Raw genomic sequence first — 143,331 nt, 5'->3', positions numbered from 1 at the left:
CTATGTAACCTTTTCTTTAAATGATGAACTTTGATTTAAAAATAATAATAATAGGGTTTCAAATATATATATATATAGTTATAGTTTTTGGTTGTTATGCACAATTAACTTCTCGTGGTTGCCAACTAAGGCAACAAGTTATGGGTCACCCTTTATGTACCAAGTTTTGTTCTTTTTTGGTGATGCCTTTATGTGCATTTAAAGACTCTTTCCTCAAAACCTCCTGATGTTGGGCTCAGAGTAACCAGAATTTGAGAAAAGGAAAAATTAATGTATGGTGATAAGAAGAGGGGACCACAGGAGCATTGCACAACTTTAAATTTAAATATTGTCATTATTTGATTTTAATATGTGTATGTACTAACTTCTTCTTCCCTAGGGTTTTTCTTTTCTTTTCTTCAATTCTATGGTGTAGATCTCACCTTGGGATGATTTTATATTAGCAGCCTCACAACACAATCCTTTGTTGGTAGATATTTTATCATGTAAATTGAGAGGGACAGTGAATTTGAAAGAAAGTTAAGAGAAAAGAGAAGAGAAGTTGCATTAAGCTAGAAGTGGCATCCAATGGTTGTTTTCCTATGTTTTCTCAATTGAGTCCAACGGCATCATATGTTCCTTTTTTATATCTCAAAACATTGTCCCCTTACCACTACTTGTCTCCTTGGAATAATCACAACCTTGGACTTCTTTTTTCTTTTTTCTTTTTCTATTATTTTATTTACATACATATAATTTCTTAGTAACAGTGACAGTATCATTATTATTTAAATTCAATAAAACAGTGCCATTATTTCTTTCTTGGTGGAACAAGTCTTTATGGGAGGAATGGTGAGTTTGGCCCAATCTTAAATGTTGACATTGCTTTAAATTTTCGAAACATTTTATTGGCTATATGGTAGAGAGAGCTATGAGCCTATGAGAATTGAGAAAGAAAAATTAAATACGTACTTCTTCTCTCTCTTGTAGTTATTGAAAATTTGCTTTTCTTACTCATATATTTCCATCATATGTAAATGTGGAAATATCAAAGCTTTTCAATAACAGTTGTTAACTTGTTTTCGTTCTTTATTTAGGATAAGCAAACTTAATTGAAACCCTCCAATAATTATTAATTTGAATTAAACTAGCTAGGGGGCTAGTGCTACCTACCTCTGCACTAAAAAATATACATAACTAATCAAAAGCTTTGCTTTTAATTATTGGATTTAATTACTTTATTCAAAAATAGAAACTAAATGAATGAATAATATCCAAACCAATCCAAATTTTCCCAAAACTTGTTGGCAATGATGTGGGCACAAAAATTCAGTTGATTTTTCACATCTTACTGATACCAAATGTTACCAAAAGTTTTTTTTTTTTTTTAACAAAAAAATAATTAAACTTTACAATAAGTTAATAACCAAGCTATAATAATAATAATAATAATAATAATAATAATAATAATAATAATAATAATAATAATAATAATAATAATAATAAGCATGTGTATGCAAAATTTAGTGACAGAGCCATTAATCCAAATGAAGGACACCAACCAAAATCCTTTTTTTTTATTGTACTACTTTCAATTAAATATAGTATTTGGAAAATAATTTTGACAACACAATTACATAGAGATTGTATTTCTCCTGTAATTATATACTACATTTTGATTTATTTTTTGAAATTTAATGAATCAAAGAGAAATATGAAATCATGCTATAAATATGACAACACAACAATATAGATATTTGTTTTTTTTTTTCTTTCCGATTATACATTACATATTGACTTATTTTTTACAATCTAGTGAATCAAGGAGGAGTATAGACAAATCTATGAAAGATTTAGTAGCATAACAATCATTTTTTTATTAAGATTTATGTCTTTCTCTTTGATTATGTTCTCTCATATTAATTTATTTTCTGAAATCTAAATAAAAACTTATGAGAAATTTGGCCAAATAATAACAAAGATATTTATATTTTCCCCTTTGATTATATACCACAAATTAATTTATTTTTTGAAGTCTAGTGAATTAAAAAAATCATAAAAATATCTATAAATAATTCATTAGAGAAGAAAATGAGTTTAGTGTGAAGAAACTAAGGGCAGCCTTCAATACTTGTAGAAACTTCTTGAAGATAAGTATATGATATTATAGTATTTCTTTGTAACTTTTGGTAGAGTTATTTTTACTTTTTTTTCTCATTTTGTTGTCTAATTTTTCTTTTCTCTTAATAGATTTTTTTTTTTCATGATATTGATTAGAGAGTGGAAAGGTGAATGATGAGTAGTTATGGGTTAGTGGAGAAAAAAATAGCGATATATTATTAATTAATTATATATTTTTCCCTTATTTTTAATTCTGGCTTTTTGCTATTTATTATTATTATATTTTTTTTTTATATATATACATATAATAAATTAAGAAAAAGAAAAAGAAAAAAAAACTCAACAATGGTAATTAAAAAAGAATTAAGTCTATATCAATTGTAAAATTATAATAAAAAACTGTATTAATTGTATCCCAAATTTAATACTATGCTATATCTTTAGCATGTATAGATTTATGCTGAAAGTTACCTTATTACCACCAGTTACCAGTTGAGTGAGGCTGAAAGCGAGGATCACTGAGTTTGCTGATCCCACTTAAAACGATCTTTTACTGCTTAATACTCATAACATGCGTATTTAGGTGGTTGCTTACTCTACATAAAAACCTTAACATTGCTTCAGACAAGGAGTTCAATAAGAAGAAAAACATTAATAATGAACATCTGCACTTTTGTGATTCATCGTATAATTTTGTCATTGGATGAGACGACTACGCGCCAAATAGATCGTTGTGAATTAGGGTGAAAATGAATACAAGCAAACCACGAGCGTACAGATGAAAGCTTTGTATTGTGAGCGTTTTGAGGGCAAAAAATGAAGAAAAAAATAAATTATGATGCCCCTACAATACTACCCACCAAACACAGTACATGTTTTTCTTTTTAATAATTAAATATGATACATGCTCTTTAACATCAATAAAACCCACCCTTCTCTCTCTGCCAAACAATTGCACAACAAAATGGTACAAAGCATGGAAAATGCTACTCTGCTAAACAATCTCTTCTCGTAACCTTGTGCTATCTTGTGATAGATCTTTCTGCAGCAAACAAGATGAGAAAACTGCAATCAGCAGTGGATTTTTTCTCAGGCAGGTTAAAAACTCATCCTTGCTGATCTTTCCATCCTTATCACTGTCGAACAAATCGAACATTTTATGAACCTGCCAGCAAATCAATGGGGATATTTGTAAGTTGACAGGGGTAAAAAATACTTTTGTGAGAATATAAAATACTCTTCCCACTTCAATTTTGGGGCAGGGACTGGGAAACGGGGAATCTTCAAAACATGGGTAACTCAACAAATTCATTACCTTTTCCTCATTCAAATCTGGAATTGCTAATCTGATGGAATCTCCCAGCTGTGATAAAAAAACATTGAAAATTTTATGCAAGTCAACTTATCAGAACACTTGAACGAAATTGTAAAAAGAAAAGAAAAGCAGTTTAAGTACTGTACCTCTTGCTCTGAAATGCTATCATTTCCTGCAGCAATACATCTACCAAAGGCTAATTCACAAGCTTGTCGGAATATTGGCTGGTTCAAGACATTTGCTGATCCAAATAAGAACTGAAAGCAACCAGAATGAAAATGAAAACTTGCAAAGACAAGTATCGGAGGGAGCCAAATTTCTACCACAGTAGAATTTCAGCTCAAATCCAGAATTGAACACTAGGTTAGTACCTAGTAGCAATGATCATAATATTTTAGCAAAAATACATTGTGGTGGAAGGGAAGGGAAACGTTACATCATATCTCAGATTACTAAGGTCTAGCATTAATTGGAGGATGAGAGCTAATTAGAGTAGTTACAATGAACATGATTATCTATCCTCTTTTCATTTAAAAGTGACTTAGTCACTTTCATCTGTATCCTCTGTAAATGCCATATAAACAGCAATAATCCAAACCTTTTACACTATGAATTGCACAACAAGCAGCAATGCAGTTTTGCTGTTTGAACCGAGGTGCATTTAAAACTTTTTACAAATTCTTACAAGCAAAGAAAGAACAGAAGAAAACTCTGTATGGTTAGAATCTAGATCGAAAAGTGAATGATAATTCATTATCACTGAAGATAACTTTGCTACCAAGAGGACCAAAGAATGCATGAGGATGTATAAGGCTATGCCAATTTCAGAAATGTTGAAAATGTGTTAGCTGTCAGCTGAACAAAATTAACATGTCATTGTGCTTTAAATAAGGCAGGAAATGTTGAAGTCAAACAGTACTCAACTTGGTTGACATACTTAAGCATGACTAGATCCAATACTACACATACAAGTATCTTTCAACCGAAAATATATAATTACGTATAAAAATAAAACTGAGAAAGAAATAATCTAATTGGAGAAAGAGGGTAACCTGCTTAAATGTTATTCCTCCACATTTCTCAACATCAATGTATGAAAATATCTGCAATCCAACCAAAATAAACGTTACACACACATAAACTTTTACAAAAATCAGCCATAAAAATAAATAAAACATAACTTTTTTAAAATCAAAATGTAAAACTGAAAATTTACATGGAAAAGTAAAAAAAAACAAGACAAGTTATAATACAGAAAGAAAAAATAGTAAGTTTCCAGTTATCTTTCAAGTAGTAATTTGTGTTATTCAATATCCATATTCAAACTTATAGACAACACCAACGTTAGACATCTTAAACTCCACTATACACGAAGATTGAATAAAAAAGTAAACACATGACATAACTCTTTTGAAACTTAAAATTAGCCATGGGAAAACACATAAGCAAATCAAATAGATTTAAACTTACCTCCTCGGATAATGTACAAGCACCGAGTCGTAGAACCTTCACAAAGTTATGATAGTTAACACGACCACTGCAAAATTATACAATAATGAGAAGAAAAAGTTCAAAAAGCTAAGTATTACTTCATATTTACAATTACAAGTATCAAGATAAGATTTTCCAGCAGACAGTAAGAACTGATAAAATGACATTTTAGGATAATAAAATCTTGAAAAATAATTTGACCATAAGTTACATTAAAGAAAAATCACAAAAGCAATTTGCTTTTCAAAAACAAAAATGCAGGAAGTGATTAGTCATGAAATGAAAACATTGTATAATGATTTAGCTTCATACGCGAAACAGAGAAGTAATAAGTTGCATGTGAAAAGAGAAAAACTCACAAGTTTAGTTTTGTATTGTCCCATGAGAAAAGGGAAAAAATAATAGATTGCTTACTTTACTCAAAAACACAGAAAACCCGGCTGCAAACTTCCACATTATTATCTATAACACATTAAAATGTACCTGGGGTCAGGATTCATGGCGAGAAACTTATCCAGAAAATCTACAGCTTCCAAACTATTTATATGATGTAACTGGAAAGAGAAAAAAATGAAAATAGTGAGAGAGAGAGAGAGAGAGAGAGAGAGAGAGAGAGAGAGAGAGAGAGAGAGAGAGAGAGAGAGAGAGAGAGAGAGAGAGGATCTGCATTACATTTCAATTCTTGTGAAAAAAAATAGCATAATACTATATGGACAATCTTTAGAATGTAATATTAAGACTTGAACATGAACTATTGGAAGAAGCAAAAGTACAACTGATGCCAAACAATTCTTGTACAATTTATCGTCAGTAATAAGATAGACTGAAAGATGCAAGCAGCCAAGGCTTGAAAGAACATTTCCATAGGAAAACAGATCAAAGTTGATGTACTAACAAACAATGTAGATACACACTGACAATTATAAACTTCTCGACCACCAGGAGAGGAAAAAAAAAGCAACCTACACAAAGAAGGATGCACTTATAGAAAGTTCAATTCACGGACTCACCAATTCTACTCTAGCCATTTCAACCATGTAAGCTGAGGGATTCTCCTGCACGCGCACACAAAAAAAAAACAGATAGTGTAAGATGCAGAAACAATTCATAGATCCAATAAATGTTGAAATTATAAGTTATAAATCTTAAAAACATATTGAAATATCAGTAACAATTAATGCAGCAAATAAAAAAAGTGTTGTTCATTTTGTGCAGGATAGAAAAATTACAAAAAATTACATTCCTTCAGTTTTCATAACCGCATGTGATGGTTGTAAAGCACAAAAATGTAATTTGATTGATCACAACAATGGAAAGAATTTGGATTTCATAGACCAAAACAAATAATAATTACTTCCGTGTTATATGTTTAATTGTGAATACTCATTTGTAAAACCAAAAAATTCCCTAGCAGAACCTTATACTTATTTCTGCAGCCACAAATTAAAATACCAACCAAGAAGCAAGTACCTGTTTCGACTCGAATGCTTTCACTAAAAGCATCAAATCCCCATAGGAATGACATGTCTGTACAACATTTAATGCAGTTGCCATAGCCCGGCTTGTCTGCATTGTATGCATCCTTGTTGTTAGAAAAGTTAGATAAAATCAAGAAATACAGGTAGAACCATCAGGCAACACATGTTCAAGCTTCAAGGTGTAAACATGTTATTTTGACTGTTTTCATTTAAATATATTATGTATACACCAGTTATTTATATATATAAATATATTTAGAAATAAACATATAGATTTAAATAAATAGTTCACGGAAAAGCAATCCCGCACTAGCACATCAAGTGTCTGCCTAAAATCATATCATTATGTCAATACTATAAATGCATTATTGAAATTCAATCATATATCCTTCAAATATTGTTTTCTGTAATCAAATATTAAATTATACTTCACTTAATTTTATTGAAGACTACACAAAATGTAGCCCAATTATGCAACACAAAAACCTACTGCTGATGTGTATTAGTCACATAAAAAGAAAAACAATCAGCCAATGAATAGCAGTCTGGCAGATACTCACCCTTCCAGAGAAACTGACAGCACTTTCTTTTTCGTGATCAAGTGGAGAAATGACTGGAAGGTACTCTACCTGTATAACAGAATATAAGGAGTCAATAAAATTGTTCCAAGTCAACTGCAGTGGACAACATAAAGAAATAGTGAACTCTAATTAACAGAGAAGGTACCTCCATAAAATTATGGAACTGTGTAAACATCCTAAACATGAGCTTTGCCAAGGAAATGTGCCCCCTGATCAATGTGCCAAATAAAACACTGCTTAGTATAATAATTGAAGACAGAACCAATGGTAATGTAATACATTAAAATATATAAATATATAAATATCCCACCAGGATTGATCAAAGTGTACATGGGGATAACGAACAATAACTGGCTGAATTGTGTGACCAGGGATGAACGCCCCCAGCTGGAAAGAAATAATGACTCTTCCATTGGTTGTAGTTCCCTCGGGAAATAAAAGAAGTCGAGGAAATTTATCGCAAGAGGCTTTTCTCTGTTTTCAGAACCTTGAAAGCACACTTCTGTATCAAATAGCTTATAAATTGATAAAAATAAATAATTTATTTATTTCTGTCTGCCTTACTGGCACATGTCTTTGGGAAAGCTGTTCAAGATCATTTATCATACTAAATATAACCAGTTGGATATGTTTAGCATAGATTTTAAAATTCACTAGGTTTATTATTAATTACAAGTAGCCTTCTCTCTAGTTTTGAGAACCATACCAATGCAACATGCCAACATGACATCAAAATATTATTCTTTTGAATAAATCTAGAGGCTCTTCAATAAAAAAAGGGGAAGATAATATATTGCCATAAGCATCTACATAAAATACAAGTTTGATTTCAGGAGGCTTGATATGAAAATAAAAAATAGCTCTAAAATTTTGTTGATAATGGAAATGAAAATAGATGAGAAAATGCTCGAAAGCCACAAGAAAACTTCAAAGAGAAAATGAGAGCAGAAATTGATTTTCATATCAGTACAAAACAAGGGGTCATCCAAGCACTTAGAATGTAATCAATAACAGGGTGTAACACGTTCGTCAAAACTCATAGAAACTTTCTACCTTTATTTCATTGACAGCATGCTTCCTTGATGACGATGAGAACCTATTTACATATATGACCTGAGAAAATAAAGATTGAGATAAAGCATGAAGATTAATACAAGTGTCAACAACAAAAGACTATTATAAGCTGTATTAATCAACATATTAATCCAAGAATATTTGCAAAGCATTATTTACCTGCATTGCTCTGATGATAGTTCCAACAAAAGGAATAGAATCATGGGACTCTGATGCAACAATGGTAGGAGACAGTTCATAAAAATAGAAAATAGGGTCAATGTATGATACATGATTAGATACAACTATAGGAGCTGTTTCCCTAGGAGCTGGCTTCCCCTTACGTTTAATCCAATGGTACCTGGAAGGAAAAGATCCATGTCCACAAAATCAGCATTATTCATAACATACTTTATAAAGTAAAAGTAAAATATGTTTGAAAAAACTTGTCATCCGAATTACACAAGTGATATGGTCACTAGCGAAGGGAAAACATACTAGAGTATTACATACATTCAGCACACTAAACTATGATAACAAAGGTAAGACTTATCTTTGAGGGATTTTATTTTATAGGAGATTTTCAATACCCTTTTTTTCAAATTTAAAAAGTTAATTAATAAGAACAATATAAAGAAGAAAAAAAATTCAGGGAGTTCCCACTAATATGGCCTCTCGATGAATTTGGAAAGGTAAAAAAAAATCACAAAGAGAATTTTTCGACTGTGCTTTCACAACAACAAATTACACCTACATTTGTTAAAAGTTTTACTGATTTTAAACATAAAAAATATTGAAGAAAATAAACAACTAGATGATTGAATTTATGAAAGACAATATAATAAAATATATATATATATATATAATTCAAATATATCAGATGAACATAATAACACTTGTATTTGTATATGAGTATTGAATATTAAACCACAACTCGCATTGAGCAGAATAGAAGTATGCTTCTGTAACTAATCAGACTAATTACTATGCTAACATAGTTACTTCAATAACATCTGATGATATTTGCTTCTCATCAATCAAAAGAGTTCACTAAAGATCCAACACAGATCAATACCTTAATTTTTTATTGCAGCATTTAAAATTTATAAAACTAATTCAAACTAAGCATCCAACCATACAAAGAATAACCACATAATCTTTGTTACAGCATTTAAAAATTTAAATCCAAGTTATATTAAGCATCCATACCATACACAAGATTAACGTTTGAAATTAAAACCACAAGCCACTTCCCAACTAAACCCCAAAGCAAAACCCATAAATATTCAGAAAACTTTCATTTCCAACTCAGCCTAGTACAAACTAACCACAATGAGTTGAATAAGAAAAACGCATTTTGTATCAACGTCCATTCTCCAAGATACTAAAACGACTATCAATTTTAGATAATAACTCGAAAATCTAAATTATAACTGTAAGATTACCCAAATGTGAAGAGAATACACCGTGCCGAAAACCTAGTTACCCACATAATCCTGCACCTCCATTTGGGCATAGGATTCTGCCTATCCTTCCAACCCGCAAGAGCTAACTTGGTAGCCAAATATCCCACAGCAAGACAAGCTCCAAAAAGAACGAGTCGAACAATCATAACTGGAAAAAGAATCAGAATTTTGAGCCACTCGTAGACCCCATCGATCTCCTTCGTATAGTTCCGGAAGGGGTTCACGGTCGGCTGCAGGGGCACCTCGAACCAGTCACACCCAAGAAACGCATACGGGTTGCGAGAATCCAACTGGTTATCATGGCGAGCGAAATTCTGATCGGTGGGACTCAAATGATCGGTTCGGTTTGACGGCTGTTGGTCTTGGTGATGGTGATGTTCAAGACGGTCGTCGTTGTCTTGGACGTCTAAGATCAAGTGGAGATGATCAGACGGCGGAGATGGGAGGAGAGGCGAGGTAATATCATGGTCCGCCATTGTCCTCTCTCCTCTGTGGGTTGGAAAGGAATGTGGGGGAAGAGCAGCACTGCTTTTGGAGACAGAAAACGACGATGGTGGAATTGAAAGACAGAGGAAGAGACTTTGACAATTTTTTTTTTATTATATATAATAATAATTAAAACCGATTAATAATTTTATTCTGAAAATAAAAATAATAAATGGCGTGAAAATCGACTCCAGTACGAGATTTTATGCCATTTGTAAAATTTAGTGGTGGCGATTGGGAAAAATCATTAATTTATTGATAGCCACGTGGCACGTGCTTCTTCGTATATGTTGATTTATTTTGTATATTTATGTCTTTTTTCTCATTCTTTTTTTAACTACTCACTTTCTCTTCCAAATTCTACTATTTTTTGGGGGTAAATATATTTCATCTCTTTTGTAAAAAAAAACATATATATTATCTTCTTTCTTTATTTTTCTAACGCCACTTAATTAAATATTTACTTGAAATGGAATATGAAAAAGTTATACCAGCTAAATATTTAATGTAAACGTGTCTTAATTTTAGCATTGGATTTTTGACTAATTTATATCAATTGAAGGATATGTTTGTGGTGTAAGTAAATATATTAAAATCCTACTTAAAAAATAACGAATATATTTCAGCTATCAAAATATCAAATAATTATGCTAATTTTATGAAAATATATTATGATTTATTAATTAGTAAAACTATTACTACAACAGTCTTTTGAATACGAACTCTATTTGAATGCTATATTAGGAGGGAGGGTGATCGAAATCCATTTGACTTTTCAGAAGGGTTTTTAAAGACATATTTAAAACAAACAGTGTTAAATTCCTTGATATATTAATATTCTCTTGGAAAAAAAAAATGAGATAACTAATATAATAATTTCATTGACTTAAGAGTTGGATCATAAAAGACCTCAAATATGGTTCTATCAATCAATTCAACGTTTAGGTCGGCAAAGACGAGAGGAAGAGTGCGATAGCTGGTGGTATGAGGAGACGAGTGGCTCTCAAAGACTCACTTGGCATTGTTTATGAACAAATATATTTGGCCTTTTAATCTTTTATTATTTATTTATAGAAGATAAGAATAAGGAGGTGGATCAATTCAAGCATAAGTGGACACAAAAATGGGCCCCGTACCCATTACATGTAGTAAAAGATGTTGAGGAAATTACACTTAGTATGGGATTTTAAAAGTTCTTATGATAAATATGGCACATTTAAGTTTGGCCAATTTATATGGTATTTTTTTTATTTTTAAGTTTTTTTATGGTATGTGATATGCCATATATATGTAATTAGGTTTCTAAATCCCATATTTAATGTTTTTATTTGTTTAGGAATTTTTATTTGTCATTGATGCCGGAAAAGTCACCGGAGTTTGCTGCCGGTGCCGGAAAAGTCACCGGAGTAGCGGTCGGTGCCGGAAAATTCGTCGGAGTTGGCATTTTTGCCGGAAAAATCACTGAAAAATCACCAAGAAACCGGTTTCTTGAAGTCTAAGAAACCGGTTTCTTGGTGATTTTTCCGTTGACAATGCCAATTCTGACGACTTTTCTGACGCTAGCAGCTACTCCGGCGACTTTTCCTACGACGACAAGAACTTCGAAAAGTCATCAGAATTGGCATAGTCGCCGGAAAAATTACCAAGAAACTGGTTTCTGGTTTCTTGATGAAGAAACCAGTTTTTTGGTAATTTTTCCGGTAATTTTTCTGACGACAATGGCAATTATGACGAATTTTCTAGCATTGGTAGCAACTCTGACTACTAATACACCGACATCTACTCCGGTGACTTTTTCGCATCGACAAGAACTCGAGAAATTCGTCAAAATTGGCATTGTCACCGGAAAAATTATCGGACTAATCACCAAGAAACTGGTTTTTTTTCGGTTTCTTGATGAAGAAACCAGTTTCTTGGTAATTTTTTTTGTATTTTTTTTTTCTCTATTTGGTTAATTGATGAAACTGGTTTCAATTATTTTCAGTGTATATCATTTTTGTTTTGTTTTCATAATCTTTATTATTGTTGTGTAACAAAATTAGTTCCTTGATGAAGAAACCACTTTCTTGGTGAAGAAACCAGTTTCTTGATGAAAAAACCACTTTCTTGGTGATTTTTCTAATGATTTTGCTGGCGATAATGCCAATTCTGACGACTTTTTTTACGCCGGCAATAACTCTGGCGATTTTTCCAACACCAGGAACTACTCCGGCAACTTTTTCGGCACCGACATCAAACTCCAGAATAGTCGTCGGACTTGGCATTGTCACCAGTAAAATTACCGGAAAAATCACTAAGAAACCGGTTTCTAACATCAAGAAACTAGTTTCTTGGTGATTTTTCCAGCGACGATGCTAATTCTGATGACTTTTTCGGCGCCGACAGCAACTCCGGCGACTTTTCCGGCACCGACGGCTACTCCGGCGACTTTCCGGTGTCGGCAGTAAATTCCGATTTCCAGCACAAGTGACAACTTCGGCAATCACTATAGTATTATTTGTTTTATTTTTTAAAAAAAATAAATATGAAGAGAATTTTAATATTTTTTATGGTAATTTAATTAAGTTTTTATTTTTTATGAATTTTAAATTCAGATTTCTTTTTAATGTCTTATATGGTTTTTTTTAGAAAAAAACCCATATTTTTAGTTTAATTGGTTAGATAATGCCATATTTAGTGGCATTTACTTTTTATGCCATATTTATCATAAACTTAATAATTTTTCCCATATTTTTGAAAATAGCCTTTGTTTTTCCTTTAATAAAAATAAGGGAAATTTGCGGCATAAATACTCATTTTGTCTATTTTGTTGCTAATAAATACTCAAATTCAAAAAATTGCGGCTTTAATACTCAAATCTCACTTTCTCTTATTCTGTTAGGTACCCATTCCGTTTATGTTAGTTTAAGTAAAAATGTGTGTTGTATATCTTGATTAATAACCATTTCTTTTCATATTAATTAACAAACTTTTAATAAAAAAAAATTAACCAAAATAGAAAAACTAAAATTTAAATCAACCCAAATCTAAATCCCCATTTTCCCATAACCACAATGTCTTCCCCCTCTCTAAATCTAGAAACCGAACTAGAAAGAAACCATTCATTCATAAAAATAGCACCCTAATCGAGCCCAAACCCAGAAACTGAATCCCCTACCCCCGACAACATTGATGAGCAGCTTAAAAGTGGATTTATCATTTACATCGAGGGCAAAAAATGAAATCGCTGCTCAAAGTCTTTCATAGAAAAAGATATAGGATTCAGAGTGAAGAACCTCATCTAAAGATGCAAAAAGAAACATGTGTCAAAACAATTGTTAATGCTATATGAAAATAAAATAAAATAAATCACAAAGAACAAGGCCTGATATTAGTGGATATGAATCAAAAGAAATTGAACAACTATTAAAATCAAAAGCCCATATTGCTTAGAAAATTGATCAGGAAAAAGAAAAGTAAAGATAATATGTTTCAATTTTTTTGGGGTTTGGGGTTCGATTTCAGGGCATCCTCATTGCTGTTTATGGGTAGATGGGATTGATTTATGGGATGGTGGGGTTAGATTCATGGGGTGAGTAGATTGGAGGGGGGAGACGATATCGTAATTTTTCGGATTCAGATTTTGGCTTATTTAATTTTAGAATTATTTTACTCTTTACTGAATAAAAGTTTAGGTTTATTTAGTTTTGTTTTGATTATTTTTTATAAATTAAATTTGATTGAAAATAGGTTTTCATAATTAATACATGAAAAAATAGTAATTAATCTAGATGCTTCATGTGTTTACTAAAACTAACAGAAACGGAATGAGTACTTACGGAATAATAAAAAAGTGAGATTTGAGTATTAATGCCGCAATTTTTAGAATTTGAGTATTTATTTGCAACAAAGTAAATAAAATAAGTATTTTTGCCACAAATTTCCCTAAAAATAATAAAGCGTGAGCCGTGAGACATGTACTCCACACTATAATTTTCATCATCTCATCTCACGACGTAGCCACATGCGCTCAGGAGGCATAAACCTTGTCAACTATTAATTTTATGTTACTATTTCTTTCAAGAAAAAATCTTCTAAATTAAGATAAACAATATTTCAGTCTCTCCTTAATTTGAAAAACATATAGCATTTTGAAATCTGGCTGGTCTCTGCTATCATATGTAATATTAATTAAGATTGTTAAGATTCTTTAATAAAATATTAGATGGCTAAGATTCTAACAAAAGCTTGGGGGAATTCTTCTTCTTCATTTTTTTTTTTAGTTTTATTATATTTTAAGCAATTTTGGCTAGATCCATATAATGCAAATTTGACATATGACAGCTTTTATTGTCATTAAATAAAATTACAATAGAGTGTTTAACCAGCTAATGATGATGATATTGGTGGTTTATTTTATCTTTTGTAGTTTCTTTTTATTATTAGCATATTACAGTGAGATTAGGGTTAGGTGATATCTGTCACATGTTGACCTCAATCACATGGTATTCACATCACATGAGAAGACACAGTCCCTTCTTTTTTTTAATGTTAGATCTATCCCTATCTAATTCAGTCAGTTTGACATAGAGCAAGTTGTCACAACATATTAACGTAACTTGAATCTAATGGTAGTTTTGTATAATTTAGGTGTTTGTTTATTATTCTCTTCATAAATGGCCCTACAAATGCTTTGCCCGAATGGGACTCAATACTGGAACCTGGATGGGAATGGGCTATAGGCCCAGTGCACCAAAGCAACAAACCCCTTTTCATCTGGTTGAAGGTTAAAGCTAAAAAGATGAGACCAACTCTTACAAATTGGTGTAAACTAATGAAGTTATCACACCATGTACAATTGCTGGCAATTCTATCATCTGCCAAAAGAATCTATCTATACACTAATTGGCTTTGCCTTTTACTATGTGAAACTCTTATTGCTATTCTTATATTGGATCGTTTTCTGGTAATGATCTCCATCCGCAAAGATATTCTGTGGATATTTTGTGTTGCCAAACTTCCAGAAAGCACACATATTCTCTTCTTTTGCGGGCAGAAACTCCTGGAAATGCAATTATCAAAAATTCAGCAAGAAAGGAACAACTTATAATCAGCTTGACTGGCTGTCATTGTCTTCTACATTGCTTTCATGTTTGTCGGCAGCAGAAATCATATTTGAGTCATCTACTGAATTCTGATCTGTAGCTGCGAAGTATCCATCCTCTGGAGGCTTATAATCCTTTCCCCTCCAAACCACAATCTGCTCCTTATCAAATGTTACCGGTATACATGGCACCAGATCCTGTGGCAACACCAAACTAAATCAATAATGTAAATGACTAAATTAATTAAATAAAAAGTTTAGACCAGGTTTTAACTAAAATGAAAACCCCATCATGCCTATCTATAACAATATAACTTCCTTATTACAAATCTTTAACAGCATAATTGAGATGAAAACTAGAAACCTAAGTTATGGCATCTGGGTATAGTTAGAAATATGTGGAAGCTGGAACAATGGCCAGGAACGACGCATCAGTGGAAATTAACTGAAGAAATTAGAGCATCAATTTTACAAATTAAATAAGAAGAAAAGAAAGATAACTGACAAACACACATATGAGTGGAATCTGCAATTCAGTATTCCCAAAACTTAACGGGAACTGGGACTTAAATCACCTTGTTTTATCTTAATCCTACATAGACTTCTGTATAAATGATAGAAACAAACAAGGGCTGAGATCGTATAAGGATATGTAAAGATAACATGCAAGTCTTTATGCAAAAGCTATGTTAATTAAAAGATGCTATTTACCCTTAGTTTGCAGCCTATTTTTTTGTAATCACTTTTCTCAAGACCTTGGCAATCGATCCGAACCAAATCAGCAAAGAGAAAAGCATCTCTGACCATTGGTACCAGACTGCCATAATAACCGTTTTTGGCTGCATTTTCAATTAGTTCTATTAGTCACGGCAAAAACATATAGTACCAACAACTGAAAACCACAAAACAGAAAAATAAAATACCAAGTTTTGTTAGAACAGGAACAGCTAATCCTCTCTTTCTCATTTCCTTTGTTTCCTCTATGCTTAAGCCATCAATTGTAGTTTTGATCAGCCTTGGATATATGGGCTCATGAGGTCTCCACATCATTAATGGAATTACAGGTCTCTTTTTAGGATTATAGTTCCTGCCCCTGTACAACATAAGAAGACCACCCTGTTTGTGGATAATTTTTCCAAAAGTTTTGTCCTGTAACAAAAACATGAAAATGTTATTTGAAGCTTTTACAAGGAACAAGGAATACAAATAAAATTGACAAAATATATGCTTGCAGGTGCTAACATGCAGTGAATCAGATAATCTGTAACGGCTTCTTAATGTGAATAGCAATATAGCCTTAAACAATTTCCACTCAGCTCGCAAGTAGAATTGTTTGAGAAGGAAAAGGAAAAACATTAAAAACTAATGCTAATGGCAAACTTAAATGAGAGGTATGACAGCAGTACACACCAAAAGCTTACGAAGTTGGTAAAGGAAAATAGGGATTTGAATAAAACTACTTCCAAGGTGCTTTAAGTAGCAGGAATGGTGATATAATAAAAGGTAGGTAACTAAGGTACCTCAAGCTGGGTGCACACATTTTTCATGTCAACAGTTGGAACGCCTAGACATTTTATCCTCACTGCTTCAGCATGTTTCCAATGATTATGAATGTCATTCAGCATATTGTGTGTTAGACCATCTCTTCCTACAAAAATAGCACAAAGCTAACAATTGAGACAAAAACATAAATAAGAAGAGGAAAAGAGAAACATACAATCTTTTCACCACTATATGCAAACTCAATATAGGAGCCACATTAACTGCAGAATAGCTGAAAATTACAATGAAATATTAAGACGTGGTATTAATAAGTAATGCCAATACAAGGGTCTTCAAACTTTAGCTCAAACATGAGAATAAAAAACACTAAGAATCGTTCCTTTTTCACCATGTGAGTAACATCAAAAGCAAGAAGCTATATTTAACAATCCATACAGATGTCGCCATCTCTTGCTATGCCTATTAAAGACTTGAAGAAAATAAAAACAAAATGGCAGGTTACACACTACAATACCATAGCAATAAAATTCAAGCCACAACCGAACTCAATGTAAGCTTCAAAATGTTGTTCTCTAATGGAAATTGTTAGAAACCAAGTACTCACATCTAAAACTGACAAAGAACAAGAAAGTTTCACATTATACTCTGCGATGTATAAAACAAATTCCAAAAGGGATCATACCCAGATTAACTTGACGGCTGGTCTTGTGCCTCTGACAGTTCTCGACCAAAATTTTCCTCTCTGCCCCAGTGAGCGGCTCACCCTGAATTCTCCCTCTCGTCAACTTCCTCTTCTTCTCCAAATTCGGGTCCTCCTCCTCCACTCCCTCAACGGACCGGACCTTTGGGTCTAACGCCGGAGCACAAACCCCGGTCCATTCGCGGTCAATCCTACCCGGCCCAAACGGCGAATACTTCGGTTCCCTTAGGCCGATAGGCCGCACCGTTGGGCTGGTTTCCGTGTAACTATACCTGAAATCGAACGGAAGCTCTGAATGAATGGGTTTGGAGCCAGTACGGTCGAGCGAGGAGGGTGGCCGGTACTGGGGTTTCTTCTTTTTCTTGAGATTATTGGTCCTGGAGTCAGGGTGGGGCTCAATGTTCTGGGGTTCTGGAACGAGAGAGGGTGGGGGTCTGAAGGAGTACCGATCGTAGAGATTGGAGGAGGAGAGGTGGCGCGTAGAGAACGTGAATGCAAGCGCGAGTGGAGATCGATTTTGGCGGGAGAGCTTAGCGAGGAACATTTGAGGGTTTTAGCTGATAACTAGGGTTTAAGTCTCTGCGAGTTTCCGGCGGAGCCACTTCGTAATGACTGTAAATCATAAACACCCACGACCCATTTCTAACTAGCCCAAAAGATTGATACAATTTTTCAAGAAAAACACGAAAATTTAAAATATTTTTTTTTCTTATATTTAAGAAAATCCCCAATTTAATTTTAATATAAATTGCAACCTTCAATTTTTTTTTTTATTATTTTTTAAAAATAAAAATTACAACCTTTTTTACCTGCATTTTTTATTATATTATTTTGATGTTAAATATGACATAAAAAATGAAATATGTTATATTTAATTAGCACAATGTAAATTAATATAAAACATGATTAAATAATAAATTAAATAATTAATGACAATAATATAATTAAACAATATTCACCAAATTTCAACTTTTAAGGTATAATTTTTTAAAACTAAAATATAATCTTGCATAGCAATTTCGTAACATTAATTTATTGAAGAGTGGATGCTCATTAGAAAAATTAATAGCACGAATAGGTGTATTTCTGTCTAAATTTAAATGATAATAATAATTTAAATTGATAAAGTGAAAATAGATCAAATTGATAAAGTTGTTCAATATATGTAAATTTTTCTTTCAAGATCACATTTGCATATTTTTTAATTAGTTAGACAGTGAGTTTTTGTGGTTAGAGGTTATCCCTCTTTCACTTCTACTAATATTTAAAGTATGTTACAATAGTGACATATAAATAATCTCTTTTATGTACATACGGTATATATAAAGCTAAGCTAACCCACCTCTGTCCTTCTATCTACGTTTGTGAAGAAAAATAAATAGTAATTAAGTAAACCAAGTGGTAATTATAATATTAGTCAAGTTGGGGCACTTTTCTTATCTTTCTAGACCATGAGGTTAAAAATTTATAAGGTAAGCAAACTCAATTATATAAAAATTAATTTCTAGCTAAACAATCCTTGTTGAGAAACTTTAAGCTATCCTCTCATTCACCAAAGAATTCCTGTGTCATTTTGCTTGAATTGGAGGTCAAGGGATAGAGTACTATTGTTAAGCAATCCCTTTCCTCTTTTTCATTTTTCTATTTTTCTCTTTTTTTACAATATTACTAGATAGCACTGGCTTTAATTTCTAGGTAGTTAATTAATCATGTAATTATTCCAAAGTATCACAATCTTATTTTAATTGGTGGTTACTATGTACTAATAGAGAGATATCAAAGTAATAATATATCATTTCTAAAATTCAGCAAAAAAAATTATATGTGTCATTGCTAAATTAGTATTAAAGGTAAAGTATTTGACTATATATGAAACTATCCTTAACCAACGAGGAACTGATTCTATAAAATCCATTATCTATTATCTATACATATAATAAAGAAATTGTATAAAAAACACTAAGTACATATTGTACATATAGATAAATATGACCCACATGTTGGGTAATAGGCCTGCAATTTTTATTTTATTATATATATTTTGTTATAAAGTTTACAAATTCAATAAATAAAAAAATGATCAAATTTTAGTTTGATTAAGTTTTTACTTTTGTTTATAGATAAAAGTATATAAGTATAAATTTGATTTATTTTTTACTATTTAAATAATTATTATATGAAGATTTTTTTGAATAAAAAATACTTTTTAAAATATTTAGATATTATTAAAATAAAATTGTGAGTAAAATAAGAATTGTGTAAATTATTTTAATATTAAAAATAATTTCTCAAAAGTCGATCATTTTGGGAGAACTTACATATCTTAGTTTCTTTTAGGACTTTTAAATTAAAAAATGATTTTTCATTTCTTATCCAAACACTAGTATAAGATTTTTTTTTAATTCTAAAAAATTAAAAAAATTAATACTTACAGAAACTAAGTGAAACAAGACTATATAATATTGTGCATAAAATTGTAAATTGATTTTATATTTTCTTAATTGTCAAAATATTTTAACAATTAATATGATATAAATATTAATGGAATATATCACTTATAAATACTAGATAATTGCTTTCCGAGCTCTTCACTCATTTTGTACTAAGAGTAAATTCTATCTAAAAAGAGAAATGTAAAAGGCATCAGTGGGGCCTAGCACCCTTCTACGTATCAATATAGTTATTGATCCAACTAAGTATCAGGTCCCATATAATTTTATAATAATTTTTAAGAAGTATTGCAAGCTAATCGCAAATTAACACGTCTTAAAGGTATTAGGCACTACTGTGCTCAATAACAATGTTCATCTAAAAAGAATAAAGAGAAGTGAAGCTCAATTACTCAATCCGCATATACACTCGATTTATTATTAGCAAATCGATTATATATATATATAGATTTTATTTAATATATAATAATCTCTAACAGTTTTTCCAACAAGCTTCTCCAAAAGAAGCAATCTTATTGGCCAGAGAAAATGACAATAATAATAATAATAATAACGTCTAGATAGGGAGCCTTATAGAAAGCCAGACCAGAATTTCTGTTGTCTTCCTTTTAAGACTTCTCAACTGAAAACACCTCAGCCATAACATGAGAAGTCATAAGCCTTTTCTCTTATTTTATCCTTTTGTTTTTATTTTTATACTAAATTCTGTTATATAAATTGTTTTTAGTTTCTCTTGTACTAATCTTTGAGTGCCTCTATAAAAGGGAAGCCTTGTGCCTAATAACGTATACAACCCCAAATCCCACGTTTAAGCAACTAATAATAACAATAGTAATAATGAAAAGGAGCAAGAATCTATGTCTCCCTCTTCTTGTTCTTCTTCATATCATCTTTACTCATGGGGTTGTTAGTAGTGTAAAGGGATTAGGGGAAAAGGTTAGTGATCATCATCATCATATAGTATATCTTTTATCTTTATTTAATTAGTTTCTCATTACATACAATCAATAATAATATAATTATATTATTTTTGCATGCAGAGCTTTTATATAGTCTACTTGGAAGATCGTCCGGGGATTCAACAAGAATCCGCAGTCGAAACACACTTCAACATCCTTTCCTCTGTCAAACAAAGGTTTGTCTGATCTCTTGGATCGAATAATATGGCCAAACGGCCAATTATATATATAAAAAAATTTTACAATAAAAAATAACCCTCTAACTATAATTTTAATAAGTTAAGAAGTAATAATGTTTTTTCTTCTAAGAGTAGAGAGACCTTTTTCATTCTTAACCAAAAAGTCATCTTTGATTCAATAATTTATGATTTATATTAAATGTATAGATAATTTTAGATGTAGTCCCTTTTATTTTTATTTTATTTTATTTTGATAGAAGATGTAGTTCACACTAAATAAGTAATATGGATGTGTAATTATAACACTAGTGACTAATACCCTCTAGTTGTGATATTCTAATAAAACCAATCATAATAAAATGACACAAGATATGTCAAATAACAGTCAATTACTGAAAAACATATCAATTAGAGAAATGCTAAAGGGCACCATTGGTGCCTACCACCCTCATACGTGTCAATATCGCTATTGGTGCAATTAAGTATCGGGTCCCATATAGTTTAATATAATAATTTTTATAGAGTATCGCTAGCCAATTGCAAGTCGACACATCTAGAAGGTGCTAGACACCACTGGTGCCCAATAGCAATGCTCTATCAATTAATATTACCGAATGAAAATGGTATCAATATTTCATGTGTGTACGTAGATTACAATGCACTTTACTTTTGCGGTGTGGATTAATAAAATAATACGACATTGCTATTAGATATTTTATGATAACCCCATGTAGTGTAAGGTATCCCTTAATTAATATTTTTCAAATAATATATATATTAATTTTGTAGCACGGCTTAATTAATAAATATATACAAATGAACATGCATGAAGTGTTTATTTTTTCAGCAAAAAAAAATGTATTAATTTCTACATATGTCAATTTTTTTTATATATGCATGCATTACATAAGGTCTTAAAATTAAATTGCTGTAATTGATCAGCCTTGTTGAAGCTAAGGAATCCATGGTGTATAGCTACACCAAGAGCATCAATGCATTCGCTGCCAAGCTTTCCAGTGATGAAGCCAACAAATTATCTCGTATGTTTAAACCAAACTACTATTAATGTATTTCCCCCCCTAATTTTCTCTCTTATATAATGAATGATCAAACTTTCAAAAACACACATTAATAATTAATTCATGTGAATAACTTATTTGTAAATATATATTTTAATTAATAGAGATGGACGAAGTACTCTCTGTAATTCCAAACCAGTACCGGAAGCTACACACAACAAGATCCTGGGACTTCACTGGCTTCCCTATAACATCTAGAAGAAAATTAAAATCAGAAAGTGATGTTATTGTCGGTCTTTTGGATACAGGTTAAATTAATATTTTCTACTTGTATATATATCTGTCATTGCAGTTTTCTTAATAATAAATTCTTTATATTTGCGTGTGTGACAGGGATCACTCCAGGATCCGAAAGTTTCAAGGATGATGGATTTGGGCCTATACCCAAGAAATGGAAAGGAAGCTGTGTTCGTGCCGCTAATTTCTCTGGATGCAACAAGTATATATTTATTTCAATGTCATAAATATATGTATATATGCACTAGAATTTGTTTTCTGTATGGCTAGCTAATTACATATTAATTATCATTATATTGTTTCCCTATTTTTAGCAAGCTTATAGGAGCCAAGTACTTCAAACTTGACGGAAATAATGACCCGTCGGACATCTCTTCGCCGGTGGATGCTGATGGTCACGGTACTCACACTTCGTCCACAGCGGTCGGCAATGTCATACCGAACGCAAGCCTCTTCGGTCTTGCCAATGGGACGGCGCGTGGTGCAGTGCCCTCGGCTAGGGTGGCCATGTACAAGGTGTGCTGGGCTTCCTTCGGCTGTGCTGACATGGATATTCTTGCTGCTTTTGAGGCTGCTATCGAAGACGGTGTCGATGTCATATCAGTCTCCATTGGTGGGGGGTCGGCGGACTTTTTGACGGATTCTATAGCGGTTGGGTCATTTCACGCATTGAAGAAGGGAATCATCACCGTTGCCTCGGCTGGAAATGATGGCCCGGCTCTAGGCATGGTCACTAATACCGCGCCGTGGTTGTTTACTATAGCAGCTAGTGGTATTGATAGGAGTTTCAAGAGCCAAATCCAACTTGGTAATGGGAAGAGCTTTATGGTAAGTAATAAGTTTTATTTTATTCAAATTAATGCTAAAATAAAGAAACTAGTTATAAGCTATAGCTATTAGAATTTGGAATTGTATGATTTGAGAAAGTAAAATTTGGTGAGTGTGTATGATAAAGTGCACGAGGATTCTAACATCTCTTTTAAAATGGTGCTTATTTTTGCACCTTTTTACTCACTATTCTAGAATTATAAGGGGCTCTTTTTTATCGTCAAAATTTTATTTAGCTTTGAAGGCTATATTAAAATTGTAAGGTCTGGCCATGAGTTCCTATTTTAAAATTAATTGAAATAAATGAGAGTAATAACTCATAAATATATATAAAGAGTATTATTATTAGGTATTAGTGGTGTCTAATATGCCGCTTTATGATTGGTTGACGATACTCCTTAAATTACATCAAATTATATAGAATCTAATAATTAATTAGACTAATAGTGATATTGACAAATAAAAAAAATGCTAAACACCAATCTTAACATTTCTCATATATAAATTACCTTTCCTCACACTAACTCTTTAACAATAGCTAACTAATTTAATATAGATGATGTGAATATGCATGTATAATCTATAACTATATAAAAGTGTCAATAATTTTTAGGCTTTACATTTAAATTACTATTTTAACCTTTTATTTTATGTTTTCATTAAATTTTTTTATATTTTAATGTAAATTACATTATATTTTGCTATTTTTTTTGCTTTCAATTAATTCCTAATGATAATTATATATTAGCCAATAATCATCCAACAAATCAATATATAAATAATCATATAATACAATATACATATATTATAATTAATTAATCATAAACATTACTATTAATTATAAAAATTAGTAGAATATTCTAATTTTCTTATATAATTATAATAATATATTTTTTAAAAATGAATAATTATTATATTAGCTAATCATTATATAATAAATCAATATAAATAATTATATTTGTATTTTTTTGAATAAATAACTATATTTGTATTAATCATAGAAATAATATACATATATTATAATTTGTGTATAAATATTATCAATAATTATAAAAAATTAGTAAAATAATGATTTTTCGTATAATTATTAAAATAATATAATTATTTATAATACATAGCTTAATAATATAATTATTTATAAATTATATAATATAAAAATATTGTATTTTATAATTTTTTTTGGGTAAATACCATTTTGGACCCTCTGTTTTGTAAAAATTACCAATTGGACACTCTGTTTTGTTAAATGACAAAATGAACCTTGTAATTTTCAAAATGGTAAAAATAAAACTCTAAGCTCAATTTTCAACAATTTTTTTTTTTAATATAACTAACTTTAAGACAATTTTTATTACGAATACATATAGAAAATGTAATCAGTTTTGTTATAACATCTCTAGATTAAATTATTATTAAGTTTTATTTTAACAAAAAATTAATTCAGGGTCCTATTTGTATAATTTTGGAAAATACAGGGTCTATTTTATCATTTAATAAAATAAAATGTCCAATTAATAACTTTTACAAAACACAAGGTCCGCACGTATTATTTCACTAGTATTTTATAAAAAAGAGAAAAATTGTTATAATAAATAATAATAACAGAGAATAACATATCATCTAATAAAATGCAGGGAGTTGGAATAAACACATTCAATCCAAACCAAAAGCTATACCCTCTTGTTAGTGGGACAGATATAGCTCAGAACGCAGAAAGCAAAGATCAAGCAAGGTACGTACGTAACAACACACTCTTCATTAAAATATAACTATGTTATATATATGAATGTACATATTAAACTTAAGTGATAATATTAAACAACAGGTTCTGTTTCGATGGTACTTTAGACGCCAGGAAAGCAAAAGGAAAACTTGTTTTGTGCTCGCTTGCAAATTGGGGCACTGATTCTGTGGTAAAAGGAATTGGAGGGGTTGGTATTATATTGGAAAATGAACAATTTCTCGATGCTGCCCAAATTTTTATGGCTCCAGGGACCCTAGTGAACTCTACCGTTGGTCAAACAATCGACAATTATATTCATTCGACTAAGTACGTATACGTACTCAGATAAAATTGATTTGTGAGTAATCAATTACTGTTTATAATTTACCAACTCAAAATAACTGAGTGGGGCATTTTGTTTAACACATTACAGAGCACCATCGGCAGTGATACACAAGACCACCGAAGTAAAAATCCGTGCTCCGTTTATTGCGTCGTTTTCATCTCGGGGTCCAAATCAAGCATCTAAGCGCGTACTCAAGGTCTATATTTGTATTCAAATAATTGCATAATAATTAATTGGAATGAGTATAGTGTTAGTTTGAAATGAATCTTACAAAGTCATAAATATATATATATACAGCCTGATATTGCAGCACCAGGGATTGACATATTGGCATCGTACACTCCATTAAAGTCGCTTACTGGGTTGAAAGGCGACACACAATTCTCAAAATTCACCCTCATGTCCGGTACTTCCATGGCCTGTCCACACGTGGCCGGCGTAGCCGCCTACGTTAAATCATTCCACCCACATTGGTCTCCTGCTGCCATTCGATCTGCTATTATCACTACTGGTAAATAAATTATATATATATATATATCATCTTATAATTATATACCTATACCTTAATTTATATGTTATTTCACTATTTCAGTAATATAGTAGTATACATCATCTTACTTTAAAGTGAACAGTATTATTATTTTTAGAGTAGTGTCATGCATAACATATTGGTGAATTTTAATATTAGACTTTATACATTTTGATCTATAACAAAATAATACCCCTAACTTATATAAAATATCATATCTAGTTTTGAACGCCTTAAATTAAAATAGTAAAAAGTACTCATTATGAATTCGAATAATCCTATTAATTAATTTATTAATTTTTCCAAAGTGTACTTTTACCTTATTATTCCTTTGAAAATAATGAAGCAACTCCAATGAGCCGAAGGGTGAACGCGGATGGAGAATTCGCTTACGGAGCTGGACAAGTAAACCCAAGAAGAGCCGTCAGTCCAGGCTTAGTCTACGACATGAAAGAGATGTCGTATATCCAGTTCCTTTGCCTGGAGGGCTTCAACAGCTCATCTATAGCTCATTTAGTCGGTTCCAGATCCGTAAACTGCTCCTCACTTATCCCTGGACTCGGCTACGACGCTCTCAACTACCCCACATTCCAGCTTACGGTAAATTCTAACACAACGACGACGTATGGGGTATACCGAAGGACTGTGACCAATGTTGGTCAGGCCAAGGCCGTGTACAATGTGGCGGTTAAGCCTCCGAAAGGAGTTGAGATCACTGTGACCCCATCTACCCTGTCTTTCACTGGGACCATGCAGAGGAGGAGTTTCAAGGTTGTGGTGAAGGCGAATAAGATGTCGTTTAGCGCGGGATCAATGGTTTCTGGTTCTCTGGCATGGAAAAGTCCTCGCCACGTCGTTAAAAGCCCTATTGTCGTTCATAGTCCACTTCAACAGAATGATACTCCTCATCATCATCATATTATAAATAGTAGTGGTGATAATGATAATGTTTTGTAAAAATTATGTAGTTAATAATCAGAGGGCATTAATATTAAAGGACCTGATAATGATATATGGAAGTTCTTAATTAATTATGTTATAAGTATACATCTGATGAATTATTACTAATCGATAAATGGAAGAAAAAAAAATGTCATATTTAATTTATCCATTATTTGGGATAATAATAGTCATAGATTAATAAGTGTAGATGTTAATTATTCTACCTTTTTTCGAATGGAAAAATGGCATTTTATTAACATCAGCCATTACAATCTCCAACAACTCAAAAAGAGGGTTGTAGTCATAAAAAAATATGAATGGACGAAATACAAGAACATAGTAAGAAAATGTGTCCTCTTTAACAGAACGTATTTTGACAAAATATAAAATTGACATTACTCGAATTTTCCAAAAGATGTTTACATTTCAAAACCAATTAAAAGACTAAGGGCTCGTTTGGAACGCTGTATTAGGTCGTATTGTATTGTATTGTATTATATTGTCTTGGATTATATATCATATTTTTATATAATACTATGTTAAACTTTAATTTATACTAAAATATTATATATTTAGGTGTCCATAAAAGTTAATACCACATATAGTTTTACATAAAAATATTGCATAAAATACAATTCAATATAATACAATACAATACAATACGACCTTGTACGGCGTTCCAAACGAGCCCTAAAATCAGAAGGCATTTGGATAGAACTTTCAATGGCTTAAACAACTACAAAACAGTCACTTTTAAGTGAGACACCTTGCCAACATTTGTTCTTAATTAATTTAAGTGAGGGTTTCTTTGATCCTAATTACTTTGACAATCTCAGGTGAAACTTGGCCCGACTTACCAACCAATTGAGACAGCTTCAATAATCTGACCATTACAATTTCTAGCAATAAAGCCAAAACCAAAAGAATTTGTAGCATCAAATATAGTCCCACCTTCTACCTCAACATTAATTCTTCCTTTTTGTTAGTGTTATTAGTTTATATGTAAGGTAGACATTCACATTCTTTTTGGGTGGTCAGCATCTGTGACAGACTCTTCGAGTTCCCTTCTGAGTATTGCTTGAGAAAACTTTGAGTTTGGGCCAGTACTCGGTAAGGTTCCAAAGTGGTAATAATAAGTCTTTCGTATTCTGGAGGTTGAAACAAGGCCATGTGGATCTCTGCATATCTCTCGATCTTGGCCTGTCTCGGATCTGCAGAGTTTCTTCGTGATTTGGTTTAATTGAGGGGACATAATTAAAGAGATCTTAAGATTATATCTTTTCCTTTTTATACTGTTGTGGTATTATCAACACGCAAGTGTACATATCGTAAACAAGTAATAGACTCACAAAGAGTGAGGTTAATCCTAGTTTTTTAAAATTAAATCTTTACTTCTATTCGGTTATGTCAAAATTAAAAGAAAATTAAATTTAGAAACAGTAAAGAAACAGTGAAATTAAGAAGCAAATAAATCAAAAAGGAAATTAACGATGATTAAAGTTAGGGCTTTGACTTCAATTGTATCTATTGATTATGGCCTAATATGATTATCTTCCTATTACCAATTTTTATGCAATAGCAGGTTTACTAAGGTAATTTATAGTCTTCTCAGATATATAAACCTCAATTACATGTAAATTTTCTACTCTCGTGATAAATTAAACATGCAACAGACATTAAACACAGAAACCTTATAGACTATCTAAACCATACATGTACTCTCGTCCTATATCAAAATTCAGTTCTATTTCACTATAGCATAATTAACACTCACTTCTCAAATCTCGCATCAAAATCATAGACAGTTAATTGGTGATCTGGCAATTAAAAGTAATTAAGTACGAATGAAATAGAATACATTGAAATTGAGGGAAAATAAATCATATTCAAAATCATAAAATAATGTCAACAATCTCCATCTAAATCCTAATTAAATGTTTAGCTACTCATATCACACATATTAACTTAAGAAAAGAGAGGAAAATAGAGAAGAAAAAAATGTTAAAAACCCTCTGAAGAATGCCTCCAGTATTGAAGTTGGTCTCTAAAATTCGTGCACTTCCTTCTAAATTGCCTACCAAAATCAATTGAAGTTCACTCCATATATAGCCATTAATGGACTAAAAAGATAGAAAAATCGCACATGCTAAAAATTCTATTCAACTTTGAATTAGGCAACCATAATAAGTCCACGTTGAGAAAAGAAATCTTTTTCTGCTTCGGAATAGGGGCGGGCCGCGGCATGCTCCTTCATGGGCCGCGGCCCGTGTGTAATCTTCACACGATGATGCCTGTTGTTCACGATATGGGTCGCGACATGCCCATTCTTGGGCCGCGGCCCCTGTGCAATTTCCCCACGTTTTCAAGGCGTGCAATCTTTTTTCTATGCAGAATCCTAATTTTCGCACAGTGATTTTAATGTGATCTTCTATCTTTTTTTTTTTCATTTTCCTTTGATATCTTTCAAATCTTCCTCTATTTTAAATTTGCAAAAATAAAAGATGATAAGCGTAAAATTGCTCCAAATACGAGTAAAATTAAATTAAAAATACATTAAAATTAATCTAAAAATAATACTAAAAACAACCTAACATCACTACAAAAAATTTTACTTTTAGTCACAATAAAATTTGTGACTAAAAGAAAAAAACTTGTGACAAAATATAAATTAACATTCTTATGTTGTGACTAAAAGGTCCGTGGCTAAAGGTATTGGTCACAAAAATCACAATTTATTGTGACTAGATGTGCTCTTAGTCACAATACTGTTGGAAATTATTTTACCAGGATCTTAGATCTACTCACAAGTATGTTTATTAACATCCTAAATATGAACTTTCTAAAACGATAAAATAAACACATATAAAGTTTAAGAAACCTTACATTGGGTGCAGCGGAATATAATGACTCCTTCCGTTCAGATATCTAGCCCTTGATTCCTTTCTGTAGCAGAGCATTATCAATATCTGAACCTGGATCTCTTTCTCTGAATCTTTGATGCTGAATCTCCTTTGCTGATGATCTTTCTTCACGATCTTCCTCACTATGATTGAGGTATCACTTGATGTGTGTGGGCACTACTCTAATCACTAAGAGAGGTTCGAAATATTGAGGAAGAAAAGAGAGAGAGAGTGGCGGCTAGAGAAGAGAGTGGAGGCTCAGGTTTTTCTGATTCAGAAAGTGTGTTTTTCCTGAAGCCTTCACTATCTATTTATAGCATTCCTCTAGGGTTTGATTTGAATTATATGGCATTAAAATAATGAAAAAAATCATTTAAAAAAGCTACAAAGGTGGCCGACCATACACTTAATGGATTGGGCCTTGGGCTTTGCAATTTTGCAATTTTAACACCTTTTGTATCTGATTTTCTCAAAAATACCAATTTCCTAATTCAACCATTTAAATGCCAATTCTAACTATTTAATAACTATAAATAATTATTAAATAATATTGTCATTTATCATATTTATTAATTGAACCATAGAAAGTATCATAATTAACAAATATGCCCCTATAAACTCTTTCTTTACAATTTCGCCCTTACTTAGTGAAAAATTCACAAATAGACATAGTCTAATTTGAGAATTATAATTGATTAATCAAAACCAATTACATGAGTCTTACAAGCAATATTATCTCAACTAGTGGGGGGACCATGGGTCTATATAACCGAGCTTCCAATAAGTAGATCAAGAATTTAGCACTAAAATTCACTAACTTATTAATTCTTCGTTGAATCCACGCATAGAACTTAGAATTGCACTCTCAGTATATAGAATGCTCTATATGTTCCACCATATAGACACATCATTAGTTATCCATTGTTATAATCCTAATGTGATCAATGATCCTCTATATGAATGATCTACACTGTAAAGGGATTAAATTACCGTTACACCCTACAATGTATTTATTCCTTAAAACACTTGACCCCGTATAAATGATATTTCAGCTAATGTGAAATGAGTACTCTACCATTTATGTTCGTTTGGTCAAGCTCGAAGGAGATCATCCTTTGCTTACTATTTGCCAGATAGAAGCTATAGATTCCATGTTTATGCTAGCGCTCCCACTCAATTGCACTACCGTGTTCCCAAAATGTACGTATCACCCTGACCTAAAAGTAGGCTTAACTAACAAATCAAAGAACACGAATAGCCTTTCAAGATTGAGCCTAATCATAACAGGATTAAGAACATTTGATCTAGGATCAACTAGGCGATATTGACTTGAATAGATATTACGGTAAGTTTAATAAATCTAAGTCAAAGTTCAATATCGGTCCCTTCCGATGCATACTCCATGCATCCAACCTGAGCTTTACTTTAACCAATGCTCTGGAAAGAACATAGTATTTCTCCAAATACAAGTAAACTCTTGTTGTAGATTATCATATCAGTAAAACCCTATGTCTGATAAATCTAGGAAACTTTATTCACATAGTCATGTTTACTTTCCAATGTGTTGACGACACAATAAACAGGATCAAGTATGTGAAAAGGGTTTCAGATGAATTTATACATTATGTACATATAATCATGAAATAAATCATGTGAACCATGCAACATTAAATGTTATTTACGATCTATATTAATAAGTAAATCGATTATATTGAAATGAGTTTTATTTAGGGCATAAAACCCAACAAACTCCCACTTGCACTAATATAAAACAAAAAGTGCGTTTCAAATAATCTCAACACCTTGATATACAAATCAAGTGTAGTAGTAGTAAACTCCTCGTAATAGGATCTGAAAGGTTGAATTAACCACAACCTTTTCTCCACTATTACTCTTCCTTAATCACAAAATCATTGATAATGTGAAATTCCTCTCTATATGTTTACTCTCTTGGGATACTGGATTCTATATCTTTGGCAACTACTTTTGGTTAATCAGGAAATTAACACTAGTAGTTTAAGGCAATTTGGAATGGTGCCAAAGATGTATAGAACTTTCCTTAGACTGAATAAGTAACTTTCCTGCAGCTTTAACATTCAGTCTCTCTCTGGTAGACCTAGAGACTTCAGATAGGTTTTTACACTTCTCCAAAATCACTATTCCACCCCCAGAGTAACCACCATCTTATCAGAAAGATTTACTAGCACATAGGCAAATTTCGAAATCTGATATGGTGTAGTCTAAGAGTTTTAAACACACCCTTATAGACTAACATATAGTTCCTCTTCTTTATCTTAAGATTTACTTGATTGTCTTCCAATGTTCTTCTCTGGATTAATCGATACCTACTCATTACTCCCACTCAACAAGCGGGTGTACGGTCTAAGGCATACAAAAGCATATCTAAGACCTCTCACTGTTGATGTAAGAAATTCTTTCATGGCTTTATCTTTTCTGGAATAGTTAAGACTTTTCCTTAGATAAATAAAATCTATACCTAAGAAGTTGTGAAGCTTCTATAGATTGCCATTAGAAAGAAAATGCTTCAGCATCTTACTAAAGTAAGTTGCTTGCATTAGAGTAAGTAATTACTGTGTATACCACAAGCCATAGGTTTAGATAAACTCAAACCTATAATACTAGGAACAGGAAGTTTTGTTAAGTCCATAGAATAGACTTATTAACGAAAATTTCCTTTTATGTCCTTGTAATAGAAAACTTTAGGTCATTCCATGTGAATGGATTAAACCATAGTTCTATTGGCTTTCTTCTTAGTTTCTTATCTTGACAATCCATTACTTGTTTAAACTCACAATGGATTTTAATCACTAGTGTCTCCCAAGTCATAAGAAGGTGAGTTCCTAGAAACTCTCCCACTACGACAAGGTACCGCGAATTATGTCGAAGAAAACTAAATGGTATTAACCTCTTTAGTTGTGACAAGACAACAGAGGCAGTGGGATCATCATATGTCATATAAAATGATAGAACACTTTTGGAATCAAGAATTAAATATCTCCTTTATTTGCTACTTGTTTTCAGACTTAGTCATTTTCTTAGAAAAGTAGTATTTGTTTGAACAAACACTTTCTTATCTATTGACAATGGGATGGTCCACCCCTAATCACTTAGAAAAGCTAACAAACCATGGTTAACAGTTCTAGACTTTCTTAAGATTTTGATTAGGTCATCCATGAATCTAGTAATGATTTACATTAAGTATACAACCATTACATCATTCTGAAATTGTATTACCATAGAAGGACTTAGGCAACGACTAGTAACTAATCATCAATATGCAAATCGAAATTTCTGGGGAGGTAAGTTTGGATATAATTCAAAAATCAATGTAATGATCTTTGAACTGCATATCTACTAACTATTTCTCCACCCCTATCAGTTCGCAAGATCTTTAACCACATACCTTAATGGTGTTTAACCATTGCTAGAAATTGATGAAATTTTTCAAACATTTCAAATTTCTTTGCATAAGGTATAATCTAGAGTTATCGTTTTAAGAATACAACGAAAAACTCATATCCACCCCTGAATGTACATCCATCTGCGAATGAGATGAACTACTTTCAGTGGATATAGGCATATTAACTCTTTGCAGAGATTGATCTTGTCAAAACCACTATGAACAAGATACAAATGCCATAGATTAAGAAAATGTGGTAGTGTCTATGATGACATAGGTTTAGTTACATCAAAGAGTTCTTAGAATACTTCAAGTGGATCCTGGTCACAGAATACCTAACTCATATTCCATACAGTTTTAATCCATTAATAGAAGATGGATATTAAACACTTGAAAAAGTGTAACTGTATTGTATTTTGGAATTAGAAATATAAGAAAATTTCTATTTGGAATCTAAAATTAAAGTCAAAGACTTAAATTTATACCAAATATTATGAGTAATTCTATCTTGGACCAGCACTACTAATACAAACTCTAAGTCAGATTTTCCCATACAAGTAGGAGATTTCTAAGATTGAGGATTTATATCAATTGGGAATAGAATTTCGGGATTATAATCATATGCGTCATATAAAATGACATGAAATGATTTATAGACCATTCATCCAATGATATGTTTTGAAAGCTAATTCGAAATGAATAAGCTAAGAGGAATTAGGATAATTTCGTTTAAAATAAGAATCCAACGATGCTTCGATTAGCGAAAGTCAAAGTAATCTTATTTATATAATCTTCTTGTTTCATATCATAAAAATACTAGTCTAAGGTGTCATCAATGGATGAACAGCTAGATGTCGCATATACAATATTTATCTTTCGAGATCTAACACTATTATGTATGTCTAATGGTGAAAATCCACTAGGGATTTATCTCATTAGATAAACAAGCCAAGTTAGACCAACAATGAAGATTCGAAATTAAACTACAACTTAATAACAGAAAATAACATGGTTCAATATAAATTCATACACAATTCAGAAATTATAAGCATATAGCAAGTAGGAATGACAAGTGAAAATACTAAAACTTACAATCCTAAATAATTTCCAAGGTTTTCAACAACCGATATCGTTGTCCCGTTTAGGCGAGAGTCAAAGCTACCATTCATTGAATAGAGTTGTCAGCTCGTCTAAAATGTTAAACATTCTAGCAACCTTTTATTCGATCAAGATTGGAATTCAGCGTTGTCCCGTTTAGGCGAGAGTCAAGGCAATTCTATCTTATGAGCTTCCACCATTGTTTCATAATTTGCAAGTCAAGTATGGTCGCCACCATTAGGGTGATCCATACCATACAAAACACTTACAAACTACTTATCATGCGAGGTTAAACGGTGCGAAATTGCTAATGAACGTTCCTCCATTAGGGAGGATTACTCACTAAAACAAACGCGGTGTAAAACCCACAATGGAGATCGAATGTCTCTATAATAAAGCTCAATATTTGAAAAGAGTTGTATTTTCTTTTATTCTCTTTATTTATTCTATTTATTTTAAATATATATTTATTTAATTAAAATTTCCAATTTAGAATGAAAAATTCTAAATATAAATTTTAATTTAATATTTATAAATTTTACTTAGATGGATATGAAAATAACATGAATTATTTCCATCTTAGTAATAATTTCCAATAAATATTTAGAAAAAAATATTTAAGTTGTTACAAAATTAATTTAAATTAATTTACAACTCAAATTTAATTTTCTATAAATATATATTGCATTTCGAAAAATTAAAGTATATAAGAATACAATTTTCGAAAAATGCATATTAAAATAAAAAATAAATCCTGGAAAAAATTATTCTAATTTAATGTTGGCCCAAAATTAATTAATAAAATTAATTTACAACAAAAAATATAATTTTCCTATTTAATTAAATATATAAGAAAAATTACAAATATTTAAGTATGATGATGAAAATCAACTTAAATATTAATTTTCTATTTAATTAAATACACTAGAAAAATACTTCAAGCAAAAATATCACCTATCTAGATTTTCCTTTGACTAATTAATTCTATTTCTAATAATATACTTTAATTCAATTTATTTTAAATTAATCAATAAATGAAAAAATCATTGATTTAAGTTGATCCAAGAATTAATTAAAATAATTAATTTACAACTTAATCTATTTTTCAAGATAAAATTCGAAATTCTAGCATTTAAGAAATGCAATTTCGAAAATTGATTAATAAAATAAAGAAAAAATATATTTTGAAAATTATTTAAATTTAGTTGAAAAAATAAATTTCAACTAAAAATAATTTTCTATTTAATTAAATGTCATGAAAAAGAAATATTTAAGTATGATGATAAAAATCAACTTAGATATTTAATTTTCAAATTAATTAAATGTATTAAATTCAAGAAATAAATAATTAAGTGTAGAGAAGGCTTAATTATTAATCTCTAGTTTAATACTAGGAAAAAATATACTTAAAATAAATTGTACCAAAATTAATTATTTAAATAATTAATTTCACAATGTATAATATTTTCCTATTTAATATTAGAAATAATAAGTAGTCTAGAAATAACTATCTAGAAAATATCTTATTTGACTAAGTATCTTTTCCACAAAATTTGAAAAAATATCTAATTTAAGTTGTACTAGAAAAATCTAGAACTTAAATATTTTCAAATTTAAATTTAATTAAATATCAAAAATTAAGTTGTAACCACTTAATTTGAAAATATTCCATTTTAAGTTAATATTTGAAAAGATATTAACTTAAAAAAAATATCTAAAGAATCTTAATAACCAATGCCTAAAATTCCTCAACTTAATTTTGAAATTTTTGAATTCAAAAGATATTCAGATTTAAGTTGGTTAGTTGAAGATAACTAAATATCAACTTAAATAGGAATATTTAATGAAAAATTTAAATTAAGTTCCAGAAAGAATCTAGATGGTTATAATTCTATATTTAATTAAATACAAGAAAATACATATAGTTTAGCTTAGAATATAAAATTCCTTAAACTATATTTTTCTTAAATTAATTTCAAAATAAATGAAATTAATTATGTTGCTAATCAATTTTATTAGGTTAAACTAGTTTAATTAACCTAGTACTCATTCAAATCGAGCAAATGGGCCTTCACAATTGGGGTGGTTTGTGTGAGGGGGTCCTGGGTTCAGTATGTCGTACCCACTTCTATGGCTCCCAACTCTCACACAAGGCCCAAAAGAGAGGAATTTAACCTTAATAAGAACAACTGTTATTAATTGAATAAGCCCAAAACTAAATGGGCCTAAATAAAATCTATCAAGAACTATGATAATTTATTTTAGCAACAACAACCTATATGTATCTATAATCAAATTAAACACATAGGCTCACACAGGCACACTTTGGATGGGTCCTATCATGTTGCTAGGTCATACACAGATGAAAGAAGATTGTAAAATTTACCTGTTACAAATTATTAACTTGACCAAGGGAGCCATCAGATCATTAGATCTGGCAAAAAGTAACCATGGCTATTTGCAATCAAGTAATAATAGGTTTTAAAAACTTACACATAAGCTAAAACACATACTCCTGCAACAAGGTTAGTTGGATAGTTGGATGTAGGATTTATTTAATTTTAAATTAAATATTTAATTTCGAAAATAATTAATTAAATAAAAAAAAATTTCGAAAATTTTAAAAAAAATAAAAAAAAATTCGAAATTTAAAAAAAAATTTAAAATTAAACCTACAATTTTTGAAAAATTAGGTTTCAACCAACCTAAATATCATTTCAAAAATTTGCTAACTACTTTTAAATTTTAAATGTTATTTTATAAATAAAAATTAAATAAAAAATTAGAAAAGATAAATAAATATCTTTTTCAAATTTTAAATTTAATTTAAATAAATAAAATAACAAAATTCAAAAATTAGCAAAATATCTTATATCATTTAAAAATTACATAATTATAAATATCTTATTTTTAAATTTAAAATAAGATAAGATATAATCAAATTTTAAAATAAGATAGATTTTAAGCAAAAAGATAAATACTAATTCTATTCGAATTCAAATTACACTAATATCTTGAATTAATTTAAAAAAAAAAAATTAAATTAATTCAAAATGATAATTAGAATTGAATTAGGAATAGTAATAGTATATATACAAAACCATACAAAAAATTGGAAGTTAATTCCATGAAAAAGTATGAAAAATTGAAGAAAAAGGAAAAAATCCGAAACTGTACGGACAGTTCTGCGATCATGAGTATCAATCAGCCAAATTTCCGATTTTGTCAAATCTTCAAAAATCATAACTAATTCAAATAAAATCCAAATTGAGTTCTGTAAAAGGCTAACTTGCTTAATTTTTTCCATACTATCCAATAAAAATAATTCCAGAGATAAAATCGCAATTATTTTTCACGAAAATTTCACAAACATCAATCAATCATCAAATAACACTCAATACAACATGATACCATCCAAAGAACATACAAACAATCGTTTTAAAGTCCAAATTTCTTGCAAGTAAATCAATTACCATGGCTCTGATACCAGTTGTTGGAAATTATTTTACCAGGATCTTAGATCTACTCACAAGTATGTTTATTAACATCCTAAATATGAACTTTCTAAAACGATAAAATAAACACATATAAAGTTTAAGAAACCTTACATTGGGTGCAGCGGAATATAATGACTCCTTCCGTTCAGATATCTAGCCCTTGATTCCTTTCTGTAGCAGAGCATTATCAATATCTGAACCTGGATCTCTTTCTCTGAATCTTTGATGCTGAATCTCCTTTGCTGATGATCTTTCTTCACGATCTTCCTCACTATGATTGAGGTATCACTTGATGTGTGTGGGCACTACTCTAATCACTAAGAGAGGTTCGAAATATTGAGGAAGAAAAGAGAGAGAGAGTGGCGGCTAGAGAAGAGAGTGGAGGCTCAGGTTTTTCTGATTCAGAAAGTGTGTTTTTCCTGAAGCCTTCACTATCTATTTATAGCATTCCTCTAGGGTTTGATTTGAATTATATGGCATTAAAATAATGAAAAAAATCATTTAAAAAAGCTACAAAGGTGGCCGACCATACACTTAATGGATTGGGCCTTGGGCTTTGCAATTTTGCAATTTTAACACCTTTTGTATCTGATTTTCTCAAAAATACCAATTTCCTAATTCAACCATTTAAATGCCAATTCTAACTATTTAATAACTATAAATAATTATTAAATAATATTGTCATTTATCATATTTATTAATTGAACCATAGAAAGTATCATAATTAACAAATATGCCCCTATAAACTCTTTTCTTTACAATTTCGCCCTTACTTAGTGAAAAATTCACAAATAGACATAGTCTAATTTGAGAATTATAATTGATTAATCAAAACCAATTACATGAGTCTTACAAGCAATATTATCTCAACTAGTGGGGGGACCATGGGTCTATATAACCGAGCTTCCAATAAGTAGATCAAGAATTTAGCACTAAAATTCACTAACTTATTAATTCTTCGTTGAATCCACGCATAGAACTTAGAATTGCACTCTCAGTATATAGAATGCTCTATATGTTCCACCATATAGACACATCATTAGTTATCCATTGTTATAATCCTAATGTGATCAATGATCCTCTATATGAATGATCTACACTGTAAAGGGATTAAATTACCGTTACACCCTACAATGTATTTATTCCTTAAAACACTTGACCCCGTATAAATGATATTTCAGCTAATGTGAAATGAGTACTCTACCATTTATGTTCGTTTGGTCAAGCTCGAAGGAGATCATCCTTTGCTTACTATTTGCCAGATAGAAGCTATAGATTCCATGTTTATGCTAGCGCTCCCACTCAATTGCACTACCGTGTTCCCAAAATGTACGTATCACCCTGACCTAAAAGTAGGCTTAACTAACAAATCAAAGAACACGAATAGCCTTTCAAGATTGAGCCTAATCATAACAGGATTAAGAACATTTGATCTAGGATCAACTAGGCGATATTGACTTGAATAGATATTACGGTAAGTTTAATAAATCTAAGTCAAAGTTCAATATCGGTCCCTTCCGATGCATACTCCATGCATCCAACCTGAGCTTTACTTTAACCAATGCTCTGGAAAGAACATAGTATTTCTCCAAATACAAGTAAACTCTTGTTGTAGATTATCATATCAGTAAAACCCTATGTCTGATAAATCTAGGAAACTTTATTCACATAGTCATGTTTACTTTCCAATGTGTTGACGACACAATAAACAGGATCAAGTATGTGAAAAGGGTTTCAGATGAATTTATACATTATGTACATATAATCATGAAATAAATCATGTGAACCATGCAACATTAAATGTTATTTCTGATCTATATTAATAAGTAAATCTGATTATATTGAAATGAGTTTTATTTAGGGCATAAAACCCAACAAATACGTGTTATAATCACAATTTATAAACCCTATATCGGGCCCATCAGTCCAGGTCAAACATTCAAAAAAGTCAGACCATCGGACCTAATATCGGGTCCCTATCGGGCCCATCGGACCTCTACAAATATAAACAGAAAAAAAAATTTAATAAAAAAAAATTAAGTGGGCATCGGGCACCATCAGGCCCATCGGGCCAATCCTAAATTATAAACAGGAAAAAAAAATTTGAAAAAAATTAAAGTGGGCATCGGGCCATGCATGGGGCCCCTATCGGGCCTTCATCTTAAAGCTCAAAACAACCCAGACAACCCAATGCATCAGAGCTGCATCGGGCCAGCTTGAAAAAATCGATTTCTTGCCCAAATTCATCACAAAACCTAGATCGACATGTTCTAACCTTAGATCTAATCATATCAGACCCTAAATCTATGAACAAACAACATTTTAACCCTAATCAATAAGAAAAAAAAATCAACAAATGAAAGGGAGAAAAAATTACCTTGCTCGCGTGCTCAGTGGATGGGTTCAGTCCGTGGGGTGGCGGGTTCCCTCTTGGGGTGGTGGGTTCGGTTGGGTTCATCGTTCGAGTGGGGAAATTTGGTTTCGTGGGTGGTGCAATTGGTGCGATTTCAACCGGTTGAGAGAAAGGGGAGGAAGAGAGAGAGAGTCACTTTAGAAATGAGGGGGGTAAAATTGGGTTTTAGGAAAAGTCATCCCATTTTAAAAATTATGTATAACTTTAAATTAGGGGACCAATTTTAGAATTTATTAAGCATTAAATTTCAAATTTCTCTACATAGTATTAGGAATATGAGTTTTAATTATATTCTGAGATCAAATAAATAATTAGCACTAAATATGAACTCTTTTAAGTATACCTATAGGGCACCTATAAATGTCAAACAACTAATAACGATAAAGAGTTGTGTACCGGTTATGGGCACTACAAATTTGTAGCAATGTAACATTAACGCACCCGCAACATTCATAGATTTGATGCACCTATGAACTTGATGATATTTTTGTATACTCCCGAAACAAATAAAAAATATATTTATATTAAATACTCCCAAAAATAATTAAAATACTTATTAATTGAAATCTAATACATAAATTTACTTTTTCTTTTATCTATAATAAATAATTATTCAATGCATATACAGTATGAATTGCTATTATAAGAAGTAATTAATTAAGGCGCTTTATATTTTAGCCACTTCTTAAAAACTAACCTCCTCATCTTTTCCACCTCAATTAATTTGCTCTGGATAAAACAGAATTAGCTAAATACAGTTATTAATTAGTACCATTTTATATCTTCTCCCATTCATTTATAAAGTTTCCATTTAGAGAGAAGTTTTCTTTTCTTTAATTAGAAAACTCTTTTATATCGACGATTCTCCCTTTTCTTTTCATCATTATTATCATCATCAGAAATTAAGAAAATAAGAAAAAAATGAGACTTGATGATGACAAGATCATATTATTAAATATTACCAATGCAGAAAGATCATCACTATCGAAAATCAAATCCAACTTTATTCCAAACATAATATAATTTCGTATAATAAATAGGTAGGTAGGTAGGTGCATGGAATGGTTTGAAGATGATGAGAGTTGAAGGTGAGGATGATGAAGAGAGAGTGATACATGGAAATGTATGCGGTGCAATTGCGTATATAGGTTTCCTGATTTTCTATATATGTGCCTTCTTAGTTTCGAATAGGATTACCAATAATTCAAGCAATAAGTCTCCATGGGCTACCAACAATCTATTGTTCCTCTTCCACTTGATTGGCTTGATCCTTCTCATCTTCCCAGCAATTTTCTATGTCGTCATTGCCTTCAGAGAAAACATGAAAAACAACAGGATTTTCCCTATATTTGAGGTCCAACAACAACCTACAAATAATTATAATGCTTAATTAATTAACGTGTATATATATATATATGCTGTACAGTTCATACGATCGAGCTCTAAATTTTCTCATCTGTACCTTTATGTATATTAATACTGGTCTTAATACGACCACAAGGATAATATATAATGCATATTATTCTTTATATCTTGGTTTTGGGCGTGGTTTACAAAATTTTGATCAAGTTGGAGTTCATGTATTGCTTTTCGTTATTTTGTTTGTTTTCAATTTAAATTGTGCATGTACGTAAATGATAATTGGATAATACTGAGATTGAGATCTATCAAAAAAAAAAAAAAAGAGAAGAAAAGAAAGAAAGAAAGAAAATTGCGTACGCAGATCCTGTAACACACTAAATTTAATGTCACACTATTATTAAATTTGGTATAAAAATATAATTTCTACTTCAACCAACACTAAAAATTATACTAAGGAGAGAAAGTCTGCATATAATATGTTGCAGAAATAGAAGGGGAATTGGAGTGGTAGTGACAATGTTGGGTTTTGGAGGAAGTTATGGAACTTGAAAGTACCACCAAAAGTTCTAAACTTTCTTTGGAGTGCTTGTTCTAATAGTCTTCCAACTTGTTTTCGGGAGACATGTTAACATCAATCCTATTTGTCTTGTCTGTAAAGGAGCTCCTGAAACTACTCTTCACATCCTTGTTCGTTGTCTATTTGCACAGAATTGTTGGAGTGGGTCTCGGGTTGCAGCAGTAGGCGCTGCTGCGATGATATTCTCCAGCTGGTTTGATGAAGGGTTAAGGCATTGGGAGGCTGGTGAAATTACTGAAGTGGTTATGATGTGTTGGTCGATTTGGCATCACCGAAACCAACTGGTTTGGAAGGAGAAACAGCCGACCGTTGATGATGTTATTCTGTTTGCTAAACTAAGTTTTGAAGAATGGAGTAATGCTCAAAAGCTTTCTATAGTTACCAACCTTGTGTTTAGGCAGGTTGAGATTGAGCATTGGACAAAACCGTTGTATCCTCGGATCTAAGTTAATGTTGACGGAGCAGTGTTCGTGGATAGTAGGCGCTTTGGCTATGGCTGTGTGGCTCGGGATTCTCTTGGTGCGGTGGCGAAAGCTAAGCGTGGTAGTAGAGAGGGTGTCTTTGAACCACTATTAGTTGAAGCGATGAGCATCAAAGAAGCGCTAAGTTATATTAAAGATCATTTGGATGAATGAATGTGATTCTTGAACAGATTGCCTTAGCAGATTTGAATATTAATAAAAACATGATCTCTCCTTATGGTTGTGTTCTCTTTGATTGTAAGGCTATTATTAATAGTTTAAGCTCTTTTTTTTTAAATTTTGTCAAGTGGTCTGCTAATAAGGTGACGCACATGTTAGCACAATCTTCTCGCTTTTGTTTGAATACTCTTCTTGGTTTTGTTTCATCCTTAGAGGATATTTCTTAATAAAGTGCTGATTTTCATTCAAAAAAAAAAATTATACTAAAAAAAATTATTTTTTACATACAATAAAAAAAGTTTTTTTTTTTTTTTTTTTTTTTTATATATATTTTTACAAAAATTCACATATTAACAACTCACATATACCAACTAATGGACCAACCTAAATCACAATCTAAATCCACATAAAAATTTACATAGATTCCACTGAATTAATCCAAACCGTAAAAATAAAAAAAAGTTTAAAATAGTATATGGGTAATTCCAAAAAATTATTTACTATTATTATATTAATTTTTTAATGAAATAAAAATATATATATTATATTGCAATAATATAACTATTGCAAAATATTACATGACGAAAAAATTACATTAAATTAAATGAAATCTAAAACACATACATTTAAAAAAAAATTAATTGTAATATATTAATTATATAGTCCACAATATATTAATTATACATTTTTTTTTATTTGATGTTGTTGATAATGATGAGGTCTATTTTGTTTGGATGTCAAGCGTTTTTGTACCATCTAAATTTCATGCGGCTATTTAACTATCTGGATAGGTGTGGATTAAAAGCCGCTACAACTTCATTCACTCAAATCAATGGTTTCTGTAGCAACTAGAACTAATGAAGACAATTTTTCTTTCGTGGCTCCTATTGTGAATAGTTCTTGTGGATTACTTGTTTTGCATATTTACTTGTTTAAAGGGAGGGAATAAGAAGGGTATATAGTCACATTAGTTACATGCATGGTTTTAAAAAAATTACAAAAAACATAACGGGTTCGTCAAATTTCATGTAGAGCACATTAATTACTACTACTGATTCTCTTTATTCTAGTAGACTACAATGCATTTTGTATGTATCTAAATCAAATTGGTTGTTTCAGAATAAGACAATGCAAATGATGTATGAGACAATTTACAAGGCACTTGTTGAAGCTGGGCTCGAAGGTGCTTAATTACTCACCCAAGGATTATTTAAACTTCTTCTGTCTTGGCAACCGTGAGGACTTGGATGGAAATAACAGTGGCATGGAAAGTCCTACTGCAGCAAACAGTCCTCAGGTATCTTCTTTAAGCTGACTTAATTTATCAGTCAGTTGTTTTGGCATCCATTCTGGTTTGCTTTGCTTATCAATGTTGATTTATTTATTTCCCTAGTTATATATATGTAAAAAGAGTGAGATGAAACGTGAACTTGTAAGCCTTTTTTCTTGTAGGCAAAGACCTCGTTCTACTACTACTAGGCAATTGTTGATGGTCATAATATTGTTATAAAATTTAGGAATATCATACTTCTATAAGTTTCAAATTTTGTTTATGGTTTTAAGTGGTGTGCTTTGCCTCCTTTTCCAGGCACTGAGTAGGAAAAATCGAAGATTTATGATTTATGTTCACTCAAAAGGCATGATAGTTAATGACGAGTATGTAATCATTGGATCTGCCAACATCAATCAACCCTCTATGAAAGGCACTAGAGACACTGAAATCGCAATGGGAGTTTACCAGCCCCATCATACCTAGGCACGGAAATTTCGCAATCCTCTTGGACAGGTAACTACTGAATAGGTGACATAGTTTTGGATAATTTATTAGAGTGCTAATATACAGTCGAAATTTTTCAGTTCAAAATTTTATTTTCTCAACATATTAGTAAAGAAACGTGTTGTTGCCAATATGTTCATTAAATGAAAATCATTGTATATAGTTTGATTTTGAAAGATTATAAAGCAAGGGATTGGTTGTAACATATTTAGGATATGTTTTCTATACTGTTATGAAAAGAATAAAAAATGGGGTTTGGAGAGGGAGTGGATGAATGAAAATCGAGACATTAGTTAGTTAAATTAACTAATTATGTGAGGACTCAGGGACCTTGTGCCTGAATCGTTAAGTAAACACTTAATTAGAGAGAAAATTGAAGCACCAGTTTGACTTCTATTTCCTTTACTGTTTGTTCATTTCTATTAGGAAACATGGCCTTACCAATTGTGAAAAAACAAATTTAATTTCGTTGCTTTGATAATAATTTTATTTGGTGTTGTGAATAATGTGTGGTTGGCAGATATACGGTTATAGGATGTCATTGTGGACAGAGCATATGGGAACTATCGACGATTGCTTCACACAACCAGAGTGCATTGATTGTGTGAAAAAAGTAAGATCAATGGGGGAGATGAACTGGAAACAGTTTGCTGCAGATGAGGTAACAGAGATGAGAGGACATCTTCTCAAGTACCCAGTTGAAGTTGATCGAAAAGGCAAGGTGAGGTCCCTTCTTGGACATGAAAATTTCCCAGATGCAGGAGGAAATATAGTCGGCTCATTTGTTGCTATTCAGGAAAATCTCACCATATGATTCTGCTATTTTTTACTGGCCAACTCAAACAATGAGAAATGGATATTCAAACACAAATTATAGTGCTAAATTGTTTTGTTTTGCGTCAGAAAATTATAGTGGTGTGTATGGTCTTTTGCTAACTCGTGTAACATAGCATAGAGTTTACTTGCACTTTACCGTCTTGTACATTACAATTTTCCTATTATGTGTATATACACAATAATAGAAAGGAAGAGGTTTCAATGGTTACATTTTTATTGTAACCATCATGGTTACATTTTTTTAAGCCATTGGATTATTATTAAATGATTGTGATTAATTTAGAAATTAAATAAAAATAAATAATAAATAACTTGTAACCTGAAAGTGACCTAATCATTTATTTCCTTATAAAACTTTAATTAAGATTAATTATATTCTAAAATTAAATTAATTATAATTATTAATTAATTTTTTGCAATTTATTATTATATAAGGATCTTTTAGCAATTTATTTTTTATACTTAAATTATTTAAAATTTTATAGCAAAACTTTTTATAATTTAAAATTATACACATATAATTTCATAATTTAAATTTTATTATACTTGTAATTTTAATTTTAAATTATTACACTTAATTATTTCATTTTTTTATTTAAATATTTAAAAAGTAAAAAATGAAATAAGTTGAAGGATTTTTTAGAAAAAAAAAATGGTTGCACTTGTTATCGATTGATTAGCTTGAGGCCTCATACTTAGATCATATAATTGTAACAAAATAATTAAATATCATTTAAAAATAATTAATTATTTGAAAATTTATTATAAGAAGAGAATTTTAATTTGTGTCAAAAAAAAAGTTTAATTTTTGTAAAAAAAGTAAATTTTATCGTAAATATTATAATTAAATAGCTTAATTATTAAAATAATTCAAGTAAGGATTTAAATATAAATATTAATTGCTAAAAGAGGTCTTGTTAAATATTTAATTAATTATTTTGAGAAAATAGTTAATTATAATTAAATAATTCTAAAAAAGGAATGTCTATTTAATTAATTATTTTAAGAAAATAGTTAATTATAATTAATTAAATTTAAAAAAGGAAAGTCTACCTATTAGTAACCTGCTATTACAGTTAAAGAAAAATGTAACCATATAATTACAATAAAAATGTAACCATTAAATAGTCACCCTAATAGAAAAGTATACAAATATAATCAAGAATTTTTGTGTGAACACTTAAAATTCTCTCCAAAATAAGAGCTTGTACTATAGTATTTCATAGAAGTTGAGAGGGAAGGAAAGTGGATAATTATTGGCGTATTAGCAAAAAAAAAAAAAAATAGTGCCGCATAATAACTTATTTATGAACCTGTCACCTTACGATTGGTAAGGGATATTTTTTAAAAATTATTACATATAAAACTTAATACAGTGTCTTCAAGCATTTCTCAAATAAAAAAGAGTACACGCACAATGCTCCCATTTTAGACGCCTGACATGTTATTTTCACAATGTTTTTCTGTACACCAATTTTGGTTGCTAACCTCTCTACGAAAATAGAATTTCATAGACAACGAAAACAACCAACTAAAAAGAATATTACACCTAAACTGGAGAAAAAAAAATCAGGATCAAGGGCAAGTTTCTTCTATTCATGAGATGTTAACAAGCTTTGCACGGCCTGAGCTTGGATCCACCTCCACTTTGAGACCGAGACTCGAAATTTCAGGCGTATCAACAGAACCTTGAAGCTCTAGTTCAGCCACTGCCCTCTGGTTTTCTGCATTCCCTTCTAACAAGTTCCTTACAGACCAAATGCCCCATTCCCTCAAAAATGGATTGTCTTCATCAGTAACACACTGCTGTAAGAGCAAAAGAATCCCATTCTTCTGTCTAATCTCATCTTGTACATTCCTTCTTTTATATGAACAATTGCCAATCACCGCAACAACATCTCTACGGAATCCTTTGTAAGGACAGGGCCTTAATGAGCGAGAACTGGTTCGTCCCTCTTGGTTCTCTCCTTGGTTCATGGCCTTCTTGATCATTGCTGGAGGCTCAAGATTTCGGAGCAGGCTTAAAAGTAATTCAACAAGTCCATACGATAGTAGTGTCTCAACAGCATCCACCAGGCCTTCCTCGGAGTCTCTCGGACCCTCTCGAGCACATATATCTCTCAGAATTGTTAATGAGTACCCAAGAACATCTATAGAGATGGAGCCTGTTGGAAGTCCCGATTTGGTTGTTGAGCCAGAACTGATAACCACAATAGATGACTTAAATATTTCAAGAACGCGCAAAGCAAAATCATTTGGGACAGTAATCTCCTCTAGTCGCTCATTTAATATCTCAGATATAATTCTCAAAAGAAATGCTTGTTCTGGTGAGAAAATATCTCCAACCACATTATCTTCAACTTTGGTATTATTGGGACCAACAAGAGATGATACAGAAAAAAGTGGAGGGGTATGAAGTTGCTCTAAATAGATTCTTGAGAGAAGCAACTTCAGCCAATCTTCTCCAAATCCAACTGAGAAACACCAGATAAATTGATAAATTAATACCCCAAAACAAAACAAAAAAAGGCATATCCAAGCACAGCATGCATAATATGAACAAAATAAATGCATTGAAGTAAAAATGATAGAATGGAACCTGCAGCAGTAGTCCTTATAATTTCCCTTACAATGGGGAGGCCACATCCATTGCAGAGCTCTGTCAGCAGTTCAGGATTTCCATCGCAGCAAACATAAATGACCATGCACAATGGATCACAGACCTCCCTGCCTCGAATTTTCGCAAGTGCAAGAAACTCGTCTGGGAATAATTGGTTCCATATCAACCGCTGATGCTCTTCCCCAGCCAAGGAAACATTAGCAAGAACTTGCAACCCAATTCGGAAGAACCCATAATCTTCCTCGGAAGACAGCTTCGCTGACCTAAAGACATTCAAAATAGCTCCAACACCATTTCTCTGAAGAAATGAATTTTGATTTGAAATCTCTCCAGCACAAAGATTTCTTAAAAGCCTTAAAGACAATACAAGAAATTGACGACCAGAAGGATAAGGAATGGACTGAATCAGCTGAATGACCATAGACAGAATATGCTTGGAACCTAGATCTACTCGACCATCTGCAGTTCTGGAAATTTCTATTAGCAACTCTAAAGATTTCTCCATGGAAGAAGAGTTTGAGGCACCGCATAACGCCTGAATAACATCTTCTGCTACACACAGCTCTAGCAATGAGGTATCCTCCATTTCTGATTAAGCAATTGAAAGTGGTAACAAACTTGTTCCTTTAAATGCTACCGCGGGGAGTGTATGTTTATCTGCATCAGTGGAAAAGTAGCAACAATAAAATTCAGTGCCAAAAGAATGGTGAAGCTAATAGTAAAAAAACAAAATGGTTTTAATCAATTCCTAAAACAATAAATCTGTAAATCCAGAAGAAATAACAAATAATAAAAAAAAAATACACATCTATTCACCCAAAACAAAAATTAAATAAATATATACCGGGGCCGACGGGGCAGAAAGAGGCGTTAGAAAAGTGGCGAACGAAGTAGCGGTAGTTGGATTTGAAAGGCGGTAATGAGAAGTGCTGTGTAAAAATGAGGAGGATATTAGATGTTTTCAGGGTTTTGGATACAAAAATTTAAAGAAAACAAAAAGTATGGGTTTTTCAATTTTGGATTTGGATCTAATTTGTTATATATTATGCCCGATATGCTTTTAGTTTTGGGCTTTGTAATTTATGAAAGAGTGTTTTTAGTAAGCTCGTCGGATCAATGAAAGCATAAACGGAAAAGAAGCGAACTTTCCAGGTTCAGGGTTTATGGAAGGATATCAATGGAATTAGCAAATACCTGAGACTGTTTTGGACTTTCACTCTATCACCGTGACAAGGTTATTGAACTGACACCTGTCTTTTATTTCTAATATAATAGTCATATTGGTGATCTGAGAGTGAAATTACCTCTTCTATATTGGTTTTTTTCTTGTAGCTTTTACATAAAATAAATAATGTTGAAAATAAAAAGAACCATTTCTACACCAAAATAGAAACTACATTCTTACCATCAAAAAACTTTAACTATGTGAATTCCAATGAACAACCCATGAATATGTATCTCTAAACAGAACAATTTAAACAGTAACCAGTACAAGCCATGTTCATGTTCAAATTAATGTAACATCAAATAAAATTAACTATGAAAAACACCAAATGATCTTAACTAAAATTATATTAGTATGTATAACACTAATATAACGACTAACTTTATGGAATCTAGAAATATCTTTTATCCCTATCTTTTATATATTAACCTGAACAAACTAAAATCAATTTCTGTCTAGAAAACTTGGCAAAGCAGTAAATAAGAAAACTTCACGAAACATTATTTGAACAAAATTATATATAGAGATATGTTTAAACAATAGATCTCCATAACAAAATAATGACTAACTTATTAACAAAATTTAAGATTAAACATGTGGAAGCAAACGATTATAGCTTCTAAGAGCTGAATATATCATAGAATGATCAAATTGCGAAGGTATATAATTAAATTTTGTAACGACATACGGTATACATGCTGGTCTTGCAATAACTGTGGAGCAGCACAGCAACTTGATGAAAGCCTTGGAGGTTCTCGGCGGCGGTGGCGGCAAAAGCCAACGGAGAAGTGGGAGAAAGAGAGTAACGGAGAGAGAGAGGGAGAAGGGAGAGTGCGGCTGAGACTGAGAGTTCTGGAGAGAGAGAGGGAATGAGGGGGAAAACGAGGCGAGTGGTAAAGGTATTCCTTGCTTAGTGGGCTGGGCTCTATGGGCTGCTACTCTCCTACAATAGAAGTGAAGAGATTTTGGTGGAAATTGCACTCCATACTCTTTGTTAATCCATTTTATTTTTACCCCATCTTTTCTATATATTTAATTTATACACTTTTTTATTTATTATATCCCAATATACTTTTATGTAATGAAAAAAACATTCCTTACCTCCCTGAACAGTACCTTCATGTAAGAGTATAATTAGTAATGGACTTGTAAAAGATGATATATTTCAATTGAATTTAAAATAAGACTATTTTTAGTTAACTGATGAAAAAAATGATATCTTTCAACTTACCTCGAGATTTTTACACAAATTGGTACATTTTTAGGGTAAGTTAAAAAATACCACTTTTATTAATTAATTAATCAAATTTACCTTTAATTTTATATTTAATTGAAACATACTTCTTTTTATATATATTGTACCCAAAATACTCACATGGAAAGTATCTTGGAGCAAAATTAGTGTAATGTTTAAAAAAGAGGTAAAAATGATAGGCTTTAAAAAAGAAAGTAAAAATAAAAGAAGACAATATAAAAAGAGTATACTTGCACACCAAATTTTAACATTTTTATGGAGTTCAATTTTTTAAAATTATATTTTTTTACGGAACATGGAGATAACATAGGATAAATATTTTGGAAAATTTACACAATACACCAAAAGAATAGATTTTTTTACATTTTTATAGACTTTTTTTAACTATTTTACAGACCTTTTCTTTTACTTACATTTTTATGGAACTACGGGTTTCCAAAAAAACCACTCTGTATTTTTTGTTAAAAAACTGTAAAATGTTAAAAAAAAAAACAAATAATAAACTGTAAAAATGTAAAAAAATTTGTCGTTTTTGTATATTTATGAAAACAACCCTGCCTATTTTTGTTTTAAAAAAAAAAATCAAAATCAAACAGAGCATTCGTATTTTTATAATTTTTGTCTTTTATAGTCAATTATAAAATAAAAAAATCCCAAAAGTAAATACTATATCTTAAAAAATGGTATTGTTTAAAAGTGATGATGAGATACTGCAAATTGAACTGCACTATGCGGTTTAATAAATATGTAAATATTAACCATATCGCAAAGAGTTCAAAGTTCAAATTGTATTTTTTTTTATTATTATTTTTTTTTTTGTGGAGTATGGTGTAATGAAGACCATCTATGCAGTGTGAGTGGTTTGGTCAACACAACTACCCTACCCTCGGATGGGGGCTATCATTCTGGTTTTTTCTGTCAATCTTTAACTCAATGCTACAAAAGAATTCGACACATTAAAAAAAATGATTCGTACGAAAATTCTTATCTTAAACCATTTCTGTTTTTCATTTAAAGAGAGATAGGAGTATGCTTTTTCATGTGTATTTTCAGCTATTTACAAACTTCTATATTTTTATTTTTTAAAAGCATTTATACATTTCTAATTGGTTGTTGAGAAACTAATTTGTGATTGGTTTTTTAGAAAATAGATGGAAAGCTTAATATAGATGACGAAGTTATAAAATATTGATATACAAAAAGAAGAAGAAGTTATTATGTGTAAAATTTTATTTGTCTTTTGGCTTGTGCTCCAAAGATAAGACAAAAAAAAAGTGTAAGAAAATATAAAATTGAATGTAATTTAATTGTGTTCTAACATTACTTAATTTTTTATTAATTGTGATTGAGAATGGGATGTGATAGGATATTGATTATTGCGGTCTGTGAAGATTTGTTTTAATTATTAAACTTTATTTGGTGCAATTGGCATTTAAGAACTGTCAAAAAAAACTATAGTGTTGCTTCTTGCACTCTCTACCTGCAAGTTTGTGAATGCGTCGTTTTCTCATCATTAATTAACTAAGCCTTTGTTTCATTATAAATTTATAATATGAAAATAAATCTATTTTCGAGTCTTGAGAAAAAAAAAGTTGGAAACATTGATTTTGTTTTACCTATAATGGAAGTTTCCTTAACCCTTTCTGTTCTTTTCTTTTTCATAGATCATGAACTTTTGTGAGATTGTTTATATTATTTATTTTCTATAGGCTTGCTAAGTAAGTGGTGATTTCACTTGATGTAATTGGAAGAATTTTATATTGGAATTAAGTTTGTTAATAGAAAGGATTCTCTTCTGATTAAAAAAAACATATTATTTTCATATATTATTTATATAATACAACAGTTCAAAAAAATACATTTGCAACGGGTTTTTTATTTCAGCAACATACATTTATCTTTATGGTTTACACACATAAATATATAACATTACCAAGCTGACAAAACAATTCTGACTTAAGTACTGCTTCAATAGTTATCCTTACGAATACTTCAAAATTAGAGGAGTTTTAACTAATAAATTAATGAAACATTTTTTAAAAATTACTCAAATTAATTCCACATACTAAAAAGAAAAGCCATCAAACAGGGAGTTAGATTTAACGACCAACATATTTGACTTTTGTTTTATGAGTGAATCCAATTTATCAATTATAAGAAATAAAACATCACAGTAACTTTTATTTTACTAAACATTTACTCGCTATTTTTCCTCTTCGAGTTTTCTATTTTATCTAATCTATAGCTTCATGGTAATATGCTTTTTATACGTTTCTTTACTTTTTTTCCTTATTTCCCAATCATTTTGTTTGAGGAAAAAAAAACAGATATTTTATCTTAGTTTGTGCAAACATAAAATACATTCATTATTACATAATTACGTGTTAAAAAAATTACCAATTGAACTTATATCGTTGAAAAGAAATCTTCTACCATGTTTTTTTTAGAACAATTAAAATAATTTCGGCATACATAATAATGATAATAATAATAAAAAAAAATTACAAAGACAATATTTCCAGAAATAGTACTGTGTGAGCTAATATGATTAAGAAACATAAAATTATTAGTTAGATACAAGTAAGATTAAAAAAAAAAGAGCATTAAATATTAAATATAGAGAGAATAAAAACGGGAGGTTTTATCAGTTTCGTTCATAATCCTAAATAAAAAATAAAAATACCAACAACAACAACAACAACAACCACCAGAAGATGGTCCCACCAATATACAATACAACCACTTGGCCGATATTTAAATGGAGAAAATATGGGGCCCATGACACACCAGCATCAGCACTTTGAAACGTGTCGACATCCAAACCTAAAACCCCAAACCTTTTGGTTGGACCACAGAACCCCGCCCAACTATCCTTCCCTTTCCTCTTCTCTGGGGACCACTGGACCGGACCCCACACCCCACACACGCCTTCCTTACATCGAGAATTGTGCTCTAATGAGGTCCCTCCCGGACCCCTCCCCACCTCGCCCCTTGGGGCCCGCGCCCACCATCACATGACCAATCCAAACACCACTTGCTGGGTCCCATTCCTTCTCTTTCTCGCACGGTCCACGGACCCAAAAAAGCCCAACCAATACCCTTTTCCCCTTCCCTCTTTCTAAAAACTTTAAAAAAAATATTATATATATAAATGTATTGACCCACCAGAAAAGTGGTCCCTACCTACTACAAATACGACCCCACTTTACACGTGCACTACCTTTTAAACGCGTCCACACGTGACCACGTGACCCACACCCCGTCTCTCCGCCTTCAGATTTTCTCTCTCTACTCCTTTATTTTTTTTTTTTAATTTTTGAAAGTCAATTTTTCGAGGAACGAGTCATGAACTGGAGTTCTTTCTTATCGTATATCTCCAAAGAAAAATCTCTGAGCATCTGAGTTGTTGCCGTACTCGTCGTTGTTGCTGCGGCGGCGGAGGCGGTGGCGGCGCTATCTGATGTTATTACACTCGGAGTCGCCATTGGTGGCGGTTTCTGCACTGAATTGATTGAGGTTAAATTAGAGGAAGCAGTAGTAGTAGTAGCTTGGAATTGAACTGGGGCAGTGACGAAATTGGCCATGGAGGAGACGAACGATGATATGGGTCTGGTTGCTGAGATGTTGATAAACGGTGTCGCTGAGTTCTGGAATGTGAATATATGGGGTTGGCTTGTTGATGGGGTATTATTATGTCCGGCAACGGAAGCCATAGGTGGGACCACGAAGAACGCTCCTGGCACGACGGCGTTTGAAGGTATGGTCCACATGGGGACGAAACCTTGAGGCACTGCTTGTTGTTGGTGCTGGGGCTGGGGCTGTTGGTGTTGTTGTTGGGTTTGAGTTAGAGGTGCCAACCCGGCTGAGACTGAGACTGAAAAGCCTTCGTTTACGTCCACATACTCACTGTTCACCGGTCGTTTCCGCTTCCTCTTAAGGGTCGGGTCATCTGGCTCCGGGTCGGGCGTATCGGTGGGGATCTTAAGTGTTCCGTTAACAGACATAGCTATGGCAGGAACGGTTCCTGTTCCAGTGGCGGCTATTATGGCGGGTTCAGCGTGTTCGAGGAGCCATCTGATGGTTTCGCCGTCGGATTTGTGACCAAGTTCCCGGGTCAGCTGAAAGATCCGAGCGGCACAAGCCGCAGGCATTCGGATCCTCCGGCCTCGTCCCTCTACTTTACGATGACGATCCTTCGTCGAAGCCCTCTTCGCTACTGTCCCCGGCACTTTAACGGTAAGCGGCACTAATTGCAACGCGTCCGCCGACGACCTTTCCTCGGGCTCTTCCTTTGGCTCAACCGACAACGAAGTAGGCGCCGCTTCATTTAACGACAACGTTTGGTTTGTTTCTTCCGTAGCGACGGCGTCGTTTCGCTCGGCCTCACCTCCGCCGTTGATTTTCATCTCCACAACTCTTCTGCCTTTCTCTTCCTCAGCTTCGTTGTTCTGAATCATGGCCATCATAAAGTGACAACTACAACAACCCCAAAAAAAAAAAAAAATTACAGACAGAAAGATTTTGTGATAAAGCCTAAGTAGAAAGAATTATGTTAGAGATGAGATGAGAGAAGAAGTTGATGAAGAAATTAGAGTGAGAGAGTCTGAGAAGAGGTGGATGCCATATAGTAGGAATATAAATAAGAATAACATGTAGAATATGATCTGAGAAAGGATAAAGTGTGTTTCATTTATATAAAAGGGGTGTACTGAAGGGTACACCATTATTAGCCTAATTATTTGATCATTACAATCTACGGTCACCAGTCCATTATCACATATCCGCCTCACCTTACATGATGACACGTGGCATGTTCATTCTGAATAGGGTTTATCTCTTCTTGTTGAACTCATTGGTCAACCTTTGCTGACGAGTCTGGTGAGATGCAATAGTACGACTCCACCTAAGCATTCCCTACCGGAAAAAAAAAATGAAGACCGATAATAATAAGTATCTTTTAGCTTGTCTATTCTTTTTTTTAAAGAAAATTATATTAATAAGTTCATTAGAAGTATTTTTATTGTAATTATGACGATTAAATCTGTACAAAGAATGACGATTAATTATCAATAAAGTAATCGATCATATTAAATATTTTTGTTTAAAAATGTATATCTATTAAAAAAATAAATACATTTGTGTGGGCAAATTGATATTTATTTCATTCCATTTATACTTATTATTTCAATATTTTGTAGGCTATAATTCTCATAATTATGATAAAACTCACTCTTGGTACCCAAAATAACATACACCTCTAATTAAAAACAATTAGAAGTTACGATTACTTGATGGAAAGAAACGTAAAATTACATAATTATTATGTAACACTACTTAAGTATATCCATGCTTCACTATTTCCGTTGGTATCTCTAAAATGAGGATTTTGTCCAATGTGTATGCGTTGCCAAATGTTATTGCTTATACTCAATCGTCATCATTTAATTAGTAACTATTCATACAAATTAATAGTAAGTCAAAATTGCAACATCATTGACAGAAAGTTAATAGAGGCTCTTCTCAAAACTTCTTCCTATCAAGGTAACAATTAAATTATCATGATTTTAATCCTCCCATTCCATCTCTTTCCTCCATTCAAAGGAGAAATATTTTTGGAAGAGGTAAGATTGATGGAGATAAGATGATCAACGGTCATAGAGATAGAGAGGTAAAGCTTATATATGATTTCTCTTACATTTATGTTTATATTTCGTGTCTCATGCCTTTGTATATATAATAACTTATTCTAGTCCATGTAAGGCTTCAGACTTCATATGTTTCCGGTGCCTGATCTGAATATACTGTTTACGAATTACTCTCAAACCTTGATCGGGGTATTTCTTTTCATTATTATTATTCTTTTGGCTCCCAGTCCGTGTGAACTCTGATAGTCTTTGGACTATTTTTATACACATAATATATGTATATATAATTATTACATTTGTTTCTATATTTCATAAGTCTCTAATAGTTCATAAGTTTTCCTTTTCGAATCAAAATTTGTTTCTATATTTCTTCGGCAGTCAAGGCGCTCATTCCACCGTTGTCTCTCTGTTAGTCTTCAAAGGGAGTTTTTCTTTTCTTATATTTAAATTATTATTAGTTTCTAATTCTCTGTGACTGAATTTCTAGGAACAGATGATGTTCTGCAAAGTCGTTACCGGAAAAAAGTTAAAAGAGTTTCATTTTCCGATGACGAGGGTGGTGGCGGAATAACCAGAGATATGATTTGGGTTGTTTTGGTTTAAGCTTTATTACTTTTTATGGTAATTTATATATTATATTTATTACATTTATTATTTTCATATATAGTTATTACATTTATTATTATATTTATATAATTTTGACTTTTGTTATTAATAGTATCTTTTCTTGATTTTTTCCTTTTATATGTTTAGCAGTAAAGTTTGCTTCTTTTCATTTATTGAATCAGAAATTTCTAAATTTCTTTCTTTAATATTTTATTTTAATAAATTTTATTATTATTCTTAATTTGTGGTATTTATTTTATTTTAATATCTTTAGGAATTTTTTTATTTTAATATTTTAAATAATTAAATAAATATTTTTTTTTCTTTTAATTTATTATTCTTGATTTAAACTATTGTATTTCTACCCTATTGACAGTTTATAAATTTATATTTAGCAGATTATTATTACTTAATTCAGTGCCAGTTTGATAGTTGAGTTGCGCCATTGATAATGGTTTTGGTGCCTTTCAAGGCTTTTACGCCTATTATATGGCTGGCCCCTAATTATTTAGGGTAATTTGGTTAAAATATCAGTATTTCATGAATTTTAAAATATGTTAAAAATTTAAATAAGGAAATATTAAGTCATAATACTCAAATTAGATTGTGAATATTAATTAGTTCATTTTAATTCATTTTATGGGAATTTATATTGACAATAAATATAAGGTTCACTATATATAACATAATTTTTTGGTGTAAAAATTATAAATGTGGAGATTTTATAATCAATGGGAGGTGGAGACATTAAAAATGAATTGGAGATATTTTTGATTTTATTCTATTATTAGGAAGATATTAAAATAAATGGATAGTAAAGGTTAATGAGTATTGCTTTTATTATTTTTTGTTGTTCAGATTGATACGAATATAAATAATTTCTAGTAAATTGAATGGCTAAAATAATTAGAAGGTTTAGTATTGTTTATGATGGTGGTATTCCAACCCATCTTTATAGATAATAAATAAGAATAATTAACCTGAATTGATTTGTGATTATATTAGTTAATTTTAATTTGTTTATATTGTCTATAAATATGATTTTTACCATAAATAGATATATAAAATAATATAATTTTATTGTATAAATTATAAATGTGGGGATTTCGTCATCAATAAGAGAGAGGGGACATTAATAATGAATTGGAAAATTTTGTTTTATCCTATAAGATGCTGAAATAAATGGACAATTAAGCTTAATAAGTTTGAGTTTTATTTTATTGTATTGAAAGATAATAATAAAAAATAGCTATATATAGTATTAGGAAAGTATTAGATATACATTATTTTTTCATTGACATATATCTATCTTAATACTACTAGTAGTATATTATAATTTATTTAAAAAGTAGTTAATTCCAATAGAGTCAAATAATAATTTTATCCTGTTGGAAATGTCAATCAAAAAGCTTAGATTTTCCAAGGTTGTTTTTGGAAGATCTTTTTCAAATATGGCAGTCAACTTTTATAATTGATATAAATAGAAATGGATCAAATTATAGTTTCATTATATATATAGTAGGATTTAGGTTTATTATTTTTACTAAATTACATACTAAAATTTATTTTAGATGATATGATCTTAGTAAAGGATGGTGACTTTAAGAAGGTTATGAAGTAGAGTGCTATAATTCAGTTGCTAATAGCCAAAGGTAATCCCTTTGGCTAGTTCTAATAATTTTTAGTGGGATTCTGGTTTCTTAATTCTTGTTGTTTGATAAATTCTGGTCAATTTGATAATTTTCTAATAAAAGTTTTATTCTGGTTTTGTGCTTTTTTCAGGTGTATTTCAATGAGCTAGGAGCGGTGTTTGAAGATGTTATAGATTTATTGTCTAAATTTCCGGGAGCAGTTTTGTCCTATGTGGCTCGCTTTGGATATTTAGCGGCTCATGGTTTGGCAAAGCATGCTCTACGGTTAGACGATGAGCTATCCTGGTTCGAGGAGGTTCCAGCGCCGGTGGCGGACGTCTGCGTCGTAAATTCATGAGTGATTCTAATCACTTTGTCAAAAAAAAAAATTAATAGTAAGTCAACCACTCGTTAATTTGGAGAAATATATAACAACAAAACTAGTGATTTTTTTTATATGTATGGCGCACTGCACTTTGTGGTGGTCCAATATCGAAAACTATATGGTGGTTGGCACTAATGTAGGCACTTCCAACCAACTTATGAGGAGATTATAAGGATGGAGTCAGAAGATTATTTGATCTGAAAATATCAATTTGGTTTGAAATTTTTAAAAAAGCACCACAAATTTTGGTCGGTTATTTGTTAAATCCGTTAATAAATATTGAACGCATGTAACGTTCATTGACGCAATATAGTATTGCTCTTTTTTTTCTTTTTTTCTTTTTTGAAATGTAATAGCATTGCTTTTATATATAGTTTTTTTTGTTCTTTAACAATTTAAATAAATATGATTGAAAAAGTACGCATATCATATGATTATAGGAATAACAATAATAACAATATTTTCCTATCATTTTCAATCTATGAGGTAATATTAGCAACAAGTGATATTGCCCTCGAGATAGATTCTATTGCTTTTTTAATAATAGTAACATTGGTACTAAAGGATCCGCTATGTCCACGCTTTCAATTTGGCATTAATGGCATTTTAGAGGTCAAATGAAGAAATGCAAAATCATTCACCTTTGATTAATTTGGTTTCAACTCAATAACGCAAACATGTTTAATTGATCGAATCAATTCGAGTTGCTAAAGATTTGTTTAAGAAAATATAAAAAAAGGAAAAAAAAATCAACTCTTTTAATGAAGAAAGTTTATTTTATTTATCCTTTATGCATGTTTACCCTATTCATGCCTTGTAAAATTAAATTTACGACTAATAAAAAAATTTATATTTAAAAAATAATAAATTTTAATATTTTACAAAAAAAGAAAAATTGTAATAATGTATAGCAAGTAATTAAACACGTACAACCTCAGAGCTAGTGTGTTAATTAGAAAGAAAAAAAAACGTTTAGACTTTTGATAAAAAAAAAAATCAATTTTAAAAATATTTGCAATAATATATTATGTTTTTCATTAATGTATCAATATTTATAGAAGTGTTAACGTCTATTATGTCGAAGTTTTTTTATTTTTATTTTTATGAAGATGTGGAAGTATTTAAGCTGATATTATCAATGAATAATTGGAGGATTCTTTGAAACTAAAAAATAATTATTTTTTCTTGATAAAATCCTTCTAATTATCTATAATTGTGTTTTGGCATGAGATAAAATTAAAAACAGGCGAAAAGTTAGTGTAGATAATTTAGGTGGGTACCACCATATTTTTCTTCTTAGGCTGTGATGGGAATAAAGTTTGTTAAGAATTTAAGATAGATTAATTGAGGGTGAAATCTTCTCTTTTAATTTTTATATACTTAATTTTTTTTAACTAATTTATTTAAATTTGTTTTTCTTTACAAATTTCATTTCAATATTGCTAAATGCTAATTAGATAATCATTATATACACCGAAAATAAAATTTTGAAAACAACACATTTATAATTTAATGTGATATCTAATTAGCATATTTAATTAAAACAAATAAAAAAATAGAAAAAAAACAAACATAAAAAAAATTTTACCACAAAATAAACATTAACTTATTAATTTATATTTGATTATCAAACTTTGAAATAAAAATTTCAGAAGAAATCTAATATTTTTCTCTCTATCCCAAACGATGAGAAATAGCATTGTACATATTTATTGGGAAAGTGAATTTATTTTATTTCTTTTTATTCACTTCGCTACTTTTGAAACAAAGTTTGAGGTTTGCTAAAAAAACTCTTTTAAAACAAAGTTAATCTCCCTTATCATATCAATATCAAATAGTCCAAAACAATACATGTAAATACAAATGATTAAAAAAAAAAGTGATTTATTTTCAAAGACAAAAAAAAAAGATAGAAGAGGACAAAATTAAGTAGTTATTAAAAATAATTATTTTCTGTGATAATCCTTATTGTTTACTACTAATTAAACACAAGTCATGAAATTTTCAAGCGTTTAAATTTTAAACAATAAAATTATTTTTTTGGTCAAATTTTCGATTAAATAAAAGAGTTATTAAATATTTACACATAACTATTTTTTTTTTTTGAAATCATAATAAATACATATTTTTTTTTGCTGAATGCTTTTCTTTTATGTTTAGCGTGCAAAAGAGGAAGGCGGGTAATGAGAAGAAGAAGGAGGCTTTGGGCATTGTCTTGAATGAGGTAAGGCGAATAGGTGGGGGCCATGGAGAGGGGAGGTTTTATTAATTGGGTAGAAGTGGGACCAGAGGCAGAAGAAGAGTGAAGAAGGTGCTATGGGAGTGGGTCCCACGCCCACTATTCGCAGTGGTGTTTGGGTCTTGGGCCCCACCTCGTCCGCCCCAACTTGAGGGTAGGCCACACAAACATAAATGGGCCACTACCACTGGAAAGAAATGGGGTATGGCTAAGAAGAAAAACAAGTGTGGTCCCATCTTACCTTTTATTTGAGGGAACTTGGTATGTGGGTGGGGACCTCTTTTTTTATTTACAAAAAATTAAAAATAAATAACCATAATAATTTCTTTAGTAGGCCCCAATTTAATGCTGAGTGGCCCCCACCTTTTGTTTTACAGCTTTACCAAAGTCCCGCCACCTATATGTCTAATTGTTTTATTTATTTATTTATTATTATTATTATTTTCAACCAATGAATAAAATTTATTTATTTATCATTGATGAAAATTATTTGTAAATAATATATATTAATAAAGCTTAGTCAGAAAAAAAAATTAAAAGGCGTCATAGACATAATTTACTAATTTACACAGGTTACAAGTTCAAATTCCTCTCCGGTCAAGAAAAAATAAAAATAATAAAACTTATTTTATTTCACTTATTAAATTGTAATTGAGTCTCATTAAAAAATTTATGATAATTTTACCATTTCATGCGTCATCTCACATATATATCACTAATGAAAAAGAGTTATATAACATTAAAAAAGATGAAAATTATAATTTTATATTTAATCTAATAAGTTAGTTAATACTTTTTTAATTAATTTTTAACTTTTTAATTAAAATATATTTTAATTAATTGTTTCAAAAAATATATTTTATTAAACTATTTTTTTACTTTTTAACTTTTAAAATAAGTATAAAATTTTAAATAACAAATTACTTCCACAATTTATAATTTATTTATATTTTTTTATTAATATTTTAAATTCAGACTCGAACAGTAGATATCAAACTTCAGACTCGAACACTAAATCTCAAACCCAAACTCTCAACTCGGACTTGAGCCTAAACCAAGACCCTCGACTCAGATTTGTGCCTAGACCTAGATTTAGACTTGGATTCCAACCGAGAACCTAGCCTCGGCCTCGGCTCCAAACCCGAATTTTGGTTTTGTTTTAAAAAATAAAAAATAAAAATAGTTATAAAAAAATACAATTATTTTTGAGAAAATTACATTGTATAACTATTTTATTTTATTTGTTTTAATTTATAATTTTATTTTCATATTCTTTAATATATACTCAGTTTTATAGATGATGTCTTTATTATATTATTTAAGTTAATATAAATTATGTACTAAAAGTGAAAAGTAAGGGTAATATGAGAGTGATTTTGATTAATGAATATAAAAAGATTCCTCAACTTATCCCTTTATTTTTTGAAATAAAAATTCTTACTTTTATTTTTATAATTTAAAAAATTATAAAATGAAAGTATTATCAATCAATACTTTTATTTTTTTTATATAAATTAATGACCTCAAAAAAATATGTTATGCAAAGAATAAATGTTGAAAAAATTGAATATTATTTTTTTGAATAAAAAAATTAAATATTATTAGCAACCGTAAAAGTCTTCAAAATTTAATAATCTCAGCATTTAACTAATTCAGTAAACAGTAAAGTTTAATTTGTACAACTATTTTCATTCATTTTCCCCCTATAAAGATGGGAAATGAGAACAAAGAAAGGTTAGAGAATCTAGTGTCCTAAAGAGCATTTACTCAACTCTATTAAAACCTCAATAGTTCAAAAAAATTTAAATAATTTAAGTTTATTTGATCTTGGAATTTTGAGTTCAAAACTATACAATAGACAAGTGGCCATAAATCATTTATTGACCCAAATCACTGTAAATTTTATACTCTTCTAAAATTTGTGTATACTTTTTTTTCTTATATTAAATTATTCGTTGTCTAATGAATCAACTCAAATTATACACTTATTATTTGTTTATTGGATTTTTAATCAACCAATGCAGAATCATAATAAATAAGATTTAAACCAAAATCGTAATAATAAATGCAGTTAAGAACACTGAAATTTACAATAAATGTAAGTAAAACACCGAAATTTAAAGAAGTTCGGCCCCGGATGTCGGTAATAGTCTACTCCCCTTGTGTTTTATTAATTTGAGTTACAAAAGTCAAGAACATTCTCTTGATTGCAAGGAATGAAAAGTGTTTATTTTTTTCTAAGTGTTCAAGAATGCGAATCCCCCTCCCAGTCATGGATGACCCCTTATATAGGGAAAAGGGTCGGTGCTTCTCGCTTCAGGAGACGCACCAACGTGGAGCTACCTTAACCGTCTTTGATTTTCTGAGGTAGTTGAAGTCTGATTTTCATGATAATATCTTTCTATTTTTGTGAGTTGACAACTGTCTTTGAGCCTTTCATGGGATTTGAATATTTGAAAGAGTTACTGATGACGAGGGTCTCTTATAAGTGTGACATGGTCGTCAACTACCTTCAAGGATGAAGCCCATACTCGGAAGCAACACCTCCAAGACCCAACTTGAGGGGGGTGACAACCGTCATCGTTGGGTGACCCCTTGGGACCCAACTTGAGGAGGGTAACAACTGTCATCGTTGGGTACTCTCCCAAGACCCAAGTTGAGGGGGTGACAACCGTCATCGTTGGGTGACCCTTGAGATCCAACTTGAGGGGGTGAAAACTGTCATCGTTTGGTGACCCCCGAGACCCAACTTGAGGGGTGTGACAACCGTCATCGTTGGGTGATCCCCCGGGACCCAACTTAAGGGGATGACAATTGCCATCTCGGGGTGACCCCCCAAGACCCCTTGTCTATTGTCAGTAGTTATGGTGTAATGTGGATGTCCCCATATACCTTTGAGAATGTCATTGTGTCTATGGTAGAATACATGACTTGTACCATGAAGGTGTAAGGGATAGGAGTATACTCCTAGACTAACCCTTCATGGTTAACGGTCATCTCAACAGTCATAACTTTACATATTCTTCATTAATTTAATCCCGGTATTTTTATGCCACGTGTTGTTACTTTTGACACGTTATCGTCGTGAAAATTTGGGTAAACATTATCTATTTGTAATTTAATCTACTTCAATATTACGAGATTATATCCACCAAATAATGATTATAAGTTCACAAAAAATAAATTCAATTTTAGCCTTTTAGGTCACTATGTCTAAAACTCTCTTCAAACAAATGCTCCTAGACTTTACTTTTGTTATCACTTTTTTTTTAGAGTGATAATAAGTCTTCTTATTAGGTTACTTACTATTATCACTCTTGGTACCTCTATACATGTAAAAAAAAATGGAAACCAATTCCAAATATTGCATAGTGTGATTTGTGAAGTAAATAGGAATCCCTTCACTTGTTTAATACAATAATCTAATAACTTGAAGAGAAAAACAAGATATTTAGTGACAAGAACATCACCAAACTTATAGGCAAGAATAAAATATACAATCCCTGACTTTTATCAGCCTTGTCAAAAATAGCACATCAACGTTATATAATGTCTTAAAAAACAAAAATAATAGATGGAATGTTGGGTCCTTTGTAGGATAAACTTTATCATTACCTTTCTCCAAGGAGTAAATAATTACTGTATCACCATGCTTAATTAATTAATTAATTCCTTTCTCATGTTGTCATCTCCTTTATCAATCTTTGTGAAATAAAAACAAACCCTTCACCATCTAATGGTTCCTCATATAAAGAAATGATAATAAAGTATTAATTTTAAACACAAAGGTGAGTAAGCAAAAGTTTGAAGTCACCTTGCGAACAGAAAAAAAAAAAACCCTAAAAAAGTATAATTTTACAAGCTATATTTTTATTCTATCTTTTTTTTTTTTATAAGTAAAATCTTCATTGAACGAAAACTGAAAACTAAGAGAAAAAAAAAAATACACACAGAGCTAGTTTCTGGAAGCAACAAAGGGTGCAACCTTCCTAGAAGAGAAAAAATAGGAGAAATTACAAGAAGCTATCCAAACCGTAACATCATGAGTATAGTGACATTAGAGGTTCTAAAAATCCAAAAAAAAACTTATTACAGAAGCAATTACCCAAAAGAGAAAACAAATAGAGAAAGACATTAGTAAGGCGCTAATATGGGCAGGCACTAGCCACAATGGCCATCACAAGTTACTTGCAGTTAGAGAAAAATTTGAGGATTTCCACCCCTGACTAGAGCATAGTGCGATAGCATGACAAAGAGCGAAAGTCTCCACCTCCAAGAGAGAAAATACAAAAACTTTCGTATAGTCAACGCTTCTACAAACTTAACGTGGCTATCCAAAACAAGGATAGAAAGGAAAGCCCTTACACCCCGAAACGCAGAATCCACAAACACATTATAATCACAAGGCCTAAGCTCTTTTAACCACCTCAAAACACCATCATCCGCTTGGGATATAGGTGTCAAGGAGTGAGCATTGTGAAAGTCCAAGACTCTTGTCATGACCTTTCGAAGAAGAGCCCTTGGCTCCATCACCTAATTATCATGGAAAGCTCTATTCCTAGCCAACCACAAATTATGCCAAATATAGGATGATTAGTTGGAACACACCTCTAAAATACTTCAAAAAATAACTTAAAACTAGGCTATCACTCGTAAAGACGGTTAGCAATAATTTTATAAATCACTTTATAGGCAAAATTACACAAAGAGATAGGCTTGTAATCATTAAACTTTGACGCACAATGCTTTTAAGAATAAGGACGGTAAATGTTTGATTGAGAGAACTAACAAATTTCCCATTTGTGAAGAACTGAGTAACGGTACCCACAACCTCATTCTCCAGAATATTCCAATGAGCATGATAAAAGTGGCTCGACATGCCATCAAGTCTTGGAATTTCGAATTGACCCATCGATCACACAACCCTTATGATTTTCTAACTTGAAAGAGCTAAATTGAGCCTATCATTCATACTCACACTAACATATGGCACAACTAGCTCTTCTAACTCGGGAGTGAAGACCAAATTAGACAATTGATAGACCATTTTAAAATTCTGCAAGAAATAATCACCAATCGCTCTACGACCACCAATCCAATTTTCTCCATCCTTCGAAATAGCCCCAATAAAATTCTTTTTTCTTCGAACAATCTTCGAGGCATGGAAAAAGTAAGAATTCCTATCTCCATCTCGTAACCAAGTCTCACGAGATTTTTGTTTCCATATTTCACATTGTCTAGATAAGACCTCTTCAATTTCAAGGAGAATGTCTGCCTCCAGCTGAATATTTTCACGGGATGGCAGTCTTTTCTGAATATCCATGAGAAATTTGTCAAGGATTTTCCCCTTCTCCTTGCAAAACTCAAAATTAGTTGTGTTCCATAGCATCAGCTTCTTCCTTGTGTGATTCAACTTCATCACCAGCTGAAAGCTTTTGGTCCCTCTAACGTCAATACTCCAAGCCTCTCGAATAACCTCCTTACAAGAAGTATCTCGAGTCCAAGCATACAAAAACCTAAAGGGTGTATGAAAATTATCCCTATCAAAGAACAAGTCCAACACAATAGGCACATGATCAGACGATTGGATAGTATCAGAAAGGGATGCATTGATACACCTTTATATATTTAAGTATTCGAAATAATTTTTTATTCAATTTTTTTCTCGTAGTCATGTAAATTATAGTTATTTAAGACATCTTGTAAAATTTTAAAAAATTCGAAAAAGTTTAACATGCTGAAAATTGCGTTCAAATAGTGTATTGCACGAGTGACTATTTTGTTTTATACGCGTGTAAAATAGACAGTTTGAACATTGTTTTCTATATGGTAAATTATTCTGAATTTCTCAAAATTTTGTAAGATATCTTAAATAGTTGTAATATACATAAATATAAAGAAAAAAAATTAAACTGAAATATTTTCTGGATTTCGAAACTAGTAAAGAGTGTATCAATACATCTTTTTTAAGGGGTACATTATAAAATTACCCTATTATATTTGGATAATCAATAAAAAAAAAAAAACTAATTAGAAATTATGAATATTTTTTTATTATTTTCAAAAAAATAGATTAATTATAAATAATTTTCTAATTCTAAAAGTTAAAAATAGCTTATAAAATGTATCCTCTAAAAAATTCATGGGACGAGCTCATGCATAAATTATTAAGATTCGGATGTGGTTTAATAGATATTCAAAAATTATATGTTTTTATCGTCATCAAAATTTAAACCTTACTTATGCTATTTCAGTAAAAAAAAATGTAGAAAAAAATATTCATATTAATACATTTATAGTATTTAAGTATGTAAATTATTGAATTTTTTTTTAAAAAAATGAAATTATTTTTTTAGTAATAAAAGTACCTTTCACTTATATATTGTTCACCTATGTTTTGTTGCAAACTTGCAATTTAGTACAAAAAGTACTTTGGCTTCTAATAATTTGGATATTTTTGCCATAAATATTCAAAAAAAAAAATAATAATAATAATTTATGCCATAGCCAAGAGAGACTTGTGTCCGTGTCTTCCAAGAGGCTTGTGAGTTGTGACCTTATTTGGTTTTATTTGGCTTTATGCCTGTTAGGTTATTTTTAGTATATTTTTAATTGAGTTTTAATCATGTTTGGAGCATTTTTACGCTTGTTATCTTTTATTTTTGCAGATTTAAAATAGAAGAAGATTAGAAAAATATCAGAGGAAAAGATGGGAAAAAGATAAAAATATCATGATATTTAAAATAGAGAAAATTGTGGAAGCCGAAACTTCAAGCCTGAATTCGACGATGTTCTGATTAGATTTTGGAAAAAGTCAAAACATGAAAGTTCTAGATCTCTCTTTTATCTTTTCAGAACATCTTGAATCGTCTAATTCCGATTAATATTGAGAGAGTTATGGCCAAAATACTATCAGTCGACGCAACAGAAAAAATATCTCGTTTGAGGTTTCCCAAAAATTTAAATCCGAATGGGAATTTAAATATTGCGTTTTTTTCCATATTTTTAGGCCTTCAATGCCTATATAAAGGGAAGAATGGAGTTGATTTCATCAAGCAATGTCAGAGAGAAAAAAAGTGAGAGTTCAGATACAGAGTAGAGATCGAGTTGCAATGCGGAGACATACTGCTCAGGGTTTTCAGCATTCTTCTTTTCTTCTCTTCTCTATTTTCATCTCTTTTCTTAAAGTTAATATGTGTAATTGTGCTTCAATGAACATGTGTAGCTAAACACTTTATTAGGGTTAGATGGATATTGTTTAACATTGTTTATGGTTTTAATATGATTAATTTTCCCCCTAATTTCTATGTATTCTATTTTATTTGTGCTTAATTACTTTTAATTGCCTGATCACCAATTAACTGTCTATGATTTTGATGCGAGATCTGAGAAGTGAGTGTCAAATATGCTATAGTAGAATAGAACTGAATTTCGATATAGGACGAGAGTACCTATATGGTTTAGATAGCTTATAGGGTTTCTGTGTTTAATGGCTGTTGCATGTTAAATTTATCACGAAAGTAGAAAATTGCATGTAGTTGAGGTTTATATATCTGAGAAGACTATAAATTACCTAAGTAAACCTGCTATTGCATAGGAATTAATATTAGGAAAATAATCATATTAAGCCATATTCAATAAAAACAATTGAAATCGACACCCTAGTTTATTAACTATCAATTTTCTCGAATCGTTGCTTCCAACTATTTTTCTTATACTTCATTGTTTTTCCTATCTTTTATTTAATCAAATAGAAGTAAAAGTTTAATTTTAACGTACTTAACTCCACTCCCTGTGGGATCGACCTCACTCTGGTAGAGTACTGCTTGAAACGATACGTACACTTGCGTGTGCTAAATATCGCAACTTGAAGTTTTTGGCGCGTTCTTAGGGAGTGATAGTTAATATTATTAAAAATTAAATTTTGTTCTAATTTGGTTTTTCTTTTTAGTTTTAGTATTAATTTTGTTGTTTCAAATTTTTATCTTTTTAGTATTAATTTATTTTTATTTTTTTTAATTTTACTAATGTTTTATTGATGAGTTTGACCTGCAAGGTAAAGCTAGATGCTATACCTTGATGATTTTGCCCAACAACACAATGAACCATTCTATTCTGCTTGGAGGAGATTTAAAGAGTATGGAGAGAGATGTTATCCCACTTTCTCAAGTGGATGTTTTACGTGGCTATTTTATAACGGACTTAAAGATGAAACAAGAAGTTGGGTTGATTATGGAGCAGAGACAACTGGAGCACCTCTATTAATGAGAGGCTATGACGTAATAGATCTATTGAATAATATGGCAGATTTTGATTACGACTGGCATTGGGATCCATCACTTCAGGGTTGGAGTCACCAATACCCACCTTATTGCCGAAATTTATCTGACAAGCCCGAAAAAGATGAGCAACATTAGCACATGCAATCACTTCCAGGAGAGATTAATCGCTTAACAGACATGGTGAGATCCTTATGTGATAATTTAGTGGCTCATGATTCAGAATGTAATAACTCCAATAATGAAAGTTATGAGAGTTATTGCTACAATGAAGAAGGGTCATTAGTTGAATACAAGGAAGACAATGACCCTACAATTGAAGATCAAGATCCTTGTGAAGAGGAACTCATTGAATATGAAATCACAAGTGAGGGTATGAATAGCCACGTGGAGAGTGAGCAACAAGAAGAAGGGTTGTTAGATGAAAGTGTAGCTACTGTGACATTGGAGGATGAGGAAGCACATGACATCATTGATTCGACTTCATCAATGATATTGACTAATAAACCACCAATGAATCCATATACTTCATCAACACCATATTATATCCTCTACAAGCTACGAAATGCTTCTCCCCAAGCACATCATCCAAAGTCTTATGTTGTTGGTGCTGACTTTGGTTCAAACTCATCGCTTGCCAAGCTTGAAGGCAAGTACAACAATAATTTTCAAGTTGTCTTGCATGACGCTTATTACGGGCGTCAACCGCTTGTTGATGTGGCACTCAGGTAAGTTTCCTTAGGGCTGTACGTCGGTCGGTTTGGTCGGTTTATACTATATTTTTTTCAACCCAATAGAAAAATCGGGTTATAAAAATTTCATTGAAACCTGCCCAAATAACAAAAAATAAAAACACAAACCGACCGACGGGTTGGCCGGTTTGGTCGGGTTAACCCGACCAAACCGGCAAAAAAGTTTCATTCTCCCTTTTTGAACGGTGTTTCCAAGTTTATACTTCTCTCTCTGTCCTAATTTCCTTTCTGTAGTCTTCTTCATCAACTATAACACATATATATATATATATACATATAAATAAATAATTAATATTAATTTTAAAAAATAAATAAATATATATTTTTTTCTCCAACACCAATCGTTGACAACATTTGAAGAAGACTTATTACTCAAAGTCCTTTCTTCAACACCACCACCTTTCATCTTAATCTCATAGTTATACAGCCAAAATGAAAAACGACAACCAGTACACTATTTTCCAATTCACAACAACTCTTTCACTGAATAATTCCAATCCAACCCTTTCCTTGCTAACTCCTTTAACAATTCTCTATTATAAAATACTCTGACAACTTTGACATCAAGGATATACAAACCTAGTGCCAACTGCCCGCAATTGAAAAATTTAGCCCAAGCTTTGAAATTATAGTGCAGAGTAGAGGCGATTGGGCCTCCTCCGTTGCTGGGAAACGCTTCTGCACCTCTATCCACCATAGATGACGATATAGGGAGAGAGAGATGTATGAGAGAGAGAAGAGCGGCTGAGACAGAGTAATAGATTTAGGGTTTCTTTCTTTTTTAGTTTATATTTTTTAATAATATTTATATACAAATTATATTAGTATATAATATATAAGTAAAATTTTAAAAACATAAAATATGACATTTTTATTCGGGTTTGGTCGGTTTATCTCGGTTTCATTGGGCGGTTATCTCTTTTTTCAACCCGCCCAATATACAGATTGGGCGGGTTATATTTTTGTCAGTTTTTTCGGTTTGCATTTTTTGTCGGATTTTTACGATTCGGTTTGGGCGGGTTATTCGGGTTGGGCGGTTTACAAAAAATTTTGTACAGCCCTAAGTTTCCTTTCCTTTTTCTTTAATGTCACATTGGGGACAATGTGTCACTTTAGTTTGGGGGGTGACTTAATTTTTATTTTTATTTTGAGTTTTTTTTTTTATTTTATTTTGAGTTTGATGTCTTTTAATTTTTAGTTTTTAGTTTTTATTGTTTTGAATCAATTTTCTTAATATGAGTCAATCTGAAAGTAGGTAGATAGCATGATTTGAAAAGTTTATTTATTTTTTCGAAAAATCCGTGTGCTTGGTGATGTTATACTCTTGACTAATTTTAATTTTGTGCTTTAAAAGAACATGGAATCATATTAAGTAATTTTTCTAGTAATTGAATTAGTTTATGTATGCTAATTTGATATGTGAAAAGTTGTTTGGAAAATTCTAGAACTTGCTTGCTTGCTATTTGAGGCGAAATAATAGATTATGCATGACTAGGAAAGTGATTTAGGCATTCTTTTGGATCGATTGTGCCTTTGAAGCCATCTTTGTAATTTTTTTTTTATCCTAGTTACCCTTTTTGAGCCTTAACTTATTTTTTTCTACACATATTGAGCCTAAAAAGATAAACCCATAAATACCCAAAATTTCAATCCTAATCATACCATAAGTAGATCTTTAGTTTGGGGGAATTTGGATGGGAAGTTTGTTGTATGTGTGTGGAAAAAGTGTGAAAATTGAGAGAATATAAAAAGAAAAAAATTGATTGACAACAACTTGAAAAAAAAAGGAGAAAAGAAAGAAAAATCTGACAACCAGTGTCAAATCTAGAAAAAAAAAATAAATATAAAGTTGTTGCACCCTTGTTGAAGAATATATCTCTCATGTAATTAGAAAAAAGGGTATTGGGATTGTGTGAAAAATATTGTGGGTGACATGATTTGAGAAGCTTATGGTATATGAAAGCCTAAATGACCATTTCAACTACCTTTACCCTAAACCTAACATTACAAGCCTAGAAAGACCTTCTGATTCTTAGTTGTGCATTAATCTATATTAGTGGAGAATAGTAAGTATTGCAAGCATATGAAATTTTGGGTTAGTGGATTGATGATTGTAATTGGCATGCATAAAGTGATTTAATTGTTAGTTAATTGCATTCTATGGTTTCACGAGCTAAATGAAAATAAATTGAAATTTGTCAATGGTGTAATTGAACTAAAATTCTGGATTATATGCATAAGTGAATTTTTTTTCATAATCATGTTATTGAAGCTACTTGAAAATTACTCATGTTTTGGAGATTGACTTGTTTAATGTTTGTTTAGTGTTTTACTCGAGGACGAGTAAAAGCTTAGTTTGGGGGAATTTGTTAGGTTATTTTTAGTATATTTTTAATTGAGTTTTAATCATGTTTGGAGCATTTTTACGCTTGTTATCTTTTATTTTTGCAGATTTAAAATAGAAGAAGATTAGAAAAATATCAGAGGAAAAGATGGGAAAAAGATAAAAATATCATGATATTTAAAATAGAGAAAATTGTGGAAGCCGAAACTTCAAGCCTGAATTCGACGATGTTCTGATTAGATTTTGGAAAAAGTCAAAACATGAAAGTTCTAGATCTCTCTTTTATCTTTTCAGAACATCTTGAATCGTCTAATTCCGATTAATATTGAGAGAGTTATGGCCAAAATACTATCAGTCGACGCAACAGAAAAAATATCTCGTTTGAGGTTTCCCAAAAATTTAAATCCGAATGGGAATTTAAATATTGCGTTTTTTTCCATATTTTTAGGCCTTCAATGCCTATATAAAGGGAAGAATGGAGTTGATTTCATCAAGCAATGTCAGAGAGAAAAAAAGTGAGAGTTCAGATACAGAGTAGAGAGATCAACTGCAATACTGGAGACATACTGCTCAGGGTTTTCAGCATTCTTCTTTTCTTCTCTTCTCTATTTTCATCTCTTTTCTTAAAGTTAATATGTGTAATTGTGCTTCAATGAACATGTGTAGCTAAACACTTTATTAGGGTTAGATGGATATTGTTTAACATTGTTTATGGTTTTAATATGATTAATTTTCCCCCTAATTTCTATGTATTCTATTTTATTTGTGCTTAATTACTTTTAATTGCCTGATCACCAATTAACTGTCTATGATTTTGATGCGAGATCTGAGAAGTGAGTGTCAAATATGCTATAGTAGAATAGAGCGAATTTCGATATAGGACGAGAGTACTTATATGGTTTAGATAGCTTATAGGGTTTTACGTGTTTAATGGTATTTGCATGTTAAATTTATCACGAAAGTAGAAAATTGCATGTAGTTGAGGTTTATATATACGAGAAGACTATAAATTACCTAAAGTAAACTATTATTGCATAGGAATTAATATTAGGAAAATAATCATATTAAGCCATATTCAATAAAAACAATTGAAATCGACACCCTAGTTTATTAACTATCAATTTTCTCGAATCGTTGCTTCCAACTATTTTTCTTATACTTCATTGTTTTTCCTATCTTTTATTTAATCAAATAGAAGTAAAAGTTTAATTTTAACGTACTTAACTCCACTCCCTGTGGGATCGACCTCACTCCTAGTGAGTCTACTACTTGAAACGATACGTACACTTGCGTGTGCTAAATATCGCAACAAGTTTTTGAGTTTGTTAGGCTATTTTTAGCCTATGTTTTGGATCCAATTTATGTGCATTTTTAGCTGTGTTGGGACGGAATTACGCTTGTTTTCTATGTTTTCAGGTTCTTTGGAATAAAAGAAGTCTCGGGTGCAGAAATTCGTTAAAGGCGTGCGGCGAAGGGAAAACTCGATTTTTGAGTTTTTGTGCATATGCGGCCGCGGTAAACACGGCTTGGCCGCGCGGGCCCAGATCCAAGTCGAAGGCATCGATCGTCGCGGCGATGAAGAGGCTCGCCGCGGCGAGTTACGAGATACGAGAGCACCCCAAATTTGGCGATTTCTCGCCGCGGCGAAGGAAGCTTGGCGCGGCGAGATCCGTACGGACCAGGGGCATTTTCGTCCATCGAACCATAAATTTCAATTATAAATAGAAAACTGCGATTGAAAGTCAGTGAGAGCGATCGAAACCACAAGTACGGTGAGAGCGGCGGGAAGAGCACGAGAGATTCAAGTGAAGATCCCGGGAATTCATAAAGAGTTCTTTTCTTTATTCCTCTTTAATTTATTTATGTTGAATATTCTTATAGGAATGGTTATGGATTTATTTACGAACTAAATTTCCCATTTAGGGAGGATGATGATTGTTGTTTAATGTTTTGCCTAGTTAATGTTTAATTACCATTCCTCAATTCTTGTGTGTGAAATTATCTTAATTTGTTCTTAATTTCATGTTTAAGATTGATCACCTTGTGCATGCTCGCATGATCTCAATTCAAAATGCGAAAAGTGAGAATTGAGAATGCTAAAATTAAGATAATCAATGTTCTATGTGAAACGAAAGTATTTGCATGACTTATGTGACGAGTAGATTATTGCTTAATGCGATTTCATGTTAGTTTAATTAAGGAATTAATTAGATAACATGTAATTTAGAATCTAGAAGATGCGAAAGGAGCTAGGTTGTTTCATAATCTGTCATTCACTTCAACGAATAGGATAGTAATTAATCATTAACGATTTGGGTAAACAACAAGGATTCTCCTCATATTGTCTCGTCTTGCTCGACTTTAAATTGTGTTATTAAGTTTTACGAATTTCTTTCATATTTCTTTGTTTTTAAATCATAATTGCTTTTGATTTACGAATAGAATCATAAGTATAATTTAGTGGTACTTAATCCAATTCCACAATAGGATCGACCTCACATTGTGAGATTCTTACTTGATTGCGTATACTTGCGTAGTGTTTAAAATTATATGCAACAAGTTTTTGTGTAGATTCTTTGAAATTATTAAAGATTAATATTACATAAAATTATACTAACTTTTACTTTGGTATATTTTCTCTTCTTGATTTTTCTAACCTTTTTCTTGCAATATTTTCTTTATTTATTTCGGGAATCCTAAGTGCATGCGCGTCAAAAACAATCGGTCATATTACCGGTTGATCTGAAATTGAGAAAACTTGCGGGAAGAATCGAAAGAACAAGAGGCAGAAAGAGTTTCGGCAAGCTGTTGAAACATCGAAATCATAACCAATGTGAACGATAATGTTGGGAACAATGGGCGTAATAATGGTGGCTGTGGAAGATCGAGCTAATGGCCGTAGCTTGAGATTACATTCTCCTACTCGACGGGAGTGCGGTCATGTATTAGGCCACGGCGATGGATACGCAAACAACTTCGAGATCAAACACCTTGCATCCTTCAAATGGTGCGGATCTTCGGTTCGATTTGGTGGTCTCCCTTCGAAGATCCTAATTTGCATCTCTCCTTCATGGAACTTTGTGAAACTTTTAAAGTTAATGGAGTTAGCGATGATGCCATTCGGCGAGGTTGTTCCCATTCTCGCTCGAGAGAACGAGCCAAGAGTTGGTTGAATTCCTTGCCACCTAATTCTATAGCAACATGGACAGACTTAGCAACAAAATTCTTGTCAAAGTTCTTTCCTCATGACTAAGTACGCAAAGGCGAGAGGAGAAATCAATAATTTTACGCCAACGAGATAATGAATCTCTCCATGAGGCTTGGGAGAGGTTTAAAGATCTAATCGAGAAAATGCCCTCATCATGGCATAGAAAAGTGGATCTTTGGTTCACAATTTCTACAACGGGTTGGTTGGTAACAACTTAGAACTCGATAGATGCACGGTGGTGGAGCTTTTATGAGAAAGAGTGCTAATGAGGCTTACGATCTATTGGAGGAGATGGCTCTAAATAATCGGCGGTGGCCAAGCTGAAAGGAGTCAAACTAAGAAAGTAGGCGGTGTCTTTAGAGGTTGATGCCATCACAAAGTTGACGGCTCGAGTTGAGGCCTTGACAAAGGCGGATTGCGAGGGCAAGCTAAAGCAAGCCCAAGTTATTTGTGAGATATGTGGAGGCAACCATCACTTTTGAGTGTCGACGAGATGTGGATAATTTGCCAATGGATCGAGCAAAAGCCATTGGGAACTACTCCCCAAAATAATGTAATTATGGGCACGGCCGGCGGGGTTCTACCGGCGGAGGAATCGGCCCAACAAAACCAACGACAAAGTCACAGTGGAGGCTCCGATATCAAGGCGATTTATTGCTCCAATTCATGATGGAGACTAGAGCCTCTATTAAAACTCTAGAAACTCAAATGGAACAATTGTCTACTCGAGTGGCAAACCAAGCTCAAAGGAAATTCACACAGCTTAGTGAGGCAAAAGGAAAAGAGCAATGTAAAGCAATTTCCTTGAGGAGTGGAAAGAGTTATGAAGGACACAGTGGCAAAGCAACCCGATTGAAGATGGGGTTCGGGATCAACGAGCACGACACGGCACCAAAGGAAAAGAAGGCTGCGGTAGTCTGCACCACAACATGATGCTCCACCAATCGGTATTGATCATCATGTGAAGATACCTTATCCTCGAGAACTCAGAAAGACCCAATCTAGACAAGCGATTTACAAAATTTCTAAGGTCTTCAAAAGACTACACATCGACATTCCTTTTCTTTGAAGCCTTGGAACAAATGCCCCGTTATGTGAAGTTCATGAAGGAGATATTGTCTAAGAAGAGAAAAATGGAGGACTATGAAACGGTGGCATTAAGCGAGGAGTGTAGCGCCATTTTGCAAAAGAAACTACGCCAAGCTTAAAGATCGGGTAGTTTCAATATTCCATGCTCTATAGGGGGTTCGGTGGAAACTAAAGCTCTATGTGATGCGGGAGCAAGCATTAATCTAATGCGTTGTACGTCTTCTTCAAAGGCTAGGATTGGGAAAAGCAAAGCCCACAACGGTGACTGCACAGTAGCGGATCGTTCTCTAACTCATCCTCGTGGCATAATTGAAGATGTACTGGTGAAGGTTGGTAAGTTTATCTTCCCTGCTGATTTCTTAATTCTTGATATGGAGGAAGATTCAACTATTCCCATTATTTTGGGAAGACCATTCTTGGCCACGGGTCGAGCATTAATAGATGTTCAAAAGGGGGAGTTAAAGTTGCGAGTCCAAGATGAAGAGGTCAATTTTAATGTTTTTGCCCCAACTGACATTCCTACCTGTTGCAAGATCGAGATGGTGAAGGGTTCTTTTGTTAAAGCTGATAAGAAGAAAGCAAAGCCTAAAGAGCGACTTCGAACGATTCAGCGTCGTTGGAAAAGATTGATGTGTGGTAGTTCTGAAGGTGAGATTACTCTTGTGCAAAACTCTGAAATCAACACTATTGGTGGTAAATTTTCTTCATTTAGTACGAGGGCTCTTTTGGATGCAAAAGGTGGACTTGATCCCTTCTGATGGGGCTCAGGTAAGTTTCTCTCAACCACAATTTTATTTTAACACATTGGGGACAATGTGCATCTTTAGTTTGGGGGGAGAGATTTAAAATTTTTAGTTTTTTTGTTCAGTTTTTTTTTCGTTTTTTTAGTTAGTCTTGTGTGATAGCTAAATTGAAAGATTGATTGAATATTGATTGAATTGTTGTTATTCACTTGTGCAATGGATTAAAACATAACTGTGTGCTTGACTTGCAACTGTTTGAATTAAATTGGATGTGTGCTAGGAAGTAATTCATGTAGATTTAAAACATTTGCTATTCTCACATATCACTTGTGTTCTATTTGGATTGTGGAATGATTGATTGTACATGGAATAGAATTTGTTTGACATACTCTCTTGAAGCGAAATCCTTGATGATTTCTGTTTGGAAAGTGATTTAGGCAAGTTTTCTTTGGAACGATTGAGCCTTTCAAGCCTACCTATAAATTTTTACCATAGTATACCCAAAGTTGAGCCTTAGCCTGTTTTAAAATTTTTTTTCACCACTTAACTGAGCTGAATTTGTATCTTAAATTCTTTTCACCCTGAACGTAACTTATTATGCCATGAGCCTTGAAGCAAGTTTGGGGGGGGATAACTGCTGTAAGTGGAAAAATAGAGTGTAGGAATGAGAGATTGAAAAAAAAAGAATAATATTGTGTGTTGTGCCTATGGAAAAAAAAAAAGAAGAAGAAAAAAATGTGTCTTCTTGAAAAAAAAATTAAGAAAATTATGAGGTACACACATAAGAAAAATTGCAATCTCTTATTTCTGTTTTTGGGATATATGGAAAGAAAGCAAAATAAATGTCTAGGCTTGCTTGGTTAATAGTGCTTATGGTATAGTATAGCCTAAATGACTTGTCACCTACCCATGTACCTAAGCCACGTTGTGATAACCGAAAAAGACCTATTGATTCCAAAGAAAAATTTGTCAACATTAGTGGAGAGAGGTATGTCATCCAAACTTATTGATCATGTGTTAGTGGAATGTTGGGAAGTGTAGAACAGTTGTGATATTGATGGCAATTGCGATGCTTTATGTTTGTATGAATTACTTACTTGTAAATTGCACATTCAACTTAGTTCTTAGAGTTGGCAAGTTGAAATTCTGGTTATTGATGGATTGAAGTTGTGCAGGTGGTGGTAACAATTAAATTGTTGGAAAGTTCAGCTATCATTGTCAGTTTTTAGTTTAGTCTTAGTTTACTCGGGGACGAGTAAAGAGTCGATTTGGGGGAGTTTGTTAGGCTATTTTTAGCCTATGTTTTGAATCCAATTTATGTGCATTTTGTTGTGTTGGGACGGAATTACGCTTGTTTTCTATGTTTTCGGAGTTCTTTGGAATAAAGAAGTCTCGGGTGCAGAAATTCGTTAAAAGGCGTGCTGAGCCGAGGAAAACTCAATTTTTGAGTTTTTGTGCATATACGGCGCGGCTAAACACGGCTTGGCGCGCGGGCAGATCCCGAGAATTCGAAAGGCATCGATCGCGCGGCGTGGAAGGAGCTCGCGCGGCGAGTTACGAGATACGAGAGAGCACCCAAATTTGGCGATTTCTCGCCGCGGCGAGAGGAAGCTTGGCCGCGGCGAGATCCGTACGGACCGGGGGCATTTTCGTCCATCGAACCCTAAATTTCAATTATAAATAGAAAGCTGGCGATTGAAAGTCGGGGAGAGCGATCGAAACCACAAGTACGGTGAGAGCGGCGGGAAAGAGCCACGATTCAAGTGAAGATCAGAATTCATCCACCAAGAGTTCTTTTCTTTATTCCTCTTTAATTTATTTATGTTGAATATTCTTTATAGGAATGGTTATGGATTTATTTACGAACTAAATTTCCCATTTAGGGAGGATGATGATTGTTGTTTAATGTTTTGCCTAGTTAATGTTTAATTACCATTCCTCAATTCTTGTGTGTGAAATTATCTTAATTTGTTCTTAATTTCATGTTTAAGATTGATCACCTTGTGCATGCTCTATGATCTCAATTCAAAATCTGAAAAGTGAGAATTGAGAATGCTAAAATTAAGATAATCAATGTTCTATGTGAAACGAAAGTATTTGCATGACTTATGTGACGAGTAGATTATTGCTTAATGCTGATTTCATGTTAGTTTAATTAAGGAATTAATTAGATAACATGTAATTTAGAATCTAGAAGATCTGAAAGGAGCTAGGTTGTTTCATAATCTGTCATTCACTTCAAGAATAGGATAGTAATTAATCATTAACGATTTGGGTAAACAACAACAGGATTCTCCTCCCTATTGTCTCATCTTGCTCAACTTTAAATTGTGTTATTAAGTTTTCTGAATTTCTTTCATATTTTAATGTTTTTAAATCATAATTGCTTTTGATTCTGCAAGAATAGAATCATAAGTATAATTTAGTGGTACTTAATCCAATTCCCTGTGGGATCGACCTCACCTGTGTGAGATTTACTACTTGATTGCGTATACTTGCGTAGTGTTTAAAATTATAGCAACAATGCCTTGCCTTAAAGAGAAGTTCATTTCATTCATTTCAAGAACAAAAAAGAGAGACTTACTATTATTATTATTAAAGAGAGACTTGTTATTGTTATTGCTATTACGTTTCTGGTGAATAAAGTCATTTGTTAATGTTGTCATCTCTCATCTATGATATTTTTGGCTTCAATAAACATATTGCTTTATTTTTGGGATCAACTATCAAATGTTCAATTCAACATGATAAGAGGAGTTACAAAGTACTATTCAAAAAATAAGAATAAATCAACATGTTCAATTCAGCAATATATGTAATGTATTTAATGCAATAAGAATGAATACATAACATCAGACTTTTCCCACAGTCAGTTAAAAGCTTAAACCAGTTTTCCAAACTGGGAATCTTTTTGGGACTCTGAAACTAAACTATACAGTAAGGTGAGTTTCAATCTGCTCCCAAAAGAATTTCAATGACTTGCCTAACAGAATGCTGTGCCAATAAGTGAGTCCTGGTAGTGCAAAACAATAATTAAGCAAAGCTTCAAAAATTTTATTAAATTTTTTGTTTATTCAAATACAGCTAGGGCATCTAAATCTTCATTTTGTTTCTTTAACCATATGAAAATAATTAAGCATATCAGAGTCGAGAACACAAACTATTCCCCAAAGTTGAGGGGCAACTATAAGAACCTATTTTTCCTTTCTTCTACCACCAAAACCTGTTAGCTCACTCGGGTTTTCATCTTATGAGCCTGATGTGTATGTATACCGAGTCTGAGCTCCTATAAGAAGCTCAACAATTTTCCCTGCACATACCAAGAAGTATCAATTTTTGAACATATAAGCAAAATTGGTGCTACTATAAGAGATATACAAATGGAGATTGAAAAGAAGAAGATAAAGGTCACGTACCTGTAAGAAACCCAATAGCAGGTACTGGTTCCAAAACCTTCTCAGTTCTTTCCAGTCTTTGCCTAATATATTGAACAATTAGTGTCAGGGAACTATATGATTTCAAGACTTTACATTAAACAAGAATTGATGTCTGGAACTCATTTGTACCTGATATACTTGGTAAAAAATGGATCTCTCACAAGGTAAAATGCCCACAACACCTTGCGTCTCTTAAGCTGTATCATCATACCATAGTATTGAAACAAATTTAGCTTTTACTCTAGCAATAAAGAAATAATTAACAATGGACAGTGACTTCCTAAAATAGCAAGTTAAGACTCATGTATCATGTATGGTTAATCAAACAGGCCTACAATGTCTACAGAGTAGCATTTAAGATCCCTTACCTCTTGTTGTTCTGGTGCTGAAAGATGAATCTTCCATTTTTTACCACCCACCTGAGACGTGACTTGAGAAAGAATTCCCGAACCAATTAAGTCAACAGAGAATGAAAGAAACCAAGGAATCCATGATCGAATTCCATACTTCCGAATAAATAAAACATAGATAAGTGGTCTTGTGATAAATAACACTTCCCCTGCAATAAACAACACCCCGGGAAGACCCTTTTCAGCTAATACGGTGGAAAGGGTTGGCCTCTCAACCACTGGACCTGTGGTGAAAAAAAAAATTAGAGGAACTTTATAACAACAAATAACTTTACAGCAGCAACAATAGAAATTTGTCTGAGTTTCATTTAAAGTAGTTACTTGGGGGCTCAATTATTGCATGTTGACGTTGCACCCTGTGTAACCATGCTGGGTTGGAGACAGTCCTCGCATTTTCTCCAAATCTATTCAATGCAGATAGTGCTCTTCCTTCTAGATTCCATGGGTTTTGTCCATGATTATTCCTCAAGTAACCAGGTCTCTGGTTCCCCACTGGCTTTGCAAAACCATCAATTTCATGAGGAGGAGGAGGTGAAGGTTTTAAGTGCTTATCGTCATTAGGTGTCTCTCCTCCAAGGATAAGCATCTTGTATCCACTACTCCGAAACAAAGCTAACTTAACTATCACCCTGTGTAGCATTATAACCCGTTAAAAACCGTAAAAAAAAAAAAGTAGCTAAAGCGTATCAATTTTTGGGCGTACAATAAATAATAGATTCTTCTTACTTGGTAGCCTCCATAAGAGCAATAAAATTCCATTTCTTCTTCTCACCAAAATAATCTTCAGCTGCAACCTCAACCAATGTTTCCAATTCTTTCAAAGCAGATATACACAATGGATATGGGAAAGAATTAGGCTCTGCAGGTCCAACATGCTTTGGGGGAGGAGCTGATTCAATTATGTGTTCGTTGATTGCCGTAATTATGCCAAATATAGCAGTTACTGCAGTAAATCACCGAAGTTCAAAATGATATCTAAAAATTATTTTGAATCCACAAAAAAGAATTGAAAATGCCTATTTAAGAAAACACTTAATAGTGGGTTCTTCAGTCAGAAAAACAAAGTTAGAAAAAATAAATGTCTACTCAAATTATCTATTAAGCATAAACGAAATAACACTTCTTTTCCCCTTTAATTGAACATAAAACTATTCTTCGTTTAGAAATTAAAAAAACATTGAAAGTTTGTTTACTAAAAAGCCAGTTCTACAAACAACTATCTGTTACTTTTATCAGGAAGAAATTTCTCAATGCTTAGAAATCCTAGTTAATCTTAATTTCTAAGCACAAGAAGTAGCCAAATGTTACCAAAGTTTCACAAAACCTGCTTCCGGTCCTATCTCTGAAGTAGAAAATCTTTCAGGGAGAAGCCATGTCAAACCCTGTAAAAGATAAGAAAACAATATTCTCAGTAAAAGTCAGCTTCTAAAATCAATGTGTCCTTTAATGAGTTGCAGAGGGTTATAAAGTAAGTCCACAACAAATAGCAAAAGGAATAAAGATCATAGAAAGAATATTCGATACAATATCTGGTTTTGCTATAAATTATAATGATGGGAAAAAAAATATGGGTATCTATACCCATAGCCAATTTCTGCTGATCACTCTACACATATTCACATTTTCTTGAAAGAGAACTTTTCAGTGTCCAAACAACATTGTTTCTTACTATTAATCATTAAGTTAACAACAAACAAACGAAGAAAGCTAAGATGAGGTTGTAACACATAGCAAAATAATAATTAAGGAGCAGATACAATTGAAATAATGTAAAGTTGTATACAAATCTTAAATGAATAAAAAGAAACTAATAATAATAGCTCACTCCAATTCAATTCAATTTACTGCATATGGAAAACCCATATAAAATTAAATAAAACAAAATCAATGGCAGTTAATGTATTTATAAAATAAAAGGAACCGAAAAATTGACCCCTAAAATAAAATTAAAAAGGAATCTAGAGGGACTCACGTTGGCCAGAGACTCGAGTGATTGCACATACTCCTTGTTCTCCCTAACCCATCTTTTATAAGCCTCCATTACTTCAACAAAAAGAAAAAAAGTAAACCCTAATTTGCAGAGGTAATAACAAGTCTTTCTCGTAGTCTTCAAATTTGGCGGTTTCGGAAGAGACCCAGATGTAGAAGGATCCAAAAAAGATGCCCAATTCAGGTAATTGAAGATTAGAGTAGGCAGAGGGGTTGATGAGAGAAACGCAGTAGAGATATATACAAGGAAGGAAGGAAGGAAGAGCGGGCTTGAAGAAGTGTTCGGAAATCTGAATTTCCAGAGAGTCAGGGACAGTGCAACTCGGTGGTGATGATGGTGGTTTTAAAGCTTTGTCATTTATAGCAACTAGCAACCCAAACTTCAAGGCCCTTTTAAGAAAAGGTTTTTTCTTTGTTTGGTCAGAGTCTATTTTATACATATCTCTTCAGTTTATTATTTTTTAAATATATTTATGATTAAATGATTGATGTTTATGTCAAAAAAAATGATTGATTTTTATTTTAAAAATAATAACTCTAAAATTTTGATGTGAGATATGATAATTAATTATTATTTTAAATTTTATTTATTAATTTTTTTAAAAGGACAACTTTCAGTTTAATTATAATTTATAACTTTTTTGTTTTTGAAAGAACATAATTATTATAATTTATAATTGAACGGTTAGAACTTAGAAATCTAAAAATCAGTCTGAAATCTGAATGAAAGCTACACAAATATCACAAATCAGATGACCAAAATATGGTAAACCAACCACTCGAATATTACACTCTTGCACTATTTTAGAGCATTATGTCCATAATTTGAGGTTAACTACTTAAATAGATAAGAGCATATTTAATGGAGTTCCAAAAATGGTTTATTGCTCTATTTTAGTACACTTGTAAAAATAAATATACTCTAATGATATTTAAAAAGTGTACTAAATTTGCCACGTGCTAAAAATTTTATTAAATTTGATACAAAATATAGTATTATATTAAATTTAATATTTTTTTATTTACTAAAATATCACTAATTATTATAATTTATTAACTTTTACTAAATTTTATATTTTTTATTTATATTATCATTATTTAAATAATAAAAGAATAAAAAAAAAACAATTTTTATATATATTCTCAAAAAATAAATGATTATTAATATATTTAATTTTTTTTTGAAATATAGCACAAATTCAATTTTTATGTCAAATTTTAAATTTCCATTAATCATAGTCTAATACAATAGCTAAAGAATATAAAATTGTACATTCTTCACATAAAGGTAAAATAGAGCACCACTCTTTGAAGGAATAAATGTGTATACTTTTTCTTAATTATCTTATATTTTCTCCCTCTTTTCATTTAACCTTTGCCTATTTGTTTGTTTTTATTTAATTGATAAATATGTGTAAAGACATGTGTTAATTCATAAATTCGTTAATATTAATTGAGTAATTTGTGACATAAATATTTAAGTTTAACTCATAGTTGCAAATAAATATTTAAATTTAATTTTTAACAGTAATAATACATATATTTCTGGAATTCTAAAAATATTAGACTTTTAAATGTTAAGTCATTATCCACATGTTATTTTCTTATTGGTATATCTAAACTAATTTTTTTTTAAAAAAAAAAATTAAAAATTTAGTGACTTGGATCAATTAAGGATTGTCACGTGGTAATTTACTTAACATTTAATAACCAGGTACCTCCAAAAGTTCTAGAATCATTGCTTAGGTATTATTACCGCCAAAAAATAAACTTAAGTACTTATTTGCAATTGAGAATTAAACTTAGATAATTATGCCGCAAATTACTCATATTAATTTACGCTTACTTGGAATTTTATGAATAGAAATACAATTTGAAAGAATTTCTCTAAGTTAGAATTTTGGTCATTCCATTTTACAATATTTTCTCTCCTATTTATAAGAGTAGGATATTAGTTATTTTTTATCCAATCCATAGAAAAGTTATAAAATGTGAATATTCTAAACATTTTATATATTTTTAACTAATAGGCAATAAATAATATGCAACTGCTTTTATTTTAAATAAGATAACTATTTTATTTGACTTAGTTTAAGTATCTTGTAACATACGGTTGTCGAAATGCTTGATTGTTTGATGTATAGTGCTCAAGGAATTTGCTAACCAATGAATGTATACTTCAGATAATATATATTCCTCACAAAATATGTTGATTACATTTTTGAAAGAGCTAGTTTAAAGCTTCTCAACGTTAATAATGTCAACACCAGGAATGTTTCTGAATACATTAACAAGTTTAGCTTCTTCAATTGCGTATTATGAATGTGTTGAGTATATTGCATTTAATGTTAAAAGTATCAGCTTTAAAATTTAATATTAGCAATTTATTATTTGTTTATTCAATTAAAAATAATAAATATGGTACTAAAATAATTATTCTGTAGCTACAAAATACGAGTCTATGCCTATATAATAAAGAAACTAGCAAAGAATAAAAGTGCAGAAAAATAAAGATACACAAGATTTTTATACATGGTATCAACAATCCTTGCAAATTATTACTAGTTCACGTGATCACACCCAGAGATAAAATTCATTAGATAGATCTCAAAGATACAAAGTAATTGACTTATGCATAAATAGACTCCCTCTTATTATATGTCCCAAACTTGATGTAATCCACATTCTCAAATGAATCTTGCTGAAACTTCAAGTATTCAAACTCTCTTCAATCTACATAAACAATGCTTGCTTCCTCTCAAGGTAAGACTTGAAACACTTTCTCTCGAAAGCTTGAAAAACCTTCTCCCAAAGGTTTATACTTTTTTTTTGTCTTCTTGGTTGACTTGATTACAGAGTAAAAGCAATAGCAAAGATATAAACACTGAGGTAGAGTTGAACTCGCTCTCCTCTACAAAGCAAATACATTATTTTTTCACAAAATAAGAATAAAATTCAAAGAGATGGGAAATCTGGCTGCTAATATAAGTATTTATAGATGATATACTCGTATTATTGGACAACTCATACACGAATTAGACACGTCCACAACTCATAGGAAACTTTTCTAAAAAAAATTCTTCAACCAGCCCATAAATTTCTTGTTCTGTACTTACGAAATTTTGAGCAATAAGTGCGAGTTCCATTTTTTAAAAAATGAAACTTCCAAATTAATTTTCTCCAATTAATACCCGATCAAATCTTTAGCAAATGGTCAATATACGATCAACACACATCTAGATACAAAGATATAATTTTCTTTTTATTTTTATTTACCGAGATTTTTAAAATTTAATATAAAATATGTGAAAGTTAAAGAAATAGATAAATAATAAAGAAATAAAATCATAGTTTTTACGTGATTGGCGCATTAATAAGTATTAGTTTATGAGTCAATATTATTAGGTTAAGACTAGAAAAGCTTTAAATTTTATACAAATATTTGAACCCTCAAATTTAACTGAGCAATTAAAAAATATGATTCTAACCCTTTGCATTTGCATGATATTAAATATTTGTATGCATATATAAATCTACACTAAATATAGCACCATATAAAAATATAATGTAATATAATTTAATATAATAATATACAATATAATATGTTATACCTTTTTAACATTATAATTATAATACAAATATATAAAACGTATATAATATATATTAAAAAAATATGTATCTTTATTTATCATTATTTTTTTTCTCGAAAGTAATTTTTTATGAAATTCTCCAAAGTAATTTGATTAATTAAAATAAAAATTTTAGATTAATGCATGGCCTAAAACTTTCAAAAAATAAAAAAGTGGCCTAATAAATTATTATGTGTAATATAGTTAAGAAAAAAAAAATATATTATGCACTCCTTAAAAGGCAGTCCTCAAATAAAATAAGTAAATGCTTTTATTGGATGTATTGGGATAGATTGAGCTGATCTAAGTGGAGCGGAGGCATGAGATTTCGAAATTTGAGGGACTTTAACTTAGCACTCTTGGAAAAATAAGGCTGGAGGCTCTTGACTCGGAGTAACTCTCTTGCTGGCCACATTTTTCAAGCAAGGTATTATTCTCATGGCTCTATCTTAGATGCCTCCCTTGATAACAACCCCTAGCTTTATCTGGAGAAGTATCTTAGAATCTAAACAATTGGTCAAGGCGGGGGTTCGATGGTGTGTAGGTAACAAAAGTCTTATCAATGTTTTATCTCAATTGTGGCTACTCGACCCTGTGCATCCTTGCGTGCAATCGACACACTCGGTCCTTTCAACGGCAAAGGTCTGTAACTTGATGAGGGTATATGGTGGTAGCTGGGATGAGGAAATTCTTGAGGATTATTTATCGAGCGACACTGTAAATTGATTCTCAGCATCCCGATTAATTTAACTCAAGCAAGTGATCATCTAGCTTGGTCAGGAGAAGTATATGGTATTTATAGTGCTAAAAGTGCCTACAATCTTCTTCAACAACAGCGTGGTGGGTGGGATGATTTAGAAAGCTCTTTGTTTTGGAAGAAACTTTGGAGTTTAAAAGTTCCTCCAAAAATTAAGAATTTACTTTGGCGGGCTTGTATGGCTTGTCTTCCAACATTGACACTGTACTAAACATGTTGATGTTTCTTCCCTTTGTCCTCTTTTCTACTGTGCTGAATAGACTATTTTGCACAACCTTGTTACGTATCAGACCGTATAGTTGGTATGGAATAGGGCGGGGATTGGAACTGTGGGTACAATTGGTACATATTTTCTTAATTGATGTATGAATTGTTTTAAGATCTTGGATCTCGAGCAGAAGTTCTTGTTTGTCACTATTTGTTGGGTTGTTTGGGGGGCTCGAAACAATCTTGTTTGAAATGGTAAGTGTTTTTCGGCTGACAATGTTGTTGCTTACGCTAAAGGTCATCTTGATCAATGGAGAAATGCTCAAAACTCTAGTTTAGAGTCGTCGGGGTTTGGTTTTCAGGCAGGTGACAGAGCTGAGCATTGGACAGTTCCACCAGTTAATAGAATCAAGGTCAATGTGGACGCAACAATCTTTGAAGGAGGTCGTAGCCATGTGATCGATTTGGTGGCTAGAGATGACAAAGGTCTGTTCTTAGAGGGGTGTTCTTTGTTCAACCATGGTGTCATTGACCCTGTTATTGCTAAGTCTTTAGGGGTCAAGGAGGCGCTTAGTTGGATCAAAGAAAAATGTTGGTCGGGAGTGCATGTGGAGACCGATTGCCTCACGGTGGCACAAGCTTTACGAAGTTCTATTGTTATGCTGTTTTTGTTCAATAGTATTATTCAAGATTGTAAAAATTTATTGTGTGAGTTCAGTTGTCTAATGTTTCAGTTTATTTTGTTAAACGATCAATAAATAGGGTTGGTCATAATTTTGCTAGGGCTTCTATTTTATATCTTGATCGGCGTTTTAATTTAGAGTCTATTCCAACTGATTTGTTACCGAATTTAGTAACGGAATTATATGTATTTTTACTTCGGATTTAGTTAATTTTTTTGTCTTTTATTTATCAACTTAGTAAATAAATATTGGATTTGGTTCACATGCGTAACATTTTACACAATTATTAAGTTTTTGCCCCCAAATATAATAAAAAGAAAGCAAAGATGCCGGAATAATCAAAAGAAAAAGCAGCGTTTATCTCTTTGAAGAATCATACTTGTCAATCCACTTTTGGAAAATTTGTCTCATCAATCTTCACGGTTGTTCACGAAATATTGATACAGTAAGTATTTTGATTTCTTACACCAATGGTAGTTTTTTTATTTTCAACAGTAGGATGTTATTGTTAAGGATGAATTTGTGCACGCGAAGTTGTTTGAAGAATTAGTTTTTGTCTTGCTTTTGATTGCTTTTGTGTTTTTCTTAGTCTTGCTTTGTGCAGGTTAAATGTTTGAAGAAAGTTCTATAAGAGAGTCCGTAAAGAAGCTTTTGGTTGTTGAACATTGTGTTTGTCTAATGACTAATTGTATTCTTTTCTATTTACCTGTGTTTTGCTTAAATCTTTCTTTGTGCACACCAACTGTTTGGGAATTTGTTTCTGAGAGAGCCCGTAAAGAAATCTTTGGTTTTTAAACATTCCTTCAAATTTCTGTGTGTTGTTCTAAGTGTTCTACTAATTTCTGATGGGTCTCCGAGGACCTCAATATGCTGACAATATTAGAATATTTCTAATTAAGGAAATAAAATAATATTATTGATTCTGATAAATGAATATTTTATATTCATTGAATCTGGACAGAATCAATTACGTAATATTCTATATATGGTCAGATTTCTATATTCATTACCTGATTTGATTTTCTGAATTAATTGTCAAAATATTCTGACAATTAATGTGGCACAGATACTGATGGAGTATCTCACCTATAAATATAGGGTCACGGTCCCCGAGCTCCTCACTCATTCTGTTCATAACAGCAAATTCCATCTAAAGAGAGTTGAGAGAGCGAGGAAGCCCGATTACCCATGGTAGTCAATTTCCTTTGCAGATCAAAGCTTATGTGGGTTTGAAGCTCAAGAATCAATGACTGGAGGTATTTCGATCCTTAAATTATAGTGCATATATGTTTGATTAATTCCGCACTTTATACTTAAACATATATATTTCAGTTTATACATATAAATGTCTAACAGTTGGTATCAGAGCGGTTTTTATCTCTGCCTTGATTTTAGTTTGAGTTTCATATATATATACTCGTATATACAATGTTTATATATATATATTTAATTCAGTGTTGATATATATATTTATTTTCGTTGGGGTATATATTTATATATTCATATTCATTCAATCCCAATTATATATATACATATATATTTTCATACATATATACTTGTTTATTCATTCAGTTCATATATATATATATTCATATACATATATATATATATATATATTTTTTCTTCATTTCATTACGTATATATGTTGTATATATATATATTATTTATATATCTAAATGCTATATACAAATATATACATATATACATTTCATGTTTATATATATACATACAGTATTTTTATTTTTCTGTATATATATGTATATATATTTATATATATATTGTATATGTATTAATACATTCATATATTAATATAGATTGTTCTAAGCATGAAAATCCACTTTGAAAAAACAAAGAAATCTCAAAATTATTTTTCAGAAAATTTTGGTGATTTTTAAATCTTTGTTTTATGTATTTTCGATGCATAAAATCTATATGAATGTCTTAATTTTTGCATTTAGATTCATTTGGAATTGATTTCATGATTTTTGGAAGTTTAAGGAAATTTTATCATGTCGCTTATGGCAGTGTATTTTTCAAAAAAAAAAAAAAAAAAAAAAAAAGGGAAAAAAATTTCGATTTTTTTTATATATTTTTTTATTTATTTGGAAATATAAATTATTCTCCTATTGTTAATTTAGTCAATAAATTACATTCATTAATTTCCATTTTTAATTTAATACATATATTTAGAATTAATATGTTATTTAGTATAAACTGAAAATGGAAATTTGTTTTAATATGGTAATTAATTACATGATTTATTTAGGCATGTAATAATTGTGCAATTTGTATAATTGTGCATTTAATTATTTATTACCAAATTTATGTAATTTATTGTTTAAATTAATAAAATTTGAAAAATCTGCCATTAAGTATAGTCTTTAATTTTGCATTTAATTCATTCCATATAATTAATTGTACTAATTTGTATAATTACCTTATTTATACAAATTAATTATTAGTATAAATATTTAAGATATTATATGGTCATAAATGCATAATTAATTTGTGGATTATTAGTATATTGATAGTATCCTCACTCATCAATCTTCACGGTTGTTCACGAAATATTGATACAGTAAGTATTTTGATTTCTTACACCAATGGTAGTTTTTTTATTTTCAACAGTAGGATGTTATTGTTAAGGATGAATTTGTGCACGCGAAGTTGTTTGAAGAATTAGTTTTTGTCTTGCTTTTGATTGCTTTTGTGTTTTTCTTAGTCTTGCTTTGTGCAGGTTAAATGTTTGAAGAAAGTTCTATAAGAGAGTCCGTAAAGAAGCTTTTGGTTGTTGAACATTGTGTTTGTCTAATGACTAATTGTATTCTTTTCTATTTACCTGTGTTTTGCTTAAATCTTTCTTTGTGCACACCAACTGTTTGGGAATTTGTTTCTGAGAGAGCCCGTAAAGAAATCTTTGGTTTTTAAACATTCCTTCAAATTTCTGTGTGTTGTTCTAAGTGTTCTACTAATTTCTGATGGGTCTCCGAGGACCTCAATATGCTGACAACACTATTTCTTTTTCTTATTTTCTTAGGAATTTAAAACGCTGCAGGGAACATGCAATTGACTCTGGAATTCGGGTAACTAACTTTGTTTTATATGCTTTGTAACTTAGCAGTATCATCAACTTTTGTAGTTGATTTAAAACTGTATATGTTTGAATAATCAAGACACGGCATGTATGAATAAATTATTATACGTATCAAGAATTTTGAGTGTATAATCAAAGAACATTATAAATATTTTTTGGAAAATGGATTTTTGGTGATACCAAGTTGAATTTTATGCAAAAGGGTGGCACAGTAAGAGAAACGAAATTCAGAATTATTTCTGCCTTTGTTTTATTTGAGGAGTGAAATCTTTGATTGAACCTCTTGAATTGTACCTAATAATTTGTGCATGAATAGTTTTGATAAATTGTCATTGATGATTTGGTTCTCTACACACAAAAATTATAATGAAACGGCTTTTTATGTGCGACCTATACTTTTAATTGGCTTGTACCGTTGGCCATTGGTGGTAGGTGATCTATTTTTCTGTAAAGTTACGTTCCATGGGTTTTATGTGTATATGTAAATCATGTGTGATCTGGCGTATTTGACATTGGCATCTTTTTCTCTATTTTAATCTTGTTTCGTCGGAACCTCATTACTGTTTACTTTGTTGAATGCAGTGGGGGATTAGAACTCCTTTGTGAATCTAAAAAGATTCATAAAGTTGATGTTGAAACTCAAAATGGAGTAGAGAAGGTAAAGTACAATTTAACTTCTGTTGATAGACTGAAATGGCTATTAAGTTTATTTTTTAGGTTGAGTATTGTGGTTAGTTGTATGATAAAATCTTATTTCACTTCTCAGTTGACTATGAAAGATTTGCTTGCTTGGGTGCGTATCAATTTGATCAAGGAAAGACCTGAGATGTTTATGAAAGGAGACACAGTGTAAGTTGTTCTCGGCTTAATTTGGAGTAGTGTGTTTAAACTTTTTATAAATTGAATTTTATGGCTGGCCATGAAAGTTGGAAATGAAAATGCTCTGAGGATTAGAGACCCTTGTTTAAATCTGGAGGGCTACTTGAGTTTGAGGTCCATCCATGTGTTTAATTTCACTTAGTCTTGAGGTTCAAGTCTCAGAGTTGGCAAAGAGCTGGCTAAATGAGCGTTGAAGTTCATAGGATATCAACAAAATAGATACTATATCTCTTAAATTACTAGGAATTATGTGTACCTGATGAGAGCCTCCCTGGGATTCCAATACAACAAAGCAAACCAAAATAACTAAGAAAACCAACCACAGAGTTAATGAGAGTAGTGAAAACAGTAGAAGAAGGGAACTGAATTGGTGAGCTATAGTTGATAAAAGATGCAAAAGGAGACTGTAGTCTCACAGAGATTGAGAGCCATTGCTCTCCATGAGATGCTAAGAATTACCAACTTGTTGCATAAATCACACACTGCCAGTGGTTAGACACGCTCTAAATGAGCAACTCACCTTACACAATGGAATTACAAAAACACCCTTCTACTCACTCAAAAAGCCAGCTCACCAAAACTACAAAACTTACTCCTCTGTATGAATTTTATTTCCACTCCTAGTAATAGTATAAGAGAAACGAACCATGGGGCCTAACACTTGAGAACATTTGATGTGTTTGTAAGAACAACTTATTTTTACCATTTGACATTCTGTTGTTAACACCATCACGAGCAGTGTAAGGTATTAGTTTCTTTAGTAGATTACTCAGATTTTCATATGTTTTTTTGGCAGGAGACCAGGTGTTCTAGTCCTTGTGAATGACTGTGACTGGGAGTTGAGTGGCCAACTCAACACCACACTGGAAGAGAAGGATGTTGTTGTCTTTATTTCAACCCTACACGGGGGGTAGTATCTTAAGTTATTGCCACATCTTTGGAATAAAGATAATACTATGCTTTTTGTTCAGAAAAAAGAAGAGATAATACTATGTTTTATAGGAGTACGCCTATTCTTTTAAGAGTGATTTTGCCTAATGACATCTTGATTGGTTAGTTGGTTTTGGGGCATGTTTTGTACCCTTAATGATATTATATTGTATGAATAATCAGCCAAGTTCCATGTTCTTTAGCTAGGATTGTCTAAACATTTGCTATAGAAGGCTAACTGATTTTATGTGATATCCTATTGGCTAAACTCATTTAATAATGCCTTTACACTTTTTTCTTCTTTAAATGAATTACATAATATTAAATTGATTGCAAGAAATGATTACAGGTTTCCCCTTTGAAATGATTTAAAATTGTCTACAGTATTAATAGAAAACAATTTACTATTCCTATGGAAATATTACACCATATGAAATAACTCATTTATACCAATAGTACTTAGCTCTTTCTATATGTGATATAGTTATGTGATATAGTGTAATATGATACCGAGAAAAGTGCTAAGCACGAGAAAAGTGCTAAGCACCAAAATTGTCTTTTAGCAATTCTCTATTTTAAGGGTGATCATAAATAACTTTTCTTCCCCTCTCTTGTAGAAGCATCAATATGCTTTTTGACCCATAGTTTAGCTAAATTAAAGTCTTGTTTTAATTGCTCTTCGCTGGGTTTTTGTCTCATATTGTGCTTTTAATTGCTCTTCGCTGGGTTTTTGTCTCATATTGTCTCATATTCAAAAAAAATTGAATTATACTTGTGACAACACATTTATCAGCAAGGAGTGAATCCTTCACAATTTAATTATTCGACTTATAATTATTAAGTACAATAAGAAAGAAAAAGAATAGAATATAGTGAGAGAACCAAATCAAACTACCTAGACAACAATAAAGGCAGTGACAGATGGTGTGAGTTATTAAGGAGCTAGCACATCAATGTGGAATGGCATACTCAGACTCAGGCCTTTTGCTTTCCTTTTCTTAGTCTTTCAAGCTCTGTTTCAGCACCTTCTAACTGTTGTCTAAGTGTGGACACTTTTCGCTCTAAATCTTCCACTGTGGTGTGACTGATGCAAGGTTGATACGGTGTCAAAAATTTCTGCGAAAATGATTTCAGTGCCTCTACTCCAGTAACCTACAAAAATCCATAATAACCAGCTAGTCAAAAAATTGTAAACATACCCATTTGTAAAGATTATTGATAAAGGCAACTGTTTAGTTATTCCGCAAAACAATTATTCCAGTTTTCAATTATTGCTAGTTCTCAAAAACCACTATATTGCATCCTGTAGGTGAGCTTATATAATATAGATATAAATTAAGGCAGTGTAGTTTACCTCTTGTGGCAGTAATGGCAACTTGGTAATGTGAAAATCATCATACAACATGTAGAACTGGTCAAGATACTTCTGCTGCATCCGCATTCTTGCTTTGAGCAATTTAGACTCAACATCTATAACAACAGAAGGATTTATGTATTAGCTTAGCTTCTGTCAAAGCAATTCGAAAAAGAGAACTAAATGGGCAAAATGAAGTGAAGTTGCACCTTCTTCATCGTAAAGTACTTGGTTAATAATAATGTTGTGTGTATCTATTTCAAATTTCGTAAGTTCCTGCACCAGTCTCTCAGTTTCATAGAGTGAGAGAAACTCTGGAATGCAAACACAGACAAAGGTTGTCATGTCCTGCAAACAGTGAAATATGAATTAATTCCCCTATATGAAGGTTCAACATTGAACTGCATCTGCATGAAATTCAACATATCACTAATGAAGCTTATTGTTATTATTATTTTATTTTTTTGAGAAGATAAATTTGTTAAGCGGTCACCAACAAATATGAAATAACAATATATTAGCACTAAGTAGGTACAGAGAAATTAAATGATAGACTATGTAAAAGAGTGGATGGATAGAACATTGAGACGAAATGTAGTAGACCAAAGAGCAAATGGAAGAGATAAACATAAAGGCAAAATGAAACCAGAGAGCAAATAACTAACACTAGGTACTTCAAGTTCTTTCGTATAAAGTATAATGTTTTAAACTAACAAGTTCACAAAAACGAATTCAGATCACTTCATGTAGCCAGTCTTACCGGGTCTTTAAATTGTCTGTTTACTTGTTCAATCACATCTTTCATGCCTTCGAGCTTTCCCAAAATAGCATCTTCTCCAAATTCATCATCAACACCAAATAGTCGAGTCATCTAACATAAAACATTTTACAAGACACTTGAATGTTAATATTACTAGAAGTAAAACCAAGCAACAGTTATTAAATAATTAAAAGATCATCAGATCGAGCTCTTATTTTTAACAGTGGCATGCAAGAAAAAAAATGCCAAGGTTTCAATTTTTATTTAAAAAAAATCAGAGAATGGAAATATATGAGGAATAGCCATAGCCTATGGTTACAGTTGCACAGATGATGTAAGATCCCCTCAAAAAAGAAAAAAGAGTAGAATCTGCAATCACCAACTGATAAGAAAAAAAGTGCTCCATAAACAAGGATAAATGACAAGCACAAGAAGCCAAAAAATCAAGGTCTCTAGGAAACTATAATTTGATAGGTGGAACGAATATAGCTTGAAAGCTCCAATTGTGGGACCATATTGTAAAAGAATCAACAATTAAAATGCTTCTATACTGGTTGTCAAAACAAACAAAACAATGCAAAGTAAAGTAAAGGTGACATCATTTAGGGAGACAAAACAATCATGAGGAAGCATATCAGACAATTATTAAACCCAATACACATCATGTAAATTACTTCACACCAGACGGTCATAAATTTTTAGATACTAAAAAACATTAAAGCAATCCAATGTGATCTTAGATTTTGCTAAAAGAAAAACAATTTATTAGTAGCAACCAAATATAAGAATTATGGATTATACATTTTGTTAAAGTCAGAACATACCTGGTTTATCATACCACCAAATTTACTTTTCAAAGACATAACTTTTGCAAGACCCTTCTCCAAGGTAGATGGAAATTGCAATAACCGAAGTGTGTGACCAGTTGGAGCAGTGTCAAATACTATGACCGAGTAATCCATTGTTTGCACCAATCTTCAGAACATAATTTATAAGAATGTATCAGTTAATTTAACAATATATAGTTTCTGTGCCAGAGAAGCACACATGTCAATATTTGCTAAGTAACGAGAATGTTGTCCCCAGATAATTGCATGGGTTTTCATCATAATCTAACTTATATTTAACAATCAAATGAAACCTCAAACACCTTGAAGTTGAAGTTAGTCAAGCATATTTTCTCATTATCACAATAATTAAGCGTAAGGACAGCCATTACTTATTTGGATCCAAAAACGATTTCTGAAGTTGTTGGAGAAAACAAAAAGAAAAAGAAAAGAGGAATTGTGCTCATTTCTTACTTCAGCATCTCTGCAAAACTCATGGCCTCATCAATGCCAGGAATTGCGTTTGCTAGCTCTGAAAATAGACTATCCATTCCTTCCGCACCAACCACATCTTCATGCTCAACGGTTGGATCCACTTCCTGTAGATACCAAAATCAGAAACGACTACATAAAAACCTCAGGACGAAAAAAAAAAAGGTTTGGTAAAAGCATACATAGCTATTAGTTATACAACCATGAAGACAGTAAACAAAATCCATCACAAAACTGTTTTTAAAATCTCAAATGATCACACAGTACCTATTGTTCTCTGCAAAGCAGAGAGTTTCAAGAATTGGGTGTTCCGAATTTCCATAACTACACTAGATTCAAGCAAAACAAGAACAAAATCTACCACAAATGAAGCTGGAGAAAATCAGTATCTGTAATTCTAATCTACACAAATATATGCAGTAACAAAAAACAGGAAGTGAGTGCCAAATTCACTAAATAACAGAACCCATATCTATAATGACATGCATAATTATCACCGCCGAAAAAATAAACAGAAAACAAAATAAAAAATCAAAATTGAGCAGAAGCAAAAACACAGCAAGGAAAGAATATGTTTGTTACCATAGCGTAGAGATTGGTGAATCCATTAACCAAAGTAGGAGTCTTGGTAAAGCGTTGCTGAAATGCATCGCTAAGATTGTGAGCAGGGTCGGTGGAGATGATCAGAACGGAAGATCGAACTTGGGAGAGAAGAATGGAGATAATGGAGCTACAAGTGGTCTTGCCAACGCCGCCTTTACCTCCAACGAAGACCCACTTGAGACTCTCCTGCTCCAGAATGTTCTGCACAGTCCCTTCAGGTAAATCCGATGCCGCCGCCATTCTCAGAGGTGGATCAATCTCTCGCTCTCTCTGGTTATGGAAGTGGGATTTAGAATGAGAATCTGGGTTACTTCAAAACAGCGCTCTCACCTCATCTCACACAACTCGGCAACACCCAAAATAACCTCGCTGCCACGATACCCTTTTAATTTTAGTTAGTTAAATTAATTACATTTTAATTTAATTAGATTTAATATCAAACGATATATCATTCCAAAAAAAATTAAAATTTTTACTCCCAAACTTTAACATATATTAAATTATGCCCTTTGAACTTTTTTGACCGCTCTGAACTATTGAAATTGTTAGATTTAAAGATTTTTGTCTAATTTCATTCAATTTTACTATTTCAGTAATTGTTTATGTACTAAATCATACTCCCCAGATTTTGACTGCAATTTTCTCACATTCAAAAAGATGCTTTGTCAATCTCTGGTTATGTTGATAAAATTTAGATGATTTCTGATGCAATCATTATTGCTAGATTAGTAGATTAGTGGACAAGATGTGATCCTTCAGCATCTCAATGGTCTTGGTCCGGACTATGATTCAGTTGTGTCTAGTATAACATCAACAAATGATTTTTTCACTCTTGATGAGGTTCAAGCCCTGCTTCTTGCATATGAAAGTCGTCTTGATCATCATCATTCAGTTAATGATCTCTCTGTAAAGCTCTAGGCCAGTATCTTACCATGGGATCTTCTCGTCATGGATATGGTCGTGCTTATCACCCTATTGGAAGAGGTACATCCACGAATTCTGGTTCAAGAATTGGTGGTTCAAGAATTGGTGGTCGAGGCTACTCTCGTGGTTCTGCTCCCTTCAACAGGCTAATTTGTTAAGTATGCTTGCACATGGGTCACACTGTAGTTGTGTGTCACTACAGGTTTAACAAGAATTGGATTACTCCAAAATTAAACTCCAATCCTCCCAAAGCATTTCTTACTAAATATGAATTGGACAATACAAATCAGACTCCCGCAGTTTTACCAAACTTTGGTGATGATGACACATGGTTTGCAGATACTGGGACTACTACACATGTGACAAATGAACTGGACAATTTTCATTCAACTACTAACTACACTGGACAGGAGACACTTACTATTGGTGATGGTAAGCATCTAAAAATCTCTCATATTGGCACAACAACTATTCCTTCTAATAATGATTATCCTTTAAAATTGAAATTTGTGCTTGAAGTTCCTTTTATTACCAAAAACCTTGTCAGTGTTTCCAAACTAGCTAAGGACAATGATGTCTTCATTGAATTTCATAAATCTTGTTGTTTTATCAAGGATAAATAAATTGAGATTGTGCTCCTCAAGGGGAAGGTTAAGTAGGGTCTCTACATGCTTGGAGATGACACATAACACTTGTTGGAATTATTTTATCAGGATCTTAGATCTACTCACAAGTATGTTGATTTAACAACCTAAATATGAACTTCTAAAACGATAGAAAATTAAACACACAAAAGTAAGAGAAATCTTACATTGGGTGCAGCGGAATATATGTCTCCTCCCACTCAGATCTTTAACCCTTGATTCCTTTCTGTCGCAGAGTATAATCAAGATCTGAGCCCGAATGTCCTTCTTTGTTGAATCTGAATTCTACACACCCTTCCTCACTATGATTGAGGTATTACTTGATGTGTATGGGCACTACTCTATCACTTAGAGAATTTCGAAAACAAAGAAGGTAGAGAGAGAGAGAGAGAGTGGCGGTTTGAAAAGAGTTTTTGTGTGAGAGAAAATTTTGTCAAAGTGTTACAAAAACTGAAGCCTTTACCTTCTATTTATAGAAGACCACCTAGGGCTATGGTTGAATTACTTGGCATTAAAAAATTGAAAAATCAATGTGAAAAGGGAAGCAAGGTGGCCGGCCTAGGCATTGTGGAAACAAGGCTTGCCACTTTTCCAACTTTCCTTTTCCTACATTGCTAGTTTCCTATTTTGTCAAAAACTACCAATTCCTTTATTCAACCACATAAATATGTTTATTATAATTGTAAACATAAAAATAGACATAGTCAATTTATACTATACTAAAATAAGTATATTTTCTTTCTATTGTTTCTTTATATTGATTATTTTCTAATGAGTTAGTGAACGAGTTTTCTATTGAAGTATAATTCTTACATCAAAAAATAAATAAACAAACATAATTTTATAAATTCTAAAAATTATTTAATTAAAAAAAATAAACACGACACAATTAATAAACAAAGAAAAAGATAAAGATAAACAATTTTTTATATATATTATTTATTTTCTAAAAAATTACTAAAAAAATAAACATAACACACGTAGAGTGATATAATAAACTTATGTGAATATTATTATTTTGTTTATTAAATTAGTATATTTAATTAATAGAAAATAAAATAAACACGTATATAAAATATTTTATATTATTAGTATGTTTATTATAATTGTAAACATAAAAATAAACATAGCCAATAAACACATATATAAAATGTTTTATATTATTAGTATGTTTATTATAATTGTAAATATAAAAAAAACATAACCAATATTACCATATATATACTAATCAATAATTATTACCATATATATATTATAAAAAAAATTGAAAAAAAGTTTTTAATTATATATAAAAGTGTATGAGAAAATGATAATAAGTTTTTTTGCACATATTTTGTAATTAATTAAAATAATGTATACAAAATTGTAAAATGCCCTTTATATTATTAGTATGTTTATTATAATTGTAAACATAAAAATAAACATAACCAATATTACCATATATATACTAATCAATAATTATTACCATATATATTATAATAAAAATTGAAAAAAAGTTTTTAATTATATATAAAAGTGTATGAGAAAATGATAATAAGTTTTTTTGCACATATTTTGTAATTAATTAAAATAATGTATACAAAATTGTAAAATGCCCTTTAATCATTCTAAAACTACAAATTAAAGAGAGAAACTCGGAGAGAGAGCAAGGAAGAGACGGAGATCGACTTCGAAGTATTCTTTATTCTAGTTCTTTTCTACTCTTTCTACTTTTGCTAAATATTATGATTTTGGTTATAATGTCTAATTCTGAGTAGTTTTCTTTTAGTTAAGGGTTATTTCAAAACCTGAAACATGAATTATTAATTTCATTATTGAATAGGGGTGTTCACAAAGTATCCGATCCAATCCAATCTGCACGATCCAATCCAATCCAATCCTCAAAATGCGGATATCCGCACTTGTGCGGATTGGATTGGATTGAAAAATCTAAAATCCGCACTTGTGCGGATTGGATGTTGTTTGACCTCAAAAAGTAACCGATCCAATCCAATCCGCACTTAACTATATATTTTTAAAAAATTATAATATATAATATATATTAATTAAAAAAAGATACAAACTTCTAATTTCTTAATCTTTTTTAGTAATATATTGAGTTGGTGCATTTTATTTATTTTGTAATAAAAAACACAAGAAAAATAATTCTTATTCATATAGACACATACACATAAAGTTTAAATATAAATATACTAATTTATTTATTTTAGTAATAGATAGTAGATACATATATATTTTAATGTAACTCTAAAGATAAGTATACATATATTGATATACTAGGTGATTGTTACGTGCCAAGCCACGTAGTGTTAGTTTTATTTAGTATTTTAGTTTTTTATTTTAATTAATAATTAAAATAGTATAATTATTTGAACGATTTTTTTTATAAAAATAAAATATGTGTCAGTATATTTAGTAAGTAAAACATAGTTGTGTTATAATAATGTATGTTATTAATAGTAAAATGTACATTAATCTTCTAATTGAAAAAAGTTTTATTATCTCATTTCATATTTAATAACAGCTACACAACTATATATTTATAGACTTTCACATTCTTTGCAAATTACTAATAAGCACCAATAATATTTTCATATTCTAATATTAATTAAAAATAAAACTAAAAATAAGCACAAACATATAAGGTAAATAAGCACAAACATATAAGGTAAGCACAAAAATCTCTAAGCCAACACAATCAATCTTCTTTTATATTATCTTTTCTAGATATTTTATCTATGTTTTTCTTTTTTAAAAAATAAATAAAAAAATTATTAATATTCTCCCAAGATATGTGCCTAAGATGATTTTTTTAATTTAAAAAGAGATTATTAATATTTAAAAGATTGTTTAATTTTTGGGTTTAATTATTGGGTTTATTTTTTAACGGGAGATCAAACCTAATCGTTAAATTTAACAGAATATTCTTTTATTTTTAAGTATATTCTGTTAAACCAAGAATGTTAAACCAAGAAATGCCGTTAGATAGGCACTTTTAATATATAAAGATATGTATATTGGTTTAATTTGTATATAAATAGAGATGGAAATAGATTATTATTGGAGATTAAGAAACAATAGTTTTTTTTTTAAAAAAAAAAATTCTATGAAATATTAAATAATTTATTGTTAAAAAAATAACCGATCCAAAATAACCGATCCAATCCGCACTATTGCGGATTGGATTGGATTGGATTTAAACTCTTATGCGGATCGGATTGGATCCAAAATATGAAATCCGCACTTAGTGCGGATTGGATGTTGTTTGACCAAAAAAGTGCGGATTGGATCGGATGAACACCCTTATTATTGAATGTTAATTTCTAATTTCCATCATATCAAATTGCTTCTATTATTCTATGTCAATGTTAAGATTATTGTTTTATTCTTAATTGGACGGTCGCTAAATTATATTTTACTTTAATCTACCGTAATCTTAAGATTACTATTCACCTAATAGTCTAGGATTCTAAGTGTTTGTGATAAATTGTAATTTTAATTGTGATGAAGAATATAACCTAAGTAAAATGAATTATATGTTTCATTAATTTGTTGCCTAAATTAATCTATCTCCATAAAACTCAAAGCTTAAATAAATTGCATGCTTCGTGGATTTACTGCTTAGATAAAAGAGTTAATTATTGAGCGCTTCACCTTGATTACATACAATAAGGAGTTTGGATAACTGTCTGCTTCAACGTTATCTAGGAATAGTTATTGAGGGTGACTAATAACCTTTAACTCTTATATCATAATTTCAATATTAATTTATTTGTTTTATTTTTATTGTGTTATTTTAATCTTAATCTCAAAACCCCATTTTCTAACTCTTATCGTATTGAATAATTGAATAACCAAAAGTGCAATCGACAAAATCAAATTTGTGATCATTTATCAATATAAAACCATTTATCCATAGAAAGGGTTGAGCACTTGCTATCTCCCCATTTGTCATCATTTCTTCTCTATTATTTCTATTATCATTATCATCAAGGGCCCGTTTGGTACGCAGGACTGGATTGGACTAGACAGACTAATTTGTTCAATCCAGTGTTTGGGCATGTTAGAAGTCTGGATAACTAATCCAGCTAACCTCATCTGTCTGGGATTATTTGTCCCATCCAGCAGGGTGGGATAAATAATCCCATGCAGGTGAGATTTTTTTTTTTATCGCTTTTTTTAATTTAATTTTATTAATATATTTTAAATTTAATAAGAATTTAAAGGAAATAATTATCACACATTTATTTATATATTTTTTTATCAAAAATTTATTCATTAAAATTAGTGAAAATGTATAATTTTAAATTATTATATATAAGTTTTTCAAAATTTAAAATATTATTAATTAAATAATAGTTACTTAAATTAATTCGAAGAAAAACAATAAGACAATAAAATTATATATTATTTTTAAATTACTAGAAAATTTATATAAATATTTAAAAAAATTGATATTTATATTAAATTAGTGATTAAATTAGTGTTTAAGATAAACAATTTTATATTATTCAAGTATTTTTATACTACTATTTTAATTATTTATTAAATAAAAAACATGATAAAATATTTTATTATATATTTATGATATATACTTAATTATATAGAATATATTATTTTATTTTATTATATAATTTATTTATTTTTATGTTTTTGATGCGAATTATTCATTTTTATTTATTTATTATTATATATTTAATTTTAATTTATTATTATATATTTTTATTTTAATTTAAGTTTTTTTTTTTTAAAAAAAAAGAGATAAATAAAATAGTCCAGTCTATTCTTAAACCAAACACAATTACTTTCAACATAATCCAATCTTATCCAGTGCAGTCCAATCCTTTTCAATCCAATCCAATTCAATCCTGCGTACCAAACGGGGCCAACAGAATATTATTTCCCTGGAACAAAGAATAATACTATTTATTACCTTAAGTTAACATTAGATTTTATTTACATACCAATGTGGGAGTCAAATTGGTTTTCCTTCTCCTCTGCTTTATCATTTTTTCCGAAACATGATTTTCGACTCCGACTCTTTATCAACATGACATGTATTGCGTAATATTTTCATAAAATCAACGTGAGGCTTGTTAAATCCTAGTACTGCTGAGTAGAACAAAACAGCATATTCCATAAATTAATCTCATCCGAATTAGGCTCTCAGCTACAAAAAGGAATAAAAAATTGTAGAATAAAAGAAAAGAAGCAAAAGAGATTGTTTTAATGACTGTCCCATGAACCTTTATTGAGTATGCATAGCATTTTATAAGGCAGGTGAAGAGGAAAACTCTTCATAGCTATATATATATATATGCTTAGAAACTTATCGTCATACAGTACAATATACTTAAGCTCTTTAATATTAACATTAACTATTACTATACAACACGGTAGAAGAGAGAAAAGGTAATTAAGAGAAGGTGTTGTTAATACAATAGTTTATTATATTAGTAAAGAGAGTTGTAAGTGAAACAAGTGGCAACTATGGAGGATATACAAATGAAGAAAGAAGGAAGTAAGGTGGTATTCAAGAGCATTCCTTGGCCTAAGTACCCTGACAGTGTTATGGTTCCATCTGCCATCACTCGTGCCAGAGTTCCTGCTTCTGTCGAAAGCAATCCCCCATTGTAAGTCCCACGAGAAAGCCTTGACGACATCACTCGAGACAACAGTGACAAGTTCACACCTGATCAACAATTATACTCATCAATTATCTTATTATACATATTAACTTTTGTGCTTCATCAGAAATGACCAAATTAGAAGTTACCTTCGAGTACTTCAGCTGACACAAATGTAATCAGAGCCGAGCCCACATATTGAGGTACAGAGTAAGGTACCACGATTTGGAAGCTTAACACTATGCCTAAACATACCATAATTTGAGATGCTAGTAATACTTGCCTGCCAAATAAATAGATGAATTATAATTGGTTTTCTTTTTAGGGAATTAATGTCCTTTTTTCAAAATTGAATGTTTACCTTTCTTCAAACATGTTGCTGATATAGTTACCAACAACAATGTTTACTGGGAGCACTGTCAAACCAAGACATGCAAGAAAGATTGCCACACTGCTTGTGGACCATACAAAATAGTATCCAGTGACGACACTTGATTCAGCCAGTAAAATCTCCATTGCATACTTGAGCATGAAGTATATAAATAGCTGAACCTGGTTTAGCCAAAATATAATGACTCAAGTGAGAGAGATGATTGTATATATACTGAAATTTAGAGCCCAAATAAATGGAAAGCAAAAGAATAAAACATACTAGTCAATGGAAACATATATAGAAGAAAAGGTATATGAACAAAACCATAGAACTAATTTTATGAACCTTTACTGATGGTGTTAGTAATCTGTAAGCTGATACAATTGAATCAACTGGTTTCTGTACTTTGTCAGAATCTTCATCAGCATCATCACAATCTTGGAGATCATCTTCTTCTTCTTCTTCTTCTTGGTTAGCTTCATAGTTAATTAGTAATGGTTGTGTGCAACCATTCTCCACAGCAACATTTATGCATTGTTCTCCTTCAAAATAAAACCAACATTAGCTAAAAAAAATGCTTACTTCAAGTGAAAAGGGGTATTGAAAGTCACTTACCAAAGTCCTTCTCTATTTTGGCCTGAATTTTGCGTGGAGATTTCCCTGTTTGTTGAAATCATTTGATTTAAATTTCAAGAAAATTGAGAAAAATATCAAAGAAAAAAAAACAAAAGATATAACAAACAAACCAGAATTAGAGTCGTGGGAGGATAGATCTTTATAGTTCTCACGATAAGGCTCTCTAAAAGAAGTCCAAAGCCAGATCAAATAGAAAAGCCATGCAAGAGCCATAACCCAACCAGGTAAAGTGTCTCCATTGAATGTAAGCTTGTAAATTTTGAAGTTAGTTTGAAACAAACAAGCAAGAGCAGGGCCACATGCCATTCCAAGGGCACTAGCACTGACAAACCCAGCAGATGCTTGCATTCTTAGTTTTAATGGTACACAATCACTAATATACCTTCTATTAATTGCTCTTGCTGAACCTAAGCTGTAAATTACAACATATATAATATCAGATTTTCAATAGGCCAATGATTTAAACAACTTAAAAGAGCATTATAGGATATGAAATTACTTACCCACAACATAGTCGGCCAATTAGAAGAACTGATATGGAATTAAGATCATAAGCTAGAGCATATAAGGTGTTTCCCAATAGAAGAATGATGCTACTAAATACTAGTGGCCTCATGTACGATCTATTTGACCATGCACTGAAATAAACTGAAGAGAACACTTGAGCTACGGCCATTGAACCAATCACAACTCCACACACAGTGGCTGCAGCTCCAAGGGTTAGGGAATAGTGGTCTGCTGTTGGAACAATTATATATGTATTTACCATATATAGAAATGTGTTTGCCAAGTTCAAGAGAAGTGATATGAAATGATATCTCTGTTCATCATCAATATCGTCCTCAGCAGACGGTGTTGGTAGTTCATCTGGGAAAATAAGTGCATGTCTTCCCAAAAATTGAAGAAAATTTGTTGAGTTTGATAACCTCTCAACAGCTGTGTTTATGGAATGAACAACAGGATCCTGTTGAAACAGATCATTAGATATATATATATGACAAGAACTAATTAAAATGCATATGATACTTGGATGGATTATGAGAGTAAACCGGAATGGAAAGTTCAGGCTGATCGTATATGGATACATAGCTCCCACGATTGTCTTTAAGGTCTTGAAGTTCTGCTAGATTTCGAGATATGGCTCCAACAACTGCCCCAACACTCTACACCATATGGTCACAAAAAAGAGCTCAATTAGATGAAACTAATTAGAGACAAATTAAGATGAAGTTGTAGGGTACTAGGGTAGGAGCATGAGATTATTACCACATGCTTGAAGACTTGGCGCAATTGAGAATAAGGATGATTAGAACGAGTTTTGACATAGTAATCAGTAAATTTATAGCGAAGGCGTTTATCAAATTTCTTCAAAATCTTGCGTAGACCAATAGCATTGATTTCAACATAAAAGATAAGCCTTAGAAGATCTCTGCCTACATCTCTGTAAGCTTCTTGCACTTGATCACATACTTGTTTTCCTTCTGGCTGTTGTATGATGTTATCATATTGGTCTCTGAGATTTGATATTCTGCTTGCAAGCAATCCTTGTTGTTCCAGAAGAAACAAAACAATCTTCTCAATCTGGAGATTAATGACATATGCATGTTGGATTAATGTAGTGAAAATGCATATAGGTGAAAAGAATTTAGGCAAATGGAATTTCAAATTTTACCTGACAATCTAGTAATCTGGAGAAGTCTCTAAGAACCAAAGGACGATTTTGTTCTCCAACTTGAATTTCTTGTGTATATCTGTTTACCTTTTTCTTCATCAATTTATAGTTAATGTAGTATCTGAAAAATAGGCCCACAAATTCAGAATAGTCAAGAGAACATCAAATGTGACATATATGAAGAAATTAACAAACACCTTAATGAACAAGAAAGACAACTAATGCATACATACCCTTTCCATTCTTGAATCTGCGATTCTCTTAACTTCTTTCCAAACGCAACCATGATTGTTGTACAGATAATCAAAGTATAAATCACTGACAAAATTAAGGATTGAAAAACAAAATTCAGCATTAATTACTTATTGTTTGAGATCAAAACATGACAACACATTTAGCTGATCAAGTTTTAATTTCAAAGAAAGAAAAGTTTTAAGTAGAGAAATATAGTAGTTGCAGTGAAAGTGGATATTAAAACACGTAGCCAAGATGAGAGAGGGTCTCAAATGAATGTCTATTAATTACCAAACATTGTACATGTTAACAAGAAACAGAGTGGAATGCAAGAATACATAAGTGGAAAAAGCAAGAAGCCAACAAAATGCAAAACACCATTATATATGTTATAATAATGACACCTGATCTTTTCTTTGACACTCGTCTTAAAACATTTCTGCATACAACAAATTCTGCCTATTATGTGGAGAATGGAATGACAATAATAATACTCGTTAGAGTATTTCCCACCCAGAACGCACACGTTATACATACACATATATATTATATACGCATGTCATATAGCGGCAATGATAATTATATCAGAAATTCATTTATTTATCAACGTACTGTGTGTGTGGACTATGATATAATACTTGAATAACTTCAACAATTAGAATAAAGTTACGGTAAAATGGGATTGATAAATATCAATAATTAAAACATATTAATATATATTGACATATTTTTAATATACAAAAAGTCTAATTTAAAAAATATACTACAAAAAGTTAGATTTTTTGTTTTTAAAAAAAAAAACTAAAACTAATATATAATTGCACCAAATTTTTTATTATATATTATTCATAGTGTATGAACTTTTTGAATTATATATTTACAAACGTTACACTCGAATTTTTATACCCTTACTTTGTAATAATAATAATAATATAGAGTTGGTGTCTTGATCTCTTAAAATAATAATGTAAAGGGAATTCTCTTTTCTAATAAGCTAGGATAACAATACTCTATTTAACAATATCTTAGGGGTATTATAATCTATTCTAGTTGTTAAAATTAGACCTCACTGTAACCTTTATTATTACAGTTTTACAGATGAAGAGAAAAAATACAAATAAATACAACCAGAACTCAACAGAAAACAGATCCTAGGTGGCTTCGCCTTTAGTGGATCAAGATCTGGTTGTTAGTTACAACCGAAGCTGTAACTAACTTCCAGATCTATGATCAACCCTAAAACTACAAGTATAAAAGGGACACTAGATCATACTGCATCTCTCACGAGAGATACCAAAAACTCGAACCCTAGAGTGCAAGATCTGAAAGCTTCTGCTCCAAATCTCAGCAGTCCATGTTCATGCAAAGAAAGAAAAAGTGTTAGTGAGTGAGAAACCAAGAAAATACAGAGAGATAAACACATAGAAAGAAAAGAGAGCAAATCTGAAATACCAGTCAAAGTGTTGTGACTTGGATTTCTCACCTTTGTATCAATCTTCATCATAATAGTGCAGATCTGTAGATCGTCTTCAAGGCGAGCTCAAAGAGGACGTACCCCTGATTTAGGGCGAACCTCTATAATCTCTGGTGTTAATTTTCTAACCCTAACCTAATGATCTATGCTTGATATTTGTATGTGTGTATTGTGTGGTGTTTTGGGAAGGTTTCTGGGTAAGATCGATCAATAGATCGAGAAGAATCTCTGGTTCTAGGTTTGAGAACTGCAGAGAAGGCAGAGAGAAAGAGAGAGAGTTTGAGAAACTCTCAAATGTTCGAAGGTGCAAATGAGCTAGGGTTAGCCTCGATTGAACTTAGTTTTGTTCAATCAACGACAAATCGTTTGGTTTAAACGATTTGTCGTGTGAGTAAAAAAAAAAAAAAACGACAAGCTTCGTTGTCGTGCGGGAAAGAAAACGCTAAGGTTTCTTTGTCGTTGATTGGGTTTCTAAATTGTATTTTTCTGGGAAAAATTTGTCCCCGTCGTTTCTAATCGTAAAATTGAGTTGGTGTAGGTTAACTTGAATTTCACCAAGCCAAATTCTATGGTATCGGGAGCTTTGGTTCAAGCTTAAATCAACTCAAGAAAGAATCAAGAAAGTGATCAAGACCGGGAGAAGAAGAAACACAACACGAAGCTCGTGGACAACGATGGGAAACCCGTGGAAATTCCACAAACCGATAATAAACAAATCTTCCTAAACTCAACTCAATTTAATTTTGATTTTTCTAACATGAGCAATATCAAAGTTGACATTGATCGTTTTGATGGATCTGGTGATTACAGGATCCTGAGGAGAAAGATCGAGATCCCCGCCGGCTGTGAAATTACTTAGGGTTCTTTAAGACCCTATTGAATGGCCGTAAAACACTTCAAAGATTCAACAAGAAGAATCTGTTGGAAACGGACTGAATTCAATTTTCAACCTTCGATGCCATTATCAGATTGGTTCGATAAAGAAGAAACACCGAAATTTAAAATTTGGAAGAAACTTGAAGAGTACAAGAAAATCCCTAACTAACAAGATCTACCTAAAAGAAAGGATCTTTGGGTTTAAGATGAGTCACACTAAAACCCTAGATCGGAATCTTGATGAGCTTCTCGTAATGCACATTGAATTGGCAAATTCAGGAGAGAATGAAGCTCTAAGGATGAAAATCGAGCAATAATCATTTTGAATTCATTACACTGATTCATACGATAGGTAAAGACAAGAATCAAGTATGGAAGGACTTCAATCACACTTGATGAAGTCATCTCAAATACTAAAATCTAAAGACTTAGAGATGAAGAGTGAAAAATCCAATTCCTGGACATGGTGAAATGAACCTAAGGAGGAAGGCCATCTCACAAGTTAAGTCCTACCATAACGAGGGGTAGAAGTAATAGGCACATCATCATAGTAAACTCAAACAAAGGAAAGAATAGATCACCATCAAGAGATTCCGTGATTCTACAAAGTGCTGTTTCTATTGTGGAAAGACCGGACATTACAAGAAAGACTGCTACTTCTACAATAATAAATACAAGAACAAGAAAGTGGAAAGTTTTTCGGAAAGATCGATCAAAATGTATGACATGACAAATGACGAAGCAAACTACTCAGATGGCTATGATAGTGGTGAAGTTTATGTTGCATCTACATCTTTCAAAGATGACTGGATTTTGGATTCTGGGTGTACCTTTCATACTTACAAACTCTGGTGGAAATCCTAACTGACATTACGAAATTCTAATGGTGGCAAAGTAATTCCTGGAAATAACAACACATGCAATATGTAGGTTCGAGGTAGTGTAAATTTTAAAATGTTTGATGGGATTGTCGGAACCTCTAATCGGTGTAAGGTATGTACCTAATCTTCGTTGTAAATTTAATTTCTATAAGTGTTCTAGATGACATGGGTATTGTTAGCAAAATTGAAGCAGTTCAATGAAGCTAAGTAAGTGGTGCTATGACAATAATCAAAGGACACAAACATGAAGGGTTATACTACTTAGATGGAGAACTTAGCTTACTCAACTGCAATAATGCGATCACTAGCAATCCGTAAGACACTAAAGGCAGCTTCTATGGCATAGAAGGTCAGGGCATATTAGTGAAAAAGGACTACGGATCATGAGTGATCAAAAATTACTCGGTAAGGACGAGTAAGTAAAGTTGACTTCGTGAATCTTGTGTTTTGTAAACATCATACATCGAAATTTAAAATGTGCATTCATAAAACTAAGCATATATCGAGTATGTTCACTCGATCTTTGGGGACCGGAGAAAACCTCCAACACTTGGTGGAAATGTGTATTTTATGTCTATTGTTGATGACCACTCTGAAAAGTTTGGGTATTTTTACTTAAACATAAAAATGAGGCTTTATCTAAATTCATACAATGGAAAACCCTAATGGAAAATTTAACTAATCAAAGTGGTTAAAACCCTAAGGACCGACAATGGCTTAGAGTTTTGCAGTTGATGAATTTAACAGATATCGTGGCTCGTTGGAATTCAAAGGCACGAATCGTGAGAGAATTACTCCTCAACAGAATGGGGTAGGCGAGAGGATGAATAGGACCTCGATGAACAAGGTCGATGCCTATTATTACAATGCGGGCTTACTAAAGGATTTTGGGAGAGGCCGTGTTAACGAAGCCCTACCCGGTGAACAGAAGCCCATCCAAGGCTATTGAATTCAAGACACCAGAGGAGATCCGGTCGTGTAAGCCCCCGATCTCTCAAACTTAAGAGTATTTGGATGTGCGGCCTATGCACATCAAAGTGTAGGTAAGTTGAGCACAGAGCTCGACAAAATGTGTGTTCCTAGGTTATCCTGAAGGTACTAAAGGCTACAAGATTATGGGTAAGAGAGAAACAAGGTTTTAAAACCATAAACAAGAGAGATGTTGTTTTTAAGGAAGATTTATTCCCTTGTATTACTAATAATAATGCAATATCTAGTCCTACTCTGTCACACTAACCCCGGGCACATCGTGGACATGCAAACAAGGAACACTCGACCTAATACCGTTCGTGGAACTGCAATGGTGGAAAATACTCGGTGAGCATGAAAACTTGGAAGGAAATGACCAAGTTCGGGATGACAACATTCAGGTGGAAACTATTACTGAAGAAGGACAAGAAAATGAGGCAATACAAGATTACCAACTGACCAGAGACAGAACTAGAAGGGTTCCTGGGACCTACACGAGAGATTCGCCTTTGGCTTGGGAAATAAGTGCTAGCCTATGCATTTTCCGTGCTATGGGAGTGGAAATGACGAACCTAAGTCCTATGAAGAAGCCATGACCGATAAAGATGCCAAGAAATGGTCCAAGGCAATGGACACGAGATGGAATCTCCGAGAAAGAACAAAACCCGGATACTAGTGAAGAAACCTAAAGTGGAAGAGCATAGTTTCATGCAAGTGGCTTTTCAAACACAAAGAAGGACTCACCGAGACGATCCCAAGTTTAAGGCAAGACTAGTGGCTAAGGGATTTACACAGAAAGAAGGGATAGATTTTAATGAGATATTCTCACCTGTGGCTAAGTATAAAACCATCAGAATTATACTTACCATAGCTACTCAATTTGACCTGTGGTTGATCAAATGGATGTAACTACCGGTGATTTCTACATGGGGAACTCGAGGAAGAAATCTACATGCAACAACCTAAAGGATATGAGGAAAAAGGCAAAGAAGACTTGGTTTGCAAACCGATTAAGTCCCCGTATGGACTTAAACAATACCAAGACAATGGAACAAAAGGTTTGATGAGTTCATGATCAAGAAGGGGTTTTCTAGGAGCTATTATGACACCTGTCTATACTACAAAGGCACTAAGATTGATGAAGTCATCTACTTACTACTGTATGTAGATGACATGCTCATTCAGAGCAAGGAAAGGACCGAGATGACCTAATGAAAGGTTGGCTATGGAAGAATTTGAGATGAAGGACTTAGGCAAAGGCCGCTAAGATCCTGAAGCATTAACATCTCAGGACGAGGGAACATGGGACACTAAGGCTACATCGGAAAAACTACATCAAGAAAGTCTTAGAGAATTTCTCTATGACTAATGCAAAGCAAACTAAGCAACCTATGACTAATCAAGATTTCACCAAAGGAGCAATGTCCTAAAACTACATCGAGAAAGAATCTATGAGTGAAGTGCCTTATTCTAAAGGCAAATGGGATCGATGATGTACCTAATGGTAAGCACCAGGGACGACTTAGCCTATGCCATTAGTGTACTAAGTAAGTACATGTCTAACCTGTAGTAAACAACACCGGGAGGCTATGAAATGGTTACTAAGATACTTACCTGGGATCTACGTAAATGGGATTAAACTACAAAAGAAGGGACAACTACGGAATGATCCTGATACGATGATGCGGACTATGCAGGATGACGGAGATAGTAGAAAATCTACCTCTCGCCTATTTCTTTACACTATGGGGAAATTGTATCACCATTTGGAAAGTACAAGCAACTGTTGTAGCATTATCTACAATGCGATATGTAGTATGTACCAGAGGTTATTAAAGAAGCCATTTGGCTTAAAGGACTACTAGATGAACTTAAACTCCTAGATGAAGAACCTACAATCTATTCGGATACCAAAGTTGTATCCACTTGTGTAAGAATCCCGTCTTTCAATGACAGAACCAAACATGTGGAAATAAAGTATCACTTTATACGAGATAAAGTGACACGGAAGGTTGTACAGATAGAGAAAGTTCCCACCGAAGAGAATCCATCGATATCTAAGACAAGGTGCTACCCTTAACCAAGTTCAAGCAATCGCTTGGACTTGTTAGGGTTGGTAGTGGTGGATGACCACTACCACTACGAGCTAAGACCCTTGAGGACGAAGAACTATGATAATAAAGATTACAGATGAGATCTAAGGTGGAAATTGTTAAAATTAGACCTCACTGTAACCTTTATTATTACAGTTTTACAGATGAAGAGAAAAAATACAAATAAATACAACCAGAACTCAACAAAACGGATCCTGTAGGTGGCTTCGCTCTGGTGGATCAAGATCCGGTTGTTAGTTACAACCGAAGCCGTAACTAACTTCCGCATCTATGATCAACCCTAAAACTACAAGTATAAAAGTGACACTAGATCATACCGCATCTCTCGGTCGAGAGATACCAAAACTCGAACCACTAGCTGCAAGATCCGAAAGCTTCTGCTCCAAATCTCAGCAGTCCATGTTCATGCAAAGAAAGAAAAAGTGTTAGTGAGTGAGAAACCAAGAAAATACAGAGAGATAAACACATAGAAAGAAAAGAGAGCAAATCTGAAATACCAGTCAAAGTGTTGTGACTTGGATTTCTCACCTTTGTATCAATCTTCATCATAATAGTGCGGATACGTAGATCGTGCCTTTCAAGGCGAGCTCAAAGAGGACGTACCCCCGATTTAAAGGCGAACTCTATAATCTCCTGTTAATTTTCTAACCCTAACCTAATGATCTATGCTTGATATTTGTATGTGTGTATTGTGTGGTGTTTTGGGAAGGTTTCTGGGTAAGATCGATCAATAGATCGAGAAGAATCTCTCGGATTCTGTGGTTTGAGAACCGAGAGAAGGCAGAGAGAGAGAGAGAGAGTTTCGAGAAACTCTCAAATGTTCGAAGGTGCAAATGAGCTAGGGTTAGCTCGATTGAACTTAGTTTTGTTCAATCAGTAACGACAAATCGTTTGGTTTAAACGATTTGTCGTGTGAGTAAAAAAAAAAAAAAAAAAAAAACGACAAGCTTCGTTGTCGTGCAGGAAAGAAACGGCCAAGGTTTCTTTGTCGTTGATTGGGTTTCTAAATTGTATTTTTCTGGGAAAAATTTGTCCCTGTCGTTTCTAACTGTAAAATTGAGTTGGTGTAGGTTAAACTTGGAATTTCACCAAGCCAAATTCCTACACTAGTGGTTTAGAATATGCTTCTAAGTTCTAATAATAGAATGTGTATACAAAAATATATATTTCAAATGCTTTTTTTCCACCAAAAATTCAACTTTATTATATTACATGTTTTGGATTCTTTTATATTTTGCACAAAAAAAAAAAAAAAATCAGATACCCCTTTCTTTATCATTCTTTAAGAAAAAAAAAAAAACATGATCTAGTGACAACTTTTGTAATTATGAATATTTGACTACCAAATAATAACAATAATCATGATCAAGTGATTAGAAACAACTTTGTTATGCATATGTTATTTTATATCTATAGTTTTCGAAAATGCAACAGAAATCTTTGTCATCATGCATACAAGTTTTTTTTGTTAGCACAAGAGCTTTTTTTAAAAAAAAAAAATTATTGTTATATATGTCAACACAGACCTCTCACTTTCCTATTTCCCATTCTTAGCGGAAACAATTTCAACTTAAAATATACATATCAACAGTTGATATACTAAGAAGTGGTAGTTTTTCTTTAGGAAAAAATAAAACAACTTAAATTTCAGTATGCATTATATTTGGAGTGAGAAATGAAAGTCTAAGCCGGCCTGGAAAATCTATTGAAATCATACTAATTTAATACAAAAATCTAGCTGAAATTATTAGGCTAGAAGTAGTTGTTTTTTTAATTCTAATTGATAATAAGAAATATATAGTTCTTCGTAGGTTCATATCATTATGTGACTCTGTTTTGTTGAAATTTAAATAAATATATATATATATAATATATGTATATTATTTATTTCATGCATGACATGTGCTAATTAAGCTTCAAACCAAAACTGTTGAAAATAATGAAAAGTAATAATGCTAACAGTTAAAAACAAAAGTTAAACCAGCTTTCTTCCATTGCATAAATAAGTTATAAGTATATAGATATGTGTGTACTCACAGGTTTAGAAAAACTGAGCTAGCAGTGGAAGTTAAAACTTAAAAGGTCATCAGAGTACAAATTCTTCAGTCAGACTTGTCTTCTAATCTGTTATTGAAATCAGTTTAAGAACAATTACAAAACAAAAATGCTAAATGCAGAGAAGAGAAGGAGGCGAGTGGAAGTGGAAGTGGGTGCATGGTTTGTAGAATAATACATATATATATGCTTTTGAAATTTTATGATAATATAAAAGCAAATTAATTAAAGGGGCATTTTCTACATTTATTTTGGACCAGACACTCACTTGGTAAGTACTAGTCTCTTCTTTTGACTTCAGTTCCTTCCATGCTGACCATACACATGCCTCCCATTTTTGTGGTTTATAGCTTGATATAGCAAGAAAAAACCCCATGCTTGAATTTATAGGAGAGGGGGGAACACTCAAAACTTTGTTTGGCAAGTGCCACTTAATTAACATAATTATTGTTTATTATTGAATTTTAATATTTACACTTGAGAGAGTATATTCCCTTTTCTAATTATTTTTTTATTGATAGTGAAAAAAGTTAAAATCGTTCATGATTCATCTCCTTTTAATTAAGAGTTAATTACTAGAAAGAAGAGAGATTGTGTGGGTGAGATACTAGACAAACGACTTTTGGAGCAAAGATTATCTATCAATAAAGTTCCCCAAAGACACTATAAGACAAAGTCCCCAAATAAATATCCGACACGTAGTAGGCATATCATACCCATTACCCACATACAAGTAGCCCAAATAAAATTCAGCAAAAAGAAAAAAAGTAGCCCAAATAAATATCCGACACGTTTTAGTGCCATGTGATCCCATACACAGGGGTTCTCACAGTCACTACCATTTGTTGTGGTGTAGAAAAGTTAACAAATTACCCTAGCTAGTCAATGTCAACATAATATAATATTATTGCTTTAATTTATGAGGGGACTAGTTTATAATTAGGTAGATTTAATGTCATGTACTTGGTGTTTCATTTGCCCTAAAACATTATCTTATTTCTTGTATTTACGAATATTCTCCAGAATTTTCTTTATTCCATGTATATAAAATTGTGGCTACCCATGCATATAGTATACTTCCTAATTTCTTGATATTATAACTAATTTAATAATGTGAAACTACTCATCCTTATTATATACCCTCTTTAGTATTTTTCTTTTAAAATAATTATAGATATTTCTCATGGCAGAATAAAATATTTTCTCTTGATGTGGTTTCCATTTGTGTGATTGTGTCCCAACATGTAATATATGTACATTTAATTTTTGTTGTTTTCACTTGCGTTGAGGCAAACCATATATGTTGATATATATATATAAATATAAATAAATTAAAATTTTCGTAGTTTTTCTTAAGCTATATATCATAAATGAAATTGTTCTCGTGTAACAGACCTAATTTAGCCATGTATTTATCTAGTGTATATTTAATACTTTTCCTCCATTTTCAAGATCCTAAGTATTGGGAGAATGGAATCAATTTCTTTTGGAATCCCGAATCCCCCAAATCCTTATCCTTTGGAGCTCGGAGTATCCTAGCTTCCCGTGATCTCATACGTAAGGAATCGTGTTTTCTTATCGCAAATGGGAGATCAACTAACATGTGGCATGCACCGTGGATTCCTTGGCTGGATTGGGATCATTTTAGAGTTGCCTTCAATCCTATGATAGTTTCGAATTCCACTCTTGTTTCTTCTCTCTTGAATGAGGATAGGGAGTGGGACTTCCAACAAACTGCTACTTGGATGGTCCCAAGTGTGGCAAGTTCTCTCAATTTGATACCCATGATTCCCAATAACAATGATGATAAGTTGATATGGAAGGATGCAACCAGTGGGGAATTCTCCCCTCGGGTGGCTTATAAATCAATCATCAAAGGTCGAAGGGCTGAAAAAGATCCTATTTGGGGTAAAATATGGAAACTTAAGATCTCGGAACGAATGAAACTCTTCCTTTGGAAACTTGGGAGAGATATCTTGCCTTTTGGAGAAAGACTTCAACGTATTTTTGGCAACGAGGTGATGTGTGCAATTTGTGATGAACAAGAAGACTTTGTGGTTCATCTGTTTTGTCATTGCCCGCTCGCTAAATCTCTCTGGTTGGCAAGCCCGTGGGGAGTCCGGAGTGAAGAGTTGAATTTCAACAGCTCTTTGCAGTTTACTAAGTAGCTGCTTGAGCCTACCCCTTTGATGCAACATGGAAATTTTGAGGTGGAGGAGTTCAGGAAATTTGGAGTTTCTCTCTGCTTCATTCTCTGGTCAGTTAGGAACCAAGCGTATCACGATCATGTCCAACCATCCTTCTTCATCACCTTTAACCAGATTAAGAGCTTGGTAGCTGAGCTTAATTCGGCGTTAACTACTCCTCAGGACACGTCACTGGGTCAATCTACTCTGAATGTTATGCAGGGATTGTTGCAGGAGGATTTTGTGGTCTTCGTTGATGCTGCTTGCAAAGATCTCAGGTCAGCCGCGGGTATCATCGTCACTAAGTCTGACTCCGAGTTTGTTGAAGCCTTCTCTGTTCAGCTTCAGGCTACTCTGCCCCTGGAAGCTGAGGCTTGGGCTTTATTACATACTGTGCATTGGTGTTTAATTCAGGGATGGCACAATGTTACATTTGCTGTGGATTGCCAACCCCTGGTGCAGGGCATTAAGTCGCGAAAGACTCTGGATTGGAGGGTTGCAGGTGTGTTTGCGCGGATTTTGGATAGTCTGGATCGTATCCCGTCGGCCACAGTCTCTTGGATTCCACGTTCTGGGAATGAAAAGGCTCATAAGCTTGCTAAGCGGTCTTTTAACTCTTATCGTTTTGGTTTTTTCAATGCTGAGGAGTTGGCACCTCTTGTTGCCATCTAAAACATTTTGTGTGTTTTGGTTTGTTTGCCTTTTCTTTTAATGAAGTGATCTTTCTCAGCAAAAAAAAAAAAAAAAAAGATCCTAAGTCATCATACTTTATATTTTATATAAGCGTGTTTTTTTTTTTAATTTAAACCGTATTATTTTATTTACTTATAATATATTCGATTTTTAAATTTTATATTTTAGATTCAATTTAATTAACATTATAGTTCAAATTCAATCTATAATAATATTGATTGTATTAGATATTTTAAATTAATTACTTTTTAATATTTATTAAAATATATTTTGTTTCACATAACTAACAATAATATAAAATAAATTATTATTATTTTATGTTTTCAAAAAATAACAAACTCAAAAAAAAAAAAAGAGTATATTTTAAAATAATATATTTAATTTTGTTTCAATTATATTTTTTTTATATATAAAAATAATATATTCATTTTTTTAATAACAGATAATAATTTATTAATGTGAATATTCATCAATCCAATCTTAAACTAAGAGCAAATAGATAACTCAATAAAATTATGATTAGAAGAATAATAAGAGGCTCACCCAAGAAAATAAATTACCTTACTAACCGAACGTTTAACAAAATATAATAAAACACCCACAATTTTCTAACAATAAAGAGCAACACTCTCAAATGACTTGTCCAAAATAAAAATTCATAACCATGCACTACTACGAATTGCTTGAACTACCACAAGACAATTAGTCTCAAGAATCACATTGTACCACCCATTCGACTTGATTGAGCTTAGAGCTTCTTTTACACTCAGAATCTCTGCCAAGTACTCAAGTTGCGTAATTCCTCGCCTACACTTAGAGATAGCCTCAAAAACTTTGCATCATAGTCATGGGCTACACTGCTAAAACTATGACAGAAACGTCTTTAAAATTATAACACCAACATTAATCTCTTGATGGTATTCGCTAAAAAATATGAACCCATATGCACTCATACTCAAAACACAAGTTTTAACCATCTCTGCCAATATTTTATTTCAAATATTAATTACTAAATAATATTAATTTTTTTGTGTAATTATTATTTTACCAAGCAAAACATTAAATATTCATACATATTTACCCTCTTATCTCCAAACGAACTTTATATTTTAAAATATATAATACAATGGAATATTAGTGGCTAAACTACTTAAATTTTAAATTTTTTAACACTTAATCACAAAAATTAATTTTTTAGGGCCAAAATTACCTAAACTCCCATTCTGTTTTGCTCTGTACCACTTCGTTTAAAAATCACAGTTAAGTGCCACAGTGAACTACTCACGTGTACACACTTATATACATAGCAAATTCTTTAGTGGCCCACATAATATTAATTTTAAAAATAATTATAATAAAAAATTTAAAGTTATAAAAATAAAAAAATTATTTTCTTTTATTTTTCTTTTTTTTTTCTTCTTCTTAACTAAAAAATCCCTTGCAAATCCTAGCACCCAACCCCCTCTCACACTCTCTCTCACGGTGCACAACGTCGGCGACCACCACGAAGAGAGAGAGAGAGAGAGAGAGAGAGAGAGAGAGAGAGAGAGAGAGAGAGAGAGAGAGAGAGAGAGAGAGAGAGAGAGAGAGAAGAGACGAGAAAGAAAGAGAGAGATAGGGTCTGTGAAGGAGAAGATCGAGAGAGAAAAAGAGAGGGCAAATGGCTCTAGTGAGGGCTTGGGAGCTTCGACAACTACTTGGGTGCTTCGGTTCCAGTGAAGTCTTGGATGGTGAGATTAGAGAGAGAAAGAGAGGGCCTAGGAGGGGGTTTAGTAGTAAAAGAAGAAGAAAGAAGAAAGAAGAAGAAAAAAATATTTTTTTGTTTGTTTTTTTTTTTTTTAATTTTTTATATTTATAATTGTTTTTTAAAATTAATATTACGTGAGCCACTAAAAATTTGTTACGTGTACAAGTGTCTACACGTGGGCAGTTAAAAATTTGCTATGTGTACAAAACAAAATTGAAATTTAAGTAGTTTTACCAGAAGAAAATCAATTTTTTATAATTAAAGGTTAAAAAATTTAAAATCCAAATAATTTAACCCCCAATATCCTTATACAATTACTAGAGCTAGATCTTGTAATTGTTAGCCTAAAATACTTACACGAATTCGTAATTACATAACGAAGACGCCGGGTCGGGTATTTGAATATATGGGAAGGCTGCAAATAAAATCCGGTTACCCGAAAAAGAAAAAGAGAGAGACAACAAAACCCGGTAACGAAAGAGGGTCCGGCCGTTGAGAGTACTGTATATGTAAACTCGGCTCAGTTAAGGCCCCTCATATCATCGACCATGGCAAATGCAGAAGAAGAAGAAGCCAAACTCGACTGTTTCCGTCAGTGGTTACAGGTAGTATTTTCTTTACTTTCGCCTTCTTAACAAGTGCATTGTTCACTCCTTTTGACGTACTTGTACTTGTCTAAATGTAATGTTTATTCAGGTTAATGGAGTTGAACTTCGTGGCTGCAAGATCAAGGATTGTGATTCCAACAAAGGCTTCGGTATTTTCTTGGCCAATGATGTTTCTGACGGTGAGCACAATTTCTTGGTTTGTGTTTCAATTAGTGGGTGTTTGTTGATTTTGCTAAATTCTATATGTATTCACCCTATAAATATATATAATTATATATATTACTTATATGTATAGATTATAGCTAATATGAATTAAGGAAATGCCAGAATTTTTCTTTTATATTTTGCATTGGATAGTTTCTTTTTTCCCTGTTCTGTTTAGAGTCTCATAATTCACTCTTCACTGATAAAACATTCAAAATTGTTATTTGTTAAAAACAAAACAGGGGTTCTGTTAGTTGTTCCTCTGGCTTTAGCTATTACTCCTATGAGAGTATTGCAAGATCCTCTTATTGGATCAGAATGTAGAGAGATGTTTGCAGAAGGGGAAGTGGATGATAGGTTCTTGATGATTTTGTTTCTAACAGTAGAGCGCCTACGTAAAAATTCTTCATGGAAACCGTATGTTTAGCATTAAATTTGTTAAATTTCTGTGACTTATTTACTCTAGTTGGTCAAATTTGATGTTTTAGTGAAATATCAGGTACTTTGATATGCTACCAATCAGTTTTGGTAATCCACTTTGGTTTAGCGATGACGAGATTTCTGAGCTGAAGGGGACAACATTGTATCGAGCAACTGTTTTGCAGGTATCAGATCCACAAGTTGATCATTTCGTACTTTTCTTCTTTTCGATGGGCATTCGAGGAAATTCACTGAGAAAATGATTCTTCCAGTCACAGAAAATAGTCTAGATTGTGTTTCACGGATGCATGATGTACCCAAATGTATTAAACTGTTAATTTCATGCATTCAGCTCATCTCATGGTTTGATGTCTGTAATACATAATAGTGTCTAGAGGCAGCGTCATAGAACCTAAACATTGATTTGCCAATGGAAGTTGTATCGATTCTCTTTCCGCTCATTTGGCTTTTCTATGTGTTGAACATTTTAATGTTTTCCAGTGAGTGTGTAGTCTGTCTTCATTTGCAGTATGCATGACAGAAAATATATTTATCTTACAGAGAAAAAATTTGCTGTCTTTGTATGAAGACAAAGTCAAGAGTTTGGTGGAGAAACTTTTGACTCTTGATGGAGGTTCAGACAGGTGTGTAGAAGTAGAAATTTTTTTCTTTTAATTCCTCTTCCCCTTCCCCTATATATCCGTTTCATTTCTTCCCTCTCTTTATGACATACGAAAATCATCATCGTTAATTAGTTTTTGAAACTCAGTTTTTGTGTTTGTTATTGTCTGTATTACTGTTAAGGTGAATTGTGGGACTCAGCTCATGAATAAATTGAAGATCAAAAAATTCATTGTGAAAATTATAAAGGATTGCTAAATACTTACACATAACTTTCTGCTTCTTTGCAGAGAGGTCTGCTTTGAAGATTTCCTATGGTAAGTATCTTATTCTTAGTGTAGTTCACAATAATAATTGATTAACATGAAGTCTTGCTTTTGTTATGCAATTGTAATGTAGGGCAAACTCTGTATTTTGGGCACGGGGTTTGAACATTCCTCTTCCACGTTCATATGTATTTCCACAAATTCAAGGAACAAAAGATGATAGCTCTTCAACTGAAAAAAGTTCTGAGATTTCCCCCAAAATTTTCAGTGGAGAGTTGGCTAAAGGAGTGGATGAGAAAGGTGAAGTCATGTTTATCCCTGCCTATATTTATGAAATGAATCTTTGGGATTTAATTGTTACAGGTTTTCTAATCTGGCTTTTCTTGAATTCAAAATGTTGCTTCTCAATGCAGGATTGCAGGCTCATGGGCTTAACAGTCAAGTGAATGAAGAGACAGCCAGTTCAACACAAGGGGAGACTCTCTGGGTTGAGGGTCTTGTTCCTGGCATTGACTTTTGCAACCATGGTATCTATTTGTATTCTGTGAAGTCTATTAAGTCTTATATGATCCATAATTGGTTTTACAGTTTTACTTTTTATTCCATAGTAATGTGCTGTTTAAAATCCATTTTGTATAAACCTTGTCCTTGATATTGTTGCAAAATCCTAGCTGAATTTGTTGTATTTCATTCATCTTGCTGAAGTTCTTGTTGTGCAGATTTAAAGCCAGCAGCAACATGGGAAATTGATGGAACTGGTTCAATAACTGGTGTTCCTTTCTCCATGTATCTTCTTTCCGGTATGTCATCTTTTCCCACAGATAAATTTTTGTCAGTTGTCAACATTATCTAGTATGGTGCAATTGAGGTTCAGGAGTATTACTATTTAAATAAATAGTAGCTGTATGACTTTTCATGACAATCATTTTTAATTCTTTTTACCTCCATGGGGAAGCTGGACAAAGTTCTCTTCAGATCAACAAAGAAATTACCATAAGCTATGGAAACAAAGGAAATGAGGTACTAACTACTAGCAATTGTCATCTAGGGGAATGACATTTTGTAATACCATTACCATTATTAATCTCTTTTATGACTGTACTCTGCATTATCTAAATTCTCTGGTATCGCTTGCTTAAGCTTCCTCCAGCTATAACATAAATATGTTCTTTATAACAGTTGTCGCTTTTGGTACAATCCTTAGTAATGACTTTCCTGCCCTTAGGGCAACATTAAAAATGTACTGATTTCCTTCGGTTTGCCCAAGATTATGTTACAAAAGCAATCCCATGGCATAGTTCTAAATAATATTTTGTAGTAAAAACGATTCTATCTGTTTCTGGTTGTTACTATCTTTTCTTTTCAAGTCTTTTGTTGTCAAGTACTGTATGGTTTTGCAATGTTATGACGCATTGACATGTCTAGAATTGTCTATCCAGTGAATGGTTGTTTTTGTGCAGGAGCTACTCTATTTGTATGGGTTCATTATTGAAAATAATCCAGATGACTATCTCATGGTAATGCCTTGCCAATATGTGGACTACAACTACATAATTTGGTTACCTGGAAGGAATCAAATAATAGGAAAATAGCTAATGGGATGATTATATGGTCAGGTTCACTATCCTGTAGAAGCAATTCAGGGTGTTCCTTTCTCTGATTCGAAAGCACAGCTCCTTGAAGCACAGGTTTGCTTGTTGTCTGGTTTCTAAATTTCTGTTTAATATTTCACGTTATGTATGTAGTAGGAAACCATAAATGCAATACATTTTTTTATCATATGCCCTGTACATCCTTTCTCTCTTTCCCTTTTTCCCTTCAAAAAGGAAAGATTATACAAAGATTAATTGTTTCACAGAACGCTGAAATGAGGTGTCTTCTACCCAAAAGTTTGCTGGATCATGGATTTTTCCCAGAAGGTGTTCAGAAAGGAGAAGATGAGAAATGCAAACGTGACCATGTTTGCAGCTACAGCTGGAGTGGACAACGCAAGATGCCATCATATCTAGACAATTTGATATTCCCAGATAATTTTCTGAGTGTCTTGAGGACTATAGCCATGCAAGAAGATGAGCTTTATAAAGTTTCAACTATGCTGGAAGAGGTAGTTTTTTTCAAGCTACTTCTTTGCTTTATTGAAGCACATAGCAACATGTTGTTTCATTTTCACTCTTGCTAATTGTTTGTGAAATAGAGCAGCTAATGATGTTTCTTTTTAAGCAACTTATTTTTGGTTTCATTTCTTGTTTTCCCTAAGTCTTGAAAATGGTTGAATGTTTCATTTTTGCTTAAAGCTTGTTGGAACCGAAGGGGAGAGGCAACCAACTGATACAGAAGTCCGAGCTGCAGTGTGGGAGGCTTGTGGCGATTCTGGAGCTTTCCAACTTCTTGTTGATCTTTTGAATATGAGGTAATCTTCTTGTTCAATTATGCTGATACGAGTAGAACTCATGTTTTTCAATCGCCATGTTGCTTTTCCTTGATCTGTGTATGCCAGGATGACTGAACTTGAAGAACATTCTGGAACGGAGGACTCTGACACAGATTTACTCAAAAGGGCAGATCTCACTGAAGCTGCAGATTCGCTGCTTGTAGTAAAGGATGACAAATCAGGGTACCGTTTCCTCCTTCTATTGTTATTCCTCCTTGAATTGGAGTCCTTAGACTAATTTGCATTACATAGCAAATTGATTCGCATAGTATATATTAGTACCCTAAATGTAGATACGGTAGTAGCAAAGATACTTACTTGGACACAATTAGAGGATGAGAAAATAACTTTGAGCTGAAAGAAATCTGTATTGAAGATGAGAATTCGGTTCCCAAAGCCTTGTTTGGATTCTAATTTACAAAGAAAGAAATTTAAGGAAAATATTGAGAAAACTGTTTTCTTAAATTTTCATAACTTTTTTTTTCGTAATATCTTTCTCTTTTTTATAAAATATTTTCATGGTTTTTCTAAATTTTCTAAATTATTTTATATTTAGATTATTATTATTTATTTTCTTTAGAAGAGAACAATTGGGGGGCCTATGAAGTATTAATATGTTTCTTATATGAATACTAGTTAGTTTGCAATTGGTTGAAGTAAAGGAATACAGTACACTGCTGTATGGATTTTCTATGATTTTCAGCCGAAGATGCCCTTTATTTAGTCTAATTTGTTTATTGTGGATGCAGTGAAGAAGATGATAAATCTACAGAACGTTACTTGGTTAGTAGACACAAGTGGTCGTGTATAGTATATCGACGAGGCCAAAAGCAACTCACTCGTCTTTTTTTGAGAGAAGCCGAGTATGCCTTGCGATTAGCTCTTAGCGAAGGCAACTGAACTTAGCATTTTAACCTTATTACACATTAAAAAAAAAACTATAGAGGCAAATTTTCAGTGCCAATTTTGCTGGCAAATTTTCAGTGCCAATTTTGCTCTGATTGCAGCTTTTGTTATTTTTCTTAAGACTTTTCAATAGCGTAATATTTTTCTTAAGCTGAGTCAGTTCAGGCGGTACCGAGTTCAAAATTGAGCGTACACACCTGTACATCTTTAAACAATACCATTCAATTTTCTGGTTGCTAATTTAAATTAGAAAGAGAGAACCATAATAGATTTATGATTTTCGTCCCAAAAGCAGTGCCTGTCCCTGACATATATGTTAACACAACACAAGAGAAAGCATATGTGTCCGGGAAGGGGCGTTGGAAAAATCGGAATGTCTGCTACTCTTGGTCCAGCAATGTTGTTCTTGTTTTGAGACTTTTTTGGGTGTAACTATATAGGGGTTATGTTTCTGTGTCCAGTCCTGCTATGCTCCTCAGTATCCACCCCAAAGCATAAGCAGCGCCAGCAGCAATAGCACCAGTAAATAGAGTCGTGAAAGCAGATAATGCATAGTTTTGGCCTGCAATCTTTGCCTTGGCCACTCCAAGAAATGCCAAGGCGAGCGCAGAAAGTAAACAAGCGCCGAGAAACTTCACCGATTCATTGTCTGTAATTGGAATAAGAATGATAAAAGAGAGCAAAGGAGCGCTGCCAAAGATGATAAAGGCAGCAAAGGTGACAAGGCCATTCTTCCATGGCTTGTCTCCTCCTGCTTGATCTGGTGGTAGCTTTCCTTTCTGAGCCATCATCTTCTCATCCACCAAAATGTCCTTGTACTTAGCAAATATGTTCACAACCTACCATTTTTGTATAATCAAATTACAAAAACAATCATTGATTCAACCAAACCAAAGAAATAATCTTCACCAATAAGCTTTTCTTTCTACATCTTTGATGAAACATAACGTACAATCATGTGCTATAACATGACAAAAGAAAATGTATAATTGATATTTTACCCTATTATAATAATAATAATAAATTTAACATACCGTGGTGGCATCATCAAGGTCCATCCCAAGTGCTTGATATTGATGGAGTAAGTCCATTTTCTGAGGGAAATTTGAATTTATATGCTTAAAATACCATATTATTTTTCCCCTAAATCCAAACTTAATAAAATTGGTAATATATGACCAATTTACCAAATTTCCAAATTTAACCCTCTCATTTGAAATTCAACCTCTCTCTCTTCCTCACTCTTCTCTCGGTATCCCCTAAAAAACCCAAAACCCAGCCCAGCCCGTCGAACCACCGAGCAACCGAGCAACCGAGCAACCGAACTCAGCCACAGCCGTCGAACCACCGTGGAACCTGAACCCGACCAACCGAGCAACTCGCAACCCGACCCCACTCCGAAAATGTCAAAGGTAAGTGGTTTTTTTTTTTTTTGTTTTTTTTCTTAGAAATGGTTTATAGATTTATTTAGTTTGAGTTGTGAAATATTATTGGTAAGATTTAAGAAATTTATTGTGAAAATGGGATTCGGATCCGTAAAAATTGGATTTTGACTGTAAAAAATGGTGAATATGCGTTCGGATTTGGGGGGAAGAAGGTGGCCCGATGGGGAAGAAGGTGGCCCGATGGTCTTTTTGGTATGGGCCCGATGGTCCAATAAAGTGGGCCCGATGGTCTATCTGGTAGGGCCCGATGGTCCAATAAAGTGGGCCCGATGGTCCGATAGGGTACCAATCGGACCCATCGGGCCAATCAATTTTTTTTTTTTTTTTTCGTTTTTTTAAATATTAATGGGTAATTATTTTGTATGGGTCCGATGGCTACCAATCGGACTACAAAGGTCCGATTTGTAGCCATCGGACCCTTGGGATGATTTTTTTTTTTTGTTTTATTAATTAGTAATTATTATTTATTGAATATTGTTTTTTTTATTAATTATTGTTTTAGTATTAATAATTGTTTTATTATTAATTATTGATTATTGTTTTTCTATTAATAATAATTTTATATTATTTACTAGGTATTGTTTTATATTAATAGTTGTTTTATATTAATTATTAATTATTTTTTATTATTAATTATTAATAATTGTTTTACATTAATTATGAATAATTGTTATATTAATAAATTGTTTATTAATAATTGTTTTATATTAATGATTGATAATTATTTTATTAATAATTTTTTATTATTAATGATTAATTATTGTTTTGTTATTAATTATGAATTAGTGTTTTTTCTATTAATAATCCTTCTATTAATAATTTTTTTTATTATTAATGATTAATTATTTTTTGTTAATTATTAATTAATGTTTATTATTAATTATTAACTATTGTATTAATTTGTATTGTTTTATTAATTATTATTTTTTTACTAATTATTAATTATTAATTTGTATTATTTATTAATTATTTTTTTATTATTAATTATTAATTTTTGTATTAATTTTTATTGTCTCATTAATTTTTTATTATTTATTGATTATTGTTTTATTATTAATGATTAATTATTGTATTATTTTTTATTGTTTTATTATTTATTAATTTTTTACTAATTATTAGTTATTAATTATTAATTTTTGTTAATTATTAATTAAGGTTTATTATTAATTATTATTTTTTTACTAATTATTAATTATTAATTTGTATTATTTATTAATTATTGTTTATTATTAATTATTATTTTTTGTATTAATTTTTATTGTCTTATTAATTTTTTATTATTTATTGATTATTGTTTTATTATTAATGATTAATTGTTGTTTATTTATAGGTTTAGGGTGTAATATAATTTTTTTTTTTCAGTCTTCCAAAGTTCCACGACTTTTACTGCCAGTGTCTGAACATTACACTGGTCGTGTTACTCTGGCGGGGGCGGTAGTTACTATTACCCCAAAGTAAAAGCCAAGTTTGTACAAATGCAGTTGTTGGAAAGGGTGAAGGAGGAATCCCATTTCAACAATTTTTTTGAGAGAGAGCCATTAGCGTTTTCAGGTGCTCTTATCCATCAACTCTTCATGCATAAGATAAAATCGTATAAAGATGATGAGGTGCATTTTTATATTGCAAAGAAGAGATGCCGATTCTACTCGAACCGAGTTTGCCTTGGTGACTGGGCTTAATTTGTTACGTGGGACCGACCGAGGCCGAGGTTTCGGAGAGGGCGACGTCAGACCGTTTGATAGTAGAATATTTTAATGGGGATCCATCTATCGACATTGGTCGTCATGCGCGGCGTCTTTGAGAGTTGCACTGAGAAGGATGATTGTTACACGTGGGGTTTGGTGCTGTTCGTGATGGGTGTTCGACCGGGAAAGAAGAGAAGAACCCGGTTCCCCCATTTATCATTAGAATGGTCGAGGACCTCCATTTTTTCTACAATTACCCGTGGGGGAAAATTTCTTTCAACTTGTTGAAAGATACTTGGAGTAAGGACTTCGTACAAAAGAAAAAGCATATGGATGATAAGATTGTGAAGCGGAACGACTCAGAAGGAGTCAAAGTATTCGGCCTATGGATATGCTGTAGCATTGCAAGATTGGGCTTGCGAGTCCATCCTCGAGCTTCGGCTGAGAAATTTGCAATCGAAGATCGCATCGCTTTCCCGAATGGTGAATTGGGAGAGTAAGGATGCCCCACTTGAAAGAGGAAGTCATCGTATTATTTGCAAAAAAAGTGAGTTTGTTAATCTCATCAGATTTCTTACGTTTATTTATTTATTTTATTTTAATTTAAGTCTAATAATCAATTTGTTATAATTTGCGCTGACGGTGTACTCCGTTTTATAACCGCGGAGCAATGAGGCCGAGTTTTGAGCCACGTCACCGGAGGTGAGGCGCCTCATTTCAGGGATATGGAAGAATTGGTTATTGGCGATGATGGCCACCTCTACTCAGATAGTTTGCGCAGCCCAAGCTTCAAAGCTTGCACTCACGCTAGAACAATGGAGCGGAGGAAGCCGGAATCTTCGTAGATGATACACCACCACATTCTCCACCATCAGGGGCCCGTTCTGTTCCACCGTCTGCCTCAATGCCCGATTCGCATCTATGCCGCGGCAAGATTCTATTCCCGCACCTCACCCTCGGGTGCCAATATCTTCTCGCCATATTGGCAAGATTGGAGCGTGTTGAAAAGGAACACTGCTTTGAAGCAAGGCGTCGACCGATATTTTGAAAGGGCGAATGAGATAATGGGTTACTTGAAGACCCTATTGGCTCTTATGGGAGATCGAGAGAAGGCCCAAGAGGCAGAGCCACGTACGCCGTGTCTCCAGTGAGATGAGTTCATTCTTCCGAATGATTACGTACCTAATGATGAGGAAGATGTACTCGGACACCTCGTAACATGCCTGGCCACGTCCATTGGAGATACCCAAGATTCAGAGGTTCGAGTTTTAGAGACCGTTCCAACACCTATGGAGAAGAGAACGAAGAAAAGGCCAAGGTGGTTTGACGAGTACACCGAAATGAAGAAGAAGATGAAGCCATCAACAACCAATGTGAATGTTGACCCACTTCGGCCCGTTGATGAGAAGCTACTACATAGTTTTCGAAATTGGTTAGTGGGAACCATCGGAAACAAGTATCCGAGGACGTCTTCACTCGGTACGTGTGGCGTGGCTTGGTTCTCGACCCTAAATACGTACAACCTATGGCTTTCGATGACGTAAGTTTATTAACTAAGTATTATATGTTGTTATTTTCATCGCTTTTTACCGTTGTTATTTGTTTTTTTTTTTTTTAATGTTGTTATTTACTGTTGACTTATTTATATGTGCTGTGCAGCATTTGGATGCTGCTTTCCATATGATGAGGAGGAGGCAACACTTCTTCCCGGAGTTGTACCCACGTAAGTGTACCGTGATGCCATCTTGGTTTACCTCATCGTCGAGGGTCGGTGGGATGCTTGGAAGAGCAATACTGACCATGATGGTTTTGTTTGGGATGAGTCCATCTTGGAACTCCTTCGTGGGGATCCAAACCAATTTTTGCCTTCTTGGAAGGGTATGGAGTGCATATACATGTCCATGTTCTTGAACGTACCGAACATTGGATCGCTATGGAGGTCAATTCTTGAGTTGTGGAAGATATTCCTCTTCGATTCGAGTCTTGGATCTCTAACGAAAGACGAACTGAATTCGCTTATGGATGTGTGGTGCCCTTTACTAGCCAAATTGGTGGACCAGTGTGGTGTATGTGACACTCATTACATGGTGATGGTCCCTCAAATGACAGCCTCCGAAAGTCAGGTCAGACCCTTCGATCGGGAAATGATGGACAATAAAGTTGTACCTCAGACAAAATCGAGGTAATTTAAATGCATTTTTTTATAGTATGTTTATTAATTAACAAAAAAATTTTATAATATTCTCTATGGTTTATTAAATTTGGCGTTTACCTACTATTGCAGCGGCGATTGTGGAATGTACGTCATAGAGCATATTGAGCATAAGTTATTGGATCTACCATTCGATGGAGTACATGATCAGCATATGTCGCTCTTTCGGCGAGAGATGGGCGTAGATTTATTCTACCGTAACTTGGCATGAACTTTAGATGTTTAATTTTTTATATTTGTTGAACAATGTTTACTTTTACACTTTTCAATTTGAACAAACTACTTTCACTAAAATTATTTTATTTTATCAGTAGAACTTGTTTTTGGCTCAGATTTTTAACAAAGTTTAGAAATAATGCAATACGAAATACGTAACAGTACAACACATGTTCATGCCACAAATTAAAAATATTTTACACCATAAATATAAATAACATAATAGTCCAAGCATCACAATACTAATAAACTAAAAATTTATGTTAAACCTCGTAGGTGCAAGTGCTTCGTTGTGTCCCGTGGCACCGCACTTGCTACATTTTCGTGATTTTATAATCCTTTCACCATTACAAGCGTCGCTTGTTCTTAATTCTTCCAACCTTTTGCTTCTTGGGTCGCCCTACCGGTTGCTTCTCAACGAGCACTCCAACCGTCATGTTCTTTATGTCATCGTAATTCCCAATCATCCTCGTCACCAATCGGCATAATTGTTCCTTCGTATGTTCTCCTCCAATATTCGGTTGTGTAATATGGCGAGCATAGTGTGTACACGCTAATACTTCGCTCCCGAGATGCAAGACATGCATGAGGACAAGGAAACTTCATGCACCGGAACAAGCCGCAAGTGCAACTCTTTCCCGCAAGTCCACTACGCCACCGTGAGAATCGTTCTTCCAGGTGAACCCTGCAACGTGTAAGGCCCGCATGAGTCAACGTTCAAAAACTCGACCTTTTTCAAAATGCAATGCCAAGTCCTCCTCCATTTCGGTGCTGTACAGGGGTTTCGTCCACTTGTCGCTTTTTCTTTTCGTGAAGCAAACCACTTCCGGACTTTGGACCTCGTGAATGCTACAAAGAAGAAGGATCGGGGAAGCCTCTCGCATCCTTAGTTGTGTTGTGAAGCTCTCAACCCGCCTGCTCGTCATTACATTGTAACGTACCCCCGGAAAGTACGACCGAACCCATTTTTCAAATCCGATTTCCTCAAGATATTTTGCAACCGCCGGATTCATGGCCCGAATGTTCTCAAATTCCCTTCGTGAAACTTCGATCTTGAATACGTGTACGCACACGTGTAAATGTGATTCGTGAAGACGTCGGCCTTGAACTTCGTGGTTCACGTTCATAATAATGTGGTGGTAGCATGCACCGTGGTGTGCATCGTGGAACACGATATCCAAAGCACGAACAATACTTTCATGCCTATCCGAAACAAAAGCTAAGTTCTCAACATCACCAATCGTTTCTTTCAATTTTCTCATAAAATAGGTCCAGGAATTGTGGTTTTCACTGTCAACTATAAAGCAAAAGCTATCGGAAAGATATGACTCCCTCGCATCCAAAGCCACCGCACACAACATTTGCCCACCATACCTAGTCTTCAAGAAAGACCCATCAACGCATATAACAGTCGACAAAACTTAAACCCCCGAATAGAAGGACCTGCAGAGAAGAAACAATACTTGAAGCGACCATCTTCTACCACAAAATCCGTGATGGTACCCGGATTCCGCAACCGTAGCATGTGCAAGTAACTAGGTAATAAAGAGTACGAATCTTCGGGTGTACCCCGAGTCGGGTGTATTGCCTTCTCCGCACCTCCATGCCTTTTCGTAACTCATTTGGATCCCGTAATCCTTGTGCATACTTTTTCTTATATCGGAGGCAACCGATCCGAGCCGTCGCCTGTGAACTTATCCTTAATTAGATGGGCAACTATTACGGGTGATGCTTGACGGTTATCTTTTCCTCGAAGATCAAGTGGAACATGTATGTACATTATGAAATGTACTCACCTCAAACATGTTAGAAAGTACGTTCTTCTTCGCTCTTAATCTCCACCCACAATCGTATCCTTACATGTGACGTACCAAATATCGATCTTCCACTTCCTAACGTAGTAGTCAAACCCTTTCTTCATTGCATACGGCCAACAACCATCTTTAAATGCTCTTTGTCTCTAAAAAACTTTCCCACATGTAACTCCCCGCCCGGTGTGCCACCCGTAGATATATAATGACTATGATCCTCGATGTCTTCTTGTATACATTTTCTCCTTGAATTTACCGTAACTTGTCGAAGAAGAAAATGGATCGCTCCATCCAAATACATTGGTACTCGAGCATCGTGGAGACCACTAACATCATTGGTCTCTTCTACCATTATTAGGACTGTACCGTCGCAGTTCCTCTAGCATGACCGGTTTCGCCCGGACGACTACTACTAGTACCAGTGTTTGGCAATTTTCTTCTACGGGCATTCTTTTATGTGTCGGTGGCCTCGGTGGCTCGGTGGTATTTGGTACGATAGTGGAGTCAAGTTCAAAGGTACAAGAATGGGGGCCTCGTACCTTCGTCGTCTCTTACGCCATCATTGCCCTCAACATAATATTCGAGTCCGGACCATCACAAAACCATCAATGAAGGGCATTTGTGCTACAACACGCACTCGGCATCATAGTGTTTAATTCGTGTAATACATCCGCAACCAACACCTCTGGATTTGTTTCTGGAACAAAACTCCCAACCTCGCTACGATTATCCTTAACAGAACTTGGTGTGGGACTAGGATCAACCCAAACATTCTTCTTTAACAAAGTCACAAACAAAGGAATAAATTCATCGGCTTCTTCGCAAGTGTGATAAAAAGTACTCTTGCACGCTTATCATTTCGAATAACTTCACAGATACTCATAAACCTTTCCTCGTACTTGTAATTTACTTCCAATTTCAAGTCATACTCCGCTTTGTCAACATCCAGCTCTTCGTACAAAACATCAACCAAACCCGAGTAAAGCTTAGGCTCGGATCAATGTCAATTGTCAAAGCGGCACTCCCTTTATAAATCCAATCTCTACCATCGAAGCTCCCAAACACCATTATACATAACACACGCATTAACAGCTTGAATCGTCACAAACATTTAAAAAAACACGCTTATAATTTACAACAAAAATCTCACCGAAAAAAATCTTAATTAATCATTAATAACAAAACAATAATAATTAATTGATAATAAAATAATAATTAATAATTAATAAATAATAATAAAATAATTATTAATAAAAAAATGCAAAATAAAACTATAATTAATAATTCATAATAAAACAATAATTAATAATAAAAAATTAAAAAAAATAATAATAAAATATAATTAATAATTATTACTAAAACCATAAAAAATATAAAAATAATTAATAAAACAATAATTAATAATAATTCATAATATAAAACAATTATTATTTAAAATAATAATTAATAATAAAAAATAATTATTAATTGATAATAAAATAATAATTATTAATAAAAGAAAAATTAATAACACAAATATTAATAAATCACTACAAAATAAATAATAATCAAATTTCCCAGAAAAAAAATAAAAAAAAAAACCAAAAGGGTCGGACCATCGGACCCACATGGTCCGACCATCAATCTACCGACCCACATAGCAAGCATCGGACTCGGTCCAAAAAATAAAAAAAATAAAAACCAATAGGGTCGGACCATCTGGACCCACATGGTCCGACCATCGGACCCATCGGGCCCACATAAAGAGCATCGGACCCGTGTCCAAAAAATAAAAAAAATAAAAAAAAAATACCAAAAGGGTCGGACCATCTGACCTACATGGTTCACCATCGCATCTCCAGACGGCCCACATAAAGAGCATCGAACCCTGTGTCCAAAAAAATAAAAAAAATTAAAAAAATACGAACGGTCGGACCATCGGACCTACATGGTCCGACCATCGAATCCCCATCTGGGCGTCTTCCCCGCCATCAAATTTTTCACCATCGGACCCCCATCTGCCAAAGATTCGGGCCCGACGAAAAATGCGAGAAAACTGAACAAATCCAGATTTCACAGTAAAGAACTTTATCGAAAAACAACAAATAACAAATAATCTACGTATCAAGCATCAAAATAACATTCTAAACTAAATATAACAACAACAACAAACAAGATTGTTCAAAACAAAAAAAAAATTACCCATAAGTTAGCAGTATGCTCGTCCAAAAATGAGAGAAATTATGTGGTGAGCTTGTGGTGAGCCTTACAGCAGTGGTGCTGGTAGTGAGGATGAGAATGAGGAGCAAAAATTGACTCCTTTGTGTAGCTTCTGCAGTTGAGAAAAGAAGAGAGGGAAAGAGAGAAGAAGTGATAGGGGGTGAAGGAAAAAAGAGAGGGTATTTTGGGTATAATAGAAAAAATGGTCATATATTTAAAATATGGGGTATTATGAGTTTTGAGGACAAATTTTAATTAAATGCAAGCATACAAATTCAAATTTCCCTTTTCTGAGGACCACTATGATTAGTAACATCCCACTCAGTAACAGCCCTTTCTATTACAGCCGCATCCTTTTCTGTGCTGCTTGATACAAAATCTCCAAATCCCATTGATATTCCATCCGCCACCAAATTTGCAAACCCAAGCACCAAAACATCCACTACACCAATTACCACACTCCTCAACAAGTTACCAAAATACAGTAGAACCTCTATTTAAGAATACTCTATTCAAGAATAACTTCTAATTTGTTATAGAAAAATCAAGTCCCAATTTGGACCAGTTATAAATAAGAATAACCTCTAATTGTAATTAGTTATACATTTTCTAAGTCTCGTATTAACAAAGTATACCCCTATTTAAGAATAATTACATCTTTATAAAATATATAAATATATTTTGTAAATTTATTTACATAAAATTAATAATTTTATTCCAAATTGTAATATATGTATTAAAATTATATTTACTTTGAAATAATTCTATTATAATATAGTATTAATAATTATTTATTGTTATTATATATTTTTTGGTATTTTAATTTTTTTTTTTTCCCTGGGGTAAGTCTATTTAGTCATAAACTCTCGAGGTTCTACTGTATATCTTAAATATTACTAGTACTACTGCTAATATCACAATCTAACACTTAATAAAAAGCAAATTAACATAAAATCGCATAAACCAAAAAAAAAAAAAAAATTCCTTTTTAAGCAAAAAACGTACTGCATGTGTGACTATACATACATTCTTGTTCATCCTCTTTTTTTCTCCTTTAGATATACTATTTCACTTCCCCAGCACCACCACGAGGGCCATAAATCAGACCACCCATGTTCTCCGCGACTTGTCGTTTTCGTTATCATCGCAATTACTTTTTTGACCCACTAAAGTACCATTCGTTGCTTAATTTATTTGTTAACTGTATTTGGTAATGGGTTCTTTTTTTTTCTTCATTTGTTTGCTTGTATATATATATGTTTGTATCGAAACATACATAACTGGGAGGACCAGGACCCAATAATGGAACATTTAAAAGCTTTTATTGTGTATCATACGTACACATCAAATTAAATAACTTGATAAAAGTGTATAACTTTCCAATTAAATGATTTATTTGCAAAGAACAAGAAAAACAGAGCATAAATGAAAGTAGTAGTAATTAATGGTAAGTACCAGAAGAAAGTCTATTGGCGGAGATGGATGAAATGAGAGAGAAGCAAGTGACAATGGCGTCGAGACCTCCATACACAATGCTCTTCCCATATTCACTATTCCACGGCAATTTTGGCCTTTCTCTTCTTCCTTCACCATCACTTTCTTCGTCCACTACCAATATTTCTCTGCTGCTTTGATCTGTTTCTTCCATTCTTGATCTCATTAGTCTTCTTTTTCTCTCTGTAATTTTTTTTTATTTATTTTAAATAGTAATTTACAACTACCGCTTTTAATTGGTATAGATTATTTCAGGCATTTAAGTTTTTACTATCATCTTCTATATATAATTTTTTAGTTGACTGACTAAAATTGTAACGTGTCGAAATGCATGGGAGTTTTCTGACACGTTATGTTAGCAACATCCTCAGCTCATTGGCTTTTTTTTCACTATGTGTCGTTCAATTAGCTCTATTTTTTTTTTCTCCAATAAAATCAAATGGAAAAGGCCAGGACAACCCTGCGTGATTCTTTTCTTATCCAATAAAATTAATAAAAGTTCAATTTACCAACTTGTTTGTTTGTTTGCATATAATAACCCACTCTTCTGTTTGGGTACCACCACTCAGCAGTACTCTATTAGTTTTAGGTTTAATAGCTTTTATCCAAAAAAAAAAAAAAAGTTAAATATAAAAAATCTTCATCTATAATTAGTTTATAAACAAAACAAAACAATACACGTTTTTTTTATCCAATCAAACTTTTTTTTTTGTCAAAATCGATAGAATTGTTTTTTTTTTTTAATTGAAAACATTTACATTTTATTATTTAAATGATGAAATTATAACTAGTATTACACTAAAAATACATATATAAATTGTACCAAAAAAATGTTCACTGCAATCAAATATCAATTTATGCGTGTCAAGGGCCAAATAAGGCATGAGCACTGCCAACAACTTCTATTATTTTAAGGTGTTGTTTGGTTGGAAGTAATGAAATGAAATGGAATAGAAATGAAATAATTCATTCTATTCCTTTGTTTGGTTGCATTTTAAAGTATTGGAATGACATTCTAATGGAATGCTCTTTCCAGCATTTTGATGGAATGGCTATTCCATTTTAAAAAGGAAAGAATGACCATTCCAATGTAACAAGAAAAAAAAAATTAATTATTTTTTTATCAATTTTTTTTATACATTTTAAATTTTATTCCATTCCTATTCCCATTCCCATTCCCATTCCTATTCCTATATTTTCATTCCTCCCAACCAAACGCCTCGTAAGAGTAATTATATCTGCCCACAAAATTACTGCACAAACATAAAAACATAATACTTAAACATTAGGCAGCCTGCCCATTTTAGGGTTTGAGTTTAGGTGTTTCAGGTTTGGGTGGGCTTGGGTTCAAATTAAGACTGACCTAAACATTAGGCAGCTTGAATTATGGTACAAAACTCCTTATATTAAAAGAAAAATTACATTGTATATACACTCTCCTTTACTCGTTTTAATTTTTACCATTATTTTTTTATTTTTTTTAAGATATATCCATTTTTATAAATAATATTCCCATTAAACTTCTTAAGTTAATATAAATAAATAAATAAATACTAAAAAAAACGATAATAGTTGTGGTGGAAAGTCCTATTTATTTATTTTTAAATCTCTTATTCTTATAATTAAACTGTGTTCAAACTTCAATCATAGTAGCTAACATCAAATGGCCATATTCAGGGGTGTTCATTAGATCACATCCAATATTTTTAAACATATCCAGATCCGATCCAATTATATATTAGATGTTAGATTTTACCATCCGATCCGATCCAATCCAATTAATATTAGTCATCCAATCGATCCAACATCTATTGGATGTTCGATTGGATCGGTTCTATCCGTTGAATGTATTTCATATATATTTATTGGTTTAATTTAGATTTATTCAATATTTTAGACCTAGTACTGTTTGGATCAGATCGGATCTATCTAATATTTTAAATCCGGTATGTATTGGATCTATAAAATCCAAGAAAAAAAAAATTAATGTTAATTTTTATATATACATATATATTTCACGTATAATAATATAAAATTTAATTACTCATCCAAACTAAATAAAAATACTAATTACTTCGATTGGATGTATTGAATTTTTGGACACCCTATCCAACATTTGATCCAATTAAATATTTAAAAATAACATCCAATCCAATCCAATCACAATTGGATATTCAATACATACCCCTAAGCCATTAGTAACATACCCGTCGCTTCCAATATTAAAATAATCTCAAAATTAGAGTTGAATTGAGAAAGAACTACAGAAAAATAAAATAAAAAAATATCAAATTAATAAGCTTTTTCGTTTTGGGGTGTTAGGATAATTGAACTCCAACTTCCAAAGCCCAAAATATGTAACAATCAAAGGCAGCCCCCCACTACAGAAGCAGACTATTCTCTCTCTCTCTCTCTCTCTCTCTCTCTCTCTCTCTCTCTCTATGACTTTTTTAGAAGAAAACATGTGGTCAGTAATTCTTATCCCACTTCACCAATACAAAGAATTGAAAATAAATAAAAGAAGCCTAAATCTACAAGCATACTTAGCACTGTTTCCTATTCTTGCCTTATAACAGTTGAACAATATAAATGAACCAAAAAAAAAAGAGTAATAAAGGTGTTGTCTCATCAGATCAGACCAATGGCCTCTTCTCTTCATCACCATCTTCTTCCTGTTTCCCATTTGTGGTCATTTGAGTGGAGGGAGCTGGTTTAGGAAGCCTCTGCGGTGGTTTGTTTTCAGGCAAGAGCTTCATTGTGATTCCCATCCCAATCAGAAGAAGTCCAGTCCCGTGCTGCTCAGTTAATGGTTTTGTGAATATCATGTATGAAAGCAATAATGTTACCGCTTTTCTTGCCGTTGTAATCTGTCAAACGCACATTATTAGTACCATTATTCCAACATTAAAATCACCACAACGTTATATTAATAATGCTTAAAGTACAAGTGCTTGAAACATGTGATTTTGCTACAAATGCTCAGAGGTGCTACTCGTGCAGCTATATATGAATCCTATGATATCCGACCCCACTATAAGCACCACCCCAGAAATTACCTAGTGGGCTCCAGTTGGAGCTGTGAAATATCTGATCCAAGCCAAATAGTGGCGAGTTCTAATATTTGGGAACCAAGCATGAAACTCGTGATCATTTTTCAACAAGTGGTGCTACTATAGGCTCACCTCTATCTACACACAACAGTGTGACGAAACTCTAATATGTGTTGAGAAACATAAAGCTCGTGATCACTCACTTGTGGCCACAATATGTGTTAAGAAACGACAAGTTCAACAAATGATTCTTTGGTACCACCACATTGTTTTTTACCCTAAAGTAAGGCACGTTTTTTGTGTCACACTTACTGTGCTAAGTGTCTTTTCAAAATGATAGATTATTATGAACTTGTACTATGACATTCAAATGAAAAAGTAAAAAACATAAAGTATACTGTGTCTTTTCAACATGATATGATATATGAATGGGGTATCTTTTGGTAGTCACCACTCACATTGATGAAAAATTTATAAAGTTAAACCAGTGATCTTATCTATATACTTGTGTGTATAAAATTAAATGTGGTTTATGCAAGAAAAGAAATTAGATTATGTGTCATACCATGGCTGTGGTTGCAGCTCCAAAAAGAGCAATTAGGGAGAGAACAGAGACCTGGCCTACAAACGTGGCCATGGCTTCAAAGACCAACACGCCATACACATAAGGATGCTGCACCAAAAACTTATTTTGTTATTAAAATCCAAAAGGTCTGCAGTGAAGCTTGTGATATGTGTGACATGAGAATGTTTTTATGTACCTGGTAACAAGAATTCCAAGCTCTGAATAGTTCCCCTGTTAAAAGCATGGGAGGGATCAAGAATGGCAAACCCACCACGGTGGAACAAAAGAGCATCTCCGTCTGTCCAAATGGATAACAAAACAAGAAACATGTGAAGTCAAATGTTAATGTGTGCACTTTTCTATGTCTTTGTTAATGAAAAAAGACAGCTTGTTTTTAAATTATAACACAACTATTCCATGAAGGTCACCTGTGTTGTTTCGGGATTCATGGTGAAGATTGCTTCTTGCAAATTTCCCAGAAAAGAATCCATGACTAGAGCACCAGATACCATTAAAACACCAATCATGCTGAAGTTGGGAGATGTTTGAGCATCGGCTAGGGTGAAAAGAATCAAACCCACAACTAAAAGAACAGCAGAAAGATATTCATGAAGTGGATATTTCCTTCTCAAACCCGGTATGAAAGCCCCCATAATCATCACAGGTAGAACCTAGAACACCAAAATCATCACAGTAAACATTAGGAAAAAGGAGGGGGGGAAATGGGGTCTTTGGCTTTTCACTAACTACCTCCCAGCAACTGAAATTAACAGATCTCATTGTTCTAAAATTCAAACTCGTAATATTGAATTGGCTAATTAATACAGGTAATGCTGCATTACTGTCAAGTTAGTTTAGTAGGTGTACTTAACTTTGAAACAGAAAACTCTCTACCATCTTCCAAAATTCAGTATAATAAAATGAAACTACTATCCCAATAAGAGTATAGGTGTGGCATACCTTAGTTGATTTGAACATGAGCTGGGCAGGATAGTTGAGAAAAGCCAAGGAACCTTTAGTGAGGCCATGGGAACCCATTAGAACGGCAGACAGCTTTACATAAGTCTTCCATGGATTCACCATTTGCTTGGTACTGAAGCCTTGTAGGTAAATGAGAAAAATATACACAAACCCTTGAACAAATGTGAAATACCAACCATAGCTGAAAAAAAAACAACAATAACAGTATGAACCATTAAGATTTTTTTTATTCTTTTTTGAAAAAGATGCACCATTAAGATTAACACACATATATATTTAAGTAACAACATATAACCAAATTAATACTCGTACCATATATACTTACCTAAATTGAAGCCTATTGTACACATATTCCTGAAATTTATACAAAAATAATTAATTAGTTGTTGGGATATACCAAAACAAATGTTAACTTCATTCATCGAAATAGAGATATTCGTATAAAGTATAAATCACAATTTCTTCAGAATAAAAAAAATATATATAGTGCTTTTGAGAAAAAAAAAAAAAAAAAAAACTAGCTTGGAACTTCAAAAAGTAAACTAGAGAAAGAAATAAATAAATCATAATTGAAAATTTCAGTGGTGGCCCCAGAGGCAAGAGGAGAATTAACTTTCGATCTTTTTTTATTTTTTTTGAATACGTTTTCTTTGTAACCAAACAAAGAATACAGACAGCATAATCTTTTTTATTAGTTGCTAGAATGCATAAGCGAAATCGAATTATGAGCTGTTCTTGATTAAAAAAAACGATCAAAGAATGAAGTCAACTCATTAAAGTATTTATTAACAACCAAGCAGAAAGAAATGAAAGAAAATCCCAACGCTATTCCCTTTCAAGAATTCAATATTCCCAGGAAACAAACAGAAAAGCCAACCGTAAATTGTACAAGAAAATGAAGACACACACTGAAAAAATGAAAAGGGAAAAAGGAAAAAACAGCAATACCTCGCAGATACCATTGACGAGATAACCAAAGAAGAATCCGGAAGAGCACAAGAGAAATTGTTGCCATCTGGGTCTGTCGGAGAGGGAAATCCCAAATAGAGACCGGCTTTGTTCTACATTCCTCATCGTTTTTTTTTCCTTTTTTGGCGAGCAAAGAAAACTCAGATAGCGTAGCTAATATAAAAATCGAAGAAAAAACCCAGGAAGAAGATCAAAATGAAGAAAGGGTCCGTTAAAAATCAACGAAGAAGAAGAAAGCTTGTGTTTAGCTTCATTTCGTTGAGGGTCTCGGGCCGAGTTGCATGTTGTGTACTCCCAAGAAAACTCAGCAAATATAAGGAGCAAGAAAGGTAACGTTTTGATTACGGTGATTGTAAACAATGAAAGGAATTAATGCACTAGCTTGAAGAGAGAGTATTGAAGAGAGAGAGAGAGAGAGTTTGTATTGACTCTGTTTTTGGTATGTTTAGAAATACAGAGAAGTTTGGGGAAGAAGAGGACTCTTTCTTTATGGAGGCAGATTTTGTGTGGACGTTTTAGTAGGGGGCCTTCTTTTTTCTATTATTTTATTAAAACGCCTTCACAATTTTATTTTGTGGATCCCTAATTTTTATATATTTTGTCCTACTAGTCCTCAAATGTTTCATTATCTATTATTTGGAATAAGAATATTACATGTCCTTTAATTCAGTTCATGTAAAGATAATGATAATACTACTAATAGAATGTAATTAACAATTTTTACACTTTAAAGTTTTTTTTTTTTTAATATTTTTACAAAATTCTATATAGAAATTTCTATTGTAATTAACAGAACAACCTAAATCGCAACTAATATTCACATAAAAACTGTAAAAAAATTTTAAAAAAAATAAAATAATATATAAGATAATTTTCTTATTTTATTATATATATTAAAGAGATTATTAAAATTTTAATTTTCTGTATTTTAAATTATTTAAATTGTTTAAAATAATTTGACCTGAAAATATAAAATAAGTACAAACACCTATCTTTAAAATAAGCACTGTAAAAGCACTC

The 143,331-nt window shown here is 32.3% G+C and overlaps 13 protein-coding genes, 1 long non-coding RNA gene and 1 other non-coding gene across 22 annotated transcripts; 5 read left to right on the top strand and 10 right to left on the bottom strand.

The window, feature by feature from the left end:
• Positions 1-2,771: 2,771 nt before the first annotated feature.
• LOC115706628 (lysophospholipid acyltransferase LPEAT2) lies at positions 2,772-10,142 on the bottom strand. The gene is made up of 14 exons (XM_030634339.2): positions 9,464-10,142; positions 8,199-8,379; positions 8,019-8,078; positions 7,276-7,439; positions 7,111-7,174; positions 6,945-7,013; positions 6,377-6,472; positions 5,917-5,961; positions 5,390-5,460; positions 4,886-4,952; positions 4,468-4,518; positions 3,562-3,672; positions 3,416-3,463; positions 2,772-3,265 (listed from the first exon to the last, which is right to left on the bottom strand). Exons 1-14 carry the CDS (start codon positions 9,958-9,960, stop codon positions 3,095-3,097), a joined length of 1,695 nt encoding a protein of 564 aa, XP_030490199.1. The 5' UTR covers positions 9,961-10,142; the 3' UTR covers positions 2,772-3,094.
• A 4,442-nt stretch (positions 10,143-14,584) lies between these two features.
• LOC115706957 (CRS2-associated factor 1, mitochondrial) lies at positions 14,585-18,062 on the bottom strand. Of its 2 annotated transcripts, none has more exons than XM_030634741.2 (5): positions 17,239-18,062; positions 16,574-16,701; positions 15,977-16,202; positions 15,765-15,892; positions 14,585-15,251 (listed from the first exon to the last, which is right to left on the bottom strand). In XM_030634741.2, exons 1-5 carry the CDS (start codon positions 17,798-17,800, stop codon positions 15,060-15,062), a joined length of 1,236 nt encoding a protein of 411 aa, XP_030490601.2. In that variant the 5' UTR covers positions 17,801-18,062; the 3' UTR covers positions 14,585-15,059. The 2 variants fall into 2 exon arrangements, with proteins under 2 accessions (XP_030490601.2, XP_030490602.1); XM_030634742.2 differs by having other exon boundaries at positions 15,112-15,251; positions 15,765-15,870; positions 17,239-17,943.
• A 2,237-nt stretch (positions 18,063-20,299) lies between these two features.
• On the top strand, positions 20,300-26,613 carry LOC115708338 (subtilisin-like protease SBT4.14). The gene is made up of 11 exons (XM_030636579.2): positions 20,300-20,642; positions 20,747-20,841; positions 21,787-21,884; positions 22,028-22,171; positions 22,257-22,362; positions 22,475-22,988; positions 24,623-24,720; positions 24,814-25,038; positions 25,145-25,253; positions 25,355-25,568; positions 25,933-26,613. The coding sequence occupies exons 1-11, from the start codon at positions 20,544-20,546 to the stop codon at positions 26,541-26,543; spliced, it is 2,313 nt and encodes a 770-aa protein (XP_030492439.2). The 5' UTR covers positions 20,300-20,543; the 3' UTR covers positions 26,544-26,613.
• Positions 26,614-43,260: 16,647 nt separating this feature from the next.
• Positions 43,261-45,181, top strand: LOC133029267 (uncharacterized). Its single transcript, XR_009683422.1, has 3 exons — positions 43,261-43,734; positions 44,026-44,223; positions 44,735-45,181. It is a non-coding gene; the product is annotated as an uncharacterized LOC133029267 (long non-coding RNA).
• Positions 45,182-46,419: 1,238 nt separating this feature from the next.
• LOC115707336 (uncharacterized) lies at positions 46,420-49,825 on the bottom strand. 3 transcript variants are annotated; one of them, XM_061114390.1, is made up of 4 exons: positions 49,585-49,777; positions 48,516-48,600; positions 47,651-48,328; positions 46,420-47,525 (listed from the first exon to the last, which is right to left on the bottom strand). In XM_061114390.1, the coding sequence occupies exons 3-4, from the start codon at positions 48,255-48,257 to the stop codon at positions 46,648-46,650; spliced, it is 1,485 nt and encodes a 494-aa protein (XP_060970373.1). In that variant the 5' UTR covers positions 48,258-48,328; positions 48,516-48,600; positions 49,585-49,777; the 3' UTR covers positions 46,420-46,647. The 3 variants fall into 3 exon arrangements, with proteins under 3 accessions (XP_060970373.1, XP_060970375.1, XP_030491123.2); XM_061114392.1 differs by lacking the exon at positions 49,585-49,777 and adding an exon at positions 48,866-49,186; XM_030635263.2 differs by lacking the exon at positions 48,516-48,600 and having other exon boundaries at positions 49,585-49,825.
• Positions 49,826-52,741: 2,916 nt separating this feature from the next.
• Positions 52,742-55,294, bottom strand: LOC115706624 (transcription factor TCP9). Its single transcript, XM_030634337.2, has one exon. The coding sequence runs from the start codon at positions 54,615-54,617 to the stop codon at positions 53,475-53,477; it is 1,143 nt and encodes a 380-aa protein (XP_030490197.2). The 5' UTR covers positions 54,618-55,294; the 3' UTR covers positions 52,742-53,474.
• A 19,999-nt stretch (positions 55,295-75,293) lies between these two features.
• On the bottom strand, positions 75,294-75,401 carry LOC133033785 (small nucleolar RNA R71). Its single transcript, XR_009685848.1, has one exon. It is a non-coding gene; the product is annotated as a small nucleolar RNA R71 (small nucleolar RNA).
• Positions 75,402-80,105: 4,704 nt separating this feature from the next.
• Positions 80,106-83,343, bottom strand: LOC115706922 (peroxisome biogenesis protein 16). The gene is made up of 8 exons (XM_030634694.2): positions 82,892-83,343; positions 82,244-82,301; positions 81,646-81,862; positions 81,241-81,548; positions 80,878-81,143; positions 80,639-80,706; positions 80,489-80,550; positions 80,106-80,382 (listed from the first exon to the last, which is right to left on the bottom strand). Exons 1-8 carry the CDS (start codon positions 82,958-82,960, stop codon positions 80,321-80,323), a joined length of 1,110 nt encoding a protein of 369 aa, XP_030490554.2. The 5' UTR covers positions 82,961-83,343; the 3' UTR covers positions 80,106-80,320.
• Positions 83,344-86,747: 3,404 nt separating this feature from the next.
• On the top strand, positions 86,748-93,341 carry LOC115708129 (ubiquitin-related modifier 1 homolog 2). 3 transcript variants are annotated; one of them, XM_061114371.1, is made up of 6 exons: positions 86,748-88,598; positions 90,747-90,762; positions 91,222-91,267; positions 91,861-91,936; positions 92,045-92,127; positions 92,954-93,341. In XM_061114371.1, the coding sequence occupies exons 3-6, from the start codon at positions 91,245-91,247 to the stop codon at positions 93,069-93,071; spliced, it is 300 nt and encodes a 99-aa protein (XP_060970354.1). In that variant the 5' UTR covers positions 86,748-88,598; positions 90,747-90,762; positions 91,222-91,244; the 3' UTR covers positions 93,072-93,341. The 3 variants fall into 3 exon arrangements, with proteins under 3 accessions (XP_060970354.1, XP_030492188.1, XP_060970358.1); XM_030636328.2 differs by lacking the exon at positions 90,747-90,762 and having other exon boundaries at positions 86,748-88,629; XM_061114375.1 differs by lacking the exons at positions 86,748-88,598; positions 90,747-90,762 and adding an exon at positions 90,912-90,971.
• A 473-nt stretch (positions 93,342-93,814) lies between these two features.
• On the bottom strand, positions 93,815-97,515 carry LOC115706621 (ATPase GET3A). Its single transcript, XM_030634332.2, has 7 exons — positions 97,103-97,515; positions 96,503-96,627; positions 96,026-96,176; positions 95,202-95,312; positions 94,651-94,789; positions 94,442-94,557; positions 93,815-94,239 (listed from the first exon to the last, which is right to left on the bottom strand). Exons 1-7 carry the CDS (start codon positions 97,361-97,363, stop codon positions 94,063-94,065), a joined length of 1,080 nt encoding a protein of 359 aa, XP_030490192.1. The 5' UTR covers positions 97,364-97,515; the 3' UTR covers positions 93,815-94,062.
• Positions 97,516-103,912: 6,397 nt separating this feature from the next.
• On the bottom strand, positions 103,913-115,968 carry LOC115708335 (SPX domain-containing membrane protein At4g22990). 3 transcript variants are annotated; one of them, XM_030636578.2, is made up of 13 exons: positions 115,871-115,968; positions 115,585-115,671; positions 107,233-107,317; positions 107,000-107,120; positions 106,594-106,908; positions 106,377-106,490; positions 105,831-106,291; positions 105,438-105,739; positions 105,307-105,351; positions 105,037-105,233; positions 104,680-104,870; positions 104,468-104,601; positions 103,913-104,383 (listed from the first exon to the last, which is right to left on the bottom strand). In XM_030636578.2, exons 3-13 carry the CDS (start codon positions 107,283-107,285, stop codon positions 104,145-104,147), a joined length of 2,172 nt encoding a protein of 723 aa, XP_030492438.2. In that variant the 5' UTR covers positions 107,286-107,317; positions 115,585-115,671; positions 115,871-115,968; the 3' UTR covers positions 103,913-104,144. The 3 variants fall into 3 exon arrangements, with proteins under 3 accessions (XP_030492438.2, XP_060970343.1, XP_060970341.1); XM_061114360.1 differs by lacking the exon at positions 115,871-115,968 and having other exon boundaries at positions 115,585-115,785; XM_061114358.1 differs by lacking the exons at positions 115,585-115,671; positions 115,871-115,968 and having other exon boundaries at positions 107,233-107,606.
• Positions 115,969-120,598: 4,630 nt separating this feature from the next.
• Positions 120,599-125,957, top strand: LOC115706718 (protein-lysine N-methyltransferase EFM1). The gene is made up of 16 exons (XM_030634436.2): positions 120,599-120,833; positions 120,925-121,015; positions 121,283-121,457; positions 121,540-121,645; positions 122,022-122,104; positions 122,372-122,398; positions 122,481-122,647; positions 122,761-122,874; positions 123,067-123,147; positions 123,303-123,367; positions 123,808-123,864; positions 123,964-124,035; positions 124,206-124,451; positions 124,642-124,757; positions 124,845-124,961; positions 125,528-125,957. Exons 1-16 carry the CDS (start codon positions 120,777-120,779, stop codon positions 125,676-125,678), a joined length of 1,725 nt encoding a protein of 574 aa, XP_030490296.1. The 5' UTR covers positions 120,599-120,776; the 3' UTR covers positions 125,679-125,957.
• Positions 125,538-137,362, bottom strand: LOC115706719 (uncharacterized). Its single transcript, XM_030634437.2, has 4 exons — positions 136,708-137,362; positions 135,549-135,694; positions 126,719-126,784; positions 125,538-126,523 (listed from the first exon to the last, which is right to left on the bottom strand). Exons 1-4 carry the CDS (start codon positions 136,910-136,912, stop codon positions 126,128-126,130), a joined length of 813 nt encoding a protein of 270 aa, XP_030490297.1. The 5' UTR covers positions 136,913-137,362; the 3' UTR covers positions 125,538-126,127.
• LOC115709475 (uncharacterized) lies at positions 130,710-131,237 on the top strand. Its single transcript, XM_061101923.1, has 2 exons — positions 130,710-130,996; positions 131,099-131,237. The coding sequence occupies exons 1-2, from the start codon at positions 130,710-130,712 to the stop codon at positions 131,235-131,237; spliced, it is 426 nt and encodes a 141-aa protein (XP_060957906.1).
• A 1,656-nt stretch (positions 137,363-139,018) lies between the features above and the next one.
• On the bottom strand, positions 139,019-142,869 carry LOC115706619 (UDP-galactose/UDP-glucose transporter 2). Its single transcript, XM_030634330.2, has 7 exons — positions 142,291-142,869; positions 141,668-141,696; positions 141,322-141,523; positions 140,790-141,032; positions 140,558-140,659; positions 140,362-140,469; positions 139,019-139,613 (listed from the first exon to the last, which is right to left on the bottom strand). The coding sequence occupies exons 1-7, from the start codon at positions 142,414-142,416 to the stop codon at positions 139,380-139,382; spliced, it is 1,044 nt and encodes a 347-aa protein (XP_030490190.1). The 5' UTR covers positions 142,417-142,869; the 3' UTR covers positions 139,019-139,379.
• Between the last annotated feature and the right edge of the window lie 462 nt (positions 142,870-143,331).

The sequence above is a fragment of the Cannabis sativa genome, chromosome 1 (assembly GCF_029168945.1).
Source record: "Cannabis sativa cultivar Pink pepper isolate KNU-18-1 chromosome 1, ASM2916894v1, whole genome shotgun sequence".
In the NCBI taxonomy this organism is placed as follows: domain Eukaryota; kingdom Viridiplantae; phylum Streptophyta; class Magnoliopsida; order Rosales; family Cannabaceae; genus Cannabis; species Cannabis sativa.
This window is presented reverse-complemented; position numbering and strand designations above follow the sequence as displayed.

Bases quoted from the DNA above. Each gene is read 5' to 3' on its own strand.
- LOC115706628 (XM_030634339.2), bottom strand. From the start codon at position 9,960: ATGGCGGACCATGATATTACCTCGCCTCTCCTCCCATCTCCGCCGTCT. The intron at 7,175-7,275 runs GTGGGATATTTA...CACATTGATCAG, and splicing joins GTACACTTTGATCAATCCTG to GGGGCACATTTCCTTGGCAA. The intron at 7,014-7,110 runs GTACCTTCTCTG...TCTGTTATACAG, and splicing joins AGTTCCATAATTTTATGGAG to GTAGAGTACCTTCCAGTCAT.
- LOC115706957 (XM_030634741.2), bottom strand. From the start codon at position 17,800: ATGTTCCTCGCTAAGCTCTCCCGCCAAAATCGATCTCCACTCGCGCTT. The intron at 16,203-16,573 runs GTACCTTAGTTA...TTTTTGTTACAG, and splicing joins ATGTGTGCACCCAGCTTGAG to GACAAAACTTTTGGAAAAAT. The intron at 15,893-15,976 runs GTATTTTATTTT...TTGAAAATGCAG, and splicing joins TCCTGTTCTAACAAAACTTG to CCAAAAACGGTTATTATGGC.
- LOC115708338 (XM_030636579.2), top strand. From the start codon at position 20,544: ATGAAAAGGAGCAAGAATCTATGTCTCCCTCTTCTTGTTCTTCTTCAT. The intron at 20,643-20,746 runs GTTAGTGATCAT...TTTTGCATGCAG, and splicing joins TAAAGGGATTAGGGGAAAAG to AGCTTTTATATAGTCTACTT. The intron at 22,363-22,474 runs GTATATATTTAT...CCCTATTTTTAG, and splicing joins AATTTCTCTGGATGCAACAA to CAAGCTTATAGGAGCCAAGT.
- LOC115707336 (XM_030635263.2), bottom strand. From the start codon at position 48,257: ATGGAGGATACCTCATTGCTAGAGCTGTGTGTAGCAGAAGATGTTATT. The intron at 47,526-47,650 runs GTTCCATTCTAT...GGTGTTTCTCAG, and splicing joins TATAAGGACTACTGCTGCAG to TTGGATTTGGAGAAGATTGG.
- LOC115706624 (XM_030634337.2), bottom strand. From the start codon at position 54,617: ATGATGGCCATGATTCAGAACAACGAAGCTGAGGAAGAGAAAGGCAGA.
- LOC115706922 (XM_030634694.2), bottom strand. From the start codon at position 82,960: ATGGAGGCTTATAAAAGATGGGTTAGGGAGAACAAGGAGTATGTGCAA. The intron at 80,707-80,877 runs GTAAGGGATCTT...ATGATGATACAG, and splicing joins CAGCACCAGAACAACAAGAG to CTTAAGAGACGCAAGGTGTT. The intron at 80,383-80,488 runs GTACGTGACCTT...TGGTATGTGCAG, and splicing joins TGCTATTGGGTTTCTTACAG to GGAAAATTGTTGAGCTTCTT.
- LOC115708129 (XM_061114371.1), top strand. From the start codon at position 91,245: ATGCAATTGACTCTGGAATTCGG. The intron at 91,268-91,860 runs GTAACTAACTTT...TGTTGAATGCAG, and splicing joins CAATTGACTCTGGAATTCGG to TGGGGGATTAGAACTCCTTT. The intron at 91,937-92,044 runs GTAAAGTACAAT...TTCACTTCTCAG, and splicing joins CTCAAAATGGAGTAGAGAAG to TTGACTATGAAAGATTTGCT.
- LOC115706621 (XM_030634332.2), bottom strand. From the start codon at position 97,363: ATGGCGGCGGCATCGGATTTACCTGAAGGGACTGTGCAGAACATTCTG. The intron at 96,177-96,502 runs GTAAGAAATGAG...TATGTTCTGAAG, and splicing joins AGTTTTGCAGAGATGCTGAA to ATTGGTGCAAACAATGGATT. The intron at 95,313-96,025 runs GTATGTTCTGAC...GTTTTATGTTAG, and splicing joins TTGGTGGTATGATAAACCAG to ATGACTCGACTATTTGGTGT.
- LOC115708335 (XM_061114358.1), bottom strand. From the start codon at position 107,354: ATGCTGAATTTTGTTTTTCAATCCTTAATTTTGTCAGTGATTTATACT. The intron at 107,121-107,232 runs GTATGTATGCAT...CCTATTTTTCAG, and splicing joins CAGATTCAAGAATGGAAAGG to ATACTACATTAACTATAAAT. The intron at 106,292-106,376 runs GTTTACTCTCAT...CTGTTTCAACAG, and splicing joins AGCCTGAACTTTCCATTCCG to GATCCTGTTGTTCATTCCAT.
- LOC115706718 (XM_030634436.2), top strand. From the start codon at position 120,777: ATGGCAAATGCAGAAGAAGAAGAAGCCAAACTCGACTGTTTCCGTCAG. The intron at 124,036-124,205 runs GTTTGCTTGTTG...ATTGTTTCACAG, and splicing joins CACAGCTCCTTGAAGCACAG to AACGCTGAAATGAGGTGTCT. The intron at 124,452-124,641 runs GTAGTTTTTTTC...TTTTGCTTAAAG, and splicing joins TTTCAACTATGCTGGAAGAG to CTTGTTGGAACCGAAGGGGA.
- LOC115709475 (XM_061101923.1), top strand. From the start codon at position 130,710: ATGTCCATGTTCTTGAACGTACCGAACATTGGATCGCTATGGAGGTCA. The intron at 130,997-131,098 runs GTAATTTAAATG...CTACTATTGCAG, and splicing joins GTACCTCAGACAAAATCGAG to CGGCGATTGTGGAATGTACG.
- LOC115706719 (XM_030634437.2), bottom strand. From the start codon at position 136,912: ATGAGATCAAGAATGGAAGAAACAGATCAAAGCAGCAGAGAAATATTG. The intron at 135,695-136,707 runs GTACTTACCATT...TAATTGGTGTAG, and splicing joins CGCCAATAGACTTTCTTCTG to TGGATGTTTTGGTGCTTGGG. The intron at 126,785-135,548 runs CCTCAGAAAAGG...AATTCAAATTTC, and splicing joins ATGTTACTAATCATAGTGGT to CCTCAGAAAATGGACTTACT.
- LOC115706619 (XM_030634330.2), bottom strand. From the start codon at position 142,416: ATGAGGAATGTAGAACAAAGCCGGTCTCTATTTGGGATTTCCCTCTCC. The intron at 141,524-141,667 runs GTAAGTATATAT...TTTTTTTTTCAG, and splicing joins TACAATAGGCTTCAATTTAG to CTATGGTTGGTATTTCACAT. The intron at 140,470-140,557 runs GTACATAAAAAC...TTTTTGGTGCAG, and splicing joins CTTGGAATTCTTGTTACCAG to CATCCTTATGTGTATGGCGT.